The sequence below is a fragment of the Tamandua tetradactyla genome, chromosome 21 (assembly GCF_023851605.1).
Source record: "Tamandua tetradactyla isolate mTamTet1 chromosome 21, mTamTet1.pri, whole genome shotgun sequence".
NCBI classification, from domain to species: Eukaryota; Metazoa; Chordata; class Mammalia; order Pilosa; family Myrmecophagidae; genus Tamandua; species Tamandua tetradactyla.
The window spans coordinates 35,416,122-35,518,986 of record NC_135347.1 but is presented as its reverse complement, the minus strand read 5'-3'; the positions used below and the strand labels follow the sequence as shown (position 1 = coordinate 35,518,986).

The 102,865-nt window shown below is 37.4% G+C and overlaps 3 protein-coding genes and 1 non-coding gene across 10 annotated transcripts; 3 read left to right on the top strand and 1 right to left on the bottom strand.

Moving 5' to 3' along the window:
- Positions 1-3,686: 3,686 nt before the first annotated feature.
- Positions 3,687-5,548, top strand: GPR150 (G protein-coupled receptor 150). Its single transcript, XM_077138708.1, has one exon. It carries the CDS (start codon positions 3,687-3,689, stop codon positions 4,974-4,976), a length of 1,290 nt encoding a protein of 429 aa, XP_076994823.1. The 3' UTR covers positions 4,977-5,548.
- A 17,134-nt stretch (positions 5,549-22,682) lies between these two features.
- Positions 22,683-37,229, top strand: RFESD (Rieske Fe-S domain containing). Of its 4 annotated transcripts, XM_077139121.1 has the most exons (6): positions 22,683-22,788; positions 24,105-24,204; positions 30,823-30,890; positions 31,431-31,606; positions 31,711-31,745; positions 34,414-37,229. In XM_077139121.1, the coding sequence occupies exons 4-6, from the start codon at positions 31,432-31,434 to the stop codon at positions 34,675-34,677; spliced, it is 474 nt and encodes a 157-aa protein (XP_076995236.1). In that variant the 5' UTR covers positions 22,683-22,788; positions 24,105-24,204; positions 30,823-30,890; position 31,431; the 3' UTR covers positions 34,678-37,229. The 4 variants fall into 4 exon arrangements, with proteins under 4 accessions (XP_076995236.1, XP_076995232.1, XP_076995237.1 ...); XM_077139117.1 differs by lacking the exon at positions 30,823-30,890 and having other exon boundaries at positions 34,414-37,207; XM_077139122.1 differs by lacking the exons at positions 24,105-24,204; positions 30,823-30,890 and having other exon boundaries at positions 22,711-22,788.
- Positions 37,230-39,598: 2,369 nt separating this feature from the next.
- SPATA9 (spermatogenesis associated 9) lies at positions 39,599-79,095 on the bottom strand. Of its 4 annotated transcripts, none has more exons than XM_077138703.1 (5): positions 78,932-79,095; positions 78,665-78,753; positions 69,826-70,053; positions 48,614-48,709; positions 39,599-40,194 (listed from the first exon to the last, which is right to left on the bottom strand). In XM_077138703.1, exons 1-5 carry the CDS (start codon positions 78,990-78,992, stop codon positions 39,907-39,909), a joined length of 762 nt encoding a protein of 253 aa, XP_076994818.1. In that variant the 5' UTR covers positions 78,993-79,095; the 3' UTR covers positions 39,599-39,906. The 4 variants fall into 4 exon arrangements, with proteins under 4 accessions (XP_076994818.1, XP_076994820.1, XP_076994822.1 ...); XM_077138705.1 differs by having other exon boundaries at positions 78,831-78,945; XM_077138707.1 differs by lacking the exon at positions 48,614-48,709.
- Positions 64,955-65,079, top strand: LOC143665844 (small nucleolar RNA SNORA28). Its single transcript, XR_013167240.1, has one exon. It is a non-coding gene; the product is annotated as a small nucleolar RNA SNORA28 (small nucleolar RNA).
- Positions 79,096-102,865: the final 23,770 nt, after the last annotated feature.

Sequence of the window (102,865 nt, the reverse complement as noted above, 5' to 3'; positions counted from 1 at the left end):
TCCAGAAGGTGTTGAGTACTTTTTGTTGTTGCTTATCTGCATTGTCTAATTTTCCTTCAATTAATATACTACTTATATAATAAAAGACATATTGAACTTTCAAAATAAATACATCAAGCTTAATCCACCAATATTGAGATAAATTCACATTATATGCCCCTGAAATGATACACTGAGTATGCAGAGCATCACCTATGCAGTATTCCTGCTCAAAAGTCTAATATATATTTAATTATACGAAAATGGATGGAACATTATGACATTCTGCAAAGCACATGACTTGGATTCTTCAAAATGCTAGTATCATGATAAACGGTGGGGGTAAGTCTAGGAAACTGTTCTGTATTAAAGGCCACTAAAGAAATACTGCAACAAAATACCTGATCTTTAACAGAACAGCACAATGGATGAAAATAAACCCTTAACAAGGCATACCATTGTGAACTTTGACAAACATAAAAACCCAATAAGCTTATAGAAAGAAAAGAAAATGATCACATACAAACAAATCAGGAGACGGAATGGTTTTAGGCTTCTCAGCACAAACACTTAGAAGCTAGAAGGCAATAAAACAATGCCTACAAAATTCAGAAGGAAAAATTACTTCCACTCTAGAATTCTAAAGCCAGTCAAATCATCAGTTAAACATGAGGGCAGAATAAAGAAATTTTCAGACATGCATGAGTCCAAAAATTTACTCTGTCTGAAGATGCTACTGAAGAATGCTTTCTGCCAAGCAGAGAAGTAAACCAAGAGAGAAAAAGTCATAAAATCGGAAAATGGGAGAATCAGCAAAAGACGAGTAAAAGGAATCTCTAAGTTGATGGTGAAAGGAGATGCCAGGATGAGAACTAGTCTAGTCTGCAACTAGCCCAGACTGAAGGGACTGACTGCAGAAATAGGCACCTTAAGCTCTTGTACCACCATGGCCTCAGCCATTGTATAATCTTTTTAACCCTATGAAACAATGGATGATGTGTTTTACCAAGAGGGAAGAAACCAAGAATGAAGACCAGGGACTCCAACCCTAGAGAAAGGCAAGGAGAATTTCAATGATGACAATTGAAAGTCCCAGGAAGACAGCTGTGCAGCAGGTATGGTGAGCAATCACTCCAGAGAAAAGGAAAAGAGAGGTCTCTGGGAGGGACACTTCCAAGGGGAAAAAAAAAGGAATTACTATATTATATTACAAAACTGACCTTGTGGAAATTGTACTAGTGACTATTTGAAGGTATAAAAAGAATTAGCTACTACAACAACTAAAACTAAGAGTCAATTACTAACCTAAGGGTAAACAGAAGGTGAGAAAATAATGACCTTCATAATATACTACAACCCTGGGCTGAGAATATTTTCATTACATTCATAAGAATGTAAGCACTGAATATAGGTGTAACTTAAATTAGAATACTATTGTGTTAGTTATCTGGGGAGAGAGGAAAGAGTGGGATGGAAGTGTGGAACCTAAAGTAATGTCCTTATCTAATAAGAAGTTAATACATAATATACAAAATTGTTGAATCAAAAATAGCATCACACATATACCATTTAAAGCCAAGAAATTAAATAAATGCCAGAAGAAACTGTAAATAGAATCTAAATTGGTGCCCTTTAGAATAGGGGATGGTGGAGTGAGAATGAATGGAACAGGGGAGCCCTTTATTTTTTACCAGCCTTCTAGTTCTATTTAACTTTCAGAACAATGTGCATGTATTAGTTTTTTAAGAATTGGTTTTAAAAATGTTTCTTCAGCTCTTACAAAAGTTAAGTTCTGTGAATTATAATTTCACTTGTAGAATCTTGTTTCTAATGAAGAATGGATTATAGAATTATATTGAGGGCAAATATTAAATTGCTTTGATCAGGGGAATCATGAATTATTATGGGTTTTGCTCAGAGAAAGTTCCCCGGAAGAAGTATGTTTTAACCTGGAATAGTGTGCCTTACACACACACAAAAAGGAAACTTGGGAAAAACCCTCCAAAGTTTTTCACTGAGAAAGTGAAAATTAAACCAGGAGTTTAGTTTTTCAAAACTATCACCTCCCCTCTATCTTATATGTTCCACCAAGAAAGGCTATTTCTATATCTTCTCAGAGTTTTCTTGGGCTCCTATGTTGGCATAGGTTTAATAGTTTTTTTTCCTTGGGTGATGGATTTGTAGTCAAGGCCGTAACTTTTGCTCAAAGTTACCTAAAATGTTTCATGTATCCCTTAACTCATTAACTCAACAAATATTTACTGATACCTACTATGTGCCTGGCACCATGGCAGGGCACTGGAGATGTGTTGATGAAAATGACAAAGGTCTCTGGCCAAGGCACAACAAAAAGCTGGGGAAATGCAGGTCCTATGGCAACTGGCAGGACTGTCACCTGTATCCAACCAAACCCTCCCATCCAGTGCATCTTTAAGTTCCAAATGTTTCCCCAGCCTGAGAAACCCAAGCAGACTCCCACACCTCCCTGGCTCTGGGACCAGGGAAGCACAGGAAATTCTCCTTTCAATATGATTAATGTGGCGGGTGCATTCAAGACAAATTGATGCTCCCAACAGGAAAACTAAAATTTGTTTGTGAGGAGGTAGGTTTAAAATAAAAGAGACAGCCTTTAATCTAAACCATTTCCTGTGACTTGGATTGCTTTTTTAAAAATTGGCCGCCTTATCATCTTCTTAGTCACCTTCTCTAGGCTTATTGGAGGCGTAGTCCCTCCTAGCAACTTCCCATCTGCTGGAAAACGGAACCAAGAGAATGAGAAGCAGTGATGACACATGCTGCACTGGGTGGAAATATTAGGAGAAAAGCAATAAATGTGCTACCATTTGCATAAAACCTATTAATGCCCTCTTCACACTAATAAAATGAATTTTGCATCACCAAGAGAGCAGCTGTGATCCTCCGCTTACAGTAATGAGGAGTATTTGAAACAATCTGCAAACCACTACTACTTATAATTGCCAAGTAACATTGACTTTCGTTCCCTGCAGTAAAACGTTCTCAGTGCTGGCCAGAGGAAGACGCATCTTTTTCAAATATTCATCTATTAGGTTCTTCTCTTTGCTTTAAAACACTATGTTTCTTGTGTTCCTGTTTTTCTTGTGCTCCTGCAGATCCATGGCATTTCAACGCGGTTCCCCCCCCCCCCCCCGCCCCAATCAAAATTAGGTTGTTTTGTTTTGTTTTACTGGCAGTCGGGAAATCATTTTTGGGAGGTACAGTTCAGCCAGTCGCTTCCTCTGTCCTGTGGTGGTCCAGGGTCAACATCAGCCTTAGCAAAGTGACCTTCCACCCGGGCTGTGCTGTATGTGCAAATGACAAACGCGAAAGGTCCCCAGAACCAAGCGGCGAGGGCTGGGGGGGGGGGGGGGCGGGGAGGGGGTCGCGGCAGCGGATCGAGGGGAATCCGCCGGGATTAGAGGACCGGGAGACGCAGAGGAGAGGGTGGAGAATAGGAATCATGTGCGCTCCTCGATTGTACAACCCACATTTGAGTGACAAATCATGAGGACAACCTATAAAAACAACCAAACGCAAAGCTGCCGGACCCCATCTCCCTCTCCGCGTTTTCAACTAACTTTGGGAACTCGTCAGACCCGCGCCCCGCGCCTCCGCGTCTCCGCGCCTCCAGCGAGGTTTCCCGCGCCCCTCCCGCCTTCGGCGGTGCCTCCTCTTCCTCCGGGCTAAGGATGGAGGATCCCTTCACTCCCTCTCCTCTGCGGCCGGCGCCCAACCACTCCGAATCCAACTCTCTGGGCTGGGGTCTCAACCTGACTTCCGGCCAGGGAGTCGCCGCCCAGGGGCCGCCATCGCCCGGGCCGCACAGCCGCCGCGTCCGCCTGGTATTCCTGGGGGTCATCCTGGTGGTGGCGGTGGCCGGCAACGCCACGGTGCTGTGCCGCCTGTGCGGTGGCGGGGGGCCCTGGGTGGGGCCCAAGCGTCGCAAGATGGACTTACTGCTGGTGCAGCTGGCCCTGGCCGACCTGTACGCGTGCGGGGGCACCGCGCTGGCGCAGCTGGCCTGGGAGCTGCTGGGCGAGCCGCGGGCGACCGCCGGCGACCTGGCGTGCCGCTTCGTGCAGCTCCTGCAGGTGTCAGGTCGCGGCGCCTCCGCCCACCTCGTGGCGCTCATCGCCCTCGAGCGCCAGCAGGCCGTGCGCCGTCCGCTGAGCCCGCCGCTGCCTGCGCGCGCCCTCGCCGCCCTGGGCTGGCTGCTGGCTCTGCTGCTCGCGCTGCCACCCGCCTTCGTGGTGCGCGGGAGCGCCCCATCGCCGCCACCGCCCTCTGCGCCCCCCGGAGCCCGCGTCTGGCCCGGGGAGCGTCGCTGCCGGGGCATCTTCGCGGCCCTACCGCGATGGCACCTGCAGGTCTACACGCTCTACGAGGCCATCGCGGGCTTCATGGCGCCCGTCGCGGTCATGGGCGTCGCCTGCAGCCTTCTGCTCTGCGCCTGGTGGCACCGCCGGCCCCAGGCCTTGACGGCGGCGGCGGCGGCGCCCTGGTCGGCAAGCCCGGGCCGAGCCCCAGCGGCCAGCGCGCTGCCCCGCGCCAAGGTGCAGAGCCTGAAGATGAGCCTGGCGCTGGCGCTGCTGTTCGTGAGCTGCGAGCTGCCTTACTTTGCGGCCCGAATAGCGGCCGCGTGGTCGTCGGGGCCCGCGGGAGACGCGGAGGACGAGGGCCTGGTGGCGGCGCTGCGCGTCGTGGGGGTGGCCAACAGCGCCTTCAATCCGTTCGTCTACCTCTTCTTCCAGGCGGGCGACGGCCGGCTGCGGCGGCGGCTGCGGAGGCGCCTGGAAGCCGTCTGCTGCGCGCGGGAAGGAGTCGCGGAGGACGAGGGTCCTCGCGGGCAGCTCCACCGCCACCGCTGGCCCCACCCCCACTATCACCACGCTCGGCGGGAACGGCCGGAAGAGGGCTGTGTGCGCCCGCCCCCGCCGCGCCCTCGGCCGCTGCCCTGCTCCTGTGAGAGCGCCTTTTAGGTGCTTGATGGCCAAAGACAGAGCATTTGTCACCGCGGCTCAGACTTCGCGGAACGTGAAGTCCGCCGGTGTCTAGCTGGAGGATTGCACATAACTGGAAGGATGATGTTCGAGAGCGTTACACTGAAGCTGTCCCTTTCCTCCGTTCTCCTATTATATTTCCTTCTAATGCTTCCATTTCCCTGTTCTTCCCGTTTCTTTTCTCCCGTCCAGTCCTTCCTACATTTCCTCAGTTGTAGTGGAGAAGGAAGAACCTTTGGGAACTTGTAAAAACTGAGTCAAAGGCAAGAGTTCTTATCTCTGCAGTTCTGCTTCATGCTCCCGTAGAGTTGTGAATAGGCCATTTATTTGAGCTAAATTGCTAAGTTTTTGGTATCTGTTGTGTTATCATCTGTTCTTATGTATTTTGAATCGTGTTTAAATCATGTGTACCTTGGGGACCAGCGAGTTTACTTGTCTTTCGAGGAAGAAAATCCCCACGTTGAGGAGACTGGAAATTGTACCAGGGATGCTGTCAGAAATGTAATCATGCTGTCACTCGAGAGCCACAGAGTGTTTGTAAAATAAAAACATTTCCCACAGAGCAATTAGTGTTTTCTCACACAGTAATGCGTTTTCTCAGAAGAAAATCAGCATGGCCTTATTTCTAGTGTAGCTCTCAACTCCATTGAAACTGGGATTGCAGGAACTAGACATAAAAGTTTCCCTTGGTCCCTTTCAAATATGCCCCATTTCTGTAAGAAATCGTCTCTAAGTCCAGACCTGCCTCTACAGCCTCGAAGCTGTGCCCATGGAGGGGGTGGGTATCTCTCAGCAAAAAGTCCCCAGCAAACTAGAGAAAGGACATGCCATGGTGGTACATCTGGGTGGGGCTCACTGTCCCAGATGGAGCCCCTTGGAAGTTTCGAGCTAGGAAGGAAGCTAAAACCTCAGAATGCTAGGAGAAAATATAAAACTTGAGAAATGAAAGTGATGCTTGTTGGTGTGGATTGCTTGGGAACAACGTCAAGAAGCAGATTTAATTGGCGGCCTCTTCCTCTTAACTGTCCTTGGTTCTAGAGAAAAGTGGCAGCACTGAACAATATACCCAAGTGTTTATCCCTGGCTCTCATCTGAGAATCTGCAAGTTTTCCATTACAGTGATTCCTGTTGATGCACAAATGTGGAGCTAAGATGAAGAGAAGAGAAATGGTTGACAGAATTTTGCTTGTAGAGCCAACACTCTCCCAAGGCAGGCAACTTTGTTTGTCACTGATGTATTGCAAACTCTTAGATTCATGCTTGATATCTAGTAGATACTTGATACATATTTGTTGAATAACTTATCACATAGGCAAGCATTGACTGGATAAAGAGACATATAAAAGGAAACCTCATTAAGCTTGCCTTATCATCCTCCAAAATTCTGAAGACAGATGTTAGAGAGCTATAGGTTTCCCTTCCTCTGTTTCTCCCTACCCTGCTGAGGTTGCTATAGGAAGCAAAATAGTAAGTCAGTCTAAGAAAGAAAAAAATGGTTTCTTCATGAGCCCAAGTTTGGGTGAAAGCATCATTTTTACTCGTTAATAAATCTGCCTATTTTGTGACAAGTAATGTACTAAGTATTGGAAATGCTAAGATGAATAAGTCACATCTTCCTTCAAAGACCTTATAGGAGACATGCAACTGAAAATACAGTGCAGCATTATATATGCTTTAAATAGGGGGTCCAGTCAAGGTGATGCGGGCACTGAAGAGGAGCATCTGACAACCTTGGAGAATTGAGGAGGGAAGAATTAGGAAATGCTCATCAGAAGAGGCTGAGTTTCAAAGGCTGAACTGGGGGTGACCAATCGGGTAGTGAAGAACATTCACTAGTTTAGTGGGAACAGCATTTGTATAGCATAAGAGAGAGAGGAAACATAGCACAGTCAAGAAATGACAATTATTGGAATATCTAGCATTAGGGTGCCTGGGGGATTGACCTGATGGGACATTTGGCCAGAGAAATCCAGCCTTGTGCCAGGCCAAGAAAGCAAGCAGTAGCTCTTCAAGAACTTAACTTAATTTTAGAAAATCACTCCAACAACAGCATGAACAATCAACTAACTGGAATGGGGTATTGCCTAGAGATAGAGATCAAGGCAAAAGCTCAGGGAGGTCTCAAAAGATGATGTAAAATGTGGTATCACTTAGAATACTTTCATCAGAAAAAAAAATTTAAGCAAGCTGGGTCAGATCAGCTCAAGTCAAGCATTACCTGTGTTGAGAGCACTCTAACAAAAGAATTGACTCAGCTGGCTTAAATTTATTATTCTCACATAAGAAGACCATTTATAGGGCTGCCCCATGGTTGGTTAATTGAGTTGTTCAGTTCCATAATCAAGGACCCAGGACTTTTCCATCTTTCCATTCTGCCGGACTGAGCTGGTGGACTTGACAGGCCAGTTCTCCTTGAGGCCATAAAATGGCTGTGGCAGTTCTACATATCATATTCAAACGCGATCATATGAGAAGAGATACTTTTTCTTTTTTTAACTCTTTTATGAATGAAGAAATGTTTCCCAGGAGTCCCCCCAGCAAACTCACCCTCATGGCTCACTGGCTTGAACTACATCATATGCCCAAGACTCAACCTGTCATTGCAAAGAAGATGGAAGCACCATAATTGACTTAGCCCTTTAGCTGAAAATGTGAGTTGCATGGGAGAGAAATGACAAAAAGAGAGAGAGAGAGAGAGAGAGAGAGAGAGAGACTCTGCCAGAAAGCAAGAAGGGGAAATACTTATTGGGAAAGGGAGACCAAAACCTTTGATGGTTGTAAACTTGTTAAAGAGATTGTATTTTTACAATCTAGTGGGGGTTTTAGGTGATTTGCCAACTAGAAGTTCTGGAGCTTCTCCTGCTGGGTCAGAAATATAGAATACAAGCTCAAGAAGTTAATTTGAAATGCTATTAAACTGAATTTTCCCAAGATTTTGTTAAGCCCCATTCATACTGAAATGCTTCTCTTCTATAATTAAGGAACTTTCTCTAATTTTAACCAACTCTGAAACTCGAAGGTAGGTCTAGGTAACTTGGCCCCCATCCCTGGAATTATTTGTAGATTAAGAAACTTGAAGCATCCTGATAATGGCCATCCTGTCTGTGTTGATTCCAGGAGTCTACACACCTATAGACACCCAGAGATTCAGTTCTTCCCCAGTCAGAGAGACCTCATGAAGTTATTTTAAATTTAGACTCTTCCTAGAGGAGGAGATACCATTCACGTACTACAGCAAAAGTGAATGAGCAGGTCACCCCTGAACCTCTTTCCTAGGTATTCCCTAATAGGAAATGACTAGGAGGGAAAAACAGATCCACGTACTTGGAGTTCAGGAGGAATTAAATTCCCCTACTCATTGCACGTTTCCCTTGGAGTTAGATTTTAGGCAAGCTGCTGAATAGAGGCTTGGACTGCAGGACTGCAGGTGGCACTATTCCTAGAGACCGTGATGTGACTGTCACCCTCAGAGTTGGACAGTGGGGTGGTCCTGATTTGAAGACAAAATACAAAGAATTCTAGACCTTTAGAAGAGAACTGAACACATCAGTAATATCCAGCTAAAATAAGTGAACATGGCCTTAAACATATTTTGAAGCAGAGGGTACGTAGGAAACAGCCAGAAGTGCAAATAAATTAAACCACAGCATGTGACCAGCTATAGATTGTATGCTAAAAATGTGATAGTCTAGATAGATTGAGAACGTTTTTTCTTCTAAACCACTTCCAAGGAAATGCTGAAGAAAGTAAAAATTTGAGTAGTTTCCTTCTATTTCTAAAATGTTCTGACTTGCTCAAAGTGAAAATATTACTTCGAAGGAAAGTGGTTGATCTAATGAAATTAAATAAATTCTTTGTGAAGTTGGGAGTCAGAGCAGTATCATGAAAAGAATAGAGTCTTTAGAGCCTGAAAACCTAGACTTGAATTTCATCCCTATTGCTTAGTGACCTTTTGATGTTAGGCAGTCTGTGGAATCTTTTTGAGTCTTGATCTCCTCTTCAATAAAATGGGTTAATACTAATCAAAAAGGAAAAAAACAAAAAAGAATATAAAGAAAAAAATGGGGTTAATACTATCTACTTCATAGGGCTAACATATAAAACACTTGTTTGGGGGTGGGGGGTAGTTGTGTTGGTTTATCTCTACGGATTCACCCCGGTACTCCATAAGTGATAACTATATTATTCTATTACACTTGACTGTGAGGGATGAAATCCCATAAGCAATGTTACATGAGGAGGAGCAAGAGATCTTGAAGAATCACCTGGAAAGGTTAATGCAACAATGGTGGTACACAGTAATAGGGAAAGTTGGGCCTTAAGGAAAGTGTAGTGAGCTTTATTGGCTGCCTTCCCAGCATCCATTTCTCCTTTTCTGATAGTCCTCAAATTCTTAGTAGGGATGTCTGTGCTTCTTCTGAACAGTCATGTGCTTTGAGGGAAGCTGACCCCTAACCCACCACAGGACTGGGGCCTTGATTAGTTTGAGCTCATAAAAGTAATTCCCTCTCCCTCACCACCTGTCTTGCTCAAGAATGTCTTGCTCAGGCCATGCTTCTTCTAAATAGTCAAATTCCTTGAGGGAAGCTGACCTAGTGTCCAGTAGGTTGGAATTATACAAGGAGAGGACTCCAGGAGGAATGATTCACTGGGGGTCATGACTCTAACAATCTCCCCTGTCGCATTTTATGGCTGTCACTTCCTGATCTGGTCATAGAAAAGGGCAACACAATAATTATGATTGGCCCTAAGTTCATACCCAAAAGCTAAATTTAAATGGAACATATGTTTGTGACAGGCAATGTACATCTATGTATATAAGAAAGTTAATATGGGTCTCTGCACATGATTGATCTATAAATAAGTATCAAATGAATGTATGAATGAATAAATTAATAAAATTACCAATGGCGAAAGTTTGCAAATAATGCCCTACAACATTAATAATTGTAGGTTGAGGTTTCTCAACAAAGTGCTTACCATAAAATGGTCATTCATCATGGAATTCAAATTTTTTAAAATATGAGAGTTATCATTTTGAGTTTCCCTGATTTGCCCCACTGTGCTCAATACAGGTCCAATACACAGTTCCTTTATCCATACTGACTGATGGACTAAATAAAAGTACATTTGGAATGTTCCTATTTCTTTAATAAAGAATATAAGTCATCATGCAATAGGCTAAAATGGGACACTCTTTTCCTTGCCAAGCTTCTACTTCGTTTAGAGTCTGCCTCCTGCTACAAGTAACAGAAAATCCAACCCAACTGCCTTATAAGGCTTGTTTAACAGGACAGCCAATAGGCAGTGCCCTGTTCTTTCCATCTCTCCACTCTGCCATATCCACATGTTGGCTTCATCCTGTGGCCGGTTTCTCTTATGGTCGGAGGTGAGCTGCCAGCAGCCATCAGGGCTGCATTTACCTTATTGGCCTTCAGGGAAGAGAGACAGATAAAGCATGCTCTCTCTCCTTGCACTCCCAGAAGAGTTAGAAAAGTCCTTCCAAGATGTCCAGCAAACCTCTCCTCACATCTCACTTGCCTTACAGGATTGGGTGGCCACTCCTGAGCAAGACAGGTGGTGAGGGAGAGGGAATTACTCTTATGAGCTTAAACTAATCAAGGCTTCAGTCCTGCAGTGGGTTAGGGGTCAGCTTCCCTCAAAGACATGACTGTTCAGAAGCGGCACAGATATCCCTACTAAGAATTTGAGGACTATCAGAAAAGGAGAAATGGATGCTGGGAAGGCAATCAATAAAGCTCACTACACCTTCCTTAAGGCCCAACTTTCCTTATTACTGTGTACCACCATTGTTGCATTAACCTTTCAAGGTGATTCCTCAAGATCTCTTGCTCCTCCTCATGTAGCATTGCTCATGTAATTTCATCCTTCACATCTGAGTATCATAAAATAATATAGCTATTGAGTACTGGGTGGTGAATCTGAAGAGACAAACCCACACCTTCACCCCCAATTTTGTATTTTATATATGTTAATCCTATGAAGTTGATAGTATTAATCCCATTTTATTGATGAGGAGATCAAGACTCGCAAAGATTCCACTGACTGCCTAACATAAAAGCCTACTTATTGATGGATAAGAAATTCAAGTCTTGGGTTTCAGGCTCTAAGGACTCTGCTCTTTTTCTCTATTACGCTGCCTCCCAGCTTGGCAAGCAATTTGCTTAATTTATTTAGATCAGTCACTTTTCTTATAATATTTTCTCTTTGAACAAGTCAGAACATTTTAGAAATGGAAGGAACCTACTCAAATTTTCTACTTTCTTTGGCATTCCCTAGGTAGTGTCTCAGAAGAAACAAGGTTCTAAATCTATCTAGACTATCACATTTTTAGCATATCATCTATAGCTGGTCACTTGTTGTGATTTATTAATTTGTACTTCTGGATGTTTCTTACATACTCTTGGCTTCAAAATGTATAATAAGGTCATATTTGACCAATGGGACATCAGCATGCTTTTCAGAAGCAGTGGCTTGCTAAGGATTTGGACATGGGAACTTGCCCTCTTCAGAAAAGCTTCCCTGCAACCACCATGCCATGAATTCCAGAGTGGAAGACCACGTGGAGAGAGAGAGGCCCAGTCACCCAAACATCCCAGCTGGGCTCAGCTCTCAGCTGACCCTCCAGTTAAATGCACTCTAATGAGTGAGCCCGTGTAAGACCAGAAGAACAGCACAGATAGCTCACAGAATTGTGAAAACAATAAATCATCGTCATTTTAAGCCACTGAGTTTTGGTGTGCTCTGTTTTGTAGGAACAAATAACTGAACCATGGGTAAAGTAGTACAATGGTATTGTGTGTGTGCTTAAAATGGAAGTTAGGGGACCTGGAAGTCAGAACACCTGGGTTTTAGTCTCCAACCACATGTCAAATTGGGATTTAACTGCTTACCATATGATGCGATGTGATTTCACATCTACGCTGAAATGAAAGAACCCCAAAAGGAAGGTCAAATCCAGTGAATAGAGTCAGGGCACCAATTATTACCTCTTTTTTCCATGTGATGAATCTTCTATTTCTAAATTTTGGCAGTTCTGGGTATTGCTTCCTTAAACAAGGTACTGTTGTACATTAGATCACTAACATTAAGAATGAGAGTCATAATAAGACAATAATAGCTAAATTTATTAAATTATCTCTGTAAAGCAGGCATGATGCTTGGCACTTTCTGAACATTATCTAATTTAATCCTTTTAACAACCTGAAAGGCATATATCAGAATTATCTGCAGTTTACAGATAAGGAAATTGAGGCTAAAAATAACCTGCCCAGGATCACAGAGCTTGTAAGTGGCAGAACTGTGCTTTCATTGTCATCTGAAGAGGCAAATAGCCAAGACATCCTTCTCATCCTACAATATCGGTCTTTCTTTCAACCTACCGTGTTTATTAGAACCTCAGTCAGCACACACACAAATGGAAGGTGAGAGAGAGCATGTTGGGAGAAAAAATGGCTACCTGAAGAAAGAAAGGCATTTTGAAAAAAAATAGTATACAATTATATCAAGGGTTTTCATCATTTCATCATTCATCATTTGTTGCCAAGCTACCCAAGTAAAGAACTCACTTGCTGGGAATGGTGGAGACTGCCAGCCTTTCACCAAGATCCTTCTCCCCTTCTTACATATGTGGCCTCTCATCCAGAGGACACATTTCCCAGCCTTCTTTGCAGCTAGTTATAGCTACGGAATTAAGTTCCCAGCAATGAAATGTGAGCAAAAGTGAGGTGTGTGGTTTTCAGGTCTGGGCTTTAAAAAAAAAAAAAAAGACTTGGGATTCTCCGTGTTGTCTTTCGCTTTCCTACCATTCAGAACACATGATGCGACAGTCACGTGATGTGACAGTGATTCAGGTTCACCCATCAGATGAGGACAACATCCTAGAGGATGGCACAGAACTAGATGAAAGGAATCTGAGTCCTGAAGGGATCTAGTAGGGGCAGAAACAGCCTAAACTGGTCACAAGATAGTGTGAGATAGAAACACATTTCTATCTTCTTTAAGCCACTGAATTTTGGGGTCGCTTCATTACAGAATATTAGCCTTTACATCAATAAATATTCTGAGGGTTATTACATTTGATTAGGGGATGATTTTCTCCTCAGTTTACTGTCCCAGAGGCCCTCTGGGTTTCCAGGAGAACTTGGTGGACACAAGTTTAGCATGTTAAACTCTTCAGAGATTGAGGAATGATCTCAAGTCCAGAGACACAGCTACAGCAAAATCATGCCTGCCGGATATGTCTTCAACTTGCCCCAAAGGAAGTTACTGAATCTGAGGAGATACCCCCTTTTTTTTCCCAGCTACAAGTTCAGTGTGTTACAGAGAGATGGTGTCTATTGCTGTGTAACAAATTATCCCAAACTGTGTGATATAAGCTAATACCATTTTATTTTGCTCATGTTCTATAGGTCAAGATTTCAGGGCGCAGCACAGACAGCTTGTCTCTGTTTCATGGTTTCTGAGGCCTCTCACTGCACTGCAGCCTTGGATAGTTAAACTTCTTATAAGGCAGCTCAAGTTTCCAATAGCTAGTATTCTAGTGTACAGTGTGGAAAACCACATGGCTTTTTATGGCCTGACCTCAGATGTCACATGGCATTACTTACTTTGTATCCTATTGGTCAAAGCAGTCCCAAACTGGCCCAGATTCACATTATTTCAGCAAAAATTCTAGGACTGACTGCCACTGCATTGGGCTCATGGTCAGACCTAGGTTATGCACACACTCTTTGGGGGGATTAAGATGAAGGTAAGTGTGAGTGTGTGGCCTGCCTAGACCCAGGAGGCTGAGCATTGGGGAAGGGTAGTTTTCTAAATGAAAACTTTTTTTTTTTTTACCAGAAGAAGAGAAAATGGATGACAGCAAAGACAGCTGCACTCCCCAAAATCTCCACTTAAGGAGATAAAATGAAACAAACAATAATTTATGTGTGTGATGGACTCAGATTAAGATTATAGATAACAATTTTAGTAACCTTAATCTGTACTTTTTGGGTCAGTTATGCCTGCAAATTTTTGTTTATCTCTTTTCATGAAAGTGCTCTAAGTAATTTATCATTTCTCTTATATTTTAATCACAGAAAATAAAGATGATTGAAAATTTAGCCTGGATTATCGTCCATGAGGATATACTAAGAGAACTAAGAGAAAGGTTTTAGATAATCTATGATAGACATTCAGTAGCCATTGTGCAGGATAGCTTCACCTTTGTGGTCAATAAAGCATGCCATTGTGTTAAGAGCTTAGAACTCTTTAAGTGATGGAGCAAACATTTTATCAGCTAACTGGATGCATTTTTTTAAAGAGCATTTTGAAATTTTTTGAAAAGATTTTTTATTCTTCATTGAGCATTTATCATAATGGTATATTTTTAAAAGAAGCCACTAAGAGCCTGCCCTGGGCCAGTGTATTCCTATGTGTGCTTTGTGAAGCAGCAGATGCTTTGATATTAATATGTTTAAGGGAAGAAAAGAGTTGTATAGTCAAATATATTTGGAACACTGGGTTAAATGGGCTTCTCTCTTTTTCAATTGTTAGTATAAAAACTAAAAATTGAAAGAATAATATGAAAACACCCTCATACCCACAACTGAGATTCAACATTTATTAACATTTTACCATATTTGCATTTATATAAATACATTCTTTTTTCTGAATAACTTAAAAATTATTTGAAGCCATATAATATCATTACATCTCACCTCCAAATACTTGAGCATGTAACTCTTAAGACATTCTTGTATAACCCCCAAAGCATTATCACATAAGAAAATTAACAGTAATATTCTAATATCATCTAACACTCAGTCCCTATTCAAGTTTTCATTTTTGTCCTTAATATAATTTGTATAGTTATTTTTCCTTTGAATCAAAACCCATCACAGTTGACACACTGTATTTGATTGTCTCTTTAGTGTCTTTTTTTTATGATCATTTTTTAATTGGAGAAGTTGTAGGTTTACAGAAAATCATGCAAAATGAAGAGTTCCATACATCCCTTATTAGTAACACTATGCATTAATTTGGCACATTTGTTACAATTGATGACAGACCATTATTACATTATTAACTGTAGTCCGTGGTTTACATTAGTTTCATTGTTTGTCTTCTACCATACTATGCTGTTGTTGTTTTTCTAGTAACATATATACATTCCAAAATCTCCCTTTTAACCACATTCAAATACACATTTCAGGACTGTTAATTATGTTCCCAATGTTGTGCTTCCATCATCATCATCCATTATCAAAACATTTCCATTATGCCAAACAGAAACTCTGAACAATTGAAGTATTATCTCCCCTTTTTCCCCCCAAACCCAGACCCTAGTGACCCATGTTTTAGTCTCTAACTCTATAAAATTTACTTATTCTAATTTTTTCATACCACATACAATATTTGTGCTTTCGTATCTGGCTTATTTCACCCAACGTGATGTCTTCAAGATTCACCCATGCTGTTATATGTATCTGAACGTCATTCTTTTTTACAGCTGAATAATATTCCATAGTATGTATATACTTCATTTTGTTTGTTCATTCATCAGATGATGCACACTTAGGTTGTTTCCATCTTTTGGCAATTGTGAATAATAATGCTGCTTTAAGCACTGATATGCAAATATCTGTTCAAGTCCCTGCTTTCAATTCTTTTGGGTATATAACTGTAAGTGGATTGCCAGTCATATGCTAATTCTATACTTACCTTTTTGATGAACCCCCAAACTGTTTGATTTACATTTCCCTAATGGCTAACGATGCTGAGCATCTTTTCATTTGTTATTGGTCGTTTTTAAAGCTTCTTTGGAGGAATGTCTATTCAAGTCTTTTGCCCATTTTTTAAATTGGATTGTTCCTTTGTGGTTGAGTTGTAGGAGTTCTATAGATTCAGGATATTAAACCCTTATTATATATATGGCTTCCAAATATTTTCTCCTATTCTGTAGGTTATCTTTTTTGCTCTCATAATAAAGTCCTTTGATGCACAAAAGTTTTTAATTTTCATGAGGTCCAATTTATCTATTTTTCTTTTGTTACTCATGCTTTGGGTATAAAATCTAACAAACCAGTGCTTAAGACAAAGCTCCTGAAGATGTTTCCCTACATTTTCTTCTAGGAGTTTTATAGCTTTAGTTCTCATATTTAGGTCTATGATCCATTTTGAGTTGATTTTTGAATTCAACAATCAAATTTTGTATGTAGTGTGATGTTTGGGTCCACCTTCATTCTTTTGCCTAAGGACATCAGTTTTCCCAGCACCATTTATCGAAGAGACTGTTCTTTCCCAGTTGAATGAACTTGGCACCCTTGTAAAAAATCAATTGGCCAAAAATACGAGGGTTGACTTTTAAATTCTCGATTCAGTTCCATTGGACTTCTACCCAACAGATTGACATAGGCATACATGTACCCCAGTGTGCACATGGAACCAGATTGAACTTTGGTAAAACAAGTACAGATCTGGCTTAGACATTGATCCGATGGAAGATTGTCTCCTGTTGGGACCATACAACTAAAGGAAAATTTGTTTAAACGTTGCATGCTTTTCACGTCTGGGCTAGAAAGCGAGGAGAAAACAAAGGAAGGAAGAAAGAAAGGAACTCAGTTTTGGCAAAGAATGCATGCGTCAAAGAAGGAAAGAGATCAATTTAAAAAGCAGGTTCAACTGTTAAAAACTCTGTTGAGCCTTCCTAAAGGAAACAGAGGTACAGCAAAGAGACTGAAACTCCGAAGTCAGATCCCATTATACAAAGCTTGGAATATTCATGGCTGAGGAAAGGCACTGTCTCAAAGATCAGGTGGCAGATCCTGCCTAATACCTGAGGACACCAAATGCAGAAACATCAATATCAGAGTCAATAGGTCACAGGTGATACCCAAGATGGAACAAACATGAGAAATTCTGGGAAATTATCCTTAGGAAACAAGTGGCATGAACTTAAGCAATTCTGCAACAAAAAAGGGTGTAATCAGCCAGTATGTTAAAGACTGGTAATGCCTGCTACAACAGATGTGGAGACTTTGGGCACTAGATAGAGCCCTCCCTCAAAGCCTTACATTTGTGCCAGAAACACATAGTTCAGCAGAGTGTCATATGAGAACACATATTACTTGCCCCTTGGTTTTCATGGGGAAGGATTTTAGTTCGACTTACACTACTGGACTCTCTCCCATCTAGGGTTAGCAATGTCCAATTAAAAACAAAACAAACTACCACCACCATCAACAACAACAAAAAACTCCTTTACAATGTCTGAGTTTTGAAACAATGTCTAGGGGGAAGCTGAGGTTCAGAGATTAAATTCTCTTACAAGAAAAGTTCAAAGAAATTAAAATCTAAAGTTCAAAAATCAAATTTTCCTGTCTTTGTTGTGTGAAAAAGTTAAAGCCCTCCCCAATTTCAGATTCTGCAGACTCTCTGGAAAGGTTCCTGAAGGCTGTGTGGAGCTATGGGTCCTTCAGCAGCTGAGCCTGGCCCGTCTCACCCTGGAATATGTCATTCCATTAGGACCTCTGAGGTTGGTTTTGTTCAGTGGCCATTTTCTGACGAGCCTTACCTTTTTTTTTTTTTAAAAGAATGAAAAGTGATAAGGGCACCCAAAACACAATTGCAGTGTTAGCCCCTCACCTACCTAAACACTCCCTGTCCCTAGAGCAGTTAGTCAAGCAAAGTTTAATTTCCAGAACCAGTATTTCATGTTGCTAAAGTATCTAGTAGACACTTAGGGTGTGAGGAAAAACTATGGAGAGAATCTTGTTTTAGCTTCCCCTTGCTGTTTGTCCATTGGTCAATGCAAGTAGTTCGTATCTACAACCTGTGAGGGTAAACTCAGTTGGGAGATATAGTCCCATAATTTGGTTAATTTTGACACCATGCTTACCAAATCTGGTGAGAAAGATTCATGTATGCATTTATCTTAGAGCCAATTGACTCATTCCTGCCTTCTAGCAAGTTTAGGAATTTACAAATGTTGCAGCCTCAATCTCCGGGTATCTTACTTTTCTTGTATATTAAAAGATCTTTGATTGACATTTCTACTCTGAGCCCTGGAATTAATTCAGCATATTTTCTGTGTCCTGTGCCATAGGGTCTTTCCTGGGGGCATGTCTTTTCAGGCCTTTGCTTCAGTGGCTGTTGTTGCCAGGTCTGGCTAAGCAACTGACCTCTAGTTAAAGTTTACTCCAGAGCCACCTTGACACCGCCTGATGGCATAGAGGGCCTTTGAGCATGTGGACATGCTACATGAATCCAAGGTCAGTCCTTTTCCAGTCCCACTCCCTGGGGGCCCCGGTGCACAATGCAGAATGGAATTTGGAACAGCCTGGGCAGCGCTGCGCACCCAGGCCTGTCACAGACAATTTGACGTTGGAAACTCATGAAACTTGCAGTGTCAACTGTGGGTGGATCCAGGTTCAGGGGCCTGAAGTCTATACAGTGTGGAGAGGGTCTGTCTACTCGAAAAAAAAAGAATACAAAATGATGAATGGAAATAAGGCATGAAAGCAAATCTTTTGAATAGAATGGACAAATAACTACAAAAAATACAAATGTGAAAACTGACATAATAGCAAACATATTTATTAATTGCCAGACACACTCCTATAATACTTCTTGCCTACATTTCTGTCTATGTGCTCTTTAATCCTCTCTTCACAGGATAACAATTTTATGATAATATTTTATATAAAGAAAATAAGTAATTCAGTCTTTCCTATAGCATGAGTCATCCTCTTTTTAATTGATAGAACATGATAACAATTTTACGATTTTATATATATATATATATATATATACTATGCTGCATGGCAGGGGTCACATTTCATTCTTCTCCCATGTGAGTATCCCGTGATTACAGCAGCATTTGTTGAATTCTTTTTTTTTTTTTTCCTTGTTTGCTTGTTTGTTGTTTTGGGGAAATGCATGGACCAGGAATGAACCCGGGTCTCCTGCCTGGAAGGCGAGAATTCTATCACTGAACCACCCTTGCATCCCCCCACGATAATATTTTATATAAAGAAGATAGAAAGACAATTCAATCTTTCCTATAACACAGTTAATCTTTTCTTAAAATTAGGATGCATAAAACAAAGTCACTGTTTATGGTACAGGTTTGTGTCCTTCAGACAGAAGAATTCTGATAAATTCTATTTCATGTATTTTCCTTCAAAAAAAGATAAATGGTGGCTTTACAGTTTTACATGCTGTATTATTATTCAGTATAGTCCACGTGTGCTGTCGACAAGAACAGAATCTTGTGCTCACAATTTTACCAAAAGTCTGATGATTGACAGAATTTTCCATTGACTAGTTTCTGGCTCTACCCACTTAAAATCTTGTCCCTCCTCTAGGACCCACATGCCTTCCTGTGCCAGACACCACAGCACACATCCCGTACTTTTACAGCCCTGATGCTCACCATGCTGCTGGCATGTACAAACGGTTTGGGCAGCGTAGGGCACCCCGATTATTTAGGTAAACTGTTATATCAGTGTGGGGACTGCTTCCCAGCCCACTTCTCAGTCATCAGCCAAGGCTACGCCTACGCAGACCATTCTAATGGTAACGGACTCCGGCTTCCTGGGGTAAGTCTTTTCTGCACAGGGCGAGTGAGGAAAGGGGACCGGCAGGTTGCCACCGCAAGCACGCAGGCGGGCAGCGCGGACACTCAGGGAGATGGAGAGAACAAAGGAAATGCAGGTTTATGCGAGAAAATTAATAATTACATTTTGAACACAGGAAATTGGACATAGCTATGAGATAGGGTAAACTAAACAATGTACAATAATAAACAGCCTTAAAATCCCAGTGACTTAGCACAACGGAAGTTTATTTCCTATTGAAGTTACATTACTTTCACAGCTTGGTGGAAACTGGGGCGGATTCTGTTCCACATAGTCCCTTAAGGGCCCAGGCTGGTGGGAGGCTCCACAATCTAGAATGTTGCTCATTGTTCTGATCTGAAAAGAAGAGTTCTCATATCAGCTCTTCTTTGCACCAGTCTAGGAGTGGCACACTTCACTTCACCCACTGCCCATTGGCAATACGAACTATTCATATGCCCTCCACCAGCCGTAAGAGGGGCTAGGAAATGTGGGGTAGCAGTTGGGATGTTTGGTGAACACCATTGGTTCTCGCACAATATCCATGTGCAAATGCCAACAGGCAGCCCAACTGATGTGGAGACATTAATTTAGAGCCATAAGCAGGTGGGGTTCAAAGCCATACGCCACCCTGAACTTCTCATGATCTGAGTCCCAAGAGCCTGCAAAGGCGATCATGTCATCCTTTTCCAGTTTAAAGGAGGAGAGAACCCAGCTTTGCTGGTATCCTTTAAAACTTCCTGTAGTGAGACTAGCAGCACAACGGATGCTTTCGCTGGTTTCACAAGATAGACTCTGGCTTAGGATAGAAGGCAATTTTTGCATCTCTCTGAGAGGAAGAGCTTGGTCTGGAAAACCCTGTCTAGAAACAGCGTGGTGCTGCTTAGAGTTTGGGGTGTGGAGCTCGGCTTGCAAAGGTGAAAAGGACATTTGAGACTTTTTACACATGAGCATAATTGAGAGTCAAGGTCGCCCAGGGAAAGCTGAGGTGTTTGTTAACAAAACTCATGCCAGAGGTACCACTAGGTGTCAGTAGTAGGACAAAGTTAGAAGCACAGGGCAAAGAAGTTGAAGGAATAAATGAAGAACGAACAAAGATGCAATTTGATTCCAAGGAGAGAAGACTTAGAAAGTGTCTCCAAATGGTCTCAGTTAGAAGTTTGTCAAGCAGTGCCCACAGCTAGCTAGACCTGCTTTATTGCAATTTAAAATATAGTAAAGTAACAGCAGAAGTCATAAATTTTCTCCTGAACTGTAATGAATTTCAAACAGACTTTAAGGGTTCCTGCTGTTACCAAAGGTGTTTGTGTGTGTGTGGGTGGGTGTTGGGGGAAATGAAGAAATGCATTTTTTTCTGCCCCCTCCTACAGCTTTTCATAATATATCACATGACTGTAACCACATTAATACATTAGATGGAGATGAAAGAAAGCTTTCACTTCTCTCTTGCATTCTTCTTGGGTAGATATGTGTACATATCTGCTGAGGCTTTCAGTTTATCCAAAATTAGATTTAAGATGGATGTAACTAAGATGTGTCTATTCTGTATACCTGAATGCTCAGATATATCAAAGCAACAGAGAAGGGCTTTTCATTAGAAATGGTAAACCTTATTTAGTCCTTCAGTAACACAAGCCGGGATGGTTACAAATCAAATTATATCTGATTATTCATTAAATAATTTGATACACCAAACTAGATGGTTCATTTGTTTTTGGCTTAGTGAAACAAAGAGTCAGAAAGGAAATTATCCCCTCAAATATTACCAATCGCCCTCAAACTATTCTGAACTAAATAGTATCAGGAGAAACTAGTATTGGGAGCAAATCCAAAATTGGGGTTCCTCAACCATTATATGTTGAGGCTCATAGAAAAAAAGTGTCACTTGTATGACACACTGGGATAAATGGACGAGGCTCTTTAGCTTCAACTGCCTGAGGCCCATTGTAAGCCAGGTGTGGCACACTAACTGCTGTAGGAACCCTGGAGCAGTTTTTGTACTGTAGGATGAAGGAACGGCCACCAAAGCTTGTTAACCCCGCCGTCCTGAGACAGCAGGTCCAGATGAGACCCCGATTCTCTTGGGAAACAGACATGTAAATTACTTTGTGGCCATGGTGCTTAACCTTGGCTTCACTCTGGAATCAGTTGGGAAATGTCTTCAAAACACTGGTCCCTGGTCCCCATCTACAAAGTGTTTTCTTTCATTGGTCTGTGATGTAGACCGGGCACCAAGATTTTTTTAAACTCTCCAGTTTACTAACCACTGCGCTAGATAATAAAGAGTCAAGGACACTTTGAAAAATCTAGTACGTTCATCTAGTTTCCTGCTTTGCACACAACTATGAAATTTTCTTTTTAATTCAAATAAGTATAAAAAGAGAGCAAAAAATTGTTCATTATTTGATTATATAGTCGCAGTATGCATCTTACTAAAAAAGAAAATACTGCATGGTTCAAAAAATAAAAGTGAGAACCTGAAAGCCCTCCTTCCCGCGAGAGCGACCGCTGTTATTTGTTATTTCCTTTAAAAAGTTTATGTATATCCGTGCATATTTTTATCTCTAGAAGTAATTTTTATTTACACTAAAGAGAGCATATTATACATACGTACCTTTTCACATTCATTACATTATGGAATTTGTCCTTTGGTTCCACGGCTACAAAGTTAATTCACGTCTACATTGTATTTCAATCATTCCCCCGTTGAAAACCTCTTTGATTATTCTCATCCCTGCATTGCAACAAACATCCGGATACATAGGTAACATGCATCCTGACGAACATTTGCAAATATTTTTATAGGGCAAAGTTCCAAAAGTGAAATCGCTGAGTACAGTTAATATTTGGAAAATGTGGTGTGATCAACAAACATTTTAAAAATAAACTGATGCCGCCCAAGTCTGTCAAGCATACGATTAAACCTGCCAGTTCCGAGGTGCTGACAGAGCGTGGATGGCCAGGGGTCACTGACAGGTGGGGTCACCAGCGGACAAAACCGAGGAGGGGTTCGGAGGGGGGGCGGGAGCGCTCGGGTCACGTGGTTGGCTTCGCCCCGCCCCGCGGAGGCACCGCTCCTTGGCCCGGTGCTTAAGCGTGCGCAGTCGCAACAGGCGCTGCTCACCGCTGGCCGGGACGGTGGAGGCGGGGCAAGGCACTGGAGCGCAGTAAGTTTTGTTCTTCCGCGCGGAGCTGGGCCGCTGCTTCCTGCCAGGACACGAGGCCCGGGCTCGGGCTTCCGGTGGCGACCCGTGGCACCTGGAGGAGGCGGTGCTGTGTGGCCTTTGCTCCCGGCGCCTCCGAGCACTTCCCCCACCCTCCACCCAGGCCTCGGTTCGGCGTTGGTTAATGGTTAACGCCGCAGGGGAGGGTTCCGCGCGCCCCAGCTTGGCCCAACAAGCTTGTTCACTTTGAACTAGAATCTGGTCTTCGCCCCGCATCTGTCGCCTCAGAGAGGCAGGTGGGACGTTTTTAACAAGCTTTCCTGGCATTTCTGCACCATAAAATATAAACCCCGTTCCAGAATTTCTGCAGTCCCTTCCTCCTTAGATATTCGTCTTCTCAAGTCTGCAGGCGGGAGAATCCCCAGCACTGAAGAGCCATCCTTAGGCTCTCGTGGTGGTCCCTGGACCTGTGAGCACCGCTCGGCCCGAGAACCGCAGACCGTCTTTTTTCCTAAAAGGTTAAATACAGCCTGGACGGAAAAACGCTCGGAGCTGGAAGGACCTTAGAGATGACGGTTAACATTCTTTGTGCGTTTTCCACCGTCAGACCCAGCTCCAGATAATTGTGTATTAAAGCCGTTTGTCTTTCACCACACCTCCGTGGCAGGTGCTAGTCCTGCGGGTTTTTTGCAAACCAGGAAACCGCCGCACGCAGGGAGTAGGCAACATGGTCCGAAGCACGCTGCTAGCGACGTGCTCAGCCGGGACTCGACCCCGCGCCCAGCCCGCCTGAACCGGATCTCTGATGTCACTAGGTGACCATGGAGAATTTCAGCGCGGCGGTATGACTGTGTTAAAGTTAGTAGGGAATTACTTAGAGGAGTATTCCACTTTAAACATCTGTTGACGCGTTGGCATTCCCAGATTAAAATCAAAGACGAAACACGAATAACGACCATCCTTTTTGGTGTAATTTGCATATACCATTGCTTTGCTAAAAAGTTTTAGTCCTTTCAGGATACGTTCCTTGCAGGCTCCCTAGATGAAATGTTGGGGTTTATGTATCAGTCGTCACCTACTTTAGACTCATAGGAACTGCATTTAAATTCTGAGTCTGCTGCTTTGTGAGTTTTGCTAAACTTTTTAACCTTATCTGGAAAATAGGGATAGTACCTACTCCTTATCATTTTTTTTGAGGATTAATGAGCTAATAATACATGCGAAGTGTCCAAGCAGAAAGCTACTTTTATCTATTATTGTTCTGTCATAAAACAAGATACAAAACTACGAGCAAAGACATTTCTTTTTCTTCCGTGAAGCTAAAAGCAAGGGTGTCACCCTGGAACTATGTATTCTGATAATGTGCAGACCAAGTCCTCAGAGGTGAGAAACTACTTAAGTACTCAAGAGAAGTAACAAGTAAGTACCTTTATTTCTCCCACTTTGACCATGTCTCTTGTCTTTAGTGTCAGGTGGAATGTAACTTTAATTTTTTTTTTTTAAATCTACCTTTAATGTATTCCCTATGACCAAAGACATCTAATAGAGACTAAGAACCCATTTAGCTAATTTGTTATTTTTTATGAAGTAAGTGCCTATAAAAACCCAAGTTTAGGCGCCGGACAAAGAAATTTATGAATTATGGAACAAAATGGCTAAATTTTTCAGCAGGAAGCTTTCTTCATCAAGCCCCCAAACTAGATGAGTCATTTAACTTTTTATTTCCTTTTGTTCAGCTAAGATTCTGCTAATTCAGAGTAGACTCAAAGTAGAGGAAATGTGTGGGAGTATATGAATAGTAACAGTACCATGGACTCCATTACTGTTGTCCAAATAGACCATGATAATCACAATATTTGATAAAGAGTAATATGAATGTTAAATATAAATGGTCACCAGATATCCTGAATAAATAGTGCCTTTTATGATACACAATGGAAACAGTTATTTGAAGGATGAAATAATTCTTTCAAAATGCAAGGCTGTAACATAATCATAGTTCTCTGAAACCTTTATCATTTAGTCCCAGCCTTCTCTGCCCATTTCTTATCAGCCCTCACAAAGTTCACTACCGTTTTTCTTGGTTAGAGGTATTGACTGTATGGTTGAAGAGCCTGAAATTTAAAGGAGAACTGTCTTTGAATCTCATTCTTTCAGAGACAGGGAAGAACATAATTAATTTTTAATATTAGTCCGCATCTCATGTATTTTGTTACCTCCCTAGATCCTAGTATTTGTAGGCTTTGCCTAGAAAAAAAAAGGGGGGGGGGGGGCTAGTCCCTTACTTCTTCCTCTAGTACCAAGTTTTGAAATGAGTTGTACAAAAGTCTCAAGCAGTTCAATCGTGATCTATGCACAGGCACATTCTCTGAGGATATAAAGTGACATTATCCTGTTTTTCTTGGGATTTAGGTCATTCGCTACATAAATATAAAGTAGGATACAATTTAAACATAGAAAAGAGTAAAATAAAAATTAAAGGTAATTTCTGGAGCCATGTTTATTATCCCCCTTGCTTTTTTCTATAGATTTACCATATATATATATATAGTATTCATGAATAATACATTGTTTAGTTTTGCCTGTTTTTGCACTTGGTAAAAATGGAAGCATACTGAATTATTTTTGGTTACATTTTAAAAATTAATCCAGTTTATCCCGTCTACTGCTCATGAATTTTTGAGTTATTTCCAGTCTTTTATAGTTATAACTATTTTTGTGCATGTCTTCTGATGTACCTATGCATGTTTCTCTATGGAATATACCTAAAGTGGGATTGTTGAGTCATGAAGACATTCAGCTTTATTAAGTGATGCCAAACTGTGGTAGCACTTATTTATATCCTCACTAGAAGTTGCTCCATATCCTCACCAATAGTTGGTATAAATTTTTGCCAATCTATTGGGTAGAAAATGGTATCCCATTTGTGGCTTTGCTTTGCATTTACTTTGCTTTTCCCTACTAATGAGATTACACTTTACATATGATTGTTGGCCATTCAGATTTCTCACCTGTGAAATAAATATTCGTTCATGTCTTTTGCCCATTTTCCATAGTTATTTGGCATTTCCTTAGTTATCTTAAAATGTTGTTCGTGTATTATGAATATATACTTTGTTGGTTGTATGTGTTGCAAATTCTACATTTCTTCCCTTTCTTTTCTTTCAGCCTGTTTCTCTCTCTTTCAATTCCCATTTTTTATTATTATTGCTCCTCTGTCTGTTCTACTTTGGGTAGCTGCCAGAATCAAGTAAAAGCTGATGACTGTTTAGAAAAGCAGTGTGTCAGCCTTCTTTCAGCCATGGCTAACCCAGAAAAGCATGGTCATGATTCCTCTTTGTCTTTTCTTTTTAATACACACACACACTTGTTTTTTATGAAATAATTTTATAAAAAGCATATGTAGTATTTTCCCATCCTATTGTAAGTAAGTTAGTTAGTACATAGATTAGCAAGCAAACTTCAGAGTACAAAGTTAACATCCCTTATGTTTGAGTGAAATAAGCCAGACACAGAAAGATAGACATTAAGTGATCTCACTTAGATGAAATACCTAGAATGTGCGAATTCATAGAGACAGGTAGATTACAATGGGTGAGGGAAGAGAAAAGGGATTTTATTGCTTAAAGAATGCAGAGTTTCTGTTTGATGTGGTGAAAAATTGGGATAATGGATTTTAGTGATGGTAACACAATATTGGGAATGTAATTAATACCACTGAATTGTATAATTGAAAGTGGTTAAAATGGAAAATGCTGTTATATGTTATGACGAAGTTTTTTTTTCAAGTTTTATAATTGGAAATTTAAAAAAAAATTGACATCCCTACACTTACTAAGCTTGATTTGTGTGATGCTTTCTTTATTCATTGAATTCAGAGATCCTGCCTCTCCCTGTCATCACACACACACACACACACACACACACACACACACTACTCTAACTCAGTTTTGGAGTCCACATTTGTACATGATATCTATTGATATCTGTCTTGTATATGGGTCTAATCTACCCATATGGTAGATTAAAATGTGGCTTATAAATTCCTTCTGTCCAAATGTTCCTAATGCGTACACATAGAGGTTCTATTTGTGAATAATAGTCTGTTTTATGAACTTATTTTTTAGATGAGCCAATGCTCTTTTTCTCTGAACTTAGACAGTCATACAAGATTCAGTAAATATTTAGAGAAGTCATCAGGAAAATTCTCTGCAAAAGGCCTCTTGACACTGCCATATAAAAGGCTTTCCTCCTTGATGGGAGGGGATTGTGTTCATAGATTACAACCATTTTAAGCTAGGTATACCAAGATCCAAGTGCCTCTGTTAAATAGTTTGGGTGTGTGTGTGTTTGTATTTAAAATGTTAACTTGAGACTTGAGTGAAATTACAATGGCAGGTTCCTGTTGATCAAGGAAGATACATTGTCATCCTGTATAAATTCCTATGAAATATGACACTATTACTCTATTTAAAGAGGATATAGATTATGAAAGTTCAGCCTCCTAAAATTCGAAATCCGAAGTTGACATTTGATTTATAATTTTCTTAAGTACTTTAAATTGCATATAAATATATGTGAACTTAGTATCATGAGCATTCCATGTTGAACTTCCTAATGTTTTAATAGAAGTTGGGTCTCTACAACTAACATGGGCCATCATTTTGATTCACTTCCTTTCCTTTTCCATATGTAATTACTTATCTTGCATAAGCCTGAGTTGGATGCCTTTCAAATTGTTGGAGCTTTCTGTAAGTTCTAACCATGATGAAAGAAATCCATAAAATGATGAAATCCCATAAAAATGGAACTGAAAAATGAAAATGTTGAGAAAACCTAACCTTTGCCATAATCTTTAGAAGAATTGTTGTCACATTTTATTTTGGGAGACTTGTGTCCAGTGTAAACATCTATCGAGGCTTTGTAAGATGACTGAATACTTATTTTGGGTTGAAAATACAGACACATGCCTTTTTCTTAATTATTTTTATTGATATATATTATATATTCACATACCATGTAATCATCCAAGTGTACAATCATTGGTTCACAATACCATCATTTAGCTGTGCATTTATCATCACATATGCCATTTTTAGGGCAGATTGTGTGTTCTTGAAATTCTGAAGAATGCTTATCAAGTATTGTATGGTGGTATATAGTAATCATTATTTTGATTTTAGGACTGAGTCAGACTCATAAAGGGTAGAATTTACCCTTTAGCCTGTCCCTATGAACAATATTGACAGATTTCTCGTAGTCTTGACTTTTCCCACTTTTTAATATCTATATTTGGCCAAAAAGATATTAAGGAATGCAATAGGAGACAAACTTTAGAAATACGAGAAGAAGCAAGTAGGAATGGTTATGTTATAGATGTAGGCCCTTGTTTGGATGCTAGCTGGTATTTGACTTCTAGGAGGCTGAAAGTATAGGGAATAAGTGAAATTACTAGGAGAGAAGCATACAGAGTAGACCCAGTTCTGTACGGAAAAATCAAAGTTTAGGGATAACTACAGTTTCCTAGAAAACCCAAGTTTTATTCAGATATCATTCATAGTTTAATGCACAGAGATGGCCATTATTGTAGTGGATGTTGCCTCAGTGCCTGCCTATTTTGCATTTCTGGAGAATACGGGATAAAGTAGAGAGCAGTGAATGGATTCCATTTATCGATAGGTTGGACACCTCTGACCTTGCCTCTCTTCAGCCTCTTGCAGGTCTGTCTTCTACTTCACAGCTAAATGTTGAAGTGTTTCAGGAATTGTCCTGAACCATCTTCTCTATCTGCACACATTTTCCAGGTGATTTCACTGAATTACCTAACTTGAAAACTCCCGAGTTTATGTCTCTGGTGACTCAATTCCGATTTCATATATCTGACTGTGACTTGGTATCTCCACTTGGATAGCTGTTAGGCACTTCAAAGTCAATGTATGCAAAATATAGTTAGCTCTTGATTGTCCAGCCTTGAAGAAATACCATTCTTTTCTTAGTCTTTCCCATCACAGTCACTGGCACTACAGTCTGCCTGTTGCACATACGTAAAACCTGGGAGTCATCCTTATTTCTTTTTATGCAGTTCCTTCACTCTAGGCCACCAGCCCAATCTATCTTTGCCTCAGTTTCCTCACTGTGAAATTAAGGTAATAGTATCTTCTTTATAGTATTATGTTGGGAGAAATAGGTGTAAAGTCTTAAAACATTGCCTGGCACATAGTAATCACAATATAATTGTAGCTACTCTATTATTGTTACTTTTTTTTTCGTCTTTGCACTGTCACCTACCATTATCCTTCCCATCAACCTTTGCCATAATTTTCTGATATCTGTGTGTCCTTCCCCTCTCATTTCGCTATAATCCATTTGCCACGCAGCCAGGATGATCTTTTAAAACAGTCATGTCACACTTCCATGCTTAACATCTTTCAGTGGCTTCCCATTGCTCTTAAAATAAAATCCACACACAACACTGCACAGCTTGGCTCCTGCCTACAGCGCCAACCTAGTCTCCTGCCACTCTCCATATTCATTATGCTTCAGTCTCCCATATGTTCCTCAGGCTAGCCAAGCCTTTTCTTTCCTACCCGCTTTTGTATGTGCTGCTCTGTCAGCATGGAATTCTCTTCCTCAGCTCTTATCATATCTAGTTCATTTGCATTGTTCAGATTTCAATTCACCTGTGATCTCAGCTTCATAACCACTTTGTGAAATCACCTCCCTCTTACTCTCTCTCATGTTACCCAGTTTATTCCCTTTATGGCTCTTATCATAGTGTGTAATTATCTTGTTTATGTATTTACTTATTATCTGTCTCACCAACTATAATATAATCTCTGGAAGGGCAGAGACCTTGTCTGTCTCACTTCCTGAAATGCCAGTTACATAGTGGATGCTCAGAAAAAAATTTCAAATGAATGATCATCAATAATAAGTAAGTAGAACTTTGCTGGAGAATCCGAAGAGCTATTGTTGAAAGTTTTCTTTTTATTTTATAATTCTTCTGTGCTAAAGGTTATTATCAATAGCCAGTCCTTGATAGTTTTGCCTGCTTATTTTTTTAAAAAAATTATGTCTCCTTAAATAGACTCTAGAGAAACTTGTCCATCAGTGTCCCAAAGTAGGTTGTGATTAGATGTTACTATGTCCCTTTGATTTCTGTCATCTGTCTTAAACTTTTTAATTCTGTCGAACAGTAAAGGGGCTGAAGTAGCTCGGCTTCAAGATAATGTTCTAGGTGCAGACAGGAATCTCACTTGAATGAAACAGGCAACCCCTCTCCTGTTCACCCTCATTGTGGAGTGAGCTTCTCTTATATTATTGGTGGAATGGACATTGTCTAGATGCTTGAAGATATCCACTCTCCAAAAGAGAGAAGAAACCCTATAGGGATATCCAATAGTGTAATTATTGGTAATAAATGAAAAGCAAAACCCTTTGATTCGGTCCTGTAATTTTTATTTTCATGCGAACATTCAAAATATGCTGTTGCCTGGGAAGAAAGCTCAATCCTAAGATAATAAATTTATACGCGGTATATACAGTATTAACTTTTTGAAAATTACAGCCAAAAGCATCTCAATCTGTCTTCAGAGGAACGGAGGAAAAGCAGGAATGTTGGGATGGCAACTCCTGTCTCTAATAGGAAGAGGTTAGGAATAACAGGATAGAGTTGACACTAGGAGTGGATAATGAACAAATATGAAAGTTGTTGGCAAAACAGGATATATATAGTTTTATTTAGAAACTATGATAGAAAAAAAACTAAATGCCACCCCAAATGGGAAACCCTCAGGGAAACCTTCTGCATGGGGCCTGCGATCCCTAACACTGATGTATCATGATGTTTCCTTCTCAAATGGAATAAACATACCATGATTCTGTTCTTAAATTATATAGATGGTCTCTGTGTTGCTTTTAAAAAGACAGGCTACATATCTGTGCTGAGAAAAAAAAAGTGTATCTAATACCTACAAATGCTCTACTAAAACTTTTGTTAGAAATATTGGCTTATATACCTCTATAAATTAATTGAAGACAGAGCCATCTCTCTGAATGCCAGAATAAGGCAGAAGGAAGTAATGATTGGAACAGCAATTTCTAAGGTAAGAAAATAAAAAGTGTCCTTTTATCCCTATCTCACCCTGCTAGAATAATCATGTGGTTGTGCCTGTAAGAGCTGGCTGTAGACTCCAGGCAAAAAAACACAGGAAACACCTCAGCCAAGGGGCCTAGATCTGGTCAGACTATTCAAGAATCCCATCTTCAGCAGAAGACTGAAAACAATGCAGATAATAACCAGATATTGTTAAACTTTGAATTTGATAGGGAATAAAAGGATAGTGAAACTTTAATCTCTATATTTTAGAATTCTGAAATTTCCGTCTTAAGCATTGAAATTTATGACTCTAGCTCAGAGTGGGGAGTCATTCCTAATTTTGGTAGCCTTTAAAAGTCTCTAATTCAAAATTCTGGCTAACTACTTCCGGTATTTATGATTGTTTTATTTTATATACCTACAGAAAAATGCCTCATTTTGGAGAAATAATCGATATAATTATCTCTGTGAGTTAAGTTTTAGCCAAATGAATGAAGGCAACTTGCAGTTTTTCTCTTTTTTTTTTTATTTGTTTTGTTTTGTGTAGCATGGATCTTAATGACTCTGTACAAAATCCTGAAAAGAAGGAGTATTCTTCTGTCTGTGTTGGCAGAGAAGATGACATTAAAAAACGTGAAAGATTGACAGCTGTTGTGCATGATAGGGAAGTGGTCATTTTCTATCACAAAGGAGAATATCATGCTATGGATATTCGCTGTTACCGTAAGATTTTTTTCTTTTGTAAACTTTGTGCTTATTTACAAACTACGAAACTATCAAAATATCAATTTCATACTAACCAGATGAAACATTCAATTCCTTTTCAGATTCAGGAGGACCCTTACATTTGGGAGAAATAGAGGTATGTAAAATCTGTTCTCTACAAATCCAGAAGTTTCCTATTTTTTTTTTTTTTAGTAAAGCAGTTGTAGGTTCACAGAATTATCATCTGTAAAGTACAGAGTTTTTTCCCTGTTAGTATTTTACATTAGTGTGATTCTTTTGTTACAATTGATGAAACAAATTATTATATTATTAATTGTCATCCATAGTTTACATTAGGGTTCACTCTTTGTGTTATACAGTTCTATGTCTTTTTTTTTTCTGGTAATATATACAACCTAAATTTTCTCATTTTAACCACCTTCAAGTATATAATTCAATAGTATTAAATACATTCACAATGTTGTGCTACCATCACCATCATGCATTACCAAAACTTTATGATCAACCCAAATAGAAACTCTGTGCAATTTAAGCATTAACTCCCTATTCCCTACCCCAACCCCACCCCAGCTAACCTATGTTCTATATTTGGACTCTATGAATTTGCTTATTCTCATTACTTCCTATCAGTGAGATTGTACAATATTTGTCCTTTTGTGTTTGGCTTATTTCACTCAACATGATGTCTTCAAGGTTCATCCGTGTTGACACACATATTAGGACTTCATTCCTTTTTAGGGCTGAATAAATATCACGCGGGTAGCCCGCATTTTTTATATCTATTTTCTGTTGATAGACACTTTGGTTGCTTCTACCTTTTGGCAATTGTGAGTAATGTTGCTATGAACATCAATTCAGTGTACAAACATCTGTTCAAGTCCCTGCTTTCAAATCTTTGCTAGAGTGGGATTGCTGGGTCATATGGTAGTTCTATACTTTTTTCTGAGTAACTACCTGTTCTAGTTTGCTAACTACCAGAATGCAATATACCAGAAACATAATGGCTTTTAAAAAGGAGAATTTAATAAGTTGCTAGTTTACAGTTGTAAAGCCAAGAAAATGTCCCAGTTAAAGGAAGTCTACAAAAATGTCCAAATTAAGACACCAACAAGAGGTTACCTCCACTCAAGAAGGGCTGATGAAGTTCAAGTTTTCTCTCTCAAGTGGAAAGGCACATGGTGAACATGGTGATGTCTTCTAGCTTCCACTCTAGGCCCCTTGCTTCATGAAGCTCCCCCAGGGGTGTTCTCTTTCACCTCCAGAGGTCACTGGCTGATGGTCTCTAGTTCTCTTGTCTCTGCTGCTCTTGACATTCTCAAGCTTTCTCCAAAATGCCTCCTCTTTTAAAGGATTCTAGCAAAATAATCAAGACCCAACTGGACTGGGTAGAGTCACACCTCCCTCTATTTAAAAGTTAATACCCACAATTGGGTGAGTCACATCTCCGTGGAGATAACCTAAACAAGTTTCCAACCTATAGTACTGAATAGGGATTAGAAGAAACAAATTCTCCCACAAAACTGATTAGATTATGGTACATAAATCTTTTCAAATTGGCACCCCGCCAAACTTTTTTACAGCAGTGACACCATTTTACATTCCCACCAATGATGAATGAGGCTTCCTATTTCTCCACATCTTGTCAGCATGTCATTTTCTGTTTTTTAAGTAGTAGCCATTATAGTGTGTATAAAATGGTATCTCACTGTGGTTTTGCTTTACATTTCCCTGATGGCTAATGATATTGAGCATCTTTTCATGTGTTATTGGCCATTTGAATGTCTTTGGAGAAATGTCAAGTCCTTTGCCCATTTTTTAATTGGATTGTTTGTCTTTTTGTTGTTGAGTTATAGGAGTTCTTTATAGATTCTGGATATTTATCAGATTATTATTTCCAAATATGTTATCCCTTTCTGTAGGTTGTCTTTTTACTTTCTTGATAATGTCCTTTGATACATAAAGGTTTTAAATTTTGATGAAGTTCCATTTATCTATTTTTTTTCTTTTGTTGCTTTTGATGTAAAATCTAAGAAACCATTGCCTAATACAAAGTCTTGAAGATGTTTCCTTATGTATTCTTCTAGGAGTGTTATAGTTTCAGTTTCTATATTTAGGCTAATGATCCCTTTTGAGTTGATTTTTGTATATGATGTGAGGTAGGAGCTCACTTTCATTCTTTGACTTATGGATATCCAGTTTCTCAGCCTCATTTTTTGAAGACTATTCTTTGCCCACTGAGTGGACTTGGCACCTCTGTCAAAAAACATTTGGCCATACAAATGAGTAAAAACATAAGGAAAAATAGATAAATAAAAGGGGGGGGATAAGCACTTCTTTAAGACAGTTAAAGACATTCATAGTTGGGAGTTGACTTACTTTAGATCAAAAGTTGATCTTTAATTAATATATATACTCATGCCTTTAATAGCTAATCTTGAATTTATATCCAAAGCTTACAATTCTTCCAGCAGCTAGTGAAAATTCCTTTAGAAGGACTTGAAACCTTTGTGCCATTTTTGTACATTAACATCTAATAGCTGAAGGCACAACTACAGTCTTGGTAAAGTGGCCAAGCAAGTGATCTTCTGATAGAGCTCTAACTCACTGGATTTCTAATCAACTGCAAACAGGACTTGATGACTATACTTAGATTAGGTTTTGTCTTATCTTGAATAGTTTGTAAATGAGAGGAAAATAGAAGCCAGCCTTATTCTTTAACCTGGTTCTCTTGCAGTAGATCTGTTACATGTTTATAGTGAACATTTGAAACATCAGACTATTAAATCAATTATTTTCTTCCCCAGGATTTTGATGGACGACCTTGCATTGTTTGTCCCTGGCATAAATTCAAAATTACTTTGGCAACAGGAGAAGGACTCTATCAGTCTATAAACCCTAAAGATCCATCAGCAAAGCCCAAGTGGAGCTCCAAAGGAATAAAACAAAGGATTCATACAGTGACAGTGGACGATGGGAATATTTATGTGACGCTTTCTAATGAACCTTTTAAGTGTGACTCTGATTTCTATGCCACTGGGGATTTCAAAGTAATTCAGAGTTCTTCCTGATAAAAAATACATGAAAATGAAAAAAAATGCGTTTGCCTTGAAAATCTTTTTAGAATAACTTTGCTTCAATACCAAAGATAATGATTTTTCCAACATAAATGCAGTTATCACTTATCTTTAAAATCATATAAATCTAAGAGATTTAAACCCATATGTATTTAGGATGATATAAGGATTATCACCAGGATCCATAGAATACATTTCTTCAAAATCCTTTGAATTGATTGAAACCTGAAGGTTATAGTTTTGGAGTGTTCAGTTTAAGAAGGATGAATATAATTTAGAGAAGAAATTTAAGAAGGAAGAAAATAATTGGAGCATCCATAATGAACAAAAGGTAAAAGGCAAGACCTAAAAGGAAAACATTTAAAATTATCTGAGAAGAATCCTTATTTAGTATAGCATATTCTATTCTGGAAATTTTTTTAAATATACAAAGTAAACAATATAGCATCTATTGTGAACCCCATGTACACATCACACAACTTCAACAATTATCAGCATTATTCCATTCTTGTTTAATCTTCACCTCTGCACATTTCCTACTTTCCTTATTTGATTGTTAATATTTTAGGTTTCTTTTTAGATAAGCTATAAATACATTGAAACGCTTTGATTTTTTTTAAGTTTTTTATTGCAAAATATATATACAAAGAAAAAGCAGTAATTTTCAAAATACACTTCAAGTAGTTACAGACTTTAGGGTTTGTTACAGGGTACCATTCCACTACTTCATAGTTTTCCTAATAGCTGCTCCAAATCACTGGAGACGAAAAAGTTTCAATATAGTGAGTAATTCAGTTGTCGTACTGATAGAATAGTTAAATCCTCTGTTATAACTTCTCCTTCTCCTTTGATCCTTTTCCCAATCTATAGGGACCTTTGCACAATGTCCATTTTGACTTTTTCATGTTGAGAAGAGGTGTCAACAATAAAGGCTAGGGATATGTAATTAGTTGATAACCTTGAAGAGGCTCCTCTTTTCAGGATTTATATAGCCTAGGGTTCCTGGAAGTTAAAGCTTGCAGGACAGTAAACTTAGTGCATGAAACTTTATATATAGAGCCTCAGTTTGAGCCCTAGGTGTTCTTAAGAGTTAACAGGCATGATGTTGGTTGGGGTTTGGCAAACCATGGCAATTACAAAACACTCTAATCTTAATTGTACAATTTTTACTTATTTGCGTAGAAGAAACCATAGTGCCTCCTCCAGGCGCAAACTGTTGGTCCTGGTTTGCAAGGCCAAGCATTTTTTTCTCAGGATCCAGTGACAGCAGCATACTTTGAAATTCAAAAATTGCCTCCAAAAATAGGATCAATATATATGCTACAGTTAAAAATGTAAAACTTACCAAGGTAAAAATGCCAAGTAAACCTTGCCTTAGTTTCTCTCCAGTGAAGGCAGACAGGCTAGACTTAAGGAAGCCACACACACCTACTGCCAAACCATGGGCACTGAAGTGCTTTAAATGCATGTGTGCTTAACTAAATACTTCACATAAATGTTAGAGATGAGATCTAGGGTTTTCTAAAAGTCCTTTCTCCTGAGCTCCAGGCAGGGTTGATGTTCAGTTGACCGACCCTGGTTTTACCATGTCTGTCATTTATGGCCAGTGTTGTTTTGGTTGCCTGTTGCCCACACCAGTTAGAATGACACCCCGGGTGGTCGTCGTATGGTACTCAACAGCACAGAATAGGAGCTGAGGTGTAAGTGGGACCAGAAAGGACTGGGTTAAAAAGATTATGAGTCCAGAGTGGAGGAGGGCTGTTAAATTGAAACTTAGTCTCAAAGCACAGTAATTTTAGTAGTACATAGGATTGAATTAAGGTCCCAAGCCTGATACACAACTATTTAAGGGGCCCACATGGAATCTTTCCCTTGGTTATTATAAAAGTAGTAAGTAAATAATACGTGCATCATAAAGACTCTGCTTAACCCATTGTTACATCTCATTATATTTCCTTATCTGTTGACCCAGTGGAGAGCACGAGGGATTACAATGTGCTACTCATTTCCCAGAGTACTAGTGAGGGAGGCTTGGGGTTTTTATAAATACTGTTGATTTCTAGCAGCTACTCCCTAGAAATATACAATCCTGGGACTTCAGTCTGTTATATCAGGGGCTAAGCCTTCAGGGAGTCGGGTCTCAACATATCTCCAAAATTTAAAGTGCGTAGAAGAAACCATAGTGCCTCCTCCAGGCACAAACTGTGGTCCTGGTTTGCAAGGCCAAGCATTTTTTTCTCAGGATCCAGTGACAACAGTGAGGAATATCGGCTGCGTTTCTGGCCCTAAATTTGTTTCTCTAAATCTGGAAATAAAAAAAATGTTCTGTCCTATCCTTGTACATAGAAATCTTGTAATCATATTTGTACACAGTATTTTATGTTTTATAAATTTGTGACATTTATAAAGTGTAAGACTTTTATTCATTTCTTTATAGACAAGTGTAAAACAATTCATAATAAATAGGCATATCAAACTATGCAGACTGCAGATAGAAAATACAGGCATGTTTTGTTTTATTCTGCTTCACAGATACTGTGTTTTTCACAAATTGAAGGTTTGTGGCAGCCCTGTGTTGGCCAAGTCTATCAGAGCATTTTTCCAACAGTAAGTGCTTGCTTCATGTGTCTGTCACACTTTGGTAATTCTTGTAATGCTTCAAACTTTTTCATTATTATTATATCTATTATGGTGATTTGTGATTAAGTGATCTTTGATGTTATGTTACTATTGCAATTGTTTTGGGCCACCACATACTGCACCCATATAAGATGGTGAACTCAATGGATAAATGTGCATGTTCTGACTGCTCCATCAACTGACCATTCCCTCTCTCTCTCCTTTCCTTGGGCCTCTGTATTCCATAAAACATGACAATATTGAAATTAGGCCAATTAGTAACCCCACAATGGCCTCTGGGCTTCCAAGAGAGGTAGCACACCTCTCACTTGAAATCAAAAGCTAGAAATGTTTGAGCTTAGTGAGGAAGGCATGTTGAAAGCTGAGACAGGTTGAAAGCTAGGCCTCTTCTACCAAATAGCCAAGTTGTGAATACAAAGAAAAAGTTCTTGAAGGAAATTTTGAGTGTTACTCCAGTGAATACATGAACAATAAGCAAAACAGCCTTACTGCTGATTTGGTTAGAAAATCAAACCAGCCACAACATTCCCATAACTGATCCAGAACAAGGCCCTAACTCTCTTCAGTTCTGTGAAGACTGAGACAGGTGAGGAAATTGCAGAATTTTGAAGCTAGCAGAGGTTGGTTCCTGAGATTTAAGGAAAGATGCCATCTTCATAACATAAAAGTGCAAGGTGAGGCAGCAAGTGCCCGTGTAGAAGCTGCAGAAAGTTATCCAGAAGATCTAGCTAAGATAATTGATGAAGGTGGCTACACTTAAGATTTTCAGTGTAGACAGCCTTAGATTGGAAGAAGATGCCTCTAGGACTTTCCTAGCTGGAGAGACACAGTCATTTCCTGTCTTCAAAGTTGGAAGAAGATGCCTCTAGGACTTTCCTAGCTGGAGAGAAGCAGTTATTTCCTGGCTTCAAAGTTTCAAAAGACAGGCTGACTCTTGTTACAGGCTAATGCAGCTGGTGACTTGATTTTGAAGTCAATGCTCATATACCATTCCAGAAATCCTAGTGCCCTTAAGAATTTCCCTAATTTGCCTATACTCTATAAATGGCACATAGTGTGGATGACAGCATTTACTGAATATTTTAAGCCCACTGTTAAGACCTACTGCTCAGAAAAAAAGATTCCTTTTAATACATTACTTTTCATTGAAAGTGTACGTGGTCACCCAGGAGCTCTGACTGAGATGTACAAGATTGATGTTTTCATGCCTGCTAACACACCATCCATTCTGCAGCATATGGATCAAGGAGTAATTTCAACTTGGAAATCTTACTTTAGAAATCATTTCAAAGGCTATGGCTGCCATAGATAGTAATTCCTCTGATGGATCTGGGCAAAATAAATTTAAAACTTTCTGGAAAGGAGTCACACTCTAGATGCCATTAAGAACATTCATGATTCATGGGAGGAGGTCATAATCTCAACAATCACAGAAGTTTGGAAGAGGTTGATTCTAACCCTCATGCATGACTTTAGGGGTTCAAGGACTTCAGTGGAGGAAGGCACTGCAGATATGGTGGAAATATTAAGAGAACTAGAATTAGAAGTGGAACCTGAAGCTGTTAGGGAACTGCTGCAATCTCATGATAAAGCTTGAACAAATGAGGAGTTGCTTCTTATGAAGAAGCACAGAAAGTGGTTTCTTGAGATGGAATCTATTCCTTATGAAGATGCTGTGTACATTGTTTAACTGACAACAAGGGATTCAGGATACTGTATAAACTGAATTGATAAAGCAGTGGTAGGTTTTGAAGAATTGACTCCAATTTTGAAAGAAGTTCCATGGGTAAAATACTATCACACAGCATTGCATGCTACAGAGTAATCTTTACTGAAAGGAAAAGTAATCGATGTCTCATTTAAGAAATTGCCAAAGCCTCTCCAACATTCAGCAACCACCACCCTATTCAGTCAGCAGCCACCAACATCGAGGCAAGACCCTCCACCAGCAAAAAGATTATGACTCACTGAAGGTTCAGATGATGGTTAACATTTTTTAGCAATAAAGTATTTTTAATTAAGGTATGTATATTTTTTAGACATAATACTATTACATACTTAATAGACTATAGTATAGTGTAAACATAACTTTTATATGCATTGAGAAACCAAAAAATTCACGACTCCCTTTATTGAGATATTCACTTTATTGAGTTGTTTGGAGCTGAACAATATCTACTAAGTATGCCTATATCCATTTATTATCTCTGAAAAAGGAAGCATTTTGATAGGGTTTTCCTTCCCAATAAATACTAGGAAAGAAACTCAAAACAGGTCTTTAATAAAAACATAAATTTATTATACCATCCATATTATAAATCACAGCATAAAGTCTAACATGCCAAAAGGTGAATTTTCTGGTCTTGAAAAATATCTTATAGTCATACATATATTCTGCATCAAGTTTCTTTTTATTTTTCCTACCACATAAACTCTAGAGAAAGACATTTCAATAAAAATACTCCCCGTTCTCTTAAAGTAGAGCATTCGGTGTATGTAAAATAGTCTCATAGATTTGTCAGATGAAATATACCATCAGATAACTCTTCAACTCTGTTCAGTAATATTTACATTCAGATTTGCTCATTCATTCATTTCAGTTGACTGGTCAAACACAGAATGTAAAACTTGGATCTTATTGCTCAACTTATTAGCAGGAAGCTTTGGGCGATTTGCAACATTTTCTGGCTTCTCTGGCAGAGACCTGTAACATTTTGCTGTGATTTCATCTTCAGGAAACATAGGCTCGGAAAGCACAGGCTCAGAAAAGGCTTTTCTAAAATTTGAATTGTCCTGTATGTTTTGCCTTATGGACTCTTCCTCTTGGAAAATTTTCTTTACCTTCTCCGACACAGCGTTAACACAGACTGCCTATATAATAAAAAACATTTTTTTTATAAGTAAGGCTTCCTTTTAAGCTACAAAACTTATAGATAAGAAGTATAATAAGATGTTAACATAAAATTATTAATTTTCATGTTCTAATTAAGAATCACTTCTTTTCAGGAATCCATGGCACATGATAAGCTTCAGGGAGATCGATTCCTTCTAAATATTAAATAAAATTTAATTTATACCACAATCAAAAAAAAATGTAAAACCTAGAATGTTTGAATAATTTTACCCCTTTTCTTCCCAATTTATTAGTTGTATTATTCTCTTGGTTTGATTAAGTACAATATTTTCTGAGAGATGGAATTTCTCTCAATTTCTTCCTGCCTCCTCTTTTCTTGCCTGCTTCCCACTGAAGAGTAGGGAAACACCAGATACTTTCCCCGATTTCCTTGCAATTAAATATATGGTCATGTGACTCTTTTCTGGTCAGTTAGATAAAATAGGATGTCTGCTGGAGAGAAGTTCAGAAAGAATATTTGAAAAAGTCTTCCCTCTAAGATAAAAGGAAAGACTGTTTTACTTTTGCCTCTAACCATCTTCTTCCTTCCTACTTTGGACACTGATATGGATCTGATTCCTGAGCACAAGGCAACAAGCTTAAGCAGAATAGCAGAATAAAACAATAAACAGTATAGCAGAGGAGAAAGAGGGAAGGACCATGTTTTTCATGATATTGTAAATTCACTGTACAAACATGAAACCTGCCTGATACTTCTATTTCAGTGACATACTTACATGTCTTTATGGCTAGGTCAGTCAGGTCTATTGTTACTTGCACTGGAATGTATCTAAACTCAAAGTTGCAGACCCTCAGATCCATCACTTCCAGCTGCAAAGAGCCCCATCCATTTACCCCCAATCTGATCGTTTTCTAAGAATGCCATAATATAATGAAGGTTGGGAAATCCTTCCTATTTGATACATTCCCTCTTGCCTTGCCTACAAAATTATATCTGCACCCATTCTAACCATCTTTCTTCCAATATCAATATGTGAAGAATCTTGAAAGTTACTTTTAACCTATATGCTGCCATCATCTCACTTATTCCTTCTCTTCAATCTCTCTCTCTCTACTGGCTGTTCCCCTGCAACCTATAACCTGCCCAAACATCTTCCATTCTAAAAGAAAAAAAATTTAAATTTCTGGGACTGTGTTTCTCTTTTGGTTGCTACATATCCTCTTCTCGGTCAAACCAGAGACTGCATTCATGGCTTCCATTTTATAATCTCCTGTTCACTCTGAAGCCTGCTTGTTTTTGTCTTTTTTATCCCATCACTCCATTGAAACAGACGGCTAACTAACTTTAACATCTTTACTACTAGATCTAATGGACACTTTTCAAATCTTCATCTTACTTGACTTTTTCTGTTTGTATTTAAAACTTGATCACTCACAACTTCCTGAGTATTTCCTTGACAGTATTTTTGATTCTCTTATTTTTCAGATTGTTGCTTGTCTCCTTCATGGAATCCTTCCTGCCTTAAGTGTTGCAGTTCTTCACATTTCTGTCCTGGATTTACCACTCCATTCACTTCCGCTGGTTCCACTCATAGGGCATTAAATTCTAACATATATGTTATTTGCTTTCAAAATCATAAACCAAACTCTGACTTATAGCATGACAAAATGTGTGGCATGATTCCAAAGCCTTTGAAAAAAAATTTGTTTGATTTTGATTTGGGTCTAGTTTTTTTAATATCCTCACAGCCATTTTATCCTACCAATTTTCATCTTGGCTTAGTTCAATATCAACTTCGCATTTTTTTTTTTTTACATGGGCAGGCACTGGGAAACAAATGCATTAGATTTCAATTTAAGATTCTGAGCACTTCTCAAACACTTTTTAAAATATACAAAATCTTAATTTGATCAATTCATTATTTTTAAACTGATTTAGTAAGTTTAAAAGTAAGTTTTACTTTATTTTTCTTCAAGGATGTCTTAGTTATTCCTGGCTATTTGCATTTTCCTATAAATTTCAAAATCAGCTAGTAAATTTATACACACACACACACAAACACACACAGGTTTACTCACACACCTCTGCTCAAATTTTAATTGGAACTGATTTGAATCTATAGATCTTTATGGGAAAAATTTAATCTTTTCATTGAGCATTTTAATATTAACAATAAACATTAACAAAAATGTGCAAGACCTGTAACAGAAAACTAAAAATTATTAAGAAAAATTAAAGAAGACCTAAATAAGTAGACAGATATACCATGTTTTATGGATTGGAAGGAAGAGTTAATTCTACCAGTTATGAAGACCTATTATAAAGTCCCTATAAAGAATACAGTGTTTTCAACTGGGGCAAAACAGTCTCTTCAACAAGTAGTTCTGGGAGATCTGGATATCCATATCCAAAATAATATAACTGGACCCATATCTCATACCTTATACAAAAGTTAACCCCAAATGGCTCAAAGACCTAAACATTAAAGCTAGGACCATAAAATTCCTCAAAGAAAATGTAGGGAACCATTTTCAAGATCTTGTGGTAGGAGGTAGATTCTTAGACCTTACACCCAAAGCATATTCAGTGAGAGAAGAAATAGATAAATGGGATCTCCTCAAAACTGAAACTTTTGAGCTTCAAAAGCTCAAAAAAGTGAGAAAACAGTCTACTCAACGGAGAAAACATTTGGAAAGCACATATCCAATAAGAGTTTAATATCCAGGATACATAAAGAAATCCTACAACTCAACAATAAAAAGACAAGCAACCCAATTTAAAAATTGGCAAAAGATACCTTTCCACTTTTCCAAAGAGGAACTAAATGGCTAAAAAAACACAGGAAAAGATGTGCAACATCACTATCTATTAGGAAAATACAAATCAAAACCACAATTAGATATAATTTTACACTGACTAGAATGGCAATTAAGAAAACAAAAAAAACAAAACAAATAGAAAACTACAAGTGCAAGAGAGGATGTGGAGAAATAGGAACACTATTCATTGCTGGAGGGAAAGCAGAATGGTGCAAACAATTTGAAAGTCAGTTTGGTTGCTCAGAAGCTAAATATAGAACTTGCTATGTGATCTGGCAATTCTGTTACTAGGTATATACTCAGAAGAACTGAAAGCAAGGACACGAACAGGCATTTTCACAGTGGCAATATTCACAACTGCCAAAAGATGGAAACAAACCAAGTGCCTTTCAACTGGGGAGTAGATAAAGAAACTGTGGTTTATAAGTACATGGAACCTTGAGTAGGGCATGAGATTTTGTAGGTTTGTCCAGAGTGATGCCCCTGATAAATCCCAGAGTGATTTGAACAGTGAATAAAAAAGTATTTGCAAAGTTCTGTTGAGGAAATGGCAAGAAAGGGGGAAAATTCAACTTCCCCATGTGGAGAATTCCTGATATTATAATTATTTACTACTAAGGAGACTATACAATATTTGCCCTTTTGTGTCAGGCTTATTTTGCTAACACAGTGTACACCCGGTTCATCCATGTTGTTGAATGCATCAGGACTGATATTCCTGATATCCTCACAAGATTCCTGATATCCTCACAAGAGAATTCCTGATATTCTCACAAGAATTCCTGATATTCACACAAGCAGTGGGGACAACCAAAGCAATAGGCTGAGCCCTCAGTCTTGGGGTTTGTTCATATGAAACTTATTCCCACAAAGGATAGGCCAAGCCTACCTAAAATTAGGCCTAAGAATCACCCCCAAGAGAACCCCTTTTGTTACTCAAATGTGGCCTCTCTCTCTCTCAGCCAACATGACAAGCAAACTCACTGCCCTCCCTCTCTACATGGGACATGACTCCCAGGGATGTGGACCTTCCTGGCAATGTGGAACAGAAATCCTAGAATGAGCTGGGACTCAGCATCAAGGGATTGAGAAAACCTTCTCAACCAAAAGGGAAAAGAGAGAAATGAGACAAAATAAAGGGTCAATGACTGAGAGATTTCAAACAGAGTCAAGAGGTTATCCTGGAGATTATTCTTACATATTATATAGATATATCTATATAATGTATACCTTAGTTAAGGTATATTGGAGAAGCTGGAGGGAAATGCCTGAAAATGTACAGCTGTGTTCCAGTAGCCATGTTTCTTAAAGATGATTGTATAATGATAATAGCTTTCGCAATGTGACTGTGAAATTGTGAAAACTTTGTGTCTGATGCTCCTTTTATCTATGGTATGGACAGATGAGTAGAACATATGGATTAAAAATAAATAAACAATAGGGGGAACAAATGTTAAAATAAATTTAATAGATTGAAATGCTAGTGATCAATGAAAGGGAGTGGGAAGGAGTATAGAAAAAAAATAGGTAAAACAAAGGCTAAAATATATTGGGTAGATGGACATACTAGCAGTCAATGGGAGGGAGGGGTAAGGGGATATAATATATATGAGTTTTTTTATTTTTTCTTTTTATTTTTCTGAATTGATGCAGATGCTCTAAGAAATGATTATGGTGATGAATATACAACTTTGTGATGATAATGTGAGTTATTGATTATATACCAAGAATGGAATGATTATATGGTAAGAATGTTTGTGTTTGTATGTTATATTTAAAAATTTTTTTTACTTTATGAAAAAAAAGAAACTGCGGTATATACATACTATGGAATATTATGCAGATATGAGAAAGAATGAAGTCCTGATGCATTCAACAACATGGATGAACCGGGTGTACATTGTGTTAGCAAAATAAGCCTGACACAAAAGGACAAATATTGTATGGTCTCCCTAATAGTAAGTAATTATAATGAGCAAAGTCTGAGAGTTAAAATCTAGAATATAAATTGCCAAGAGATAGAAAGACTGGGAAGATGATGCTTAAGGGTACAGAATTTTTAATAAGATTAATTGTAAATGCTTGGAAATGGATAGAGGTGATAGTAACACACTACTGTAAATAAACAGTGCTGAGTGTGAGTATGGTTAAAAGGGGAAGTCTAGGGTCATGTATGTCACTAGAAGAAAAGCTAGAGGATAAAACAGACTGTTAAACATAGCAAAACCTATAGTGGATGATAACAATGGTTAATTATACAAATATAAGAAAGTTCTTACATGAACTAGAACAAATGTATATCCCTATTATAAGGTATTCAAAATAGGGCGGTACATGGGAAAAATACAATTAATGCAAACTAAGGACTGTAGTTAACAATGGCATTGTAATATCGTTCATCAGTTGTAACAAAGGCACTATACCAAAGCTAAGTGTCAGTAATAGGAGGGGCAGTATAAGAGGTATGGGATTTTTATTTTTTTCCAAAGCAATGAGAATGTTCTCAAATTGATTGTGCTGGTGAATGCATAACTCTGTGATTACACCAAGAGTCATGATTGTACACTTTGAATGGATTGTATGGTGTATGAATAAAACTGTTTAAAAAAAAAGAATACAGTGTTGAATAGGTGCAAGAATAGACAAAGAGACTAACTCATTAGGACAAGAGTCTATAAGCAAACATACACATATATAAGGCCATTTGATTTATGACAAAGGGAGTGATCTGGGACAACAGGTGTGCTTGTTAGAAAGGATCATGTACCCTAGAAAAGCCTTGTTTTAATCCTGATTCAATCTTGTGGGAACAACTGTTTCTTTTAATCCCTATTCAGTAATTTAGGTTGGAATCTCTTGATTAAATTATCTCCATGAAGATGTGACTCACCCAATTGGAAGTGTTACCCTTTGATTAGAGAGAGATGTGACTCTACCCATTTCAAGTGGGTCTTGATTAGTTTACTGGAATCCTTTAAAAGAGGAAACATTTTGAAGAAAAGAGAGAGAGCCATGGGAAAGCCACAAGAACCAAGAGTGCCCACACAGCCAGAAACCTTTGGAGATGAAAAAGGAAAACGCTTGGGGGAGCTTCATGAAACAAGAAGCCTGGAAAGAAAGCTAACAGACATCACTATGTTCGCCACGTGCCTTTCCAGTTGAGAAAGAAACCATGAACTTCATCAGCCTTTCTTAAGTAAAGGTAACCTCTTGTTGGTGCCTTAACTTGGACATTTTTATAGACCTGCTTCAACTGGGACATTTTCATGGCCTTAGAACTGTAAACTTGTAACTTATTAAATTCCCGTTTTTAAAAGCCCTTCTGTTTCTGGCATATCGCATTCCAGCAGCTAGCAAACTGGAATAGGAAAAGGGCATTTTCCCCCCAACAGGTTAGGCTTAGTAGACTGGGGGGGAGGGGGAAGAGGGGAAGAATCTGACCCTTATACACAATAATCATTCCATATGGATTATAAATCTAAAAGTAAAAAATGAAATAGTAAAGCTCCTAAGCTATAGCAGAGAATATTTTCATAACTTTGTAGGTAGTTCAGGTTTCCCTAAACAAGACACAGAAAGCACTTATCATGAAGGAAAAGACTGATGAATTGAGCTACATTAAAGTTAAGAGCTTCTGCTTTAAAAGACATGGCTTACAGAGGAAAAAGGCAAGCCATAGAATAAAAGAATTTTCCCCACATTTACTCAAGAAAAACTTATACCTAGAACATGTGCAGAAGTACAAATCAATAACAAAAAGACAACTACCAAGAGAAAAAATCCCTTAACAGGAATTCACAAAAGAGGATACCTAAATATCCCATAAGGATTTGAGATTGTCCTCAATCTCATTAAAGATCAATGAAATGCAAAAAAAAAAAAAAAAAACAAACACAATGGCACAATACTATATACCTACAAGAATGGCTAAAATGACAGTCAGTGATAATGAAGAACAGCTGGCACTCATAATTACTGGGGAAGTCACAGACATGCCTAGTGGCCATCTCCCAGCCCTCACTACCCTCCCCCTCTCATTCCCCCTCCTTCTGCCTGTGTGCGGATGTTTCAATATATTTCCATGTTGAAGCCTGGGTGAGGCATTAGGTCTAATGGAACTGCCTGACTGTAACTTGAACGCAAGTTCCTACAGGGCAGGAACTCTGCACAAAAATTGTTTGATACATGCTTTTTACTCAGTGGCAGGCCGTCTTCCACATCGCATGTATAAATACCCAGCTTTTGGGCAGCACAGGGTCCCTTGACTCTGACATGAAGCAGGGTGTGTGGAGGTGCCATCCACCTGGATGGGACCTCTCCCCTTGCTCTGTTGGACTTTTTGGGCTATGCAAGTAATAAGGTGATCATTTGCTGAGTTTCTGTTGTGCCTAAGTCTGTGTTCCTATGACGTACCATATAGCAACACTCCAAAATAATCTGCTGGGATGACTGTAACTGTTAAGACCATTTTGGAAAACTGTTTGGCAATATTTAGTAGAACTGAGTACAGGCATACCCTGTGAACCAGCAACTTCACCAAAGAAACATACAAGAATATTCATAGTGACTTTATTCATAAAAGCTCCAAACTAAAAATAATCCAAATGTTCTTCAACAATAGAACAGATAATATAAATGAAGAGCTATTTGATCAGAGAAATAGTATACAGCAATGCAAGTGAGAAAACTACTGCTACAAGCAACAAATGAATGAATCCCACAAAGGTAATGTTGAGCACAAGAAGACAGGCAAAAAAATATATACTGTATGATATAACATATAAAATTCAAACAATGGGCATTCTGGGTATGGTATTAGAAGTAAAAGTGGTGATTACCTATATGAAAGGGGTTAGTGATTGTGTGGGGGCAAAAAAGAGGCCTCTGTATCGATGGTCATTTTTTTAATACTTTTTTTAATTTTGTTTTTTTTCTTTTTAATACATTTTTTATTAGAAAAGTTGTGGATTTATAGAACAATCATGCATAAAAGAAGGATTCCCATATACCACCCTATTACTAATACCTTGTATTGGTGTGGAACATTTGTTACAATTGATGATAGCACATTTTTATAATTATATTTGTTATATTTTTTGACCTGGGTGATACGTAGATGAACAGACTTTGTACTACAATTCAACAAGCTGTGCACTTTTCTCTACATATGTTGTACTTAAAAAAATTAAAGTATAAATGGCAATGGACTAAAAGAAAATAATCCCTTATCATTTTGTAATATATAGCACTTGTAATTCAAAATGTACTAATTTTTGTTTTCCCCAAAGCCATAGCCTCAAAATAACGGGATACTGAAATTTAGCCATGACATGATGACTGCAATAGAACTGTAATAAAATGAAAGCAAGACTAAAATGTTTTGAAACGAAGATATTAAAATGCTAGTAAACATTATTAAAATAAAACAATTTTAGTTACTTAAGCATATTGGTTTTGGGTGAATTGACCTAGGCTCCTCAGAAGAGTACATTTTTAATATAAAATTATTTTAACAGGCAAATAGTGCCTCAGTTTGTGAGCGGACTGTACAATGTATCTTAACATTATCTGTAAGAAGTATATCATTTCTAGATTCTAAAAAAATTTTTAACTTACCAAATAAATTAATGCTGCATATGAAGCATATATTATGCTAGTTAAAGCAGTCTTTGCTGGAAAGGTAATGATTTCAAACAAAGAACCCTTTCTCACCTGCAAAAAATAGAAGAGAGGTTTATTTTATTAAAATTAAAAATTTCCATGTAAAGCTTATTATAAAATGAGAATTTAAATATTTCTAAAGAAAGTCTTTGAATTCAGAACTGGTTTTTTCAAGTTCTGAAAAAACATTTTATTTTTCTCCTTTTACCCAAACATGTTTCCTCTTGCTAGTCAAAATCTATGACAAATCTATAACAAATCTATATTTCCAAGATGTTACTTTACTTTTTTATATTTTTTTATATTTACCAACTGTGCTCATTTGGGGGTGCTGCTCTGCATACTAGGAAAAAGGCTTCTTTTTCAAATTCCTGTAATTATTCTTTACTAAATTATTCACAACTTCAGTTAAGTAAACAGCAATGAAAATACTAAGCATTTCCTGGAGATTAATGATCTACTTGTAAATATTAATCATGAGACTGCTGGAGGCCAACATTAATCTTAGATGATCATTAAGTTTCAGAAAGAGTTCTGTGCTCATGTCTAGCATACCCTTTGGAAATATAGAGAAGGTTTGCACCAATAAGGAATTTGCCTCTCAGATGTTATGAAGTATCTGGTAATAGAGAGCATCCCTGCATTAAACATATCAGTATAACATACTCAGTTTAAGAGAGCTATTCTGTCTTGTAGGCCACCTCTAAAGGCTTGAGCCAGATATGAAATGAGGACATTAGGAAAAAACACTCCTGTTCCATTCAGCAGTCAAATGGCAGTTAGCCATGCTCTTCTGAGGTTAAGAGCCCAGATGTTGAATGGCTTCAGTGAACACCCAAAAAGTACAGAATGTAACTAATAAAATTATGCATATGCACAGTAAAAGTATACACAAACCCAAAAAGAAAAGTGGATAACATCTTCATTAAAATGTTATTAGATGGGAGAGTGCCAAGATGGCGGCTTAGCGAGGTGTGGGATTTAATTCATCCTCCAGAACAGCTACTGAATAGCCAAGAACAGTACAGAACAACTGCTGGGGCCACATCAGTGACTGGACACACAGCATACCCCAGTCTGGACCAGCTGGACCGGTTGCAAGCCCCCCCAGAACCGTGAGTTCCCCAAGCCACAGCGACCGGTACCCCTCCCCCACAGGCTAATTCCCAGAGGGGAAAGGAAAAGGGACTTTACCAGCAGTAGGGACTGAGCACAACAAAGCTTCAATTGTGGAATTAATTCACAAATTCTGACTACTAAAAATAGGCCCCCAGTTCAGCTAAATCTCAAGTCAAAGTAGAGGTTGCTGATTTTTGCCCCAGCACCAAGGGCGCAGGGCAATGGAAAAAGAAAAAAGGAAAACAAAAACAGGTTTCTTGGATCGGATAGCACATAATACTTGAAAGGGTCTGGACCCTGAAGGAAAGGAAGGGGCACATATGATCTGAAGGTACACAAAGCAACATACCAACTTATGCTGTTGATTGACAAACCTGAGGAATGGGGGTCCTGCTCTGAGAAGGATTTTTCTCTTTCTTTTTTGTGGCTGTGTTTCTACAGCTTGACTGCCTTTGGATACAACTGTTGGGCTTTTCAGGCAGCAACTGCCCATATAAGCATAGGCAGAAACAAGCTTGTTTGAGAGCTTGTCTGGAGACTGTGCTCCCCCAGAAGAGGGGTGGGGCCCAGCTCAGGTGGATTGCCTACCTCAAGGAATTCAGACCGCAGGGACTGGAAAACTGAAGCAATTAAAGCCAGCCTACAATCTCTCCTCTATATCAACCACACTCCCAGCAGGGAGAGTCTGCTGAAGTTAAAGGTACTGCAGCACCTTATGCTGGTGGGACCTGCAGGCAGAAAAGTGCCACATACTGGGCAGGATGGGAAAAACACAGAGTCCAGAGACTTCATAGAAAAGTCTTTCAATCTGCTGAGTCTCACCCTCAGGAAAAATTGATGCAGATGACTCTTCCTCCTGACAGGAGGCCAATTTGGTCTTGGAAAATCTGGCTGGGGTCTATAATACCTGAGTAGACCCTCCTAAGTGTGGTGGAGGAGAGGCACCATACAGGCAGGGCAAGAAACAAGAAAACAAGGACTGAAAAATTCTTCTCTGTTAAACAAAACCTAAGCTAGAGGTCCAGAATAAGCTGAACTGAATGTCAAAGAACAGATAGACAACAAAGACATCTAGCAAGAAAATCCTAGGTAAAAAAAAGTGAAAACAATCTCCAGAACAAACTAATTAAGGTAATTAAATGCCTAGAAGCCAGCAAAAAATAACTAATCACACTAGGAAAATTGAAGATATGGCCCAGTCAAAGGAACAAACTAACAATTCAAATGAGATACAGGAGTTGAAACAATAAATTCAGAATGTTCGAACAGACATGGAAAACCTCATAAAAACAAATCAATGAATTGAGGGAGGATATAAAGAAGGCAAGGAATGAACAAAAAGAAATCAAAAGTCTGAAAAAACAGAACTTATGGGAATGAAAGGCACAGTAGAAGAGATGAAAAAACAATGGAAACCTACAATGTCAGATTTCAAGAGGCAGAAGATAGGATAAGTGAACTGGAGGGTGGAACATCTGAAATCTGACAAGCAAAAGAAAATATAGGGAAAAGAATGGAAAAATATTAGCAGGGATTTGGGGAATTGAATGACAACATGCAGCGCATGAATATACTGTTGTGGGTGTCCCAGAAGGAGAAAAGAAGGGAAAAGGAGGAGAAAAACTAATGGAGGAAATTATCACTGAAAATTTCCCAACTTAAAATTACAGAAGTGCAACGTACCCCAAACAGAATAGATCCAAATAGATGTACTCCAAGACAATTACTAATCAGAATGTCAGATGTCAAAGAGAAAGAGAGAATCTTGAAAGCAGCAAGAGAAAATCAATCCATCACATACAAGGGAAGCCCAATAAGACTATGCATAGATTTCTCAACAGAAACCACGGAGGCGAGAAGACAGTGGGATGATATATTTAAATTACTAAAAGAGAAAAACTGCCAACCAAGAATTCTTGATTAGTCCAGCAAAATTGTCCTTCAAAAATGAGGGAGAAATTAAAACATTTTCAGACAAAAAATTACTGAGAGAATATGTGACCAAGAGTCGGCTCTGCAAGAAATACTAAAGGGAGCACTAGAGGCAGATACGAAAAGACAGTTGAGAGAGGTGTGGAGAAAAGTGCAGAAACGAAGACTATCAGTTAAGGTAAAAAGAAGAAAAATTAGATATGGCATATAAAATCCAGAAGGCAAAATGGTAGAGGAAAGTACTACCCAGACAGTAATAACACTAAATGTTAATGGACTAAACTCCCCAATCAAAAGACATAGACTGGCAGAATGGATTAAAAAACCAATGGATTAAAGGACCCATCTATATGCTGTCTACAGGAAACACATCTTAGGCCCAAGGATAAACATAGGTTGAAAGTGAAAGGCTGGGAAAAGATAATTCATGCAAATAACAATCAGAAAAGAGCAGGAGTAGCTATACTAATATCCAACAAATTAGACTTCAAATGCAAAACAGTTAAAAGAGACAAAGGACACTATGTATTAATAAAAGGAACAATTCAACAAGAAGACATAACAATAATAATATTTATGCACTGAGCCAGAATGCTCCAAAATACATTAGGCAAATACTGAAAAGAGAAATAGACACATCTACCATAATAGTTGGAGACTTCAATTCCCCACTCTCATCAATGGACAGAACGTCTAGATAGAGGATCAATAAAGAAACAGAGAATTTGAATAATACAAAAAATGAGCTAGACTTAACAGACATATATAGAACATTACACCCCTCAACAGCAGGATGCACCTTTTTCTCAAGTGCTCGTGGATCATTCTCAAGGACAGACCATATGCTGGGTTCACAAACCAAGTCTCAATAAATTTAAAAAGATTGAAATCATACACACCACTTTCTCAGATCATAAAGGAATGAAGTTGGAAAGCAATAATAGGCAGAGTGCCAGAAAATTCACAAATATATGGAGGCTCAACAATGCACTCTTAAACAACCAGTGGGTCAAGGAAGAAATTACAAGAGAAATCAGTAAATATCTCGAGGCAAATGAAAATGAAAACACAACATATTAAAATTATTGGGATGTAGCAAAGGCAGTGCTAAGAGGGAAATTTATTGCCCTAAATGCCTATGTCAAAAAAGAAGAAAGGGCAAAAATCAAGGAATTAACTATCCAATTGGAAGAACTAGAGAAAGAACAGCAAATTAACCCCAGAGCAAGCAAAATGAAAGAAATAATGAAGATTAGAGCAGAAATAAATAAAATTGAGAACATGAAAAACAATTGAGAAAATCAACAAAACCAGAAGTTGGTTCTATGAGAAAATCAATAAGATTAATGGATCCTTAGCAAGGTTGACAAAAAGAAGAAGACAGAGGTTGCAAATAAATAAAATCAGAAATGGAAGAGGAGACATAATCACTGACCCCACAGAAATAAAGGAAGTAATGAGAGGATACTATGAACAATTTTATGCTAATAAACTCGACAATGTACTTGCAATGGACAACTTTCTAGAAAGGCATGAACAACCAACATTGACTCGGGAAGAAATAGATGACCTCAACAAACCAATCAGAAGTAAAAAAATTGAATCAGTCATTAAGAAGCTCCCCAAAAAGAAAAGTCCAGGACCAGATGGCTTCACATGTGAATTGTACCAAACATTCCAGAAAGAATTAGTACCATTCCTGCTCAAACTCTTCAAAAAAATTGAAGATGAGGGAAAGCTATGTAACTCATTCTATGAAGCCAACATCACCCTCATACCAAAGCCAAAAATTCTGCAAAATAAGAAAACTATAGACCAATCTCTCTAATGAATGTAGATGCAAAAATCCTCAACAAAATTCTAGCAAATAGAATCCAGCAACACATTAAAAGAATTATACACCATGACCAAGGAGGATTCATCCCAGGTATGCAAGGATGGTTCAACATAAGAAAATCAATTAATGTAATACACCATAGCAACAAAATCAAAGCAGAAAAACCACATGATCATCTCAATTGATGCAGAAAAGGCATTTGAAAAAATTCAGCATCCTTTCCTGTTGAAAACACTTCAAAGGATAGGAGTATAAGGGAACTTCCTCAAAATATTAAAGGTAATATATAAAAAACCCACAGCTAACATCATGCTTAATAAGGAAAAACTGAAAACATTCCCCCTAAGATCAGGAACAAGACAAGGATGTCCACTATCACCATTGTTATTCAACATTGTGTTGGAAGTTCTAGTCAGAGCAATTAGACAAGAAAAAGAAATACAAGGCATCAAGACTGGAAAGGAAGATGTAAAACTCTCACTGTTTGCAGATAATATGATACTGTATGTCAAAAACCCTGAAAAATCACAGCAAAACTACCAGAGGTAATAAATGAGTACAGCATAGTAGCAGGTTACAAGAACAACATTCAAAAATCTGTAGTGTTTCTATACATTAGTAATGAACAATATGAGGGGAAAATCAAGAAAAGAATTCCATTTACAATTGCAACCAAAAGAATAAAATATTTAGGAATAAATTTAACTAAAGAGACAAAAGACCTATACAAAGAAAACTACAAGAAATCGTTAAAAAAAAAAATCACAGAAGACCTAAATAAATGGAAGGGCATACCGTGTTCATTGATTGGAAGACTAAATATAGTTAAGATGTCAATTCTACCTAAATTGATTAATAGATTCAATGCAATACCAATCAAAATCCCAAAAACTCACTTTTCAGAAATAGAAAAACCAATAAGCAAATTTATCTGGAAGGGCAGGGTGCCCTGAATTGCTAAAAGTATCTTGAGGAAAAAAAAATGAAGCTGGAGGTCTCACGCTGCCTGACTTTAAGGCATATTATGAAGCCACAGTGGTCAAAACAGCATGGTATTGGCATAAAGATAGATATATCGACCAATGGAATCGAATAGAGTGCTCAGATATAGACCCTCTCATCTATGGACATTTGATCTTTGATAAGGCAGTCAAGCCAACTCACCTGGGACAGAACAGTCTCTTCAATAAATGGTGCCTAGAGAACTGAATATCCACATTCAAAAGAATGAAAGACGATCCATATCTCACACCCTATACAAAAATTAACTCAAAATGGATCAAAGACCTAAACATTAGATCTAAGACCATAAAACTGCTAGAAGAAAATGTAGGGAAATGTCGTATAAATCTTATAATAGGAGGGGATTTCCTAGACTTTACACCCAAAACACGAGCATTGAAGAAATAAATAAATAAATGGGAACTCCTCAAAATTAAACACTTTTGTTCATCAAAGAACTTCATCAAGAAAGGAAAAAGACAGCCTACACAATGGAGACAATATTTGGAAACAATATATCAGATAAAGGTCTAGTATCCAGAATATGTAAAGAGATTGATCAATTCAACAACAAAAGATAGACAACCCAATTACAAAATGGGCAAAAGACTTGAAGACACTTCTCCAAAGAGGAAATACAAATGGGCAAACGGCACATGAAAAGATGCTCAACTTCCCTGGCTATTAGGGAAATGCAAATCAAAACCACAATGAGATATCATCTCACACCTACCAGAATGGCCATTATCAATAAAACAGAAAACAATAATTGCTGGAGACAATGTGGAGAAAGAGGCACACTTATCCACTGTTGGTGGGAATGTCAAATGATACAACCACTGTGGAAGGCAATTTGGTGTTTCCTCAAGAATCTAAGTATAGAATTGCCATATAACCTGGCAATACCATTGCTAGGTATCTACTCAGAGGACATGAAGGCAAGGACACAAATGGACATTTTCACACCAGTGTTTATAGCAGCATTATTTACAATTGCGAAAAGATGAAACAGCCAAAATGTCCATCAACAGACGAGTGGCTAAACAAGCTGTAGTATATACATACGATGGAATATTATGCAACTGTAAGACAGAATAAAGTTATGAAGTATATAACAACAAACATGGAGGGACCTTAAGGACATTATGCTGAGTGAGATTAGCCAGAAACAAAAGGACAAATACTCTATGGTCTCACTGATATAAACCGACATTAGTGAATATACTTGGGGAATTTCATTGGTAACGGAGACCATCAGGAGAGAGAAATAGGGTAAGATATTGGGTAATTGGAGCTGAAGGAATATAGATTGTGCAACAAGGACTGATTGTTAAAACTCATAAATGGATAGCACAATACTGCCTAACTGTAATACAATTATGTTAGAACACTGAATGAAGCTGAATGTGAGAATGATAGAAGGAGGAGGGCTGCGGGCACAAATGAAATCAGAAAGAAAGATAGACGATAAAGACTGAGATGGTATTATCTAGGAATGCCTAAAGTGTATAATGATAGTGACTAAATGTACAAATTTAAAAATGTTCTTGCAGGAGGAAGAACAAAGGAATGTCATTACTGCAGGGTGTTGAAAATAGATGGTAGCTAATATTTTAAAATTTTAACTTATGTGTGAGACTAAAGCAAAAAATGTTTACTTGGTACAAAATTTATATTTTGACTAGTGCAGTTCCTCATAAAACTTATGTGGACAGCTTAATTGAACACCACATGGAACCTTGAGTAGGGCATAAGATTTTGTAGGTTTGTCCAGAGTGATGCCCTAATAAATCCCAGAGTGATTTGAACAGTGTATAAAAAAGTATTTGCAAAGTCCCCTTGGGAGAATGGTGAGAAAGGGGGAAAATTCAACTTTCCCAAGTGGAGAATTCTTGATATTCTCACAAACAGTGGGGACAACCAAAGCGATAAGCTGAGCCCCCAATCTTGGGATTTGTTCATTTGAAACTTAACCTCACAAAGGATAGGTCAAGCCTACTTAAAATTAGGCCTAAGAATCACCTCCAAGAGAATCTCTTTTGTCGCTCAGACATGGCCTCTTTCTCCAGCCAACACAACAAGCAAACTCATCGCCCTCCCCCTGTCTACATGGGACATGATTCCCAGGGGTGTGGACCTTCCTGGCAACATGGGACAGAAATCCTAGAATGAGCTGGGACTCAGCATCAAGGAATTGAGAAAACCTTCTCAACCAAAAGGGAGGAGAGTGAAATGAGACAAAATAAAGTTTCAATGGCTGAGAGATTCCAAACAGAGTTGAGAAGTTATCCTGGAGGTTATTCTTATGCCTTAAACAGATATCACCTTGTTAGTCAAGATGTAATGGAGAGGCTGAAGATGTAGAGCTTTGTTCCAGTAGCCATGTTTCTTGAAGATGATTGTATAATGATACAGCTTTCACAATGTGATTGTGTGATTGTGAAAACCTTGGGTCTGATACTCCTTTTATCTACCTTATCAACAGACGAGTAAAACATATGGAATAAAAATAATAGGGGGAACAAATGTTAAAATATATTCAATAGATTGAAATGCTAGTGATCAAGGAAATGGAGGGGTAAGGGGTATGGTATGTATGAATTTTTCTGTTGTCTTTTTATTTCTTTTTCTGATTTGATGCAAATGTTCTAAGAAATGATCATGATGATGTGTATGCAACTATGTGATGATATTTTGAATTACTCATTATATATGTAGAACAGAATGATCATAAAAAAAAAAGTTACTAGATGGCAGCCACCACGGCTTGGACATTTTATGAAAATTGAATATACATCTTTAAAATAGAGTGTGGACCTAAATATCCAAAAGATCCAGAAGTATCCTCCTTTGTAAGATTTGTAATAAAAATTAATATGAAAGGAGTTAATAATTCTAATGGAGTAGTATACCCAGGTGCAAAATGGCAGAATTCATATAGCCTCAAAGTTGTCCTGCAAGAGCTTTGGTGCCTAATGATGTCTAAAGAAAATATGAAACTCCCTCAGCCACCTGAAAAACAGTGCTACAGCAATTAATTAGAAGGAAAAACCACAGACACCCACTCCCATTCAATTTAAGCAGTCATTTTCCATAGTAGTAAATTTTCTAGATACGTTTTGTAGACCTCAAGAGTACTGGAAGGTATTCCCATTCAAAAGCAATTTATCTTTAGATACTATAAATAATGCTAATTTTTTGTCCTTTTGAAACATATAAGTTGTACTCTGACAAAGCATCCTGTTAAATGTAACCACTTCCATGTACTTGAACTTCTGGGATCAAGAAAGTATATTTGAACTGATTCATATCACAATTGGTGGGGCAGATCTAACACAACTGCTAAAAGACATACAATCTCCTTGCTGTTGATTACAGGGCCCAGGGTCTCTGCCTTCTTCCACCTCCTCTTCCGCTGGGGAGGGCATGCAACAGCCCTCTGGAGGTGGCTTATAAGAGTAGATGTAAAGGTTTAGGATGCAGCCTGTGGGGCTACTGCTGAGTGTGTGGGGGAGCTTCATCTGCACCCAAAAAGAAACCCCACTTTCTTTTTTTTAAGTCTTAAATTATGCCCCTCTTCCAAGCCATTGTCTTTTCCCCACTCACCTCCACTACCACCCTCGGTTGAAAAAAGATTGTAAACCTCTCTGCTCCCCTCTGAAATTGGCCTATGGTGAGGAATTCTTTCAGAGCTTTCCCTGTATCTTCTCTCCCCCCACCTTTATCAAGAGGTGCTGCTTTTTCCTTCCTCCTCCTGAAGTCCCATCTAATTGTCATTACCCAGAACTTTCTGAGACACTTCCTTGGCTTTGGGCAGAAGCCATCATGTAAGTTTAGAAAGACTCTAACCTCCCTCGTTTGGTTTTGGAACCGCATTTCTTTACTCTCCACCAGCCTGGAAAATGAAAATTGGGTCCTCAACTCAAGTCACCCTCTGCTATCATCATCAGCTGATTCAGTTTTTACATTTTTTCAGCTCAGGTTTTGATATGGTGAAAAGAACAGTTACCAGGGTTACCCAGACCTGCTAACTCTCAGTCCTTGGTGGCTAAATTTGGAGAAAGGCCACATGAAAGCACCTAAGCACACACCGTCCCTCCGGATGAACTCTTTTCTTTTTCTGTAATTGCTTTTGCTTTTAAAAATTGAATAAGTTTTGAACAAACAAAGCCCTCTCATTTGGTCATCCTTGCAAACCATTTGGGTTTAGTTTGAGTTTGGTCGTACTTTGGTTTTGGGGCTGCTGCCTCTCGCGATCGTTGGCGGGGATTAAGAAAAAGCTTGTGCAAGGCAGATCCCTAAAATTGGCACACCTGACTACCTCACATATTGCTGTTTTTCTGCTTTTCTGTTAGGACTACAAAGTGCTGAAATGTGAATGCATACTGAAATAAAAGTAACTCATTGTGTTTTAAAGTTTTGTTTTTTTAATTTAGTATGTGTGTAAAACCATCTTTTGAAGCACTGAGTCTGAAAAGAAAAACCTTAGTTCTAAGGATCTAACATCCTGTAAATAAAATTTAACATAGCAGTATTCCATAAGGAGCCTTTTTATTGTCAGACCATTGCCTGATTTTAATAAAATAGAAGAGTGCATTAATACTTTTTTAAAAAGTTATTTGTAACAACAGAAAACAATCACCAATAGCAGAACAATTAGCTAAACTATGCTATATCCACTCAATGGTATACAATGCAGCCTTTTAAAAAAGTGCTTATGAAGAACATGTGATAGCATTTTATTTACCAAACACTTAATATGGCGCTGTATAGCAGGCCCTGTTCTAAGTGCTTTATAAACATTAACTCATTTAATTCTTAAAATAGTCTTGTGAGGTTGTTACTAATATTATACGGATTCCATAGATGGAGAAATAGAAAAGGATAGGTAGGTAACTTGCCCATGGTTTCACAGTTAGTAAGGAGCAAAGTTAGATTTAAACCAAGAATTGTGTTCCTGGGCCCAAGCATGTAGCTGAATCATTAAGTGTGCTGCCAACGCAGCTAAACTACTTTAGAATATACTGAATATGAAGAGGTGGTATAGTGGAGTAATATAGGGATGGACTTTAGATCAAGATTCAAAATCTTGGCTCCAGGATTTACTAGCAATGCAATCTTCAACAAATTAATTCTTTCTAAGCCTCAGTTCCCTCATCTCTAATTTGGGAGTACTAGCTAATATCTACCTCATAAGTTCCTATAAAGATAAATAAGAAAATGCTTGTAAAGTGCTGAGTAGAATGCCTGTACATGGGTAGCACTTAGAGACACAGTAAGTACTATTAGTACCTCATGTATATATAAGAGAAAGCAAAGTTCAAAATTATAAGCATAATAGAGTATGATTTTATTTATACATCCTACTGAAACAAACTAATTTATGCTGTTGGAAGTCAGGATAGTGGCTATGCTAGCAAAGGTACACCTAGAAAATAGCAAGAGGTGGTTTCTTGGGTTCTGCTTACCAATGTGTGCTCAATCTATGAAAATATATTGAGGCATATATTTAATGGTTTCTGCACTTCTCTGTGTATTATACTTTGATTAGAAGGTTTTCGATACTTCTATGTCCAAAAACAAATAAAAATTCTATGCCTGGTACTTTTATGATTAAAATAAGCACAATTAACATTGAATAGAAAAAAGTTTGGATAGAAATGCATCAAAATTTTAAGAGCTGTTATGTTTTGATAACACAATTATATTTAGTTAACATTTATAGAGCACTTATTTTAAGCCAGGTTCTGTTCTAAAAGCTTTACTTGCATTGTTTCATTTTATTCCCTAGCAAATCTAAGAAATAGGGATGCAGGTTTAGAGATATTATATTCTTTCTTGTTTTTGTATTTTCCAAGATGAAAGAACATGGTATTTTATGTATTTTATTGAAGTTATTAAATTATGTGTGCTCTGCATGCTGTTGCAGAATATTCGGTTTTTGCTTACTGCTGCTGCTACTGAATAAAGAACAGAATCACCTATCACAGTTTCCCTTCTACCCTTTAAGTGATTTATGGAATGCTGATACCGGAAATACTGCCTAACCTAGTAGCTGAGGGCATTGGTTTTGTTTTTTTTTCCCTATCTTCTTCCCCACTTTTCAGGCCACACCTTCTCCTCCTAGAAGTGGGGATAGGTAGGGCTACTTTAGCCCACTCCCTCCACAAGTCGGTCTGGAGAGTTTCCCTGAGCTACTGGCTTCTGAAAAGAGCTTCCAGAAATGAAACTATTGCTAGAAGAGTGCAAAAATAGTACAAAAAGTCAGCATTCCTATGAATCCCATTACTAGACCATAAGGAGACAAACATCTAAGTGGAAGGGACAGAGATTTAGGAAGAAAAGCAGACACAGCCCACAAAATGCCTCTTAGTAGAGAAAAAAAATTCTGGATAAGGAATCTGTATTTTGCCAAAGCTCACTTTTTTGACTATTTTAATACTTCTAATAAACACTTGCTATTCCTATAACATCATCCTATAGAATATACTTTTCCTCTAAAATTTATGTGACGATTGGCAAGTGGCCATTTTCCAATTATATGACTCACTGGCAATACATGTTTTTCATATTATAACCACCCTGTTTCATTTTTAGCTTGCTACGGGAAGAAAGAGTATACGGTAAAAAACTGAGATAAACAAACAGGAGAAATTTGGTAAATGGGAAACTTTGTTAGATTGTCTTGGATTATTTAAAAAATTGTACCTTAACCTTGTTATATTAATTTCATTTTCTCTGCATAATTGAGCTAAAAGTATCTTGATATCTATGTTATGTCCATGTATTTATTCTTTATTTTAGTAATATTGACATGTAAAATGCATGGATATTTTAACAGTAAAAACATTTCAACCTTTAAATTACTATAATGCTACTTCTTCCATAAAACTGACTGCGTCATCTCATACAAGAAGTATCATGCTCATTTTATTCTCATTGAAAATGAAATAAATCACTTAAGAGAAAGCTACAGCTGTTTAGAAAATCCACTTTTAGATGAACTGAATGTTGGGGAATTACCAGGCACAACTAAATTTATATTGTCCAAAATTGCCTTGATGGGGACACAGGATAGAAATAGGGGAAACTCAATGTTTCACAAACAGATGTTGCAAGAAACATTGAGTGCTATAAATACCTATGTCCAGAGAAAAATGTTTCCTAAAAGTTTGGGAAAAATCACATAACTATATTACTGCTTAGCAAACTCACAAGCACAGGAAAGACTCCTAGCAGAAAAAGAAAGCTTTTTTACTTTGTTTACCCCAATGTTATTAACATCCTGTGGAATATTAGTCTTGAACAAACTCTTCTAATCAGGTAGTCCTGGAAGGGCTCAAATGACTTAATCACTTGGCCAACCTGGAAAAGTATGTCAAGAGTTGAGGGATTCTACTTTCTAGGAAATGTCCTCCCTTCCCAGGTCTGCATTACACCAGCCAAAATAGCCTCATAGCAGGCCCATCTACAGCCTACATAAATTTCTGATATTTGTGAGATTTTCAGTTTAAACCCCAAACTGGAATCTACCCTGAAGTGTGGGGTGAGGAGGAAACTTTACTTGAATAAGTTGCTGACCTGTATCCTGAAAAAGGGACCATAAGTTCCCTGAAATCCATACGGGGCTCAGGTATTTCAGGGCTGAGAGTTTGCTTCACTTCTCCCTGTATCTTGTTCTACGTCAATCCACATTGCCTATACAAAGCGGAAACAAAAGTTTCCAGTGCCACTGTAGCAAAGATTCTATCATAGAAAGAGCTCCTGGTCTTGTGGCCCGGCATTGAAGTCAGCAATTATGTCTGGGAGCTGGTTTGTCTTGGCTAAGTTAGCATTCAAGCCGATCATCTAGGTCACTGCAACCTGGAGCAGCTGCAAACTTCACTCAGCCAGGCAGACCACAAGGTGGGGAAGTGCACAATTCTGTTAAGTACTAGTCCTGCGGAGTGTTGAAAACTACCATGAAATTCTCTACTCAGTTTTCCATTCCTGAAGCCCCTTACAGAACCGACAGGCATTATATCACTGCAGCTCAGACCAGTGTCTTTGCCTTTCACAGCCTACAGAGGACTGAGGAGCACCATGATTCAGTAACCAAAGAGCCCGCTATAAAGGGCGGCCAGCTGGAGAGCCCTGACCCCAACCTTCCGTATTTCATATCAGAACAGGCCACTGGAATCCCTTTAGATCACTTGTGTTGGTTAAAGTTTTTGGGTAGCTCATATTTGGCACATCTTTCAATATTTTGAAGTATATGGGACATACTCTGGCACTGAGCATCTGATCGGAAAGGCATAGAAAGTTTCTAAGGGAACTCCTGTGACAGTTTCTGTTCTCTGATTATCTTGGGGAGGTCATTGCTTCATCTCAAAGCTCCCCACAACGAAAGGCTGAAACACTATCCTAATTACGGTCAGTGTATTAGGTCAGTGTATTATGGTCAATGTACGGTCAGGGATGAAAATGCTCCTCCATTCCCTGTTCTTGAGGGAAGTAATTTACCTGATCGGGGTTCCGAGTCACATAATATCTGACAGAGTTTTGGTAGAATCATTTAAACTATTCCAGGTACAAATTCATTTTTCCTTCATCATTTTCTGATCAGTAGCCAGAACATATTGGAACATACTTTCAGATAGGTTAATCAGGCCCCTTACCTTCCTACAGCTAACTTTTCAGAAAGCAATGCTCTCCATCACCATAAAGGATATCTGCTTGCACAGTAATTCCAGGTTTCACCCCCTTTACTTCACAGCAAGAACTCCAGCAGCCTGGCAATTCTTGGAGGAATTCATGTTGGAATACACTCTGGATAAGATGAGCTCTATTTACCATGGGGAGGCAGCCAAGCAGTATACTACCTCTGCCGTAGTCCTCCAAGCAATGACACATAGTATACTCTGGTATCAAGGATACACTCCTTTCACAGAACAATCTATTAATCTCTACATGTCATCCATTATGCTGTTGTACCTTTGACTCTCTAGGCCACTGTCTTCATTATTCATACTTCTATTTCTGTCTTCACTGAGCCTTTCAGATCTCAGATATGCCTTTTTCTCCCTTGCTATAATTTAGTGTCCTCTTAGTAACAATTCTTACTCCCCACCTTAGCTGCTTCCTATTACTCAAGTAAAGTTCTTCTCACCCTCAATCTCCAAGTTCCTGACTTGGTATTGTTCTTATCTGTCTCACTCCAGCCACACGGAACTACTTTCATTCTCCCAAACGAGCCACACTCTCTCACCTCAGTGTTAATACACACCATTCTCTTCCTGCAATGATCTTCCTACTTTTTTCACCTGGCTAAAGCCTCAATCTTCAAGTATCAGAATCAATATCTTATAATCTAGAAAAGCTATATTGACCACTCTATTGAAATCGTGTGCCCTTTTTTGATGTTTCAGTAGCATACAACACACTTTGTGCAATTGATGCACTCTACTGACATTGTTTGATTACTTGCATTTCACCCCTTCAGTCCATACGGCAAGAGCAAGACATTTCTGAATACCAAGTACCTAAATGAGTGATTTTATATCCCAGGTCCTCAACAAATATTTGTTTAATGAATGAAAAAGCAAAATTATAATTTACTCACTTCTCAAAAGAAAACTAACGATGTTATAATATTAAAACTTGTAAAAAAAAACAAAATATAAAGATGACAGTGATTATATATTTCAGATGGTTTGTATAGTGTGTGAATATATTTCAATAAATTGCATTAAAAAATAAAAATGAGGGACATCTGGTTCCAGTAACATGACAGACTGAGTTAACATGGAACCCCTCACATGAAACACCTAAATTCTACAAAAAAAATATCCCCCCCCCCAAATTTGATACAAGGTGGTTTATGAGAGAAAGAAATCCCCCTGTACCAAGAATAAAGAAGAAACTAAAAACCAGGACAGTACGGGTGTGAACTGATATCCCAGGAATTCTAGAAATGGTATTGGACCCAGAAATGATGACTGGGGGTTGAGTTCTAATACAGAAACTGGAGATTAACATAAATACATTTGTGTGCCTTTGCAGATTTGCAATCTCTATGAAAGCAGGACTAGAAAAACTGCACCACCAGCCCAGGAAAAAGGTAAGGAAGTTAGTCTCCACCTGGGACTGAAACTCTACAATCAGGGATCAAACTCCCAAGCTTGCACAATGTAAAGGGGTCTAAATTTACCCTATCAGTGAGATGTAGGGAAACTTAAGTAGGGAAATTTGCATAAAGATTGGTATCCCTCAAGCACAAGGAAAATCTCTTGGACAATTTCCCCACTAAGGTCGGATGGGCTTTCTATTTTTAAAACAAATCCTTATTGAAGAACTTTCAGTTTAAAAAATTACAAAACATAATAAAATTATCTGCTAGGAATAAGATACAAAAGAGAACACATTGCAAGCAACACTCTGTGGCAGATGACTGAAACTGTCTGGCACAATTTCCGCTTGCTACAGTAAGAAAGTCTAACCTATTCCAGTGTTCTCTCCTCCATGAGACAAGCGTTATATAGACTTAGACAATGTAAAAAAAAAAGAGATCACAATACTCAAATTTGCATCCCCTGAACACCTCAAAGAACAATCTTTTAAAAGCCCATAAAATAAGTACGTTTAAAATAAATATATTTTTCAAGGAATAAACCGGTAAAAGACACTTTGAAATGAAAAAAGCAGGAAATTCTGAGGAAAATACTAACTAGAATTTCTAGACATGATAAATATAATGTTTGGAATTTAAAATGCATTGAATACGTAGAACATTTTAGACATAGTTGGAGAGAATTGGTGAACTTGAAGATAAGTCACAGGAATTATCCAGGGTACATCAAAGAGAGATAGAGATGAAGAAAAAATGAGAAAGGTAAATAGACGTAGAGAGGAAAATGAGAGGTCCAAAGTATTTTAACAGGCATTCCAGAAGAAGATATTAGAGAAAACGAAAAAGTACCAATGTTTGAAGAAATAATGGTGGAGAATTTTCTGAAATTGGAAAATTATTCTTTCATTCAGGAATCACAATGGGTCCTTAGAAAATGTGCCTATCATAAAAAACAGTTTGGCAATATATAATAAAGTTAAAGATGTGCATTTTCTATAATTCAGATCTCTGTTGTAGATATATAACTGGAGAATGTCACTAACATATGGACAAGGAATCATTTACAAGAATATTCACTGAAGTACTGTCTGTGGTCGCACAAATTTGGAAACTAAGTCATCCACTGTTCAGTAATAAACTGTGGGTTATTTTTTCTTATAATGAAATACCACAGAGGAGTTAAATTAATAAGGCATAGCTACATATATCAATAATGTTCAGTGAAAAAAAGGAAGTTGCAGAAGAATAAGTATGGTATACCATTTATATAAATTTTAAATATATACGGAACAATACTACATAACAGATTTACACAGATGTAATAAAAATATAAAAGTGCATGGAAATGTTCATGTTAACTTGAGGGTAATAATTATCTCTGGTAGTGAAGAAGAGGGAGTAAGATTGGAGCATGACTCATTGACCTTTTTTTTTTTTTTGGCATGGACAGGCTCCGGGGATTGAATCCAGGTCTCTGGCATGGCAGGCGAGTACTCTGCTACTGAGCACTACTGCACCACCCTCATTGACTTATTTTTATAAAGGAGAGATCTGAAGACATTACGGGAAAATGTTACCACTACTTTAAATTTGGGTGGAATTTCTGATAAATTCATTTAAATGCTTGAAATATTTCATTGACAAGAATTTAAAAATTAAGGCAACTGTATTGAGAACAAAGAAGAAGACGAGATATCGTAGGTATTGATTTAAATTGACACAAAGAGGCAGTCATATTAACAGCAGTGAATTATGTGTATGAATGTGATTAATAGAGGAAAATTTAGCTTGTATATATGGTACTAGAATAAATTTAAAAAAAAATCAATGGAACTGCACAACGCAGGAACCTTAAGTCAACCCATGGACAATTATAATAGTACAATTATAAAAATGTGCTTCCGTTAATTGTAACAAATGTTCCAAAATAATGCAAGGTGTTAATAATAGGGAGGTATTTGAGAATTCTGTATTTTATGCATGATTGTTCTGAAACCAACTTCTCTAATTAAAACGAAAGAAGGAAGAAGCAGTTACAGTCAGTATAAGGACTTTAGACAAGCCACTTAACTCTGTAAGCTCGCTTATTTCATCTCAGGTTCCTGAAGTTCGTTATCGTAACTGAGCTCTAAATTTACCTCTGAAACCCATTGTAAATCAAGACAAAGAGGCAAACAAAGAGTGTGTTTTAGTTGTCGTTATTGGATTAAGGGAAACATAAGTTCAACTGAAAAGAAAGATTCTTTTCCACCACTGCTTGTGAGTTTTGGGAGATGATTCTCCATGAATTTCTCTCATATCAACATAGACCAGACTTCCTGAGCAAAGGACATATTTGAATAGCAGCCTTAGAAGCTAGAGGAAGTGCATTCCCTTGGAGGAATCAAGAGTTTTTCATCCCTGGAGATGTCACAGGGCACTAATGATAAAGTTCTCTCCCCTCCCCTGAGATGGATGCTTATATTCCAGAGTAATAAACTTAGGGATGCCTTCCTCCTCTCCTATGGAAAAGATCTGCTTACATTCCAGGTAGATGGGTAATCACCAAGTATCTCTGGAGGGGATGGACAGGTGTGCCAGCAACACATAAAAAGCTAAGTCTCCTAATTTCTTGGTTCCTTTCCTGTGATGCAACCTACTATATATGCTGGTAACATCTGGCCCTCATAACATTGTTCTATGGGAACCAAAGCGTAAAGAATCAACAAAAAATACTGCTGTGGCTGCTACTTTTGTTGTGACTAATAAACCATCTGTGTGTATGTGTATGTGTGTGTGTGTATAACTGTAGCTGTCTAACAGTGAATAGGGTACATTTCAGATCTTTCACAGTTCTGACAATAATAAAGAAAAAACTAATAAAAGAAGGACTTTGACTTACATAATGAAGTATCTTTGAACATGATTCCATACTAAATACAGAAGTATTCTTCAAAAGACACTTCTTATATCAACCCTCTGTAAAACCTATGTGTGTGACAATTCAAGAATGGAACAATTAAAGAAAGGCAAAACAGTAGATTCAGAAAGATGTTTCAGTGAGAATTTAAGGTAACAGTGTTCAGCTACATATCTTTTTGATTATCTAATGATTTGGGAGTAACGTTTATAGTACTTAAAGAATTCGGTGGTTGGCAAACACAAACCATTTTTCACTTTCTTGGAGATCAAGTATACAAGGAAGCCTCATATAAATGCTATCCCCAGGCAATTCATAGTTGGAATATCTGGTGATTTCTGAAAATGTCAAAATCTTTGATTATAGAGAGATTCCTGTGTTATGGGTATTTGTTGACTTTGGCCATCCAAAAACCATTTTCTCATCTTTTCTAAACAATTCAGTTTTGTTTGAGGATTCACCTTTACTCCATGTTCAGGTCATGTGGTCTAGATGTGGTTCCACCCTGAGCTCTAGGGGTTTTTAAGCATCTGATCTGATCCTAGGCCAATCAGTGCATACCATTTCCCAGGTTTAGAGGGGTGCACAGAGACTTAAGTCGTTCTGTAAAAGTGAACCTCTGGACTTTGCCAGGAATGCTGGGATTCTCTCTTTTTCGTGATCAACCTGTGATGCAACCTACTATATATGCTGGTAACATCATATATTATGTGATGCATAAATTTGCATCACTGAATTTTAACCTTGGAAGGATATAGCCCTGGGAACAAATCAAATCATCTTGTAATCAGCAGAGGGAAATCTGAGACTGGAGTGAACGTAGAGAAAGCAGAGCCCAGGACACTCTTAATAATGCCCAATGATAAAGCCCAGAGTTCTGTGTCATAAAATTTAGAAACAAAGAAATTGGTCCTCAGAATGTTTGACTAGCTGGTGTAGTCAAATATAAATATAAAGGTTCAATAAAACAATGACGAAACTGTAATTTGGAATATACCTGGATGGTGACAGGTCTATCAAAATGAGATTTAGTTAAATATACTCAATATATTATATCAAACAAAAATTATCTTGGAAACAAAAGGTTATGTGAAAAAAGGAACAAAGCAAAATGATTTTAAGGCTTCTTGGAGGATTTTTTAGTTTTATGTGCTAATTTTCATGCTTAAAATTTAAAATTGACCCATTTTATATTTTTATATGTTTCATTTTATTTATTAAACATACCAGCATACAAGCACAAACATTCTCACCATATGATCATTCCATTCTACATTTATAATCAGTAACTCACAATATCATCACATAGTTGTATATTCATCATCATGATCATTTCTTAGAACATTTGCATCAATTCAAAAAAAGAAATAAAAAGAAAACAGATAAAAAAATTACCATACCCCTTACCCCTCCCTTTCATTGATCACTAGCATTTCAATCTACTAAATTTATTCTAACATTTGTTCCCCCTATTATTTATTTATTTTTAATCCATAGGTTTTACTTGTCTGTCGATAAGGTAGATAAAGGGAGCATCAGACACAGGTTTTCACAATCACACAGTCACATTGTGAAGGTATATCATTATACAATCATCTTCAAGAAACATGGCTACTGGAACACAGCTCTACATTTTCAGGCAGTTCCCTCCAGCCTCTCCATTACACCTTAACTGAAAAGGTGGTATCCATATTATGCATAAGAATAACCTCCAGGATAACCTCTTGACTCTGTTTGGAATCTCTCAGCCATTGACACTTTATTTTGTCTCATTTCACTCTTCCCCCTTTTGGTCAAGAAGGTTTTGTCAATTCCTTGATGCTGAGTCCCAGCTTATTCTAGGATTTCTGTCCCACGTTGCCAGGAAAGTCCACACCCCTGGGAGTCATGTCCCATGTAGAGAGGGGGAGGGCAGTGGGTTTGCTTGTCATGTTGGCTGAGAAAGAGAGGCCACATCTGAGCAACAAAAGAGGTTCTCTTGGGGGTGACTCTTAGGCCTAAAAATTGACCCATTTTAAACTGACAATTTCAAATAGCTCAATCTAACAGTAGAGTAGAAAAAAATCCACATTACTTCCCTTTTCAGACTGATTTAAACCAGAGAATATACTGTATTGTAAAAGGTACAACCATTTATTTCTCTTATCCAAGTGTATCTGTTTTATACACAGGACAAACAAAACGTATTATGTTTTCATTTTCAAACTTGCAAATTCAAACTGTTCCTAAAAAAAGCATCCAAGTCTTGTGTAAACACAATATTTGCTTACCTGTATGTTATATAGGGGTTGCTTTGGTGCATTAACTTCCCTCAGAAGACGATGAGATATGTCCCTTAACTCTAAAAGTCTACAAGCAAGCTGAGGTTGCAGAAGTTTGGCCAATGATTTAGAGGATCTGGATATGCTGTGTAATCCTTGAATGAATGTTCTCCTGTTGATCTTCGCTAAAGCAGTAGCCATTTTGATTTTGGATGTTTTTTGGATGGGTTCTCTTTTCTGGAAAATAAGCCTTTGAAAAGTGACTGAAGTGTGATTCTCCAATGCATTATTAAAATCTACTTCAGGAAGAGATAGAGTACCACATAACTTTACATTGTGTATGATGCTAAGCATATACTCAGTGTCCAATAATTATATCCTCATACAAGCTCATTGATTTCCTCCCATATGCTTAAATATTTATATGAATATGTTTATTTTCCTTAAACTAGATAATAAGAGGTTAAATTATAAGTCAAAACATATAAATTTCTCTTTTTTTCTATGTGGGTTTATCTTTTTTGCAGTGATTTTTAAAGTAAACAATTCTTATTCAAAACTGTCAAATATTCTCCTATTTTTAAAAATTTTTTCTCGTGAAGCATAATATACATACAATCTTATAATGTATATGTACAGTTTAAAGAAAAATACTAAAACAACTATGCTGTATATTAATCAAGTTTAAGAAACTTTTATTTTTTTTAATTATTAAAACTATCAGTATTCTGAAAGAAAAAATTTATGGCATTACCAAAGCACATGACATGTAGTTCTCTGCTCTGCCAGAAAGTAAACTGCAGGGAAATTACTTATAATGTGGTTAGACTGCATTCCAAAAGGCAAGTGTAGTTCCCATTATTCATTTAATTAATTTTATGGGCTACACTGGTTTTTTTAGTATATAACTTCAGAAAAGTATTGGCTAACAATACAAATGAGCAACTTTGAAATCCTAAATATTTGAGTCTAAATATAAAAGTACAAAATATCTTCTAAATAGATTTTTTTTGCCTAGCATGAACATCATAAAAATGCTATACGTTTATTTTAAAATGCCTCAAATTTTATCCTGAAATAATAATTTTATGATCACGGTTGTTGATCCAAGTTCAGTATTTCTCTTACGGTTCAGCATTTATCATTGAAAACAACCAAAAGCTGTTCTAGCCTGCCACCGAGGATTTATTTCTGCAGGATTGGTAGTCCTGTGTTGGTTTAATTTGTTAACTTTACTGTAAAAACTCCATTAGCCCACCCCAGCCCTGGTGGTCTCAACCCTCCTATAGTCTATACTAAGAGTGGACTAATGTACACCTTAGAAGACAGCAACTTCACAAACAGTTAAAGGCAAGCAGAAAAAGCGAGATAATACAACGGTGCAGTCATTTCATAGTATCACCTACTCTGCTTGAGCGCACACCCGAGAGAGAAATTTACATTGTCTGCTGTATCCAAAGCTCTTGCACACACACTCGTTTCCCTGCAAGCTTAGGCTTTGCTGCACTGACCCCTCCCAACTCCTCCTCCTCAAGGTGGAGCAGCTGGAATAAGTTTGATTTTTTTTTCTGATTATAATTTACTTGTATGTTTTTTTTCTCTCATTATAATTGATTTAACATAAGGTGGGGACATATGGCCATGACAAACAGGAGAGAGGTATGTGCCAATTTTGCCTCGTCTCCCTGGTCAAACACTGTATTTTGGGCACACCTCATTTTTTTTTGTAGTTGCAAAATGTTCACATTCTGCAGTTTCCCTCTATTTTCTAAGTTTCTTTAAAAAAAATCTGGGTGATCTGTACATATTGGCCTGGACCCACTGATTTTACGCATCGATGTCAATGGAACCACTTTTGATTCATTCTCCCAAACACTACACTACATTCCCCCTCTGATTCACTTTCTCCCTCTTTTAATTGTTTAAGTTTTTATCTCTTTGTAAAAAAAATAAGCCTGTTTGTTGTCAATAAGCTGACTGTTAAAAATTCTACTGTAGGGGTCATAGGAATTGTGTTGACCAAGTATGACAGTATAAACAATATTTTAAAAAATTCAAATGTGCATTACAATAATGTTTTAGCATACTTTATGTTATCTTTTATACTTTAGTATTACATCATGAATTCATGGCTCTTTCAGCCTATTTCACTTAATTCTCATCTTTGTTTCTCGTTAGTGCTCTAATTGTTAAAATAAAATATGACTGTGTAGCTACCTTCATGGTTTTTAAATGCTTTCCTTTTTGATACTTTCCTAGATACCTTTGAAAGAATTGTTACTTTCTGACAACAAAATGATCCCTGACCCTTTATTTTCCCCCAAACATGGAATCAAATGATTTTCCAAGCCCCTCGTTGTTTTTAAGAATAGTATTAGAAAACAAACCCAGCAAGGCAGAGGGGTGGTGCCTGTTCTGTGGTGCTTCATGGCACTGGAGATACAAAGGGGGACAAAAGAGGAAAAGGCTACTTACATTCCTTTAGACACAGAAGAAGAGTTTTCTCTTTTAAAAAAACTCACCAGTTTACGATAATTCCAATTCACTCTTAGCTTCAATAAGTTACTTTTCCTATTTTTTTTCTTTTCTTTCTTTCTTTTTTTTTTTTGCATGCACAGGCACCAGGGTGTCCGGCATGGCAGGCAAGAATTCTGCCACTGAGCTACTTTACTGTAATAAGTTACTTTACTTTTAAAGTAGCTCTAACAGGAAAAATTTTAAATAAAAGGTTTTTCTTTTCCGCATTTCAAGTTAGCAGCTTTTCCCTTTTTGTCCACTTTTATGAACCATGCTATGTTTTCTTACCAAAGCATATGTTTAAATTTATATGTTAACCCCAAATTTAGAAATGCTCATTTTCTTTTCCCTTTTTTATTTTTTATTTTTTTTGACTATTAGCCTAAGCATCCTGGAATTGGTTACAAAACAGGGCAAGCTCAGATGATTCTTTCTGTCGTTATTTGCCTGAAAATGAATTCTACCCCCCACCATCATCATCTCAAGGACAAGCAAAGTCACTTAAAGACCCTTTACCAAAAGAAATAACATCAGTTAATAAGATTGGTTCTAGAATCCTGCTCTGGATTTCTCCATTTGCGCCCACATTTTCAAAATATATCCTATTTTGCCTTTTTACTATCTTTCCATAGACCAGGCCCATTTCTTTGTCAAAGCTAATTTGAGCATTAAGAGCTCAAATTAGCTGAACTCTAATTTCTGTTATCTCTGCTCTTTCACAGCCCTGTATCTATAAAACCAGCTTGTCATCAAATCCTACTCAATTCTTTCTTTGAATATTCCCAGAAATTGACCACTTTTCACACATCCCCTACCAAAGTGTTGTTCCAATATACTTAAGAGACCACCATCATCTTTTCTCCGAATTAATGAATTAGTTTCCTAAATGGTCTTCCTGCTTCTACCCTTGTCCATTTTCCTGCTGTTCCTCAACACATTAGCCAGAGAGATGCAAGTAAAACTTATGTCAGATCAGATCGCTCTTCTGCTCAGATGCTTCCAGTGGTTTCCTGTTGCACTCAGTGTAAAAGCCAAAGCCTACATGCACTGGTCTACATGGTCTTACATAGTTTGCGTCTCCATTACGTCTCTGGGCCCATTGTTTGGTCCCTTCCCTTTCTATCTTTACTATTCGTTGGACTTGCTAGGCATATGCTCACCTCAGAGACTCTGAACTTGCTATTCCCTTTGATTCTCCAGGTATCCCAAGAATCATTTCTCAATAAGGCCTTGGTTATCCATCTAAACCTTCAACTGTCTGCCCCCACCCGTACCCCAGCTTCCTAGCCCTTCTCTGCTATTTATTTTTTCTTTTCTTTAAGACTTATCTAACATACTATATAGTTTACTTATTTTCCTTGTTTATCATTTTTCTACGTTACTAAGACACAAGTTCTATGACAGCAGTATTTTATCCTCATTTGGTTCACAGATCTTTCTCCAGTTTCTACAATAGCATATGGTACATAATAGTTAACTCTATAGGTATTTCCCAAAATGAATGAATAAACTATATCAGAAAATATAAAAATTAATATTGAGAGATATAGTACAATGTGTTTTGTAACTTTTCCAATATTGATAGCGCTCCATAAAAAACTCACCAAAAACAGAAATATAATTGAATTATAGAACATTCTAGTTACAATCCTACAATCATTATATTTAGAAACCCCAAAACCATCATAAGTTATTTCTAGATCACTGCTGTACCCTCAGTGGTTTTTATACCACAATTTTTTTAAATCATGGAAAATTCAGAAATGCACATCCACAGATTACTGTAGTGTAAAAATACAAGGTTTTACATGGATTCTAGTATATTCTGTCTACAATTCCCAATTTTGCAGTAAACGGTAAAGGCATTATAATTACAGAATAAAACACATAATCACTTTTCAAAACAAAAATCCACAAAAATTGACCCTATTTACCACAAAAAAGACCTCTTATTCTCATTCCTGTAAGGATCACCTGAGTTAAAATTCTTGAGTTCTGCAATTATAGTACACACTTTTGGTTTGTTCAGATTTAAAGGTTGAATGGTTTAAAGTTCTCATATGGGAATCATTTGGAACTTGTAAGTGTAAACCTTAAAAAAAAGCAAACTACTTTTTATTAAAGGACATAGAGATACTGACCATAGTAAGGTGTGGGCTGGCTGGGCAGAAGGGGATAGAGAATACATGACCTCAGGAAAAAAAAAAAGATTTAAATAGCAATCACAAAATTTACTGATTTTAAATACAAGTCAATTCATAAAGCCCTCTGTGGTAGCCTGAATTCATGTACCCACAAACATATGTTCATCACCTTAACTCCCATCCTTGCAGGTGTGAACCAGATTGTAAACAGGACCTTTGAGGATGTTAGTTTTAGTTAAGGTGCAGCAAACTGAACTACGGTGGGCCAGATCCTGATTACTTAGAGAACCCAGAAGTCACAGGAAAGAGAAAGAGGAGGACAGTGCCATGTGACACGAAGCGGGACTATAAGTCAAGGAACCCCAGCACTAGAACACACGTTTTCGGGAAGAAAGCAAGGCTTGCCAGTACGTTGACTTTAGATTCCTAGTCGCAAAACTGAGCCAATAAATTCCTATTGTTAAGTCCAATCCAGTTTGTGGAATTATTGATAGCAACTCTAGCAAACTAAGACACACTCTAACCATTCTTAAAGCTGTTCTTTTTCGTTTATTTGGGAACTATGGACCATCCTGGAAATAATAAGATTAACAGTATTCACAATCTTTTAAAAATAATCTAGTTAAACGAATATTAGCAGTGTTTTCTAGATAACTTATTTTTGAAAAGCAGATAACTTTTATTCGTTAAAAATGTCCCCTAACTGCTCCAGCTTCCAGACAATCTCAGCAAAACATTCTTCAAAGTGATGGAAAAAGAACAATGTGAGAGTTTTGAAAATAAGAAACTTTAACAATCTATCTGTAGGTTCCACTGAGTGGGACAGTTTCTTACAAATAAATGACTTAAATGAGTTGGAAATGACTCAGCGTTCTTTCTTTGAAGATCAGAATATCAATGTATCTCACCATAAGTCATGCTTGTGGCTCTAGTGAAAATGATGCTATTCAAAGGGTAGGAAGAGATGAAGGATATTATAAAGAAAGTTGCAACTTCTTTAATTAATTAAAACTTGTCACCCTAATGTTGGCAATGGTGAGAGAATCACAACTTGGAAGGGGTATCAGGACTTTCTGTCATGCCATCTCTTGCCTCACCTTGGGTCTTTCTGAAAAATTATGGCCATTTCTCTGTCAGCTTTAACAATTTTACATCCCGGCCCAAATCTGGACACCTGACCATCTCTTCCTTTAATACTCCAGAACATAGCTAAGAAAAGTCTCTAATGTTTCAAGACTTTATACAAAGTCTAGGGGAATACAAAAAAAGGGAAGCAACTAGACACAGAGTCTAAAATGGAATTATAGAGAAGAAAGAAAGTTCATCTCTCCTTCAACCAGCCAGCCTCTCCAGCCCTGAAAAAAATGTTATTTTTCTGTGGTTGCAGACTTCAGATGTCTGAAGGGCAGATCCAGAATCTCGTAATTAGCTAAACCTAGTGAAGCTTGCACAGAACAAAGAAGCCTGAACTTAGGGTCTCCCCAGAACATAGAATATCCTGCAGCAGAACAAAAGTGAGGAGAAACAACAAGAAAGAGAAACAGCAGACCAAAAAGAGAAGCAAGATGTCTGAACATTACCACTTCTGGCAATACCACCAACCTACTCATCAAAACAAAGGAACAATCAGCAGTAATAGCAAACTTGCAATAGCCAATCACCCTCCCTAGTTTCAATGCATATTAGCCAATCGCCATGTACCAACATCCCTAACATCCTGTCTTCACCTCCCTTTGTTTGATCTGATAAAAACTCTGCTTCTTTGGCTCAGGGAGACAGATTTGAGACTGTATCTCCTGACCTTAGCCAGCTACCTTTGCAATAAATCTCTTTCTTTCCCTCCCCCCACCCTCCAAAAAATGGAATTACAAAATCTGGTTTGCTTTCTGGGGCTTTTAGAAAACCTTGTTCTATTCTGTCTTTTAGCCGATAACCATCTGGATATCATCTTGTCACTGGGCATCTCGATACATATACTTCAGTATCTTCTTCTTCAAAATCTAGGGAAAGTCAAGAAAAGGAAAGCCAAAAGGAGACAGGGCTGCTTCCCCTGCCAGCCTAAGGCCTGCCTTCTGACTTTCGTTTCCTATTCAACCATGCCATTTGTGCAGCGGCTATCCAGTAGCCATCCGGTTATCAAAGTAGAGAGACTACTGTAATCTGTTATATCTTCTAGGAATATATCATAACTCTACCATTACTAACAAAGTTCAGCAGGCCCTGGCAATTAAAACACATAAATGATTTGATGGTAAACAAAAATGCCTATCAGGTGATTTTTAGAGATATATGAGTTTTTCACCGTTCATTCTCTTTATTCTGTTCTTACCTCCGACCCTCTGGTGACATCTTTTAAGCACTGGCATTCCCTTGGGGCTCTATTCCATCTCCTTCTCTATTACTAAACTCTCTTCTTTGAGCAATATTTACCATCATCTACATTGTAGCTATACACTATACACTGATGATCCTGAATACACATCTTCAGCCCAGACCGTCCTGAATTTCCAATCTATATATAGAATTACAACTCGACTTCACATTTTAACAAGATACAGTATAATCCCTTAAAATGTGGTCCAACTAAACTTAAGAAATCCTGGAGTCCACAATCCCTACATGTTTTTCTCATTGCCTACTGTCAATTTTAAAATATGCTAAGTATCTCTCATATGTAACCTCTCATCCTTTCTATTCCCAACGCCAGTCTCGTTGTCATATCTGTCATTTGCAACAGAATCTTACAAGAAGCTCTGCCTCCATTCAGACTTCATTACCACTACAGAAGTCTTTATAAAGTAAAAATCCAATATCTATTTCCATGTTCAAAACTCTCTAACATCCGTATTATAACAAAGACCAGTCCTCTTTACATGGCATAAGAAGCTCCATATTCTGACTCCCGCTTGTTTCCTAATTTTCTACTATTTCCTGCCCCAACCCTCTATCCTACATGCCATTTATTCAGATTTACTTGAAATTCGGTAAACCTGCAATTCTGGTTCATACTTTTTTGATCTGATTCACACTGTTTCCTCTGGAATATTCTTCCCTGCCCCTATTCACTTACCCTAGCTCTTCCTTTACCTTGAAAACTATATATCCTTTGCGACCCAGTGTAAGCACCCTTCCTCCATGAAGCCTTCTCTAAACTTCCCAAGTCATCATTATTAACTTACATGTCTAAATCTGATGTGCCTCTATAACATTACAATATTATAATGCAATTTCTTGTTTGTACCTCCGCCTCCATCAGATTAAGTTTGACTGAAGGGATTATGTCTAGTTTATCTCTGCATTCCCTCTCCCTACTTCCAAATAATAGTATTTAGTAAATGTCTGATGACTGGTTGTCAGGATGAATGACTGAAAATAGCTCTAATATCTCTCCTTTGGAATAAATTATACAGACTTTATGATTACTGTGTTACTAAGGGTGCTTTTTTGCTTACTTCAAGGTTTTGGCTATGTTTCTCATTTTAGCATTGCCAAAGGCCTGAACTGTGGTTAAATGGATTGTTACTGTACTATGTAACTTTATAGGGTATTAATTTATTTAAACTGAAACACACTTTTGCAATATAAGCTGCATACTTCTGAGTTAAATCAGGTTACATATATCCATTAAACAAGATGTTACTTTTTCCTGACCTTCAAAATTCTCTGCCTCCCTCCTTCTCCACTTCCAATATTTTATGTCTCAAATCCTTTTTGAAACAGAAGTTAAAAAAAAGATATACATGTATACTTTGTTTTAATTGATATCAATATTTTCTACCCACATTAACACACATACCATACATATTTCTCCATTGTCACAACCTGTTATATATTTGCACTACTTTATTTACTATACATTTTAGCTAAATTATATTTAGCTATTTTTTTCTGAATATACATTATGCAAATCTTAGATTAAACACTGCAATTGTGGCTATGACAGTGATCCAAATTTCCAATCTAGTGGCACAACAATTTTCTTTAAGCTTCATTCATTTATCTACCTCACTTCTTGATCCACAATCAGCTTTCCATAGATTCCTCACAAAAGGTATAAGATTTGAAGCATATGTTCCCCAGACAAAATTAACATTTTCTTATGCTTCACTGATCTCAAAGTCAAGAATTAAATAACTCGTATAACACTAAAAATACAATATCCTTTTTAAGTTATGAAATCACATTACCTGGTTAGATTGTGATAATTGTAGAATGGTAGGGAATTCATCTTTAAACTCATCTACAAGGTCCATGACTGCTTTCTGGATCCCCTCAACTAAGACAGAAAAAAAGTTAGGAAAAAAAAACAACTGAAAACATCCCCCAAACACAAATCCAAAGAAGATGGAATACCAGTTCCTCGTCTTAGGTGACTGGGAGCACAAAGAAACCATAGGGAACTTTATTCCCAGTTCTTCCCCATACCCATATTCCCTCTACAAGATTGTGTATACTTTTTCCAGAAAAGTTCTTCAACACTTGTCCACATATCCATCCGACAAGTTTGATAGGCATGATGTGTTCTTGCTTTGGTTCCTAGTGCTTAGCAAGCCACGAGTGTGGCCGCCTTCCACTAAGGAAAGCAGGCAAGGGCAGAATCTGCAGTTCATTGCTAGAATTCTTTGTGACTGCACAATGGCCTCTAGGAACTTGATACAGAATCTTCTGAAACCCTGGCAGTGACAGGAGGAAGAATGTGTTTGGAGACAGTGGCGGGAGGAATGAGGGGATTGAAAAATAAACCACACTAAGGAGTTCTACAATATAAATTGAATTTTGTTCCAAATTCTGCAGTGATACCTCAATTAATGTATCATCTGAGAACAAAGCTCCCTTTGAAAAGGCTGGCATATGCTTTTGTAAAACGCTTCACATACAACGCCAAATGGGAAAGAAACACCAGCAGATAATTCAGGAAGGCTTCTCAACAGATTATTTTTCCTTCACTCAAATGAGGATCTGTAGGTCAAATCCAGGCAAAACTGTTCATTCTTTGGTTTGTTCTCTTTATAATCGCAACATTATTCTTTTCATCTTTTATACCCCTACACTTTCATTTCAAATGCCCATTATTCTCCCTTTACCATACCTTGGAAGAATATAACACCACGTATGTTTTATTAGCTACCTAGTTATATTTTAATGTGTATTAAGAGTTGGCTAACTCACCTCCTTTTGAATTTTAGGCCTTTATATTTCATTATAGCTAGAACATTTTCTTCAGCAAGCATAAGGCTATTAAGAGGACTATTCCTGGGAACTGTTTGGGAAAATCTTCATCAGAGGCTACCTCTAGGATGAGACGCCTACCAGATCCCCGGTTTTCAAATTGGTCTTAGCCCTGAACCTGCCTGAGAATACTTCCAGTCACCACTGCACCCACCTCCCTCGACCTTAACAGAACTCACTACCCTCTATCACGACTCTAATGCTTAGGATAATTCTGCCCTTAACATTTGAAAACTATAATCCATTGTCAGAAAGAAAATCTTATTAGACAATGATGAACAAACTGGGAGTCTAGAGTGAAACACTTTTTTTTAACCTGTCCTATCAAAATAGTTGATTATCCGAGTCTGCTTTAGAAGAGCACCTGGCAGCCTCTGTTCTCTCTGGTCTTCCATGTTCTCTATCCCACAGACCTCTTAGTTCTTTACTAGCCAACTGCCGAGTCCTTGGTGTCCTAATTCCCAATTTGTTTCACCCAATTTTCTTCTCATTTCAGGTTCTGTCCATCCTAGGCATCATCTAAAATGAACAAATCTATGAGAAAAATCTTTTTCATGCTACTATGTACCACTTATAACCCAATTATGCTAACAAAGTCCTTTTTGTCTTTTCTTACTAAATGATGCTCTGATATTTTGGTTTATATTTAACTATATTGGTACCTATATTCCTGCACATCTTACATTTCTATTTCAGGTAATAAAGTTAGACAAAATAAATCATGTCAGTGGGCATCCTCTTTATTAATTCTTTATTGTTACCCTTTATAGCTCATAGCAGAATACCCCATACTTGTAACATAATTTAGGAAACAATTATAAATATCTCCAAATATTTTTTTTTAATTTTTTTATTAATCAAAAAAAGAAAAGAAATTAACACAACATTTAGAAATCATTCCATTCTACACATGCACTCAGTAATTCTTAGTATCATCGCATAGATGTATGATCATCATTTCTTAGTACATTTGCATCGATTTAGGAAAAGAACTAGCAAAACAGCAGAAAAAGACATAGAATGTTAATATAGAGAAGAGAATTAAAATAATAATACTAATAAAATATATATATATATAAAGGAAAAAGAAAAAAACAAAAACAAAAGATACAAACACACAAACAAACAAACAAAAAACCATATTTCAGGTGCAGCTTCATTCAGTGTTCCAACCTAGTTACATTACACTTAGGTATTATTGTGCTGTCCATTTTTGAGTTTTTGTATCTAGTCCTGTTGCACAGTCTGTATCCCTTCAGCTCCAATTACCCATTATCTTACCCTGTTTCTAACTCCTGCTGGTCTCTGTTACCAATGATATATTCCAAGCTGATTCTCGAATGTCGGTTCACATCAGTGGGACCATACAGTATTTGTCCTTTAGTTTTGGGCTAGTCTCACTCAGCATAATGTTCTCTAGGTCCATCCATGTTATTACATGCTTCATAAGTTTAGTCTGTCTTAAAGCTTCATAATATTCCATCGTAGGTATACGCCACAGTTTGTTTAGCCACTCGTCTGTTGATGGACATTTTGGCTGTTTCCATCTCTTTGCAATTGTAGATAATGCTGCTATAAACACTGGTGTGCAAATGTCCGTCTGTGTCTTTGCCCTTAAGTCCTTTGAGTAGATACCTAGCAGTGGTATTGCTGGGTCATAATCCATTCTGCCATTCTATGTCTTTTGATGGGAAATTCAGTCCATTAACTTTTAGTGTTATTACTGTTTGGATAATATTTTCCTCTACCATTTTGGCTTTTGTATTATATATATCATATCTGATTTTCCTTCTTTCTACACTTTACTCCATACCTCTCTCTTCTGTCTTTTCGTATCTGACTCTAGTGCTCCCTTTAGTATTTCTTGCAGAGCTGGTCTCTTGGTCACAAATTCTGTCAGTGACTTTTTGTCTATAAATGTTTTAATTTCTCCTTCATTTTTGAAGGACAATTTTGCTGGATATAGGAGTCTTGGTTGGCAGTTTTTCTCTTTTAGTAATTTAAATATATCATCCCACTGTCTTCTAGCTTCCATGGTTTCTGCTGAGAAATCTACACATAGTCTTATTGGGTTTCCCTTGTATGTGACAGATTGTTTTTCTCTTGCTGCTTTCAAGATCCTCTCTTTCTCTTTGACCTCTGACATTCTAACTAGTAAGTGTCTTGGAGAATGCCTATTTGGGTCTAATCTCTTTGGGGTGCGCTGCACTTCTTGGATCTGTAATTTTAGGTCTTTCATAAGAGTTGGGAAATTTTCAGTGATAATTTCTTCCATTAGTTTTTCTCCTCCTTTTCCCTTCTCTTCTCCTTCTGGGACACCCACAACACGTATATTTGTGCGCTTCATATTGTCATTCAGTTCCCTGATTCCCTGCTCAAGTTTTTCCATTCTTTTCCCTATAGTTTCTGTTTCTTTTTGGAATTCCGATGTTCCATCCTCCAGTTCACTAATTGTAGCTTCTGTCTCTTTAGATCTACCATTGTAGGTATCCATTGTTTTTTCCATTTTTTCTTCTTTGTCCTTCACTCCCACAAGTTCTGTGATTTGTTTTTTCAGATTTTCTATTTCTTCTTTTTGTTCAGCCCATGTCTTCTTCATGTCCTCCCTCAATTTATTGATTTGGTTTTTGAAGAGTTTTTCCATTTCTGTTCGTATATTCAGCATTAGTTGTCTCAGCTCCTGTATCTCATTTGAACTATTGGTTTGTTCCTTTGACTGGGCCATATCTTCAATTTTCTGAGCGTCATCCATTATTTTCTGCTGGTGTCTGGGCATTTGATCAGATTTCCCTGGGTGTGGGACCCAGCTGGTTGAAAGGTTTTTCTGTGGAATCTCTGGGCTCTGTTTTTCTTTTCCTGCCCAGTAGGTGGCGCTCGTTTGTCTGCGGGGCAGTCGACCCCGGAAACCGTGCATGGAGGCGGGGGTCGCTGGCCGCGGTTTGGGGGCGTGCTGGTCCAAATTGCCCAGCTGGCCCGAGACACCAAGCGTGACGGGAGGGCCCCGCTATCCAACGTTCCCAGTCAGACCGGGGAGCCACGTGCGTGGAGTTGCCAGCCGCCCCGGCCAGGAAAACGTGCGCCCCTTGGGTATCTCACCGCAGCGGATTCTCCCTGCCCGTTCAGCCGTTCCAGAATGGGGTACGCTGTCTTTTTGGTCTCTGTCGTGACTCCGGGAGCTGTTTCGTATTGTTTCTGTTTCTTTAGTTGCTTTTCTGGAGGAGGAACTAAGACCCGCGCATCTTACTAAGCTGCCATCTTCTCCCTCCAAATGTTTTTTATAAATGTTCTATAAATTTATCTTTATTTAAAGGCTTTAACAACCTGTGATTCCCACAAGCTTTTGAGGAAAATAAACATTTTACATAATGCAACTGAAAGCTGCATAAGCCTAATGACAGACATAAAGAGATTTGGGGTTCAGTTAGATCTGTTTCTTCACTGCCACTACCAAGCTACATAACCTTGGGCAAATTACATAAATTTTCTAAACCTTAATTTTACCTTTAAAGAGGTGGCAATACTTACTTAATGGCCTGAAATGCTCAATAAATGGAAGGTATCAGTAAGTATATGACCGTTTTGATTTTGGAAAGTTAGCAAAACTTGAGTAAAAGCTAATACTGAGTTTACCCTGTTCATAGAGGTTTCGGTTTATTTTGATTTGCACCTCCAACATCTGGTGTACTGATAACCCTTCTAACTGGATCCTTCCCTCAAACCTGCTCAAACTCAATTGATATGGAACCATGTTGACTTCAAGCATTATTTACCAGACCTTAAAACTTTTCTTTTGGAATTGTCCTTGGATTAGGACTGGTTGTTACCTCTTTTGGATGTCAACCCTAGAATCAAATCAGCTCTATTGTTCCTAGTACTATACTCCTTAAACTTACAACATGCTTTGGGATTATGCAAATCTAAGTTTAATGGCAAATGTCTAATGGTGTCAAAGTACTTCTAAAAATCATTATTTGAAGGAAGGGAACTTACATTTCTTGAAGGCCACTAAAGTTAAGGGCTAGATTACGTCACATCTCTTTTAATTCTAATAAAAACTCTATGAGGTAGGAATGTTCTGAAAGCAATCTGACAATATCAAACAGCACCAATATATTGATATTACCAATAACAATTGTCACCATGGTAGTATATGCCAAGGAAAAAGTCCTTAATAATAATTTGAATAATTATTGAATAATTTGAATAATAATTTGAATAATTATTCAAATTATTATTAAGTTAATGCGGGGCCTTTCAGGATGCATAAACTGGAAAGAATTCAAATAACTTAGCATTCACCAGATGACTGTTACCCCCACGACTCTGGAAAAATGTCTCTTCATTATGTTTACAAAATGTGGACTCTTTTCATTTAGCAATGCATATAAGAGAAATTTAAGCAAAAATATGTAAAACAATATAGTTTATAATCATCCAAAATTATATGTATACAAGAGACCTAAATCTCATAGTAATAGTCAATGCTATTGGATTCTTTTTTGTATGAAGTTGTGCATACAGCAAAAACAAAACAAAACCAAAATCAAATACATAATTTAAAAAAAATTACTATAAAAATATTATCTCCAAATGATTATTCACTTATATCTAATTGATTAAATACCAGGTTCATGTCATAAAATATAATTGGAAGTATGGTTGTATATCACTTTGCCCAAAGACTAGTGAAAAGTTTTATGTAGATCAATTTTAGCATGTAGGAAGGGTCTACTGTTAAGCATCTACTGTTAAGGCTCAGTCACATCTTGATTTGGAGAACCTGATGGAGCAGCACAATAAAAAGCTATATATAGGAGCTGAGGGCTCTCCTGGAGAGAACTCAGATTATAGAAAGCAGTCAGCTTTAAGAAATGCAACCTGACAACAATGTCTTCATTATCAGGGGAGAGGAGTGATTCTTGAGCATAGACTAGTACATGTCACTCAGATCTATCCTTCATCTCATATAGTGTATATGGAATTGAAACAAAAACCTAAGCAGTCTTACTAAATTTTCTAAGGCAGCAGGGGCACAAATAAGCTATATAGCCATGGCACCCTTCCCATGGAGAATAAAATAAAAAAAGAGAAAAGAGACATTTTCCAGGACTTTGCCAATAATCTTTAGTTCTTTTGAAGTATCACTGCATCAGTGGTGGTAACCATGTGAGAATGTGGTATCTATAAAATAGCCAAAATTTAATCAATGCCTGAGGGAGACAGAGCGGTCTACACAGCTGTAGTTACGAATACCAAGCAGTGCCATTTGCAAGCTAGCCAACCACATTTGTTCCTGAGAGTTAGACTTATTTTGGGGATTTCCAGAAATATTTGGAGGAAAGGAGGCAGATTCAGGACTTTGTAAAGATTTGAAGTTTTCTGGATGGGGCAAAGCCAATGAAATTTAGGTTATTATTACTTTTTGTAGTCCCACTTGCAACCACAGGTTGTAAGCTTGCTATCTTAGGAAATCCTGAGTCACAAGAGGAAATACAGACTTTTTCATTCTGATAAGAATCTGAGGTAATTTGTGTATAAAAGGGATGTTCATGAATGGAATCATTTACAGTGTGCTAGGTCATTTTGAAAGCAAACAAATAAAATTCTTCCGTAAGGTAAATAATCACCCTTTTATACCAAAAATAAATACTTTCCACTTATTTTGTAAATACGGGTTTTTATGAAATGTTTCAAAGCAGGTATAATACACATTATTGTGAAAATAAGTTAACAGTGCTGAATGGTATGTCAGTGTGGTGGAAAGGGAGAAGTGTAGTCATGTATGTCATCAGAAGGAAAGTTGGAGGTTAAAACATGGGAATGTATAACGAAGTGAATCTTTGGTGGACAATGACTGTGATTAACTGTACAGATATAAAAAAGCTCTTCCATGAACTTGAACAAATGTACAATGCTATCACAAGGAGTTGATAATAGGGGGTCTAGGGAAAAAGAATGTACCTGTTGCCACTATGGGTGACAGTAATATTGTAATACTCTTTCATCGACAGTAACAAATGTACTTCACCGATACTATGGTTCAATAAGTAGGAGGGGGATAAGCTGAATCTTAGAAAAATTCAGGAAAAGGTTCAGCTTTAGATATCACAAAATACCTCAGTGCAAACAAATGGTGATCAAATAAAAAAACAAACCTGAAATGTATCAGGAAAAATAAAGTAAAAGTAAAATGAAATAATTTATTTTTAATTTGGTAATTTCTAACAGAGTGGTCTCCAAAGTGGGGTGGGCAAAAGCAGTTACTGATAATCAGCACTTTTATTTATATTTATCTTGTCCTTTAAAACTTTAATTTTGGAGTATGTTTTATAATATGCAAACTCTATAGATACTGGAAGAGGTATGCTTGAAACTGTCTTACAGATGAAGTGGACAATCAAAAGTTTAGAGACAATGATCTAATATTACATCAAATAACTCTATATACAAAAAATATCCTCAGGATTTTCTCTGATTACAAACAGTAGCTTAAAAAATTAAAAACTGAAGACAAGTTCTCATTCTATGTTATTTTCCTAGAACTCTTTAATATACCCCTTGGTGATTCAGTAGGGATTCCTTCACAGTATGTAAAGGCCTGGCTAAAAGCTTTATTAAGCTTCAATTTTTCCAATAAGGAAAATCTGCAAATTATGAACTCACTTTTAACTCTGAACTTACTCCCTTGTTATTTTAAGATGTCCTCCCAGTTATCATGCAAAATAATAATGATAAAAAATATACTTTATCTGCCTACGAAAATAATCTTGATTCCTTCAGTTAAGGAGAACAATCCCCTGTCTTACTACTGTCAATATACTATGTTGTATTTTGAAATTTCAAGGCAGGATTCTATGATATGTACTGATCAAACACAAATTCTAAAGTGTTAATTTTACATAAAGGTGAAAATTAACATATTAAATGTCCAACTCAGAATTTAACTATAAATACTAATGGAGATAAAAGTAGGCATGTCCATCAAAACTGAAGAACAGCTGGGTCTTTTTCCCATTATTTTCCTAATAATTGATTATTAAATTTTTTTACAGCAACAAGAAAAATCAACATTCTTGAATCTGAATGAAAATGAAAATGAAAATTTATCTAAGGAAGCTACCTAGAAAAACCTGAATTTTGATTTTTCAGCTATTGAAAATACAAATTTTGAATGCTTTCTCTATATAAAATTAACCTCTTCTACTTGTGAAGGCTTGCAATATTTTGAACAGCTTTCAGTCATATTTCTCAGCTCTTGTGTACTATGTTTCTTTGACCATCAATAAATGAATGGGCACATTATTTTGCATAGGTCGAATACCATAGATTGAATAGTTTCTGTTCTACTGCATATAAAACTAGCCACACTATAGCCCTCATATGCAAGAACCATTTTCCACCACAGTATAGCACTCATATGCAAGAACCATTTTCCACCACACTATAGCACTCATATGCAAGAACCATTTTCCACCACACTATAGCACTCATATGCAAGAACCATTTTTCCAAAATGATAAGAAACTACCTGATAAGTAAGTAAACTGGATTACTTAAGTAAACCGGATTATGGCATCTGAACTCATACTCTCCTGTATTATACACTTTTCCCCCAAATTTCTAAACTCAAGAGATTTTATTGTCCCTTGATCCTTTCTTGACACAGCTGTCAGAGTAGCTTGAATTTTATCATTTAATCAAAACATTAATTTTTTTACATTTGTTGGACCCCCACACAGCAGCAGCTGTTTTAGTACATCTACCAGATGCTTTGTGCTGTCTATATTTCCATTAATAAAATGAAGAACTACAACTACCTTTCTCCAAGAGAATGCAAAATTTACCCCTCCTGAATCCCCAGTGAAAATTAACTTGAAAGACTTGTCAAATCAAAGTGTATAGCCATGTTCATGAAATATACAATGTGTCAGTCGGTCTTCATCTTCTTTGTAACACTGAGTAAACACAAGCAAAATATTGCTCTATTTTAGTCATGTTTTCCCGCATGCCAATTTCCAGAAATTGTGCCCTTACTACAGCCCAAATATTTCTGTCTTAAGTGGTAACGTAATAAAGAGGACACTCTGGTATTTAATCCTCATCCTATACATTATTCATTAAACGGGCCTGTTTCACATGGATGTGGAATAGCAACAGGATTCAAAATGCCAAAGGCAGAAAAACGTTCATTTTTCATTATCAGTAAATGCTGTTTACCATGATTAGAAAGCAGTTGATATCTTTACCATGGTTTGGGACCCTGAAATTGTTGAAGTAATAGACCCTGTGGCATAACTAAAGGATAAGCATTTACAATATATGTACCATACCAAGAAGAAGTTGGAGAAAGACAAAGAAACCTTTTGAATGCCTTACTCTTGCTTCATTTTGAAGTGACACAGTAGATACCTGGTATTATGAAATTTCTCTTTAGAGTGATAAAACTTTGCTGCTGATACAATAAGATTTGTAGCTCTCACTATCTGGTTATTAAATGATATGGTGGGTCTCTTCAAAAGGAGATGAAAGTTTGAGATGACAGAATCTCTAGCAGAAAGAACATATATCAAATCACAGAACTGCAAAAAATGGAATAAATTATGTGTTATATATATTTTGACAAGTATCCAATTTCAAAATTAGAAAACCCTCCCTTATTTAATGAAATAGAGATCAAAAGAATAAACATATAAAAATGCAAAGTACCTATTTAAAAAGAGGAATTTCTGAAACTGAAAAAAATTAACTATGTCAAATTGATTATATAGCAATACATAGAAACATTTATTTTGAACGACTTTAGAATCCAATACAGTACATTCCAAGGACAAAAAGAACTTTAAAAAGACAAAGAGAATTTTGTATTTCATTCCATCATTTTACTAGTAATTGTGCTAGTTTGAAGCTGTTGTGTACCCCAGAAAAGCCATGTTCTTTAACCCTCATTCAATATTGCAGGGTGGGATTTTTAAAATTATTTCTATGGAGAATCAACCCACCCAATTGTGGGTGTAACTTTTGATTAGATGGTTTCCATGTAGGTGTGTTTCCACCCATTCAAGGTGGGTTTGCTTACTGGAGCCCTTTAAGAGGGAACCATTTTGGAAAAAGCTTTAGAGCCAACAGAACCCACAAAGCCAGAGACCTTTGGAGATGCAGAAGGAAAACACCTCCACTTCTCCAGGGAAGTCTTATGAAATGAGGAGAGAAAGCTAGCAGACTTCACCATATGCCTTCCCAGGTGAGAGAGAAAACCTGAACATTATCAGCCCTTTCTTTGGAGCTAAGGCATCTTTTTCTGATGCCTTAGTTTGGACATTTCTTTGGCCTTAGAACTGTAACCTTGCAACTTATAAATTCCCTTTTCAAATGTCATTTCATTTCTGGTATATTGCATTGTGGGCAGCTTTGGCAAACTAAAACAGTAATATATTGGCTTTGTAATTTGAAATTATTTTATTTATAGTGTAAAATCAACACATTAAAGGGTTGATAATGTAAGGAATCAAGAATCTCTGTAAGAGAAAAAAAGATCCAATTATGAAACCAAAGAACAAAGTAAAACTCTGTAATGTTAAACATAATTGGAAATCTCATCATGAATTCATGGCTTTTTAAAATTCATTGTTTTCTAGCTCTAGCAACTTAAATGGCCTAGAAGTTCTACCAACCTAAGAAAAAAGCACCTCTAGCACCTAGATTCGGGGCTTTAATATCATCCCCGACTACAATGAACCAGCACTCCTCAAAGAAATGGCTGATACCAGGTCTAGGATAGGGGAAGTAAATGGAGAGCAAGGGAGATCTTTTGCCAGTAAGTAAGGAAGCTTTTGAAGATTAATGGGTTCCTAATAAAAGGATAAAGAAGCCAGCTTGAATGAGCCACTAATGGCGTCAAGTATGACAATCTGGGCTTTATGTCAGAAGGATAATGCCATCATCACTGTAAGCCAGTGGTCAATATTAGCATCACTAATTATGTGTAATATAATGCAGTATGGAGTACATACCATCGATGACATTTTCTAGCCAAGAATGTTCCAACTTGATCTAAGTTCTAGATCAGTCTTCCAGTTTCCCAGAAATACAGGAGATACAACTTAAATCAGTGTTTATCAAATTGTAGTGATGACCAATACTTTAATAAAATAAAAATGAATTTTCTAAAAAAAGAATTTACAATAAGACATAAAGAATACGAACCCTAATTTTTATTACTAGATCTAACATATGTAAAATTACCATGTCAAATTGCTTTAACAGTTGCTAAATGATTACTTTCAATTTATGTACTTCTGTGGACAAAGAAGAAATCATTCAGTTTGTTAAATGCACTACTTGTTAAATGGAATCTACTTTCTTCATGAAGACATCCTTGATTTTCTGTGCTAGTTTTCTTGTCAGTTGTATACACACACTGTTTCACATAGCTATACTAGTTCTCTTTTGGCATGTGATGACTTATTTCCAAGTTCCAACTTACTAAAAAGGGCAGGGAATTTTGCAAGCTTCCCAAAGCTAGCAAGTGGTAGAGCAAGTACTCTTGTCCAAATGCTCTTTCCAAAATCTTGAGTTATTTTCACTACACATATGCCTCTCTTATTTGGAGTGAGTGGCTTTCATGAAAGCTAAAAGGGGAGTATGACAACAACAGAGAAATATTCAGTAGAAGATCATCAAACAAAGAAGCTTTAGAAAAAGATACAAATTATCAGAAATTCTATTATGGATGGCATTCACCTTTACAATCAAAATCGGAATGTCCACTCTATGCCAAGTACTTTGGAAACAGAAAATGAATAAAACAAGTCACCGATCTAAATGAAGGGGCATTTGCTATACAAGAGACATGTTCAGAGACAAATAAAATAAAACATTCATGCAGAGGATATTATGTACAAACAAGAGAAAGGGCACCAAATTCAAGTGGCCAAAGAAAAAAGATCTTATACCCTCAATAAATGTATCATTCACTGTGTCAGAAGCTGTTAATGACACATGAAACAAGCCAAATCCCCTATCTGGTAGAGCTTACATTATAGTAGGAAAATGGAAAACAAATAAGCAAATAAACAAAGTCATTCTCTGAGTGATAAATGCGATGACAGAAATGAAACAGAACCTACAGGCTATTACAATAGCGAAGACTGAGAAACTAATTTAAATTGGAAGGTTAAGAAAGAACCCCCTTGTGGCAATGAGGTTTATCTAAGATCTAGAAAGACAGGCCATGTGTACTGTTTCAAATCTTTGTCATTTATCATTGAGGCAAAATAACTAAATTTACAAAATTTACTGAATTTAGTCTATAAATGTACATATCTCTTAGTCTACACGGTTCACGTTCAGGCTAATAGTGTAATTTAGTAATTTAGATCCTGATTTCTACCTGTAGAAACTACCAGTCACGTAATTTCTCAGCCCAAAATCCTTAATCTGGAAATTAAGGTAGTTGGAGTAGAGATTTCCAAAATTTTGAGTGTCTGACCTTAGCCATTGCCCTACCTTGCCACAGATATATGCTGCAGATGTCTGTAATTGTCATTTCCCCAGAATCAACGCCAAAACTAAAGCATATGACTTAGTACAGGAAACTCAAGAATGTGTATTCACCAGTAACAGAGACAAAAAATGGAACAAGTATTAGTCAAAATTTAGTTCATTAAGTGATTTATTTAAAAATATATAACAAAAGAATACAATTTAAAATTGTCCTTCCTTGGTTTGAATACAAAGTAAAGATTATTACTAAAGTTTTCCGATGCTCAAAGTAGTCAACAGCAGGGAAAGCACATTTTTAGATATCCCCTGTATCCTAGATCCTGCGTATTACTAGCCAGTTTTTCCTCTTTCCTTTGGGGGTCTCAGCTTTTTTCCTTCCCACTCAGATTAACCCTTTGCATTCTGGCCCTGTGGGGGTTCTCTTTAAAGTCTCCAAAGACTTCTCAATCATCAAAGCTAAGTTTTTCCTGTCTTCACCCTTCTCAGTCATTATAGTGTCTGGTGCTATTTATCACCCGCTTCTTAAGATGGCCTTCCTTTTCCTTCATAAGATGATTTTGTATTTTATTTTCCATGCAATTCTTTTTCTGCCTTCTCTTACTATTTCCTACCATTTTTTTCCCCACACTCCAAAGTCTTGTACTTTATGGTCTTTATTTTTAAACTCTGTTTCTTGGCAATCATGTGAACAATCACCTAAATTATTTCTCAGTAGAAACATTATAAATCTCTAATTTATAAAATCTCTTGTCAGAGTTTTCTAAATACTTTCTGAGTAAAATAATAACACAATCAAATCATCAATTATTGAGTGCTGTGCCATTTTAAAGTGTTGTGTACCCCAGAAAAGCCATATTCTTTAATCCGGATTCAATATTGTAGAGCGGGATTGTTTTGATTAAGTTGTTTCCATGGAAATATATCTCCATTCATCAAAGATGGGTCTTAATCTACCTGCTGAAGTCCTTTAAGAAAGACCCATTTTGGAAAAAAGCATCAGAGGTGACCCAGACAAGAGACCTTTGGAGATGCAGAAGGAAACCCTCCCTGGCCTGGAGAAGCCTTTTGAAATGAGAAGATGAAAGAAAGAAGCTAGCAGACATTGCCATGTGCCTTCCCAGCTGAAAAAGGTGTTCCTGACACCACTGGCTTTTCTTAAGTCAAGGAATCTTTCCCTGAATGCCTTAGTTTGGACATTGTTATGGCCTTAGAATTGTAAATTTGTAATGTAATAAATTCCCTTTTTAAAAGCCATTTCATTTCTGGTATATTGCTTTCTGGCAGCTTTAACAAGCTAAAATAAGTGATGACAATCTAAGCATTCAACATATTAAGTCAATATTATTAAAATTTAAAAAAATTTTAAAACAAACATGTGCAAATATGCAGTAAAGTACTTATAATTATTATTATTATTATTTTTTACATGGGCAAGCACCAGGAATCGAACCTGGGTCCTCTGGCATGGCAGGTGTTCTAGTTTGCTAGCTGCCGGAATGCAACACACCAGAGACAGATTGGCTTTTAATAAAAGGGGATTTATTTTGTTGGTTCTTCAGAGGAAAGGCAGCTAACTTTCCACTGAGGTTCTTTCTTATGTGGAAGGCACAGGATGGTCTCTGCTGGTCTTCTCTCCATGCCCCTGGGTTCCAACAACTTTCCCCGGGGTGATTTCTTTCTCCATCTCCAAGGGCCTGGGCTGAGCTGCAAGTGCTGAGATGAGGAATGCCGAGCTGCTTAAGCTGTGCTACATTGCGTTCTCTCATTTAAGCACAAGCCAATTAAGTCAGACATCACTCATTGCAGCAGACACGCCTCCTACCTGACTGCAGATGTAATTGGCAACAGATGAGGTTCACGTACCATTGGCTTGTGTCCACAGCAACAGAACTAGGTATGCTCACCTGGCCAAGTTGACAACTGAATCTAACTAACACAGCAGGCAAAGTACTTATAATTCTTGATATCACACCCACTGTATACATACATGTGACAAAGCCTACTCTATTTCAGTATATATTTCTGTATCTTAACACAGTATTATCAATACTATATGTTTGAGTAATAATAAAATAAGACATATATTATCACCTTCTGAAAAATGCCTTGTGTCTTTACCAAGTGAAAAGCCAATATACTTATATTACTAGAACAGATGTTCTAAAACTTTTTAACCTCAAAACCTGTTTATGCACTTATAAATTGTTAAGGGCTCCAAACGACTCCTGCCTAGGTGAGGTGCCCCTATTGATATTTATCTTATAGAAATCAAAACTAAAAAAAAAACATAAAACATTGATATGGTAAGCAGTCTCTGAGATAGTCCCCAATGATTCCTGCTTTCTTGTATTTCATGACTTTGTGTAATCCCCCCCCCCTTGAGTGTGAGCTGTAGTTATTCCTAGCAAATGAACAGAATACAGCAGAAGCCTTAGGGTATAACTCATCAGCCTGTGGGAACTTGAGTCCTACAAACAGCTACCAGTTAGCTTAGAAGTAGATCCTTCTCCAGGGGAGCTATGAGATGTAGCAGCGCCAGCTGACAGCATGTTAGTAGCCTTGTGAGAGACCGTACCAGAGGCGCCCAGCTAAGCCACAGCTGAATTCCTGACCCATAGAAACGATGAGATAATAAATGTTTGCTGTTATAAACAGCTAAATTTGGGAGTAATTCTTTTGCAGCAGTATATAAGTAATACGATTCATTTAAAAGTAATAATAATAGAATTCCCTATGAAAAATAACTATTTTCCCAAACAAACAATTAGTGGGAAGAGTAGTATCAATTTCATTTCTGCCAATCTCTGTAATGTCTAGTTTCTCATATTTGCTTCCAAATTCAGTCTGTTTTGTACTATATTGTTTTGGCTGAAGTACATGAAGAAAATCCAGCCTCAAATATATATGCAGCTGGAAAAAAGAATTATTTTAATAGTCTTTCCAGATAATTGTAGATAGTCTCCTTTGATCCTACACCAAAACTCAACATGTGGTAATTTGTTAAAGGTTAGCGGCAATGTAGAATCTGAAACCATATCAATGAACATTTTATGTTCTGTTGTATTAAAATTCATTGGTCTATATTGCAGTTTGAATGACTTTCATTAATGCATGCATTGATTATTTTGATAATATTGTTTCTCTGAGTTGTGCAGATCTTCTCCTCACATCTTTGATTATACAGTCAAAGAGGAAAAAAAAGTCCACCTTTGATAACATCACCACTGGTTTCATCAGAAAGGTTTTTAAATTTGGGGAAGCTGTTTAAGTAGTGGGAAGCTAAAACAATAAACATGTATTATCTCACAGTTTCTGTGGGTCAGGAATACAGGAGTGATTTAATGGGGTTGTTCTGACTCCGAATCTCACAGGAGGTGTCAGTTAAGTTGCCGACCAGGTGGCAGTAATAGTAAGGCTCCGCTGAAGGGGGATCCACTTCCGTGCTCACTCAGGTGGCTTTTGGCAGACTCCCCAGAAGACCCACTCCCAAGTGGAATCATATGACTGCCGGCAAGCCTCAATTCCTTGCCACATGGGCTTCTCCATGGGCTGCTTCAGTGTCCCCAAGACGGGGCAGGCAAGTGGTTTCCTTAAAACTGAGGCTGATTCATGACATGGCAGCTGTGGGAATCACTCCCACAGTGAGTGATTCAAAAAAGAGAGAGCAAGAGCATGCACACAAGACGGAAACCACAGTCTTTTTGCAATCTGTGACCGCTCATCACTTCAGCCATATTTTTTTCCCCTAGAAACGTCAAGAGCACACTCGGGACAGGAAACTAAGCTCCACATTCTGAGATATGCTGTCTCAAATAATTGGTAGACATATCTACCAAACCACCATACTTCAAGCTTAGGGTGCCGGATGCAGGGTTCCCCAAATTCTAATTTTTGCTTTAAAGCTCAAATTTATCATTGGCAAGAAATAGTGTCAGTTGTTTTCCTTGAAATTATAAACTCATTTTGTTCATTGAGAAAATATCTATAAAATACCCAAGTCTGTGTAACCATAGTTTGACTGTCAGTTGTTCTTTCAAGTGAAAATGGGATTCTATGAAAAAAGTGGATGGTTCAGCTCACAACTCATATAATTATACAAGTGGTTTTCCTTGAGGCATCATGCATTAAAGTGTGCAGCAGAAGTACTATATTTGTAATCCCTATTTAATCATACAGAATATTAGGATGATATGTTCTTGAGGATCAAGATTTAATAAAAATAATGTTAACTGCTTACCCAGGGCATTCTTAAATAAAACTGGCTTTTTTATTTTATTTTTTTATTGTGAGTTTTTGGTTACGACTACTGGTAGAGTTTGGTGCCACTGCCTTGATTTGTGCCACAGTATCAATAGCTTTACCCACTATTATTTTTTGTACCATCAGTGCAAATGTCAGCAGAGTGAAAAAGGCAAATAACATGATAATATTGTTATAAGCATAGTTCTGACCTCACAGACCCGTTGAAAGCACTTCAGTGACTCCCAGGGATCTGCAGACCACACTTTGAGAATTACTGCAATTTAGCTAAATCCTTCAGTTAGCAAAAGTAAACAGAGTTCATGTCCATTTAACCTCAACTAATATCATGACTTACAGTTTAATATTTCAACAATATACAAGTCTTGAACTGTTATGCCATGCGATTGAGGGTATTTCAGAATTGTCTCTCTACACAGAAAGAACAAAATTGTACAAAATTTGCCAAGAAAGTGGGCCAGAATTATTAATTTTTCTTTTAGAATAAGTTTAGATACCTTCTTTAAGTGCCCTACTGCAAAATCCCATTGAAAGGAAATAATTTTAATCCTTGCTTTTTTAACAGGGATTAAATTTAATAAGGCTATGTCTTAATATTTGGATAGATAAAATGTATTCTAGGGTGGTGCAACAGTGGCTCAGTGGCAGAATTCTCACCTGGCATACCAGAGACCTGGGTTCAATTCCCGGAGCCTGCCCATGCCAAAAAATAAAAATTAAAAAAAAAAAATCTAGATTTATTGGGAAAGTCTCAGAGTCATAATTTTTCACTGTGCAAATGCGTATGTGTCAATCTTTCCAGGTCTCTGAGTATATACTGTCTCCTCAAGTTTATATATTTCTATCAAAGATGTATAAATGGCTATAATTAATGCCTTTTATCCTTGGAATCAAAGTTCCATTAATTGCACAATCTCTCCAAATAACATATTTTATTAATTTCATGAGTTGAAATATAATAGCAGATCTGGGGAGAATTATGAAAGGCAGTGTGCACAGTGTTTCAGCACATGTGGTTGGAATCTCACATGCCTTGAGGGTGATACAGAATAAACCTCGTGCCTCATTCACATGACGGCCGTGAAACCAGCTATATAAGCATCTATTGGGATCGACCCTTGCTTCTTCCGTCTACAATTTATTCTTACTTAAGCTCTCTGTGCCTCAAGTTCACCCCTGTGTAAAGTGAGAAGCATGGTATCTACTTATGGAATTTTTGTGAGCATTGAATTAGAACAATTACCACAGTACCTGGCACATGAAAAGTGCTTAGTCGATTTTACTACATCTGTTGCGCAAGCATATGATGTTAACTATCCTGTTCTTTTAAGTTTTTCTTTTAAAACTTCTAAACTGAATTCAGGGACTTGGCTTCATGGCCCTTCAGCATTATAATTGCTTTTCTCTCACCATATCCTGATTGATTAATCTAGTAAACTGAACATCCAGGGTGGAGTAGAAGTACCAGACTCTTACCTTTTCCAATAAATCTAGAATGTATTTATCTAGCCACATCTTCATCAGGATTTGTTTATTTCCACTACGTGTTATCCTATGCTCCATACTATCTAAAGTACAAAGGAAGGGGCTAAAATCAATCCTGCCTTAAAGTTTTACATCTGTTCAGTGTGGGAAGACTTTGAAAAAAATGTCATATTTTAGACTAGAATGATATAAAGTGCTATAAAATAAAAGGCTTGAGTGTTTGGTACAGTATAGGCTGCTATGGGACTTCAGACAGAGAAAATCATTGTGGGAGGGGGTAAATCAGGGAACGCTTCATGGAAAAAAGTGTGTATTGAGCTTGGCTGGGAATTACATTTAGATTGGCAGAGAGGAGGAAAGGTGGTAGAAGAAAATAAACAAAACCAGTGAGGCTGGAATAAAATGAGCATGTTATGTTCAAGAATAAGGAAAGTGAAGCTGAGTAAGGAGTCAGCGTGTTTCCACAGATAGCAGGACAAAGGTGTTTTTTCCTGTGGTTTCACATAGGCACTTGTGAAAGCAACCAACCTGAGAGCCTTCTAGAAAATATCACATCTGTAAGGGGAAAGTGAGCCCAACAAAGGGGTGGATTGCTAGAAGTCGGAGAGATTATGAGAGGTTATTAGTTAGCCAGAAATGCAGTAGGAGGTCCCACCAGAGTTTCATGACAGTAAGAGTCATCTTTGACTATTTGCCACTCTAGAAAGCACCATCAGGTCACAACCATAATGATAAATAAGACCTTTTCTCTGTCCCTCTTGCAGAGTTTGAAGAGACCAAAAGCAGAAATTTATGAGGAAGGAGGTGCCCTGAGAAGGAGAGAGCAGCTGACCATAGCTGTAGACCTACAAGTTAGGGAAGAGAAGAGGTTTTAAATGGAACAAGAGATAGGAGTATGGAATATTACTCTGGACTGGGCTCCAGTAACTAAAAAAGACTATTCATGTATTACCTGAGAACAACCACAAGACCATAAAATCTACCAGAGATTTTATGCTTGGAGAGCGGGTGTACAGTGAGATGGAACAAATTGATAGTGCAAACTTGAAGGACAGCAGGATACATAGTCAGCTTGAAACCGACTGAGTTGAGCTCCTTTACTAAAGTGGTTGCACTTACTATTTATTGAACACCTATTTTGCCAGGCTGTTTATATATATTATCTCACTATCTTCTTGACAATTTCTGCAAGATAGGTTGACTGTTCCCAGATGAAGGCTCTTTTGAGTATGTTTCAATAAATGGACAAAACTTATTTGTATTTAGGAGAACAGTGTATCAGAGTGACCGGAATCAGGCTGACCTGAGTTCATGTCCTGTCCCTGAAGCTTAAAAGCTGTGACATCCTTTTATCTCTTAGACCCTCCATTGACTCCTCTTTAGACTGGGTATGGGCAGTGCCTACTCCACAGAGTTGACGAAAAGAAGCAATGAGATAGTATCTATGCAGTAGCACCGTGCCCAGCACAGAGACAGCATTCAATACATGGTAGCAATGATTATAATCATCATCATCTTAGGCAGTATAGTGACAAAATAAAAATAGTATTTTAGAAAAATGTACCAGGCATTAGCATGCTAGATAAATGGAAAGTGAAGCCTGACACCTGGAAGAAAAATTAGAAGCATTAAATGATAAAAATTGAGCCTAAGATAGTAGCCATAAGAATAAAATGGAAGGGACAAATACTAGGGATATTTGAGAGGAAAATGATCAGAAAAGGAAACTGTTTAAATATGACAAATAAAAGAGCAGAAAACATCAAAGTCAATCCAACTTTTTAAAGCTTGAGTGGATAGAAGAATAGAAGTGGGAGAAATAAAGAAATAGGCAAAGTGGGTGAGAATCGTGGGGACACTATTAGGTTTGTTTTCCTACATATTGAATTTAGGTGACGGTGGGACTTCTTAAGTGAAAAGAGCCGACAGATATTTGGAAATTCATTTATTCATCTAATTTTTATTGAGAGCCTAATTAATGCCATTTACTATGCTAGGCTCCGGTGACACGATGGCCAATAACATATCACAGATGGGCTCTTTGTGAGCTAGTCAAGAGTTGGACTTTGAATAGGACAATTGAGTGGGACAGAAAGATGTGGAGACCTTTAACATAGAGCTGACAGCTAAAACTATGAATATGAATCAGTTGTCATGGCGAGTAAGTGTCAAGAACAGAAAACTTCCGGAAATATTCAGTTAAAGAGGCAAAAGGAATGATCAAAGAAGTGAGAAGTAAACCAGGAGAGCACACTATTGTAATTAGAATGCATAGTTGTGATTATTTTTATGTTAAATTCTAACCACTTAGATAGTTTATAAATATTTAATTAGGAAAGAATATATATAGTTTTAATAGTAGTGATTAATTTATATTTTTAACAAAGTATTTTGAAATATTTATAGGATTAGGAACAATAAAATATATTATAGATTTTGGTACAACCCGCTAAACTCATTCAGATTTCACCAGTTTTACATGCATTCATCGTATGTATGTGTGAATATAGTTTTGTGCTGTATTAGCATGTGTGTAGATTCAGGAAATCATTCATCCTTAATTATTAAAGTACTCTGTTGTTCCTTATTCTAGTTACTTACATAGTATGAAAAACCCACATCACAGAAATTTAAAATATATATATTTTTACAGTTTACTGACACTCCCTAATATTCGAATGGCCAAAAATCGTAACAGTCATAACGATTCTTTAGAATATTCGATTAGCAAGGATCTTTACACATATTCGACACCATAGAATATATTGTGCTAGGTCCTTCCAGACCTTTGGCTAGTCACTCACTGGCCCCCAATTTCTTCATCAGTAAAATTAGATTTATGATTTCTAAAGCTCTTTATAACTAAGCCGTTCTACAATTGTATAATTTTAATTTCTAGGTCCCTTGGTCCTGTGATATAAATAAAGCAGAAACCCATAACCACATGAATTCCTTTGATTCAGGGTCTGTTACTTGCGTATTAGGCCAGTAGCCAGAGGGGCCCAGTTAATTACTGTTGTCTTGTGGTAAATAACAGTCTGCTAACTTGAAAGATTTTAACATGTTCCCACAGGTGGCTGCATCCTCAAAAGGGCTTGCATACTTTAAACAATAGGCGAATAAACCAATGGATTATTGTTCTAACGAAAATAACTTTTATTATTGGAATGAGAATATTTGTTACCCGATTAATTTAAATAACATTGTAACTAAGACATTATGAACCCTTTCTCTCCTGGCAACATACAGCACATTAGTATTGAGTTTCACTCCCACTTAAATAAAATTTTGCAATATTCTGACCTGGATTAGACCAAAAGGAAGATTCCTCTATTTAGGAAGAAAACAGAACCAAGCCAATTGCCAAGAAAATTAATATTTATTAACTGGATCAAAAAAGGTCTATAGTGAATTTCATTAAAATAGTAAACACTTTTGTGCTTTGTAAAAAGTTTAGTAGAAAATCTAAGATCAGTGTCTAAAAAATGTACAAGTGCTTTGCTACATAAAACTAAATGTGTACACAAAGGATAAAAATATCAGTGTCTAAATATTTGCAGCTGAGTGAACACCACTTTCTGAAAGTGGTCCTGAGATGTAAGCTTTGTCCCATAGTCATATTAGAAAGCTTGATGACTTCGTATGTTTATATATTGATGACAACGCAGTTATTCAGTAATGTTCTAGAAAAAAAAATTAGCAACCAGTGGACAAAAGCACCTCATAATGTTAAACTACGTTTTCAGAACAAAAATTAATAGAGTATATTCAAACCCTTAAAAGATTGTTCAGTAGCTTGTTTTGTACTAGGAGTCCCATTACATGATACAAAAATTCTCTCAAGGGAAAACTTGAGAACACATAGTACTTGCTTTTAGTCAACAGAGTTGGGAGGAAAAAAAAAATTCTCTCCAAGAGGTTTAAAACATAAAACAAGCCTCAGGTGTTAAAAAATCATTACAGCAAAAACAAAACAGCAACACACACACACTATATATATATTACATTATATATATATATATATATACACATATATTACAAACATATTGCAAAACACACACACGTGCCTACCATGTTATCTTTAAATTTCTGGCAGAGGAATTCAGGCATATTTAGGGTTCTGGAACTAGTTTGTTCTCATATTTCAGGATAAGCATCAATTTTGGAAATAACTCATTATGGAATGGAATGCCATTTAGAGACCATTTCCTGAGTTCTGCTGGGCACTTAACTCTGGAAGGAAACCTGATTATCTCAAATTTACAGATGCTTAGAGATGTTGAGTGACTTTCCCCTATTGGTTAGATGCTGTGGGGCAAAAATAAGGTAAGAACCAAAGTCTGTTTGCCCAAAACATTTACTACTTTTAGCCATATTATATGCCTGTACCTACAAATCAGTCCTATATCTTTATTTAAGTAAACCAACAGAACCTCTACTGAGCACTTTCGTCCTTTGTATTGCATTTTCTTCATTTATTTCTTTAAAAATGGCTATAAAATATCATTTGTAATAAATCTGATCACTTTTTTTTTTGTACGTGCAGGCACCAGGAATTGAACCCGGGTCTCTGGCACAGCAGGCAAGAATTCTGCCTGCTGAGCCACCGTGGCCTGCCCTGTTGACATTTTTGTGCAATTAAATCTAACTATATGTTTGTGTGTTACGTTCTTTACTTTTCTAGAGGTAAAGGATAATTAAAATAAGTGTAATTTGGGAAAAACACTATTCGTGACATTAAAACAAAGAGATAAAGTCCTTACTACATATGGAATTTATTAATAAATATATAAAATGACAGAAGAAAAAAATCACAAAAGACATAGAGAAATACAAAGGATTCATCCATTTATTTAAGAGAGATGTTCTGAATGCTGAATATGACTGCTGAACAAAGTTTACATCTCAGGGCCACTTTCAAAAAGTGGTGTTCACTCAACTGCAAGTATTTAGACGCTGACCTTTTTTTCCTTTGTGTACACATTTCGCTTTATTGTAGCAAAGCAATTTGTATGCTTTTTAGACACTGATCTTAGATTTTCTACTAAACCTTTTTCAAAGCATAAAAGCTTTTACTATTTTAATTAAATTCACTATAGACCTTTTTTTGATCCAGTTCATGAATATTAATTTTCTTGGATTCTATTTTCTTCCTAAATAGAGGAATCTTCCTTTTTGTCTAATGCCTGAACTCTATGTTAGGAATAGAATGAGTAAATACTTATTGACTTCATGCCATATTGCTAAAAAAATGCTTTTTTAGTATAATCTCATTTAGCAAAAATATTTATACACATAAACATTAAAATATCTGGAAGAATATGTATCAGTGGTTATCAACAGGTGGGAGGATTTATTTGAAACATAAAATAATGAACATGTATTTCTTTTGTAACAAAATAAAATTTAAGAGAAGATTAAAAAATAAATTAAAAACGTATAGATCTACTCCTGGACCATGCAAAAAAAAAATCAGTGAAAAAACGTATAGATCTGAAATTGTTAAATTATCTTACCCATATATATCAGTGATAACCACTGATATATATTCTTCCAGATATTTTAATGTTTATGTGTATAAATATTTTTGCTAAATGAGATTATACTAAAAAATCATTTTTTTAGCATTGTCCAGGGGGTTTGTTTGGTAATACAAATACATTTTTCTTTTCTTTTCCAATAGGAGATGGATACCAAATGAAGGTGAATTCCTCCCTTCCCTTTTTATCACTATAATCTCATGTCACAGATCCTGCCCCCAAGATGCAGCAATCACATAAATACAGATACGTACAGAGATTGTCTTATACAAAATAGACACACACAGAAGCATACTACACAAACACACAACCACAACACAGAAACTCAGACGCCGTCTGTGTTAGTTTGAAAGCTGCCAGAATGCAGTTTAC

Bases quoted from the DNA above. Each gene is read 5' to 3' on its own strand.
- RFESD (XM_077139121.1), top strand. From the start codon at position 31,432: ATGGATCTTAATGACTCTGTACAAAATCCTGAAAAGAAGGAGTATTCT. The intron at 31,607-31,710 runs GTAAGATTTTTT...ATTCCTTTTCAG, and splicing joins TATGGATATTCGCTGTTACC to ATTCAGGAGGACCCTTACAT. The intron at 31,746-34,413 runs GTATGTAAAATC...TTTCTTCCCCAG, and splicing joins TACATTTGGGAGAAATAGAG to GATTTTGATGGACGACCTTG.
- GPR150 (XM_077138708.1), top strand. From the start codon at position 3,687: ATGGAGGATCCCTTCACTCCCTCTCCTCTGCGGCCGGCGCCCAACCAC.
- SPATA9 (XM_077138703.1), bottom strand. From the start codon at position 78,992: ATGCCTATCAAACTTGTCGGATGGATATGTGGACAAGTGTTGAAGAAC. The intron at 48,710-69,825 runs GTAAGCAAATAT...TATTTTTTGCAG, and splicing joins AACCCCTATATAACATACAG to GTGAGAAAGGGTTCTTTGTT. The intron at 40,195-48,613 runs GTAAGTTAAAAA...TTTATTATATAG, and splicing joins ATGCAGCATTAATTTATTTG to GCAGTCTGTGTTAACGCTGT.